General features: G+C 39.3%; 2 protein-coding genes and 1 pseudogene across 10 annotated transcripts; 1 reads left to right on the top strand and 2 right to left on the bottom strand.

Annotated features, from left to right (window-relative positions):
- Positions 8,831–84,140, top strand: TOPBP1 (topoisomerase (DNA) II binding protein 1). Of its 3 annotated transcripts, none has more exons than XM_013966233.2 (28): positions 8,831–9,036; positions 9,673–9,763; positions 11,700–11,834; positions 13,447–13,590; positions 20,156–20,337; positions 21,584–21,780; positions 23,490–23,669; positions 26,170–26,321; positions 29,121–29,284; positions 29,432–29,682; positions 39,830–40,170; positions 40,793–40,965; positions 45,614–45,825; positions 47,543–47,829; positions 50,109–50,282; positions 50,385–50,494; positions 52,824–52,947; positions 53,526–53,672; positions 53,788–53,890; positions 55,522–55,714; positions 57,863–58,083; positions 58,977–59,143; positions 59,387–59,498; positions 61,793–61,956; positions 62,448–62,585; positions 64,923–65,012; positions 65,185–65,346; positions 83,288–84,140. In XM_013966233.2, the coding sequence occupies exons 2-28, from the start codon at positions 9,680–9,682 to the stop codon at positions 83,429–83,431; spliced, it is 4,551 nt and encodes a 1,516-aa protein (XP_013821687.2). In that variant the 5' UTR covers positions 8,831–9,036; positions 9,673–9,679; the 3' UTR covers positions 83,432–84,140. The 3 variants fall into 3 exon arrangements, with proteins under 3 accessions (XP_013821687.2, XP_005675612.2, XP_005675614.2); XM_005675555.3 differs by having other exon boundaries at positions 8,832–9,036; positions 26,155–26,321; XM_005675557.3 differs by lacking the exons at positions 8,831–9,036; positions 9,673–9,763 and adding an exon at positions 12,524–12,687 and having other exon boundaries at positions 11,744–11,834; positions 26,155–26,321.
- On the bottom strand, positions 87,036–88,558 carry LOC102173787 (annotated as a pseudogene). The gene has a single exon (XR_001918355.1). The product of XR_001918355.1 is annotated as an elongation factor 1-alpha 1 pseudogene (transcript).
- CDV3 (CDV3 homolog) lies at positions 129,353–143,655 on the bottom strand. Of its 6 annotated transcripts, none has more exons than XM_018051192.1 (5): positions 143,007–143,655; positions 142,258–142,334; positions 133,567–133,712; positions 132,887–133,040; positions 129,353–131,731 (listed from the first exon to the last, which is right to left on the bottom strand). In XM_018051192.1, the coding sequence occupies exons 1-5, from the start codon at positions 143,244–143,246 to the stop codon at positions 131,581–131,583; spliced, it is 768 nt and encodes a 255-aa protein (XP_017906681.1). In that variant the 5' UTR covers positions 143,247–143,655; the 3' UTR covers positions 129,353–131,580. The 6 variants fall into 6 exon arrangements, with proteins under 6 accessions (XP_017906681.1, XP_017906687.1, XP_017906675.1 ...); XM_018051198.1 differs by having other exon boundaries at positions 129,353–131,274; positions 132,887–133,046; XM_018051186.1 differs by having other exon boundaries at positions 132,887–133,046.

Here is a 144,179-nt window from a genome sequence, read left to right on the forward strand (position 1 = left end):
ATTGACTGGTTTGAAGGAGCTTCCTTCGTAGATCAGTTGGTAAAGAATCTGCCTTCAATGCAGGAATCCACATGCAATGCAGGAGACCCAGGTTCAATTCCTGGGTCCAGAAGATTCTGTGGAGAAGGAAATGTCAACCAACTCCAGTATTCTTGCCTGGAAAATCCCATGGACAAAGGAATCTGGAGGGCTACAGTCCATGGGGTCACAAGAGTCAGACACAACTTAGGGACTAAACCACCACTGGTCTGAACTTCTTGCTGTCCAAGGGACTCTTGAGTCTTCTCCAGAACCACAGTTTGAAAGCATCAGTTCTTCAGGATTCAATCTTCTTTATGGTCCAACATGACTACATTTACATCATGACTACATGTACATCATCTCCGTACATGACTACAGGAAAAACCATAGCCTTGACCATACGGACCTTTGTTGGCAAAGTGATATCTATGTTTTCTAATATGCTGTTCAGGTTTGTCATAGCTTTTCTTCCAAGTGAAACGGAGCAGGACACTGCGTCCCTGCCCATTCCTCCATCATGTTTGCCTGCCTTTTGTGTGGGAAAACTTTAGTCAAAGAATAAGCTTAATCAAAAAAGTGATAGATGTGGAAATAAAAGAAAACAGAAGAGACTTAAGAATAATGTAGTCATTAAGCATCATCAAGGACCTTTATCAAGGGCTGTAGATAACATTCTGAGCCATATCCTATGAGCTGTTTTATAGATACTAAAACCCCAGGTGGAGAAGATAACTACAAGATGACCAGACTGTATCCAGGACATAAACTGCCACAATTCCAAGGACTGATCACAAAGAAATGCGAACAAATGGACCCTGGAACTGAAGATTAACGTTGCCTAAAACAGTCAAGATGATGCTCGTCAGATCACTGATGACCAATTTGAAGATGACTGTTAAAGATGTGTTGTTTCTGCATGTAGTCTCTGCCCCACCTCCACTCTGTTTATAAAAGTTCTTACCCCACTGCTTGTGGGGAGAGTCAGCTTTTGGAGAGATGTCTGCCATCCTCCCCCCACCCCAGTTGCCAGCATCTGAATTAAAGCAAACTTTCATTTTCATCAACCTGGCCTATTTAAGCATCTTTAAATTTCATGGAGTCACTGGCCCCAGCGATTTTGGAGCCCAAGAAAACAAAGTCTGTCACTGTTTCCATTTTTTCCCCATCTATTGGCCATGAAGTGATGGGACCAGATGCCATGATCTTAGTTTTTTGAATGTTGAGTTTTAAGCCTTCTTTTCATGCTCCTTTTTTACCTTCCTCTAGAGACTCTTTAGTTCCTCTTTGCTTTCTGCCATTAGGGTGGTGTCATCTGCATATCTCAGGTTATTGACATTTTTCCTGGCAATCTTGATTCCAGCTTGAGCTTCAGCCAGCCAGGCATTTCACATTATGTACTCTGTAAATAAGCGGGGTGACAATGTACAGCGTTGACATACTCCTTTCCCAATTTGGAACCAGTCCATTGTTCTATGTCCAGTTCTGTTGCTTCTTGACTTGCATACATGTTACTTAGGAGGCGGGTAATGTCAGTTTTCATTCCAATCCCAAAGAAAGGCAATGACAAAGAATGCTCAAATTACCACACAATTGCACTCATCTCACACGCTAGTAAAGTAATGCTCAAAATTCTCCAAGCCTTGCTTCAGTAATATGTGAATCATGAACTTCCAGATGTACAAGCTGGTTTTAGAAAAGGCAGAGGAACCAGAGATCAAATTGCCAACATCCACTGGATCATGGAAAAAGCAAGAGAGTTCCAGAAAAACATATATTTCTGCTTTATTGACTATGCCAAAGCCTTTGCCTGTGTGGATCATAATAAACTGTGGAAAATTCTGAAAGAGATGGGTATACAAGACCAGCTGACCTGCCTCTTGAGAAACCTATATGCAGGTCAGGAAGCAACAGTTAGAACTAGACATGGAACAACAGGCTGGTTCCAAATAGGAAAAGGAGTACGTCAAGGCTGTATATTGTCACCCTGCTTATTTAACTTATATGCAGAGTACATCATAAGAAAAGCTAGGCTGGAGGAAGCACAAGCTGGAATCAAGATTGCTGGGAGAAATAACAATAACCTCAGATATGCAGATGACACAACCCTTATGGCAGAAAGAGAAGAACTAAAGAGCCTCTTGATGAAAGGGAAAGAGGAGAGTAAAAAAGTTGGCTTAAAGCTCAACATTCAGAAAACTAAAATCATGACATCCACTCCCATCACTTCATGGGAAATAGATGGGGAAATAGTGGAAACAGTGGCTGACTTTATTTCAGGGGGCGGGGGGCCTCCAAAATCACTGCAGATGGTGATTGCAGCCATGAAATTAAAAGACGCTTGCTCCTTGGAAGAAAAGTTATGAGCAGCCGAGATAGTATATTGAAAAGCAGAGACATTGCTTTGTGAACAAAGGTCCGTCTAGTCAAGGCTATGGTTTTTCCAATAGTCATGTATGGATGTGAGAGTTGGACTATAAAGAAAGCTGAGCACTGAAGAATTGTTGCTTTTGAACTGCGGTGTTGGAGAAGACTCTTGAGAGTCCCTTGGACAGCAAGGAGATCGAACCAGTCCATCTTAAAGGAGATCAGTCCTGGGTGTTCATTGGAAGGACTGATATTGAAGCTGAAACTCTAATACTTTGGCCACCTGATGCGAAGAGCTGACTCATTTGAAAAGTCCCTGGTGCTGGGAAAGATTGAGGGCAGGAGAAAGGGATGGCAGAGTATGAGCTGGTTGGATGGCACCACCAACTCAATGGACATGAGTTTGGGTAAATGCTGGGAGTTGGTGATGGATATGGAGGCTTGGCATGCTGCGGTTCATAAGGTAGAAAAGAGTCGGACACGACTGAGCGACTGAACTGAACGAAGGTGCTCTGATATTTCCATCTCTTTAGAATTTTCCAGTTTGTTGTGATCCAACAGTCAAAGGCTTGAGTATAGTCAATGAAGCAGAAGTAGATGTTTTTCTGGAATTCTCTTGCTTCTCTATGACCCAACAGATGTTGACAATTGGATCTCTGGTTCCTCTGCCTTTTCTAAATCCAGTTTGAGCATCTGGAAGTTCTTGGTTCACATACTGCTGAAGCCTAGCTTGAAGGACTTTGAGAATTACCATGTTAGCATGTGAAATGACTGCAACTGTGCCATAGTTTGAATATTCTTTGACATTGCCCTTTTTGGGAATGGGATGAAAATTGACATTTTCCAGTCCTGCGGCCACTGCTCAGTTTTCCAAATTTGCTGACACATTGAGTACAGCTCTTTCACAGCATCATCTTTTATTTTAACTAGCTTACCTGGGATTCCATCACCTCTACTTTGTAGTAATGCTTCATAAGGCCTAATTGACCTCACACTCCAGGATGTCTTGTTCTAGGTGAGTGACCATACCATAGTGCTTCTGGGTCTTTCAGACCTCTTTTATATAGTTCTTCTGTGTATTCTTGCCTTCTCTGCTTCTGTTACATCCATACTGTTTCTGTCCTTCAGTTCAGTTCAGTTGCTCAGTCACGTCCAACTCTTTGTGACCCCATGAACCACAGCACGCCAGGCCTCCCTGTCCATCACCAACTCCCGGAGTTCACTCAAACTCATGTCCATCCAATCGGTGATGCCATCCAGCCATCTCATCCTCTGTCATCCCCTTTTCCTCCTGCCCCCATTCCCTCACAGCATCAAGGTCTTTTCCAATAAGTCAACTCTTTGCATAAGGTGGCCAAAGTATTGGAGTTTCAGCTTCAGCATCAGTCCTTCCAATGAACACGCAGGACTGATCTCCTTTAGGATGGACTGGTTGGATCTCCTTGCAGTCCAAGGGACTCTCAAGAGTCTTCTCCAACACCAAAGTTCAAAAGCATCAATTCTTTGGCGCTCAGCTTTCTTCACAGTCCAACTCCTCACATCCATACATCACCACTGGAAAAACCATAGCCTTGACTAGACGGACCTTTGTTGGCAAAGTAATATCTGTCCTTATTTTGTGCCTAATAAAACTTAACTCGCCACTCTCAGGTTGTGTTGTTTTTAAAGTGACAGTGGCCAACAATGCCCATTTTCTAGAGGCCTGCCCAGCAGAGTGAGCAGGAACCCTCTGTCCACTGTCACTTACATCACAAATAGTAATTATTATATCAGCTCAGATTTGCTCCTTTACAGTGAATTCTGGCAGGGTTGTCTCTCTCTCTCTCTTTTTTTTTTTTTTCAAACAAGTCTAGTAACTTTGATGTATCTATAAGGCTATCCTCACCTCCTCCTTGACAACAGGCCTTTCAGTCCCATGTTTCTGATTCTGACTCACCTTCCACCTAAGTGTTCACACAATTTGACCCAAGATGCTATATACCATCTTTCAGTTCAGTTCAGTTCAGTCACTCAATCATGTCTGACTCTTTGCAACCCCATGAATCGCAGCACGCCAGGCCTCCCTGTTCATCACCGTCTCCCGGAGTTCACTCAGACTCACGTCCATCGAGTCAGTGATGCCATCCAGCCATCTCATCCTCTGTTGTCCCCTTCTCCTCCTGCCCCCAATCCCTCCCAGCATCAGAGTCTTTTCCAGTGAGTCAACTCTTCTCATGAGGTGGCCAAAGTACTGGAGTTTCAGCTTTAGCATCATTCCTTCCAAAGAAATCCCAGGGCTGATCTCCTTCAGAATGGACTGGTTGGATCTCCTTGCAGTCCAAGGGACTCTCAAGAGTCTTCTCCAACACCACGGTTCAAAAGCATCAATTCTTTGGCGCTCAGCCTTCTTCACAGTCCAACTCTCACATCCATACATGACTACTGGAAAAACCATAGCCTTGACTAGACGGACCTTTGTTGGCAAAGTAATGTCTCTGCTTTTGAATATACTATCTAGGTTGGTCATAACTTTTCTTCCAAGGAGTAAGAGTCTTTTAATTTTATGGCTGCAATCACCATCTGCAGTAATTTTGGAGCCCAGAAAAATAAAGTCTGACACTGTTTCCACTCTTTCCCCATCTATTTCCCATGAAGTGATGGGACTGGATGCCATGATATTCATTTTCTGAATGTTGAGCTTTAAGCCAACTTTTTCACTCTCCTGTTTCACTTTCTTCAAGAGGCTTTTTAGCTCCTCTTCACTTTCTGCCATAAGGGTGGTGTCATCTGCCTATCTGAGGTTATTGATATTTCTCCCAGCAATCTTGATTCCAGCTTGTGTTCCTTCCAGTCCAGCGTTTCTCATGATGTACTCTGCATAGAAGTTAAATAAGCAGGGTGACAATATACAGCCTTGACGTACTCCTTTTCCTATTTGGAATCAGTCTGTTGTTCCATGTCCAGTGCTAACTGTTGCTTCCAGACCTGCATACAGATTTCTCAAGAGGCAGGTTAGGTGGTCTGGTATTCCCATCTCTTTCATAATTTTCCAGTTTATTGTGATCCACACAGTCAAAGGCTTTTGCATAGTCAATAAAGCAGAAATAGATGTTTTTCTGGAACTCTCTTGCTTTTTCCATGATCCAGTGGATGTTGGCAATTTGATCGCTGGTTCCTCTGCCTTTTCTAAATCCAGCTTGAACATCAGGGAGTTCACGGTTCACGTATTGCTGAAGCCTGGCTTGAAGAATTTTGAGCATTACTTTACTAGCATGTGAGATGAGTACAATTGTGCAGTAGTTTGAGCATTCTTTGGCATTGCCTTTCTTTGGAATTGGAATGAAAACTGACCTTTTCCAGTCCTGTGGCCACTGCTGAGTTTTCCAAATTTGCTGGCATATTGAGTGCAGCACTTTCACAGCATCATCTTTCAGGATTTGAAACAGCTTAACTGGAATTCCATCACCTCCACTAGCTTGTTTGTAGCGATGATTTCTAAGGCCCACTTGACGTTACTTTTCAAGATGTCTGCTCTAGATTAGTGATCACATCATCATGATTATCTGGGTCGTGAAGATCTTTTTGTACAGTTCTTCTGTGTATTCTTGCCACCGCTTCTTAATATCTTCTGCTTCTGTTAGGTCCAGACCATTTCTGTCCTTTATCGAGCCCATCCTTGCATGAAATGTTCCCTTGGTATCTCTAATTTTCTTGAAGAGATCTTTAGTCTTTCCCATTCTGTTATTTTCCTCTATTTCTTTGCATTGATCGCTGAAGAAGGCTTTCTTATCTCTTCTTGCTATTCTTTGGAACTCTGCATTTAGACGCTTATATCTTTCCTTTTCTCCTTTGCTTTTCGCCTCTCTTCTTTTCACAGCTATTTGTAAAGCCTCCCCAGACAGCCATTTTGCTTTTTTGCATTTCTTTTCCATGGGGATGGTCTTGATGCCTGTCTCCTGTACAATGTCACGAACCTCATTCCATAGTTCATCAGGCACTCTATCTATCAGATCTAGACCCTTAAATCTATTTCTTACTTCCACTGTATAATCATAAGGGATTTGATTTAGGACATACCTGAATGGTCTAGTGGTTTTCCCTACTTTCTTAAATTTAAGTCTGAATTTGGCAATAAGGAGTTCATGTTCTGAGCCACAGTCAGCTCCCGGTCTTATTTTTGTTGACTGTATAGAGCTTCTCCATCTTTGGCTGCATAGAATATAATCAATCTGATTTTGGTGTTGACCAGCTGGTGGTGTCCATGTGTAGAGTCTTCTCTTGTGTTGTGGGAAGAGGGTGTTTGCTATGACCAGTGCATTTTCTTGGCAAAACTCTATTAGTCTTTGCCCTGCTTCATTCCACATTCCAAGGCCAAATTTGCCTGTTACTCCAGGTGTTTCTTGACTTCCTACTTTTGCATTCCCATCCCCTATGATGAAAAGGATATCTTTTTTGGATGTTCTAAAAGATCTTATAGGTGTTCATAAAACCGTTCAACTTCAGTTTCTTCAGCATTACTGGTTGGGGCATAGACTTGGATTACTGTAATATTGAATGGTTTGCCTTGAAGACCAATAGAGATCATTCTGTCATTTTTGAGATTGCATCCAAGTACTGCATTTGGACTCTTTTGTTGACCATGATGGCTATTCCATTTCTTCTGAGTGATTCCTGCCCACAGTAGTTGAAGGTCAGGAATGGCGGCAGTAAGGAGATACCCCTCCTCCAAGGTAAGGAGCAGCGGCTGTGCTTTGCTGGAGCAGCCATTAAGAGATACCCCATACCCAAGGTAAGAGAAACCCAAGTAAGATGGTAGCTGTGGCAAGAGGGCATCAGAGGGCAGACACACTGAAACCATACTTGCAGAAAACTAGTCAATCTAATCACACTAGGACCACAGCCTTGTCTAAGTCAATGAAACCAAGCCATGCCTACGGGGCAAATCAAGACGGGCGGGTCATGGTGGAGAGGTCTGACAGAGTGTGGTCCACTGGAGAAGGGAATGGCAAGCCACTTCAGCATTCTTGCCTTGAGAACCCCATGAACAGTATGAAAAGGCAAAAATGATAGGATACCAAAAGAGGAACTCCCCAGGTCATTAGGTGCCCAATATGCTACTAGAGATCAGTGGAGAAATAACTCAAGAAAGAATGAAGGGATGGAGCCAAAGCAAAAACAATACCCAGCTGTGGATGTGACTGGTGATAGAAGCGAGATCCAGTGCTGTAAAGAGCAATATTGCATAGGAACCTGGAATGTCAGGTCCATGAATCAAGGCAAATTGGAAGTGGTCAAACAAGAGATGGCAAAGGTGAACATCAACATTTTAGAAATTTGAGCTAAAATGGACTGGAATGACCATCAACTGAGTTAATGACCATTAACTCAGATGACCATCATATCTTCCATCTTTAGACATTTTAAAAAACCAAGGTACAGATCATTAAACTCTCAGGTTACTCGAATCATGATTTTCTCACTCTCACAGTCAAGAATAAAATGAGGAGAAACGCTGACCAAGCAGTTTGTCATTGGCCATCAACAAGCCAGAGGTCCTACAATCCTATTTCACCTCCTCTCCCCACACCTTTGCCATTTGAACATTAGGTTCCATCCCACAATCTGCCTAACACTTGGGAAGCTACAGAGAAAAAAATGAGATGCTCACGGGTTGGGGGTAGCGAGGTGGGGGTAGTGAGGTGGGAGAATAGGGTGTTAGTCCTGGAGGGCACTACTGAAGTTGGCAAAGACCTCCTACGCACCAGGCATGTAATTCACGTCATCCTGACGTCTTTCTTTTCTTTAGACCCTTGGCTGTTGTAGCTGGTGAGCACATTTGGGCTATACTGGAGGAAAATAATCCAGTCCACCAGTCCATGGAGTCAAAAAGACTTGGGTGCAGTCTTAAACTTCTACCACTTACTGTGACCTCGAACACTTCATTTAATTTCCCTAAGCCTGTTTTTACATTTGTAAATACAAATCAGTATTTGCCTCCCAGAGTTGTTTTAGATAACATATGGTGTCTCGGCATAAACTATTAAAGAAACCCTCTTTTACCTGTCTTTATTTTTTGATATGTTAGGGTCTGCTCTGAGGCATCAGTCCCCAACATTTTTTGTCACTAGGGACCGGTTTAGTAGAAGACAATTTTTCCCAGGTCAAGGGGAGCTCGGCCGTTCAGACGGCAACGCGAGAAATGGGGAGCGGCTCTGCTTCCACCACTAACCTTCCCTGGCCCTGGAGTTGCGAACTCCTACTCTAAAATACCTCTGACCCGCCGCCCCAAAGCCCTAGCCCTCAGAGCTTCGCCAGTTCCCACCAAAGGTAAGACCCGCCCTTCCAGCTCCTGAGCCGAAGCTTCTGCCACAGCCTTCCGGGAACACCTTAGCCTCCGGGTGGGAACCAACCAGCACCGCCGCTTTGTTTTGTCTCCGCCCTCCCCCGCTGCAGTTGTCGTAGCGTCACTTCCGCCGGGAGGGACGGGCAAGACCGCGCGGTTGGCGCGAAAGTCGGTTCGCGGTTCGGCAACTTCCGGGTCTGCGTTTGCTTTGGTTGGGGGCGCCGCTGGGTGCGGCGGGTGTGCGCCGGGCTGGCGCCCGACCCCAGCCGCAGTCCCGCGTGCCGCGCGGCCCCCTACTCGCCGCCCGGAGATCCCCTGCCTCCACCGAGGTGAGTGAAGCTCAGAGTGAGCACCCAGCTCCCTCCCCACCTCGCGAGGGGGAGGGGTCCTCGACGCCGCCTCTGGCCTTAGGGGCCCTGGATTCCGGACCTTGTAACCGGCCCCCGGACCGGTGGATGGGACAGCAGAGAGCACGTGACTGGGGCAGGACCGATAATCGGACTTTTCCCTGGCAGCTGCGGAGCGAGAGCATCTAGCCTTTTAGGGCCCTAACTTTAATGGCTGGCTTTCATGTTTATATGTAAAGTTCGTTTACTGAGGGCTTAACCTATCTCGAGGGCCGCAGATGACCTCAGGGACCTAATCGTTCTGAGCATTCTCAAGCTAAATGAAATTGAATGACCATCGACTTAGGAGACTTAGAGCTCCAGAGCAAAAGTCCTCGATGAATTCAGTTTAGCAACATTAATTTCGTATTTTGATTTACGAAGACTGGTTGTCATCTTTTCCCTTGATTTTGTCCACATTCCACTGTTTCTTACAAACCATAATGGACGAATTCATGGGCAAGACCAGAATGTTTGTCCTTCGACATTCTTATTTGCGCAGAAAAGTAGGTGCTTTAAACATTTAACTTTGTATGTAATGTGTTTGTACTCTTGTTAATGGTTCCTTTATTTTGACAGTTCAGAAATGTCCAAAAATGACAAAGAACCGTTTTTTGTGAAGTTTTTAAAGTCTTCAGACAATTCTGAATGTTTTTTTAAAGCTCTTGAGGTAAGACTACTTGACAATGTCTTGCTGTGAATTCATTTTCTTGTTTCTAGTGTTTTTGACTTAGGCCTTTTATGTCTTAGTCATGGTTATTTTATTTTCATAATAGTTTTACTCTAGTCTGCATTCATAGATATCTCATTATTAACACACTTTTGAACTGATATTAGTATATCATGTATTTTGGGGGGATTGAAATCTTTACTGACATTTATATTGAAAGTGATGGGCCTGGTTGTCTTAGAAATTAAGTAGTTTTCTTTTGTCTGCTAACCATAGACCTTTGTGTGTTGAAAAAACTTGAGGCAGTCCTATATTGGTTACACTTCATTTTTTGTTTTTGTTGTTGTTAATTGTTAAAAGTGTGTTTCATTATATAGTTTCATGTGGGAGGATGTAGGGGTAGTGTCTCCCCCAGTAGCATCACCGTGGCCTGAGAAATTGGACCCCAGCTCAGACTCACTGATTGGAATCTACTTTTTAACAAGATCTTATGTATGTTTAAGAAACACTTGTAAAAAAAAAAGAAAAGAAAGAAACACTTGTAGCAGGTTTTCCTTTAAAGTTCATTCAGCAAATAATTGTGTTCATCATCTGATAAGCACTGTTCAAATACTTGGGATACATTTAGATAATGAGAGCAGGCAAAGATCCATACTTTCTCAGAGTTTACGTTCTCTTATAGCTATAGGAAATAAACTAATCAGATATATCAATGTGTAATATATAGTATGTTAAAGCTGCGAAGTGCTGTGGGAGGAGAAATGCAAAACAAGTTAAAACATTCCAGAAGATGTTTGTTAAGGAAGAAGGGAAGTTTACAATTTATTTTAAATATAGTGTGATATTCTCTGGAGAAGTTGATATTTGTAAATACTTGAAGGAGGTGAGATAATGAGCCATGTTAATATGTGGGGAAGGTTTCAGTTTCAGGCAGAGGAAATAATCATACACAGGCCCTGGGAAGGTGCTTGCAGTGTCTGTCCTGCTTTATTGTGGCTGTAGTGTAGTGTGAACAGATGTGGGATGAATGCTAAGGTTTGGTTCAGAGAATAAGAACAAAGAGGTCATGAGGGCCTTGTGGTCTCTTTTAAAGACTTTGGCTTTTTCTTACGGTGAGATGGAGAGCCACTGGGGGAGTTTAATCAGAAGAGTATTATGATCTGACTTACTCGTTTTGAAAGGATCACCCTAAGTATTTAATGAAAGGACTTCAAAATTTGTTAAGAAACTATTTGAGTGCTTATTGGGAGCCAGGATATGTTGCCAAACAAGATAGATCATGAAACATTCTTCTTACAAGGGAGAGAGACAAAAACTGTGTATGTATGTATATATAATATTATGTATGTTATATATGCTAGTATATAGAAAAGTGTGATCAGGAAAAGCATCTCTGAGGAAGTGACATGTGAGCAGATGTGGTTGAAGTGAAACAAGTCAGGTGAAGTCCTGGGGGAAGAGTATTCCAGGTAGCGGTGGCGGGGGAAAGCAAAACCTCTAAATGAGGTCATACTTAGCTTGTTCCAGGTCTGGAAAGAAAGCAGGAGTGGCTAGAGAAGAGTGAGCAAAAGAGATTAGAGGAAGAAGTTAGCATGGGGAGACAGAGACAGGCAATGGCCAGACTCTGTGGTCTTATAGGTGATTGTAAGAAATGAAGATTTTATTTTGAGTGTGGTGGGAAGCTGCTGGAGGTTTTGAGCAGAGTGATATGACCTGATTTGTATTGTTGAAAAGATTAGTAGCTGCTGTGTGGAGAATAGATTTAGGGCAAAGGATGAGAAGGAACCCCTTTGGAGACTCCTGCTCAGGCCACGTGAGAGATGATGGTTCCTTTTGGTGGGAAGAAGGCTGGATTTGAGATGGATTTTGAAGATAGAGTTCATAGGACATAAATACAGGTGAATAATTTCATATGCATTCTTATTTTTTCTTTCAGTCAATAAAAGAATTCCAATCAGAAGAATATCTTCAGATTATTACAGAAGAAGAAGCATTGAAAATAAAGGAAAATGATAGATCACTGTATATCTGTGACCCCTTTAGTGGTGATGCCTTTGATCATCTCCAAAAGGTTTGCTAACTTTTAGTGTGTTCTTTCAGGTAGTGTTTTTGGTTTGTTTTTGTGGCAGTGGACATAAGTTCTTTACTGGTCATGATGTATTTTGTAAATTATGAATTGAGAGGAATCTTTTGGTTTTGGAAGACCAGAATAGTAATTTTAAAGTGTAATTATATTCCAGTAGGCTTTAATTGGGCTTCCCTGTGGCTCAGACAGTAAAGAATCCACATGCAGTGCAGGAAATCTGGGTTTGATCCCTGGGTTGGGAAGATCCCCTGGAGGAGGTCATGGCAACCCACTCCAGTATTCTTGCCTGGAGAATCCCCATGGACAGAGGAGCCTGGCGGGCTACAGTCCATGGGGTCGCAAAGAGTCAGACGCAACTGAATGACTGAGTGCAGCACAGAACAGACTTTGCTTGATATGTGATTTTTGTATTTTAGGGAATTTAACCTCACTTAGTATAATTTAACCCTATAGTAATGAAGTATTTTATTGATGAAGTTCTAATGTACTTAAACTCAGTTTGATTTTAGAGTAAGAAAAGATTTGTTTACTTACTGTCTTTACTGTGTGTTCTTGAATTTTAGTACCTGTGCTTTGTATAGGGTTTGAAAAATTATATGCTAAAAGGAAGCATTTTGGGGATGAGCATTGCTAATATATCATTGAGCCATCTTATTTCTTTTTGTTGATTCTAGAGTCTACTGACTCATTACATTTTTGGTGTCTGGACAAGAGAGAAGCATTGAAATAAAAGTAAACTGGCTATAATTTCATCCAAATTACAAAGAAGTGACTCTTGTTTGAAGGAGAAGAAAACATAGAAGAGTAGCTAGATGCAGTACTATACAGATAATGGAAGGTCTGTGCCCATGTTTTCCAAAAGCATTATTGGTCTTACCCTCCTTTTGGAAATAACACTGCTTGTCAGATAGAATCAATAGCATTGAATACTCAGTTTTCTCATGACTGACCAAAAAGATAGAAATAAACATTTACCCTGGAGACATTTACATCAGTTATGCTTTGGTAACTTTGGTAACTGTAGGCTTTAGTCTGGCCTGGATGTGCTGATGTTGAGCAAGATTGTTCAGTTATCAATGAAAGTGATAACCTTAGGAGAAGTTTTTGTGGGCCTTTCCTGGAAAAACATTGAGTTGTGAACAGTGTTTAAAAATGAATGTAGAAACTACCTAGGATTATGCTTTTTTGTAGCATAATAGGTATTTTAGAGGGAAAGTATTCGGGTTCTTACACTTAACTGCCTCATTGGCTGGGTGCTTCATTTGAAAAGTAATTATTATGGCATAAGGCTATTACTCGTATCCCCTATTGCTAAGATTGTGTTTGTTTCAGAGATTAAAATTTTAATGGCAATTTTGAGTGAGTATAACTTTTGGAGCTTACTTCTTTTGATAGCCTGCACTGTTTGATTTGCTTGTGTGTTAATGTGTGGTATGTCTGAGAAATCATATAATGTGTGTTTGCTTTTTAACAATTTGGTGGGTTTTCTGCAGTCATCAACTTCTCTAAAGAATTGGTAAATGCAGTGTTAAACAAAATATAATTTTCTAAAACTGTAAGTCTTTTTCTACGTAATAAACTTTCCTTGTTTTTGTAGCTTGGTTGCAGAATTGTTGGTCCTCAAGTAGTCATATTTTGTATGCACCACCAGCGATGTGTCCCAAGAGCTGAACATCCAGTTTATAACATGGTTATGTCTGATGTAACCGTGTCTTGTACGAGCCTGGAAAAAGACAGAAGGGTAGGTGTTGCTGTGTTAAGTGGAATATTGTGGTCAATATATATTTGCACACTTAATTTTTCACTGTGTAGGGGATGTTTTGAAAGACCTTGCATTTGGGTATACTCAGAGTCTGATACTATATATTTATATTTTAATTAGAGGCTCATTACTTTACAATATTATAGTGGTTTTTGCCATACATTGACATGAATCAGTCATGGGTGTACATGTGTTTCCCATCCTGAACCCCGCTCCCACCTCCCTCCCCATCCCATCCCTCAGGGTCATCCCAGTGCTCTCGCCTTGAGCACCCTGTCTCATGCATCAAAGCTGGACTGGCAATCTATTTCATATATGGTAATATACTGTTTCAATGCTATTCTCTCAAATCATCCCACCCTCTCCTTCTCCCACAGAGTCCATGAGTCTGTTCTTTACATCTCTGTCTCTTTTGCTCTCCTGCATATAGGGTCATCGTTACCATCTTTCTAAATACTGTATATGTGTGTTAATATACTGTGTTGGTGTTTTTCTTTCTGACTTACTTCACTCTGTATAATAGGCTCCAGTTTCATCCAACTCATTAGAAATGATTCAAATGCATTCTTTTTTAAAGCTGAGTAATATTCCATTGACACAATGTGGTCCACTGGAGAAGGGAATAGGAAACCACTTCAGTATTCTTGCCTTGAGAACCGCAAACAGTATGAAAAGGCAAAATGATAGCATACTGAAAGAGGAACTCCCCAGGTCAGTAGGTGCCCAATATGCTACTGGAGATCAGTGGAGAAATAACTCCAGAAAGAATGAAGGGATGGAGCCAAAGCAAAAACAGTACTCAGTTGTGGATGTGACAGGTGATGGAAGCAAGGTCCGATGCTGTAAAGAGTGATATTGCATAGGAACCTGGGATGTCAGGTCCATGAATCAAGGCAAGTTGGAGTGGTCAAACAAGAGATGGCAAGGGTGAACATCGACATTCTAGGAATCAGTGAACTAAAATGGACTGGAATGGGTGAATTTAACTCATATGACCATTATACTACTGCGGGCAGGAATCCCTTAGAAGAAATGGAGTAGCCATCATGATCAACAAAAGAGTGAAATGCAATACTTGGATGCAATCTCAAAAATGACAGAATGATCTCTGTTCGTTTCCAAGGCAAGCCATTCAATATCACAGTAATCCAAGTCTATGCCCCAACCAGTAATGCTGAAGAAGCTGAAGTTGAACGGTTCTATGAAGACCTACAAGACCTTTTAGAACTAACACCCCAAAAAGATGTCCTTTTCATTATAGGAGACTGGAATGCAAAAGTAGGAAGTCAAGAAACACCTGGAGTAACAGGCGAATTTGGCCTTGGAATATGGAATGAAGCAGGGCAAAGACTAATAGAGTTTTGCCAAGAAAATGCACTGGTCATAGCAAACACCCTCTTCCAACAACACAAGAGAAGACTATACTAAGACGTCACAAGATGGTAAACACTGAAATCAGACTGATTATATTCTTTGCAGCCAAAGATGGAGAAGCTCTATACAGTCAACAAAAACAAGTCCAGGAGCAGACTGTGGCTCAGATCAAGAGCTTGTTATTGCCAAATTCAGACTTAAATTGAAGAAAGTAGGGAAAACCACTAGACCACTCAGGTATGACCTAAATCAAATCCCTTATGATTATACAGGAAGTGAGAAATAGATTTAAGGGCCTAGATCTGATAGATAGAGTGCCTGATGAACTATGGACGGAGGTTTGAGACATTGTACAGGAGACAGGGATCAAGACCATCCCCATGGAAAAGAAATGCAAAAAAGCAAAATGGCTGTCTGAGGAGGCCTTACAAATAGCTGTGAAAAGAAGAGAAGTGAAAAAGGAGAAAAGGAAAGATATAAGCATCTGAATGTAGAGTTCCAAAGAATAGCAAGAAGAGATAAGAAAGCCTTCCTCAGCAAACAGTGCAAAGAAATAGAGGAACAAAACAGAATGGGAAAGACTAGAGATCTCTTCAAGAAAATTAGAGATACCAAGGGAACATTTCATGCAAGGATGGGCTCGATAAAGGACAGAAATGGTCTGGACGTAATAGAAGCAGAAGATATTAAGAAGAGGTGGCAAGAATACACAGAAGAACTGTACAAAAAAGATCTTCAAGACCAAGATAATCACGGTGGTGTGATCACTCACCTAGAGCCAGACATCCTGGAATGTGAAGTCAAGTGGGCCTTAGAAAGCATCACTACGAACAAAGCTAGTGGAGGTGATGGAATTCCAGTTGAGCTATTTCAAATCCTGAAAGATGGTGCTGTGAAAGTGCTGCACTCAATATGCCAGCAAATTTGGAAAACTCAGCAGTTGCCACAGGACTGGAAAAGGTCAGTTTTCATTCCAATTCCAAAGAAAGGCAATGCCAAAGAAGGCTCAAACTACGACACAATTGCACTCATCTCACATGCTAGTAAAGTAATGCTCAAAAGTCTCCAAGCCAGGCTTCACCAATACGTGGACTGTGAACTTGCAAATGTTCAAGCTGGTTTTAGAAAAGGCAGAGGAACGAGAGACCAAATTGCCAGCATCCGCTGGATCATGGAAAAAGCAAGAGAGTTCCAGAAAAACATATATTTCTGCTTTATTGACTATGCAAAAGCCTTTGACTGTGTGGATCACAATGAACTGGAAAATTCTGAGAGAGATGGGAATACCAGACCAGCTGACCTGCCTCTTGAGAAACCTATATGCAGGTCAGGAAGCAACAGTTAGAACTGGACATGGAACAACAGACTGATTCCAAATAGGAAAAGGAGTACGTCAAGGTGGCGTATTGTCATCCTGCTTATTCAACTTATATGCAGAGTACATCATGAGAAAAGCTAGGCTGGAAGAAGCTCAAGCTGGAATCAAGATTGCCGGGAGAAATATCAATAACCTCAGATATACAGATGACACCACCCTTATGGCAGAAAGTCAAGAGGAACTGATAAGCCTCTTGATGAAGGTGAAAGTAGAGAGTGAAAAAGTTGGCTTAAAGCTCAACATTCAGAAAACTAAGATCATGGCATCTTGTCCCATTACTTCATGGCAAATAGATGAGGAAACAGTGGAAACAGTGTCAGACTTTATTTTTGGGGGCTCCAAAATCACTGCAGATGGTGACTGCAGCCATGAAATTAAAAGACGCTCACTCCTTGGAAGAAAAGTTATGACCAACCTAAATAACATATTCAAAAGCAGAGTCATTACTTTGCCAACAAAGGTCTGTCTAGTCAAGGCTATGGTTTTTCCTGTGGTCATGTATGGATGTGAGAGTTGGACTGTGAAGAAGGCTGAGCGCCGAAGAATTGACGCTTTTGAACTGTGGTGTTGGAGAAGACTCTTGAGAGTCACTTGGACTGCAAGGAAATCCAACCAGTCCATTCTGAAGGAGATCAGCCCTGGGATTTCTTTGGAAGGAATGATACTAAAGCTGAAACTCCAGTACTTTGGCCACCTCATCCGAAGGGTTGACTCATTGGAAAAGACTCTGATGCTGGGAGGGATTGGGGGCAGGAGGAGAAGGGGACAACAGAGGATGAGATGGCTGGATGACATCACTGACTCGATGGACGTGAGTCTGAGTGAAGTCCGGGAGTTGGTGATGAACAGGGAGGCCTGGCATGCATTCATGGTGTTGCAAAGAATCGGACACGAATGAGCGACTGTATTGAACTGAACTGAATATTCCATCGTGTATATGTACTACAACTTTCTTATCCTTCATCTGCCAGTGGACGTGTAGGTTGCTTCCATGTCCTGGATATTGTAAACAGTGCTGTGATGAACACTGGGGTACACGTGTCTCTTTCAGTTCTGGTTTCCTCGGTGTGTATGCCCAGCAGTGGGATTGCTGGGTTGTATGGCAGTTCTGTTTCCAGTTTTTTAAGGAATCTCCACACTGTTCTCCATAGTGGCTGTACTAGTTTACATCCCACTAACAGTGTAAGAGGGTTCCGTTTTCTCCACACCTTCTCCAGCATTTATCGTTTGTATAATAAACTTTTTGATAGCAGCCATTCTGACCAGCATGAGATGGTACCTCACTGTGGTTTTGATTTGCATTTCTCTGATAATGAGTGATGTTGAGCATCTTTTCATGTGTTAGGCATCTGTATGTCTTCTTTGGAAAATGTCTGTTTAGTTCTTTGGCCCATTTTTTGATTGGGTCGTTTATTTTTGTGAAATTGAGCTGCATGAACTACTTGTATGTTTTTGAGATTAATTCTTTGTCAGTTGCTTCGTTTGCTATTCTCCCATTCTGAAGGCTGTCTTTTCACCTTGCTTGTAGTTTACTTCGTTGTGCAAAAGCTTTTGATTTTAATTAGGTCCCATTTGTTTATTTTTGCTTTTATTTGCATTACTCTGGGAGGTGGGTCATAGAGGATCCTGCTGTGATTTATGTTGGAGAGTGTTCTGCCTATGTTCTCCTCTAGGAGTTTTATAGTTTCTGGTCTTACATTTAGATCTTTAATCCATTTTGAGTTTATTTTTGTGTATGGTGTTAGAAAGTTCTAGTTTCATTCTTTTACAAGTGGTTGATCAGTTTTCCCAGCCCCACTTGTTAAAGAGATTATCTTTCCTCCATTGTATATTCTTGCCTGTTTTGTCAAAAATAAGGTGTCCAAGGTGTGTGGGTTTATCTCTGCACTTTCTATTTTGTTCTCTTGATCTATATTTCTTTCTTTGTGCCAGTACCATACTGTCTTGATGACTGTGGCTTTGTAGTAGAGCCTGAAGTCAGGCGGGTTGATTCTTCCAGTTCTATTCTTCTTTCTCAAGATTGCTTTGGCTATTTGAGGTTTTTTTGTATTTTCATACAAATTGTGAAATTATTCTAGTTCTCTGAAAAATACTGTTGGTAGCTTGATAGCGATTGCATTGAATCTATAAATTGCTTTGGGTAATACACTTATTTTCACTATATTGATTTTTCTGATCCATGAACATGGTATATTTCTCCATCTATTTGTGTCATCTTTGATTTCTTTCATCAGTGTTTTATAGTTTTCTATATATAGGTTTTTTGTTTCTTTAGGTAGATTTATTCCTAAGTATTTTATTCTTTGCGTTGCAATGGTGAATGGAATTGTCTCCTTAATTTCTCTTTCTGTTTCTCATTGTTAGTGTATAGGAATGCAAGATATTTCATTGTGTTAATTTTATATCCTTCAACTTTACTGTATTCATTGACTAGCTCTAGTAATTTTCTGGTGGTGTCTTTAGGGTTTTCTATGTATAGGGTCATGTCATTTGCAAACAGTGAGAGTTTCACTTTTTCTTTTTCCAATTTGGATTCCTTTTATTCCTTTTTCTTCTCTGTTTGCTGTGGCTAAAACTTCCAAAACTATGTTGAAGAGTAGTGGTGAGAGTGGGCACCCTTGTCTTGTTCATGACTTTAGGGGAAATGCTGTCAATATTTCACCATTGAGGATAATGTTTCTGTAGGTTTATCATATATGGCTTTTATTATGTTGAGGCATGTTCCTTTGGCCACCTGATGTGAAGAGCTGACTCACTGGAAAAGACCCTGATGCTGGGAAAGACTGAAGGCAGGAGGAGAAGGGGATGACGAAGGATGAGATGGTTGGATGGCATAACCGACTCAATGGACATGGGTTTGGGTGGACTCTGGGAGTTGGAGATGGACAGGGAGTCCTGGTGTGCTGCGGTTCATGGGGTCGCAAAGAGCTGGACACGACTGAACGAACTGATGTTCCTTCTATGCTTGCTTTCTGGAGAGGTTTTATCATAAATGGATGTTGAATTTTGTCAAAGGCTTTCTTTTCAAAATTGAATGCAGTGGACTCTTATTGCAAACTGGCTACTAAAAGTTTTTTGTTTTGATTGTAAAAGGAAACTCACTTTTTTCTCTGTATAATTAATGAATTTGTCTTTGAATCATCTTTTTCCACCATAGTTAATCTTTTATAAGGAATTCTGAGATTTACACCTGTTTTTTCTCTATTCTGTATGTAACTTGTATATTTTTAAGTATGTGCATCAGTTCAGTTCATTCGCTCAGTCGTGTCTGACTTTGTGACATCACGGACTGCAGCACACCAGGCCTCCCTGTCCATCACCAACTCCCAGTGTTTACCCAAAACTCATGTCCACTGAGTCGGTGATGCCACCCAACCATCTCATCCTTCGTCATCCCCTTCTCCTCCTGCCTTCAGTCTTTCCCAGCATCAGGGTCTTTTCAAATGAGTCAGCTCTTCACATTAGGTTGCTCAAGTATTGGAGTTTCAGCTTCAACATCAGTCTTTCATACTATATTAAAATATATAGTGTTCACTTTAGAAGAAAAATAATTAAATTCATGGAGTTGCAAAAGATAAACGTAGGAAAATAATGTGCATAAAGGTAATTCTAAAATTTATACTTTATATTTATCTTCTAAAAAGTAACTTCATGAATTACTTAACTTGTAGTGATGAGAAATATTTGTGTGTTCAAGCTAAGAACAACAAACAGCGTTTATTGGACATTTTATTTAAAAATGGAAGAAATATTGTTTGATTCTGTATTAATAATTTTCTTTTGGGACTACAGGAAGAAGTTCATAAATATGTACAAATGATGGGTGGACGTGTATACAGAGACCTTAACATATCAGTAACTCACCTTATTGCAGGAGAAGTTGGTAGCAAAAAATACTTAGTTGCTGCAAACCTAAAGAAACCTATTTTGCTTCCTTCTTGGATAAAAACACTTTGGGAGAAGTCACAGGAGAAGTAAGAGATATTTTAGATATTTTCTAGATTTGAATAAATGTTATCATTTTGGCATATTATGGGTTTTCATAGGGGAGGTTTTATGGTATCCCCTATGGATTTATTTTGGGACACCTGGATCATTACTCTTTTCTCCAATGAAAACAAAAGATAATCTACATGTTCTTATTATCAAGATATAAGTTGTTAGGTAGTCTGGGCTATGGACTTAGCATTAGCTACAAGACAATAAATTTTTTGATAATAGAATTGTTTTCCGTAGTGAACAGTGATAAAATAGTTGAGAGAATCTGTGTGGCAACTGTAGCTTTTATGTTGCATTCGCTTTCAATACCATGCTCTCATGTTAGGATGGAGAATGATTTTAGCCACTTTGGTATTTGTATTTCTTCCCAAAAGGGACATATTTAAGGTTGAATATAAACATATATAACCCATTAACTGAGATGTAATTATTTAGTAATCGTTAATTGGGCCCATTTTATGTACCTGTCCTGAGCTAGGCATTAGGTAACTGGAGAGCAAAACAAGACAGCATCCCTGGCCTCATAGAGCTTAGAGCCTATTTCAAAAGATAGAATTGAGTTTCCCTTAGAATTAGATTAACAACCAATAAGTATTTAGTTACCACTGTTTAAATTAAGTAGACATTTTCCAGTCTTCCCTTCAGCACCATCCAGCATATTCTAAACATGTCTCTATGTTGGCATCCTCATCATTCCTAGCCTGTTGCATTAGGACATCTGCCTACCAGGGTAGCAGAATGATGATATTTTTGTTGGCATTCTGCCGAAAATCTTTTGCTTACTATTTGTATAGTATAATGGAAGAATTAAAAGTCTGTTTTTTTTTTTTTTAGTAGGCAGCAAAGAACCTTTGAGTTTTTAGTTAGAAATTTAGACTTATAAGTTTGAGGGGAAAAAAAAGTTTGGAAAATGCACTGCTTTCACCAGCATGGATTTATAGTTACTGAAATATATGTACTTTTTCACTTAAAACAGTTTTATTTGAGGCTCTGAAACATTAATTTTTTTAGAGACATGGTTAGAGCTAGATGAGCAGTTAGTATAATTCTAAGTATGCTTGTCAGTTTCCCTTAATATTGATCAAATTCATAAAAAATGAGGAAAACATTAGTGTTATTTCTGTTGTTTGTCATTCTGATAAAGTTTAAACTACCTGGTATTTTGATATCTTAATTTATGGGTGTTTTGGTGTTTTTTTTTTTTTGGTTCATTTTCCCCAGGAAAATAGCTAGATATACCGATATAAACATGGAAGACTTCAAGTGTCCTATTTTTCTTGGTTGCATAATCTGTGTGACTGGCTTATGTACCTTAGACAGGAAGTCAGTTCAGCAGCTCACAGTAAAGCATGGAGGACAGTACATGGGACAGTTGAAAATGAATGAGTGTACACACCTCATTGTGCAAGAACCAAAAGGTAAAACTGTTTCCCAAATAGATGAATGCAATATTTTCTACTCTTTAACATTTTGAGATCATTCTGGAATATTTTTTACTTCTGATATTTCATAAACATGCACATTTCTTTTTTCTTGCAAAGATAGTTTTGTTTATAATCTGTAGAAAAATTACATGACTGATCCAGGTCATTGAATAAATATTTAAAAATTAAGAATTTCCAGTGGTGTTTTATCTAAATTTATTATCTGGTCTTTGGTTTTTTTTTTAAAGTCCCCACACAGCCACCCAATATTTAAAAGATGAGAGATTTGGATGAATTTAACACAAAAGCTGATTTTTTTTTAATCTAATGTCAGTTTAAAAAAAATTATTTATTTGTTTATTTTTGGCTCTACTGGGTCTTTGTTGATGCACAGGCTTTTCTCTAGTTGCAGCAAGTAAGGGCTGCTCTCTAGTTGGAGTGGCTTCTCTAGTTAACTGGCACGGGCTCGAGGGTATGTGGGCTTTAGTAGTTGCAGTTCCCAGGCTCTAGAGCACAGGCTCAATAGTTGTGGTTCACGGGTTTAGTTGCTTCACAGCATGTGGGATTTTCCTGGACTAGGGATTGAACCTGTGTCTCCTGCATTGGCAGGTATATTCTTTACCATGAGCCATCTGGGAAGCCCTCTAATAATAAATTTTAAAGGCTTGGCTTCATTTTTAGTTGAATGAATTATCCTTACTGAGTAGACTGCAAGTTTTAACTTGAAGATTCCCCTTAAGCGCATGAAACTACTAAAAGAAAAATATATTACCAGGAAAAAGAGTTCCTTAAAATTGCAATTAATTGTGGCATTCTATACCATTATAACTATTCTGGAGAATATTTTTACCAGTTCTCTGAAAATATATAAAAATTGATGAGAACAGAGTTGTATTAACGTTTTTCTTGTCTCTTTTTACCTACACATAGAGTTTTTATGTAGACATCAGAGTTGTTTTTTTTCTTTCTAGGTGTGATTGTGAACAAATGTAATTGCCAAAAAAATTGTTTTTAGATTTTATATTAGAAATATGTATTTTGAAACTACTTTCCAAAATATTTTATTGTATCATGTCACCTTTGTTTCCATCTAAGCTTATTCATCCTCATATATAAATTATAAATATACTGTTATCTCTTAACCCTATTCCTTATAGTATGAAACTGAGGGTCAGAGTTTCTTGAGCAGTAAATGCTGTAGATAGAATGGCTTCTTCAGAGTGTCAGAGCAATTTAAATACTTGTGTTAAGTAGGAATTAAAATATATATACACATAAATATATATATATGTATATATACACACACAGTAATTAGTTTAAAAGTGAAAAGTGTGAAACCACTAAATTCTGTGAGTTATCCACATGTTACAGATTAAGAAACTGGTTTAAAGAACTTAAGTAATGGAAGCTATATTCAGAAATTTTATTTCAGTTATCCCACTAATGGCTTCTGTCCTGCAGTTTTGTAAAAGATAAACCCCCTCACATAGCATGTGTATTTAACACAACACACAGAAAATATAATTGCATAATAACCTAATATATTGCCTTTTAATACACTGTATAGCATACTGTTTCAGAGTAATTGCTGGTAATTTTAATTTTGTTTCAGGTGAATTTTTTCATAAGCTTTCATATAAATATTTCTGCAAATACAGATTTTAATGGCTTGCATTTCTCTCTTTTTTTAATTGACATAATAGGTCAAAAATATGAATGTGCCAAGAGATGGAATGTACACTGTGTGACCATGCAATGGTTTTTTGACAGTGTTGAGAAAGGTTTTTGTCAGGATGAATCCATATACAAGGCAGAGCCTAGATCAGAAGCAAAGAGTATGCCTGATACTTCAACTCCTACTGGCCAGATCAACACAATTGATAGTAAGTTTCTTTGGGATTAAGTGGTCATTTTTAAGACAGTTTTCTGTGTAAGGATTGATTTGTTAATAGGATCAATGAGATACAGTAGGGAATTCTATTTTTTCTTGCTTTGTTTTCAGGTATAATTGTATAATAAAATAACCAAATTATATTAGAAAAAAATTAGTCCAGAACTTCTGCTATTTCTTTTTCTAATGAATACCTGCTTTCTTTCATATCCTTATATTATGCACAAGATGGTTAAAGAAATTAAGAATATAAATAAAGTTTTTAAAACTTGACTGGCATGTGGATATTAGTCCCATTTCTTTATTAGTTTGCTATTAAGAAAGCCTTCCTCAGCAAACAGTGCAAAGAAATAGAGGAAAAAACAGAATGGGAAAGACTAGAGATCTCTTCAAGAAAACTGGAGATACCAAGGGAACATTTTATGCAAAGATGGGCTCAATAAAGGACAGAATGGTATGGACCTAACAGAAGCAGAAGATATTAAGAAGAGGTGGCAAGAATACACAGAAGAACTGTACAAAAAAGACCTTCACGACCAAGATAATCACGATGGTGTGATCACACACCTAGAGCCAGACATTCTGGAATGTGAAGTCAAATGGGCCTTAGAAGGCATCACTACGAACAAAGCTAGTGGAGGTGATGGAATTCCAGTTGAGCTGTTTCAAATCCTAAAAGATGATGCTGTGAAAGTGCTGCACTCAATATGCCAGCAATTTTGGGAAACTCAGCAGTGGCCACAGGACTGGAAAAGGTCAGTTTTCATTCCAGTCCCAAAGAAAGGAAATGCCAAAGAATGTTCAAACTACCACACAATTGCACTCATCTTACACGCTAGTAAAGTAATGCTCAAAATTCTCCAAGCCAGGCTTCAGCAGTATGTGAACCGTGAGCTTGAAGATGTTCAAGCTGGTTTTAGAAAAGGCAGAGGAACCAGAGATCAAATTGCCAACATCTGCCGGATCATGGAAAAAGCAAGAGAGTTCCAGAAAAACATCTATTTCTGCTTTATTGACTATGCCACAGCCTTTGACTGTGTGGATCACAATAAACTGGAAAATTCTGAATGAGATGGGAATACCAGACCAGCTGACCTGCCTCTTGAGAAACCTATATGCAGGTCAGGAAGCAAGAGTTAGAACTGGACATGGAACAACAGTCTGATTCCAAATAGGAAAAGGAGTACGTCAAGACTGCATATTGTCACCGTGCTTATTTAACTTCTATGCAGAGTACATCATGAGAAACGCTGGGCTGGAAGAAGCACAAGCTGAAATCAAGATTGCCGGGAGAAATGTCAATAACCTCAGATATGCAGATGACACCACCTTTATGGCAGAAAGTGAAGAGGAACTAAAAAGCCTCATAATCAAAGTGAAAGTGGAGAGTGAAAAAGTTGGCTTAAAGCTCAACATTCAGAAAACGAAGATCATGGCATCTTGTCCCATCACTTCATGGCAAATAGATGAGGAAACAGTGAAAACAGTGTCAGACTTTATTTTTGGGGGCTCCAAAATCACTGCAGATGGTGATTGCAGCCATGAAATTAAAAGACGCTCACTCCTTGGAAGAAAAGTTGTGACCAACCTAGACAGCATATTCAAGAGCAGAGACGTTACTTTGCCAACAAAGGTCCGTCTAGTCAAGGCTATGGTTTTTCCTGTGGTCATGTATGGATGTGAGAGTTGGACTGTGAAGAAAGCTGAGCGCCAAAGAATTGATGCTTTTGAACTGTGGTGTTGGAGAAGACTCTTGAGAGTCCCTTGGATTGCAAGGAGATCTAACCAGTCCATTCTGAAGGAGATCAGCCCTGGGATTTCTTTGGAAGGAATGATACTAAAGCTGAAACTCCAGTACTTTGGCCACCTCATGTGAAGAGTTGACTCATTGGAAAAGACTCTGATGCTGGGAGGGATTGGGGGCAGGAGGAGAAGGGGACGACAGAGGATGAGATTACTGGATGGCATCACTGACTCGATGGATGTGAGTCTGAGTGAACTCCAGATGGGCAGGGAGGCCTGGCATGCTGCGATTCATGGGGTCTAAAGAGTTGGACACGACTGAGTGACTGAACTGAACTGATAGTTATTATTGATCATCTATATTCATATAAAATTTAAAAACCATTTCTGTTTTGGAAGTACCATGTATACTTGTGGTTGGCAATATAACAAATGTTACCAATTTGTTTTCAAATATAACCTTCCTGGACCTTGAAGTCAGCAACTTCAGATTTTCATTGGAAGCTAGTCACTATTAAGAGAATACATTAAGTATATTTTCATTAAAATGAACCTTAATTAGGTTCATTTTTCCTTTTCATACTTGGCCCCCAAGATTTCAGTAAAACCGTTTAAATTTTACTTTTAGAAATTGTTCATGACTCTTCTGGTATAAGAAAAGTTCACCTTTAGGAAAATATGTAATTAGTTATTTCATTTCCATAAATTTATGTATCTTTGTTTTTAATATGTAGGTCGTACTCTTTCAGATGTCAGCCATATTTCCAACATCAATGCAAGCTGCATAAATGAATCAATATGTAATTCAGTTAATAGCAAACTGGAACCTACAGTTGAAAATCTGGAAAATTTGGATGTCAGTGCATTTCAGGCACCTGAAGATTTATTAGATGGTTGTCGGGTATGTCTTTATTATGTAATGCACTAAATGATAATACACGTTGGTACTTGTAGCTTCACTCTGAAGACCCTGCAGAGTTGGGCTTGCTCCTTCCCTATAGAAGTCCACCACTCAAGCTAAGCAAATGCACTCATTAGGCCATGTTTGTCTTTTAGCTATTAGGGTCTCTTTGCCTGGGATGTACATTTATATGTCATCCATTAAACTTCATATCATTTTTCAAATCTTTGAACCCTCCTAACTACCTTACTCGTCCCATTTACTGTGGGGGTTTTTTTGGCTGCACTGATCTTCATTGCTGTGCTCAGGCGTTCTCTGATTGCTTCAAGCAGGGGCTGTGCTTCATTGTAGTGCCTTCTCATTACAGAGCCTGGGCTCTAGGAGCACAGGCTTCAGTAGTTGTAGCACATGGGCTCAGTGTTTGGGATAAATAGTTACTCTGTGGCATGTGGATCTTTTAGACCAGGGATCAAATCCCTGTTCCCTGCCTTAGCAATATGGATTCTTAACCACTGGACCATCTACTGTATTTTGAGAGCATTTAGTTTCTGACCCACTTAATGGGTTTTTATTTATAACTGTCATTTATTGATTATAGTAAGTGAGACACTGTGCTAATTATTTCATATACATGTTAGTCTGTCATATATAATCCCATTTAAATCCCACAAATAACTCTAAAGTGTATATTACTGAGGTTGAAACTCAGAGGATTAAAGTTCTTGTCCAGAATCTCACAGGCAGTAAGTAACTAGCCATCTACTTCAAAGCCTGTATTTCTAAAGATTAGGTACGCCACTTTGTTTAATATCTCTTGGGCTATTTAATTTTTTATGTCTGAATAACTGTCTGATAAATGCCTTGATGGGAACGTCATATGTATCTTTTAGAACTAAATACTTAGTTTATTTCTTGCTTGTAGCATGAATAGGCTATGCACTAATTCTCAAAGAGTAGCGAAGACTTAACTTTCTTCTTTTATTCAGGAAAATGGGCAAATTACTTTCCTTTCTATACTTTTAAAACTTAACAGTTTATTAACAGAATATGAGGTGGTGTGTAATCTTTTATCGAAACTGTACTAATTCTGGATGTGACTTAATTATCTTACAGGAAGTGTATGATTCCTCATTTTTGTTAAAATGTAATCTAGTGATAGAGGTTATTTAGTTTGGGGTATAAATGCAGTTTGGAATAGATTAAGACTTTTTTAAAAGATCCATTTGGTAAAATAGAGATGAAGAAGATTCAATATAGTAATATTGATTAAATTGGTTTCAGTTCAGTTCAATTGCTCAGTCATGTCTGACTCTTTGTGTCCCCATGGACTGCAGCACACCAGGCCTCCTTGTCCATTATGAACTCCGGAGTTTACCCAAACTCATGTCCATTGAGTCGGTGATGCCATCCAACCATCTCATCCTCTGCCATCCCCTTCTCCTGCTTTCAGTCTTTCCCAGTATCATAGTCTTTTCCAGTGAGTTCTTTGCATTAGGTGGCCAAAGTATTGGAGTTTCAGCTCAACATAGTCCTTCCAATGAATATTCAGGACTGATTTCCTTTAGGATGGACTGGTTGGATCTCCTTGCAGTCCAGAGGACTCTCAAGATTCTTCTCCAATACCACAGTTCAAAAGCAACAATTCTTCGGTGCTCAGCTTTCTTTATAGTCCAACTCTCACATCTCACATGTGCACATATTGATAGTTAAAAATAAGTTACTGAATATGTTTCATCCCCATAGCATTGTGCTTAGCTCTTTGACCTAATTTTTTTTGTTTAATCAACTATGAAAACTATTTCAGTATATAAGGAATAAAATCGGTTTAAATAGTCTAAGTTGGACTTGCTTGGTAGTCCAATCATAAAGAATCCACCTCCCAATGAAGAGAACACAGGTTTCATCCCTGGTCTGGAAAGATTCTTCAGTGGCTCAGCAGGGAAAAATTCACCTGCAGTGCAGGAGACTAGGGTTTGATCCCTGGGTTGGGAAGATCGCCTGGAGTAGGAAATGGCAACCCACTCCAGTAGTCTTGCCAGTAAAATCCCATAGACAGAGGAGCGAGCCTGGCAGACTACATACAGTCCATAGGGTCGGACAGATTTGGACACAAACTGAGCACGCTTGCACCCTGAGGATTCCCATGCCGTCAGGCAGCTAAGCATATGTGTCGCAGCTGCTGAGCCTGCACACCATAGAGCCTATTCCCTACAAAAAGAGAAGCCACTGCGTTGAGAAACCTGCACATCCTCACTAGAGAGTAGCATCCACCTGCCACAACTAAAGAAAGCCCTCATGCAGCAGTGGAGCCCCACACCAGCAAAAAAAAAAAAGCCTAGTATGTTGAAGTGGTCGTGTGGTTAATCACTGGCAGCTGACCCAAAATTTAAACCTAGATTTTCTGAATTCACATGTTTAACTCCAGTTTATTTCTGTAATTACTTCGAAATTTACAAGTAGTAAGACTAGTTTAAGAAGCTACCTACGTTTTAGAAATTGCTGTGCACTAATATTCAGAAGATATTTGAATTATTCTGGTTTCTATTTTATTTAAAGCCTCAGTACTTATCAGTAATGGGTAATAATGTTATGGGATTGTGAAGAAGTGATAAAATTTAAGAATTCTTTAGAAATCAAAGTTTCAGAATATACTTTTTAATGTATTTAAAATGTAAATATAAAGGTTGCCTTATTTACACATAATGGGTTTAGACATACACTTTCAATAAATAGATTTCTACTGACAGAAATAGGCCATTTTAAATGTGTTAATCTAAAGCCAATTTTTTTTCATTGCAGATCTATCTTTGTGGTTTTAATGGCAGAAAGCTAGATAAACTGAGAAGACTTATTAACAGTGGAGGTGGAGTTCGTTTTAATCAGCTCAATGAAGATGTAACTCATGTTATTGTGGGAGATGATGATGATGAATTGAAGCAGTTTTGGGATAAATCAGCCCACAGGTTTTGTCAGTTTTTAATTCAAAGCAGTTTCTACTCTGTAATGATTTTTCTTAAAATTGCATATCCTGACAGTTATGGGAACTGCATGGCACATGGGATAATGGTATTTATAGTTTAAACTAATATATAACTGTACTGTTTTTGTAGGCCTCATGTAGTGGGAGCAAAATGGTTGCTAGAGTGTTTTAGTAAAGGTTATATGCTTCCTGAAGAGCCATACATCCGTGTTAACTACCAGCCAGTGGAAATTCCAGTTTCAGATCAACCTGAAAGTAAAACAGCCCTTTTAAAAAGGAAGAACAGCAGCTTCTCTAAGAATGACTTTGCTCCTGAAGAAAAGCATGAGCAAGCTGATGAAGATCTACTCTCTCAATATCAGACTAATAACCCAACAGTAGGTAAGAAGGAATGACCAGTGTTAACAGTCATTAAATATTTTGGTAGCAGAATACATACTTATGTGATTTCTGCCAGGTTCTTTAGAATTTAGGTGATACTAACCTCTTTCTTCTCTTGAAGTTTTATTTGTGTTACTTTTTCTTTTTTTAAAGCAGGCAAGGCTAAGAGATTCTAGACAAATAAAGTCTCTCACTGTTTCCATTGTTTCCCCATCTATTGGCCATGAAGTGATGGGACCAGATGCCATGATCTCCAGTTTTTGAATGTTGAGTTTCAAGCCAGCTTTTTCACTTTCCTGTTTCACTTTTGCAAGAGGCTCTTTAGTTCTTCTTTGCTTTCTGCCATAAGAGTGGTGTCATCTGCATATCTGAGGTTATTGGTATTTCTCCTGGCAATCTTGTTTTCCAGCTTGTGCTTCATCTGGTCTGGCAAGGTATTTGTTACAAGGTATTTTAACCTTATAACAAATGCCTCTTAGTTTGTAATTGTAGTTTTAATGAGTATAATGCTGCACTGTAGACTACTATCTCAGGTTGTAGTCTTCTCAATGTGCTAAACACAATTGCCAGTGAAAAGTTGTGAACAGCATTTCTACTTTTTAAATACTTTTTATTATAAAGTATTTAATATATCCAAAAAGATACAAAGAATAATTTAACAAATAACCTTTACTACTAATCTGTTTCTCGGCCTTTTGGCTGAGATTGCAGACGGTAAAGCGTCTGTCTACGATGTGGGAGATTTGGGTTCAATCCCTGGGTTGGGAAGATTCCTTGGAGAAGGAAATGGCAATCCACTCCAGTACCATTGCCTGGAAAATCCCATGGACAGAGGAGCCTGGTAGGCTACAGTCCATGGGGTCACAAAGAGTCGGACACGACTGAGCGACTTCACGTTCACGTTCACTAATCTGTTTAAAAACTATAGGATATTCTGCTTGGTCAAAATTCTCCTGTGAATCCCTCCTCATTTTCGTAGTAGTTTATAACATATATATATCTGTAAGTAATATACACACTGTTTTGTGTGTATTGGAACTTACATAAATCACACATGATATGTACTCTTTTGCTACCCTACCCTAAACCTACAAGATACTCATCTCATCCTAGTAACTGGCTATGAATATATCACACTGGTATATGAACATGCCATAGTTTATCTATTGCCCTTCCTGAGGAGATTTTTATTGTGGTTTTTTTGTTTTGTTTTCTGATAACAAACAGTAGTGCTGAAATTGTTCTTGTGTGTGTCTCTGTGCACGTGAGCAAGAATTTCTCTGGGGTGGGATGACTGATTCCTGAGATAAGTATGTCTTCCACTTTCTTACATGAAGCGTATTGCTTTCTGGAGTGTTTCAGTTTACCGCTTTATACTAGAACAATAGTAAGGGTTCCTGTTGTTGCACATCCTTTCAACATTTAGTGTTTCTCAAAAGGCTTGAAATTCTTATTTATTTGATGGGTGTAGAGAGGGATCTCATTGTGGTTTTAATTCTATAACATTGCTAATAAGGTAGAGCATCGTTTTGAATGTTATTTGGGTATAATTTTTATTTATTTTTTTATTGAAGAATAATCGCTTTACACAGTTTTGCTGTTTTCTGTCCAACATCGACATGTATACCTATGGCTGCATAGGTATACATATATCCCCTCCCTTTTGAAACTCCCTTCCATCTCCCTCCCCATCCCACCCCTCTAGGTTGATACAGAGCCCCCCCTGTTTGAGTGTCCTGTAAAATGGGGTTTTTAATCCATTATTTCGTGGTTTGTGTTTTCTATTTTATGTAAGTTTTCCTATCTGAATGTCATAAAGTTGTATTTTAAAAGTCTTAAAGTTTTGCTTTTTCACATTTCGTCTTCAGTCCACATGGAGTTGATTTTTGCACTTGATAGGAAGCACTCAAATTGTCAGTGTAAATAATCACTTATTCTCAAACCTTTTTGAATAGGCCATCCTTTCTCAACTAATTTGCCCTGTTACCCCTGTCATTTATTAAGGGTCTGTTAAGTGGGGATCTGTGTTTAGGCTTTTTATTCTGTTCCACTGAGATACTTCACTGATAAACCATCTTATTTTAATAGCCTGGCCCTCCAGTTTTCTTTACAAAAGTTTCTTATCTATTCTTGGACTTTTGCTTCTATATAAATTTTTAAAATTAATTTGTCAGTTTGAATAAATCTGTATGGGAATTTGGTTGGGATTGTATTGAATTTATAATTTGGAGGAGGATTGACATCTTTACAATGAAAAGATCTTTCTATCCATGAATATAGAATATCAGCATACAGTTTGTTTTTCAGTAAAGTGTAACTGGAATCATAAGATACTAGACATGCCATGTTACAACTATCCCTAATTTTTTGTTTTGTGTCTGTTCATTTGATATTTTAATTCTTAAAATTATATTTTACTGGTATATAAGAGTAAAACATTTTGAATAAGAACATTTTGGGTATTGAGTTTTTAAAAAATTGTGGTAAAAGATGCCTGACATAAAATTTACCGTTTTAACCATCCTTTGATATACAGTTTATTGGTATTAATTATATTCACATAGTTTTGCCACCATCATTACCATCCATGCCAGAACTTTATCTTCCCAAACTGAAACTTTATAGGCCTTAAACAGTAACTCTATATTCCTCCTTCAACCATTTCCTGGCAACCACCATTATATTTCTGTCTCTATGAATTTGACTTTTCTAGGTAGCTCATAATACATGGAGTGAAGACAGTACCTTTTGTGTCTGGCTTATTTCACTTAGCATTATGTCCTCAAGGCCATGTTTTAGCATGTGTCAGAATACCATTCCTTATTAAAGCTGAATAATACTCCATTGTATGTTGGAATTGTCTGTTCCATTTTCTGTTGATGGACACTTGAGTTGTCTCTACCTTTGGCTGTTGTAAATTATGGTGCTGTGGACATTGGTGTACATATATCTGTTCAAGTCCCTGCTTTCAGGTCTTTTAGATGTAGTCTCAGAGGTGGAATTGATAAGTCATGGTAATTCTATGTTTAACTTTTTGGGAAACTATCTTGCTGTTTTCCACAGTGCTGAACTACTTTACATCTTCACCAGCTGTGCACAAAGGTTCCAGTTTTTCTACATCCTTAGAACATACTGTATTTCCTTTTTTTTTAATTCATAGTAAAAGTCATCCTAACAGATTTGAAGTGATATCTCACTGATGGTTTTGATTTTCATTTCCGTGATTAGTGATGTTGTGTGTCATTTCCTGCTTTTATTGGCCATCTATATGTCTTCTTTGGAGAAATGTTTATTCAGTTGGGTTGCCTTTTGTTTGTTCTTGAGTAGTAGGCGTTCTTTACATATTCTGAATATTGATCTCTTATCAGTTATTTGATTTGTATATATTTTCCCCCTTCTTTGGGTAGCATTTTCACATTGTGTTCTTTGATAGACGAAAGTTTTAATTGTGGTGAAGTCCAGTTTATCTGTTTTTTTCTCATTGCTTGTGTTTTTGGTGTCATAATTAAGAAATCATTACCAAAGGTAGTCATGAAACATTCTTATACGTTTTCTCATAAAAGTTTTGTTTTTATTCTTTAGAGCTTTGATCTGGGTATTACGTACTTTTCCTCTGCTCATTGGAATTATCATATGGTTTTTTCCTTCTTGGTGTGATAAATTGTATTAGTAGATTTTATATTGTCAAGTCAAGTTTAAATTCTTCTGGATGTGATATATTCATCTTTTTTACACATTGCTATGTTTAGTTTGCCAATATTTGATTTAGGCTTTTATCTACTCAGTGTGATACTGACCTGTACTTTTCCTTTTTCCGTTATCTTTGTTGGATTTTGTTATTAATTGATAAAATGGATTGGGGGATTACTCTTTCTTTTTTAAAAAATCTCAGAGTTTGTGGTAAATTGTGGGATTATTTTTTTCCTTTTTTAAAAAAATCTCAAGAGTTTGTGTAACATTGGGGTTCCCTATCCTTGAATGTTTGCTGAAACGCATTTGTCTGTTTGGGCCTAGTGTTTCTTTGTAGGAAAATTTATAGTACTAATTCACTTAATGGATATAAGACTGTTCAGTTCTGTTTTTTTCTGAATCAATTTTTGTAAGCTGTTTACTAGGAAGCTTAATGGCTAATTTTATTAGTCTTTTTAGCAAACTAACTTGATTCATAAATTTATTCTTTATTCCTTCTGATTTCTTGAGTTGCACGATTTGCTTTCTTTTTTTTGGGTAGTCTTTTAATCTAAGTATGTCAATAGATTTCTCTGAAAGTACTCACTCAACTAGTTGTATTTCAAAAGGTTTTTAAAAAACTTTTGTATTTTGCTCACACTGGGTCTTCATTGCTGCACACAGGCTTTCTCTAGCTTTGGAGAGGAGAAGCTGCTCTAGTCACGGCGCACAGGCTTCTCATTGCAGTGTGTGGGCCCCTCCTTCCGGTGCCTTCTCCTGTGGAGCACAGGCTCTCGAGCACTTGGGTTCTAGCAGCTGTGGCATGGGCTCAGTAGCTGTGGCACATGGACTTCAGTCGCCCATGGCATGTGGACTCTTCCCGGACCAGGAATCAGACCCATGTCCCCTGCTTTGGCAGGCGGATTCTTACCTACTTTACCACCAGGGAGGTCCCAAAAGATCTTTTATGTAGAATTTTTGTAATTTGTTATTGTTGTTACTCACTCGCAGAGTCGTGTCTGACTCTTTGCCAGCCCATGGACTGCCGCACTCTAGGCTTTCCTGTCATTCACTATCTCCTGGAGTTTGCGCAAACTCATGTATCCATTACGTCAGTGATGCTATCTAGCCATCTCATCCTCTGCTGCACCTTTCTCTTTTTACCTCCAATTTTTCCAAGCTTTAGGGTCTTTTCTAATGAGTCTGTTCTTTGCATCAGGTCGCCAAAGTAATTCTGTCCTAAATATTTTCTAATTTTATCATATCTTTGCTGTGAGATGTTTAGGAAGTGGTTTTTGTAAATGTTCTTCTGTGCCTCAGAAAAATGTTTTCTATGATTATTTGGAAATTTATACATTTATATGATGTAATCAAGTTTTGTCAGTTCTGTCTATGCATGGAATAGATGTTAAACTCCTCTGTTGTAATGGTGACTGCCACTTTTTCCATGCAATTCTGTCACATTCAATTCTTTTGTGTGTATTTTGAAGTTTTATTACATGGTGATCCTCATTGCCCTAATTTTTATTTTACTTAAGATCTATTTTATCTGATATTAAAACACCTATACCTGTTCACATAGGTATTTTTTTAGTATGACTTTCTTTTAATTGAAAATTGGTTGATTTACATTGTTACTTGTGATATATTTTTATTATTTTCTACCCTCTTGTTCTGTGCTATTTGTCCCATTTTTCCATGCTTCCTTGTTTTTCATTTTTTTTTTAATATTTTTGTCTTTTGGATGGGTTGAGCTTGCCTTTTCCTTCCCCAGATCACACTCCCAATTCTGCATCTTTCCCTCTACTGATTTCAAAGCTTATATATACTATTTTATGTTTTCAGTGTTTACCCTTGAAAATCTAATGTACATCATAGCTTAAAATTTTAAATTAATTAGAATTTTTGTCTTTCTTATGAATATTATAAGGACCTTATAACATTTATCTTCAGCATCACTACCAACCATACCTTCTACACATGCACTCGTTAATATATTCAGCTTATGTGATTTCGTCTTGTATTTTCATTATCCTTTAATCCCACAATTAGGCATTGTTGTTTTCTATATTCAGTAATTGTTTTGATTTACCAGCATATTTAGCTACTTCTTTGCTCCATATTCCTTATTGCATCTGATCTCTCTCCTTTGCAATAATTTTCTTTTTTCTTAAGATATATCCTTTGGAAATTTCTTCAGTTTCTGTTAATGTCTTTATTTTCCCTTGTCCTTAAAAGATAGTTCTAGACAGTTAATTTGTCAGAGCTCTTGGGAGATATTTTTTCTTTGTCATCTGTTTCCATGACTGCTGATTAAGAAGTCAGATGTCAGCTTACTTGTCATTCTTTTGTAGGAAATCTTTTTGTCTCTGTTTGGTGGTGCTAATGGTTAAGAATCCACCTGCCAGTGCAAGAGACACAAAAGATGAGGGTTTGATCCCTGAGTTGGGAAGTTCCCCTGAAGTAGCAAATGGCAACCTGCTCCAGTGTTTATGCCTGCAAAATTCCATGGGTAGAGGAACTTGGCAGGCTGCAGTCCATGGAGTCACAAAAGAGTCTGACACAGCTTAGTGGCTAAACAGCAGCAGCATCTATTTTTCTCTATTTTTAATACCTTTTATTTTTTGTGTCCTGGAGTTTTACCATTTATTTGTCTTATTTGCAAGTCATTGTGCTTTTTGAATCAGAGAATTAGTGAGTTTTTTTTTCCTTTATTAGTTTAAAAAAATTTTTCATCTATTATATCTTTGAATATTGCTTTCCTTCATTCTCTATATTCTGTAACTCCCCTTTAGCTCTGTGTCCTTAATCTGTCCTTCTAATTTCATCTTTTTTTATTATTTATTATATGTAATTTCTTTAGATTTTCCTTCTAAAACACTATTTTTCTGTTTAGCTATTGCTTAATATGTTTAACCCATCCATTAAACTTTCAAGTTCAGTATTTTTTCAGTTTGTAGAAGTCCTAGTTCTTTCAGTAGTGTGGTGTTCTGTATTTGTGGGGTTTTTTTGCTTTATTTCTTGAGACATTTTAAACCTGTTGCAACATCTGAATGAAGAGCAGGGGTAGTTCTCCTGATTGTTGTTCATGATGCTTGGCTTCCTCATGTGTTTTGTGATATTTATTATATAAACTCTTTCTTGTTAGGACTTGAGGTTCTAGGAAGCCTGGGAAGAGAATTTGGTCCTCCAGATAAAGTTTATGTTTAAACCTGCCAGGAGCCTAGGAATTTCCCAACTTAGGACACCCCTAAGTTACTTATTAGCTGGATGTTTTTGGACCATCAGGTCCTAACCTACTCTGAGGACCAGCCTATGATGACAGATTCCCAAGAGAGATGTGTTGACAAACCCCTCCCCACCCGCTAAAAGCCAAAATCGTGTACTTCTCATCTCTTTGCAGGGTGAACGTAGTGGTGGTTGATTGGTTTTTGATGGACATTTTTACTGAAGGCATCTTCCTTTAGGGTTTTTGAGTGGAAGGGTATACTCTGCCCCACCTCTAATTAGTGTGGGATAAAAGGCTTGACTCCTGTCCCTCCACATGACATCCTTAAATCCTACGGATGTTGGTCACTGCCAAAATAGATGGTAATTATTACCTTTAGTGATTACTTAATGCTCTGGATTCATGCTACCACTTCATTTTTAGCCTTTGAGAATTTACCTTGCTTTTTTTGTAAACTCAGCTTTGCATTTATAATGATACCTTTAATATTTCATTCTCTATTTTTAGGTGTTTTATGGTGAGAGGGTTCTGCATGTCTAGCTGGCCATATTTTTATTTATTTCTGACATAGTTTTAGAGAATTTCAATTTTCCTTTTTTTTTTTAAGCTTAAAACAACATTCAATAATCCACACTGTTCATGTTGTTCTGCAAAATGATTTTTGTCAGACCATTTGCTCATGCTTTAGTAGTGTATCATATCAGATCATCCTAGTTTTTTAGGATGTTTTAGTACAAAAAGACCACCTATTGACTGGAAGCAGTTTTATGTGCTATCCTTCAACAAGGGTGCTTGTTGGAGTCAGGCAATTAGTTTCTCAGATCTTCTTTTCTGAAGCAGCTAGTAGTGTACTGACTTTGAAAGGATTTGGTGATATTAAATCTCAGTGAATCCCTGAGTACCTTTGAAGGAATGTAATTAAGTGTTTATTTCATATTGAAAAAGCTATCAAAAAGTGTCTGTTAGGCTTCTGAATGACATCTGTTTGAAAAGAGTGTTCTATTGGTAAATGAACTGCTATAAAATGTGTTATTTTATTCTGAACCTTTAATAACTTCAGGGTTTTACTTATAATTTATAAGAACATAGTATTTCTAGTTTGTTTTTATAGTATGTACTGATGTGTTCAGTCATGGCCAACCCTGTGACTCCACGAATTGTAGCCCACTGGGCTCCTCTGTCTGTGGAATTTTCCAGGCAAGAATACTGAAGTGGGTTGCCATTTCCTTCTCCAGTTTTTACTGTAGTAGTCTAAAATTTCTTTCTTCTTTCTTCTTTCCACTGGGCTTCTTTCTTCTTACCACCTCACCGATTATACAGAAACATCAAACAAAGTTGTTTTTTTCCTCCTAGATGTGATTGTGAGCAATTTTAATGCAAAAAAAATGTGTTTTTACATTTTATATTATACATTTTATAACTACTTTCTAAATGCTTTATGGTATCCTGTAACCTTTATTTCCACCCAGGCTTACTCATCCTCATGTGTGCTCAGTCATGTCTGACTCTTTGTGACCTTTTAGACTGTGGCCTTCCAGGCTCCTCTTGCCTGGCATTTTTCAGGCAAGAATACTGGAGTGAGTAGCCATTTCCTCCTCCAGGGGAACTTCCTGACCCAGGATTAAACCCTAGTCTCCTGAATCTCTTGCATTGCAGGCAGATTCTTTACCTGCTGAGCCATTGGGAATACATCGCTCTAAATTATAGATACACTGTTATCCTTTATTCCTTAGAGTATGAAACTGAGGATCAGAGAGTCTCCTGACATACTGATCAGTAAATGCTCTAGACAGAACAGCTTCTTCAGAGTCTCAGAGCAATTTAAATACTTGTATTAAGTAGAAATTAAAGTGTGTATATACATACTTTATATATATATATATACACATACACTCTCTATATATATACTTTTCTCCAATAAGCATGACTTTTCACTTTTCAACTAATGACTGTATGCATGTGTATATACAGTCATTAGTTGAAAAGTGTAAAGAATCATTTATATATGTATATATGTACATACACACACACAGCCATATACAGTAATTAAAGTGAAGAGAGTCCTGCCTACTGGAGATGAGGATAGAAATAAGAAGATGGCTTCCCTGGTGGCTCAGCAGTAAAGAATCCACCTGCTGTGCAGGAGATGTGGGTTCAGTCCCTAGGTCAGGAAGATTCCCCTGGAGAAGGAAATGGCAACCCACTTCAGTGATTTTGCCTGGGAAATCCCATGAACAGAGGATCCTGGCTGGCTACAGTCCATGGAGTTGGAAAAGAGTGGGACACGACTTAGCAACTAGAACAACTATAACATAATGTTATGGACCCTGGAATCAGACAAACTTTGGTTCATGTCTCATTTCTGCCAGCTAATAACTGTGACCTTAGAGAAATTACATAACCTCCTTAGACCTGACATTCTTCTTGAAGGATGGGTGTAGATATAGCAATAGAACTAGCCTTATATTATCATAAGCATTAATTACATGCACGAAAAGCATTAAGTACAGTGCCTATGTCCCTGGTGGCTCTGATGGTGAAGAATCTGCCTGGAATGTGGGAGACCCAGGTTCAATTTCCTGGGTTGGGAAAATCCCGAGAAGGAAATGGCAGCTTACTCCAGTGTCCTTGTCTGGAGAATCCCATGGACAGAGAAGCCTGGCAGACTGTAGTGCATGGGGTCACAAAAAGTCAAGACACAGCTGAGCAACTAACTCTATGTAAATAGGAAAGAATCTTTGAATAGCTTCTAGGCTTGTTGGAATCCCAGGAAGCAGGGCTTGGAAAATTCTGAAAGTTGCTCGGTTATGTTTGACTCTTTGCGACCCAACGGACTGTCCATGGAATTCTCCAGGCCAGAATACTGGAATGGGTGGCCTTTCCCTCCTCCAGATCTTCCTACCCAGGGACTGAATTCAGGTCTCCTGCATCGCAGGCAGAGTCTTTACCAGCAGAGCCACAAGGGAAGCCCCTTGCAGAGTTACTGGAGCTTCATGATTTTCTAGTACACTAGGAATACCTAGAATACTAACATGATTGCTCTTATCCCAGGATGGTAATACTCATTGCTGTCTTGGGAACCCAGAGGATGGGGTAGGTCATATTCTTTCTTCATTGTATACTTATAAAGCCTTAGTTTTGTAATTGTGGTCACAGTTCTCAGGTTCTCTGTTACCTTTATATCCTTACTAGGAGATAAACTTTATAAAGTAAATTACCTGTTAGAAAACATTTCTTTTTCTTTTCCAGTTGAAGTTGCCAAGTCCGAAGTTGGGCTCTGCAGTGACTATACTCATGTGGAGCCCCTTAATGATTCTACTCATATTTCTCTGCAAGAACACCAGTCTTCCATCAGTCATTGCCTCCCTGATGTTTCTACAATTACCGAAGAAGGTTTATTTAGCCAAAAGAGTTTCCTAGTTTTGGGTTTTGGTAATGAAAATGAATCTAATATTGCAGCCATCATAAGAGAAAATGCTGGAAAAATTGTGTCCCTTCAGAGCAGAGTTGTTGCTGATTATGCTGTGGTTCCTCTGCTGGGGTGTGAAGTACAGGCGACTGTGGGAGAAGTTGTAACAAACACATGGCTGGTAAGAAAAGACCGCATCAGTTCAAATGTAGTATTGAAGGATGTCTGAAGCTAAGAGAGAATGTTTATATCTTTGGCACTTTAGTTTTGGTAGACTGGTATTTGGGTTTGGGCATTGTCTGGATTTTGCTTTTAGCAAAGGAAATTATAAATAATAAAATATGCAAGCTTCTTGGTCCTAATTCTGGTAGAATAGAGGGGCTACATGAGCAGCATTCTTTCCTAGGAAAGTGACTCCAGGTCTTCTCATATTTAGGTTTTCCCTGTTTTCTTACTAACAAAGCATGACATGCACTTTTGTATTATTGCATCTTGTTGGCTTATCAATGATAATTTCAACCATTGACTTTTTCAACTTTCCAAGACTTAAGAGGAAAAAATGATAACTACATTGGAAGAAATTAAATCTAAAGCAATATTTAGGAAATTCAATGATAAATCTGACTGATTTTAATATCCTATATAATGACTGATACATTTTAATATTATAATTTTAAATGTATTGTGAATGAGCATATACACATTTATATTAAAGTAATATTGCTTTTCACTGTAACTGAACCAGTGTTAACCACTAATCGCTTATTTCAGGGTGATGATGATGTTTTTCTTGTTTTTAAAAGGTAACTTGTATAGACTACCAGACTTTAATTGATCCAAAGTCAAATCCTCTCTTCACACCAGTTCCAGTTATGGCAGGAATGACTCCTTTAGAGGATTGTGTTCTTTCATTCAGCCAATGTGTAGGAGCTGAAAAAGACTCATTGACATTCTTAGCAAATCACCTTGGAGCCAGGTATGTCGTATTTTTAGTACCTGCCATCTTGGTGTATGTATTATTTGTTTTTACTTACTGAAAAGCATACAAATTAGCATTTCGCTGTATGTCTTATAATATTTATGAGGAGTATGTTGTGTATCTGATGTGGTGGCTCAATGTGGAAGGGAGAGAATCATGTTAGACAGGTACTTAGCAAGTATTAAGACTACAGGCATTAATGCTTACCTACCAGGAAAAGGAATATTTAAAGGTACTGCTTGTCTCAGTGTTATTTCCTTCTGTGTGCCATATTCTTTTTCAGTATACATTAATTGTTTCTCTGCAATGCAGTGTTAAGCAGAAATAATGAATACTTTGGGAGAAAGAAAATGAATTTAAAAGTTCTGGAATCCAAATTAGCCCAACCCGTAAGTGAACTTTAATGGTGGCTGTTTAAAAAAAAGAAAACTGTTACATAAATAATTATAAATGAACTAACTTTCACATTAAAGGAAAAGTTCTTTTAGAATATATCATGAAATAGCACTTAAAATACTTTTAAACAAGAGCCACACTTAAACCAAAGTGATTTAGAACATTTGGGGAAAAAGGTAAAGATGGGCAAAGATACATGAAAAGAAAGGAGAGGGGTACAATTTTATTATCAGACAAATTTGAATTCAAATTGAAAGGCATGAAACGGAGGGAAAGCATGTTGTAAATAAAGAATGCTATTTACACTGAAAATTTCTAATTTCTAAAAAAATTAGAAATGAATAGTAGAAATGGAAAATGAAGACTGTATCAACTGGACATTTTATAACTTTTTAATAACTCTTGGTTCAAAGGGGAATTCAAAACCATTTATAAGCCTAGATGTCATTGTCAACCCAATAGTAACAAGCAACACCAGTACCCACATTGTGACCTTAAAATACAGTTTCCCACTAAAAGAAACTAAAGCTTAAAGAAATGATCAGTTCTATGTCTGGGGCAGAAAAGATACCAGTGAGTCTGGAACCTTTTGTCAGAATGGAGAACAAATATATTATTGCACTACGAAGGGTTGTGTCAAAAGGACCGCCACTGGCCAAAGACAGGAAAAATGTCAATAGCAGCAGTGGCTCCAGATATTATCAAATAATATTTCAATCATGACTTCATAATGGCACCAAAAAACTAAGCTAATTGGCCATGTTTGAAGGATGCTAGGAAACAACTCATTATTTTTGAAAGCTGGTAAATGAGAAAGGATCTGGTATTTATTCTGCCTTCCTGGTACAGTCTGTATCAGACTGTATCCATAGTAATAGATAAGACAAAGTTTCCCTTTACAGAGGTATTCCAACAAATAAGTGAATAAAAAATGGTAAAATTTTGACTCCTAATAAATGGAAGAATCTAGATATTGAAAACCAACATTCACATAATAAAGAGAAAACTACATATGCCTCCTTATGAAGAATTTACAACCATCTTGAAACAATCTTATCAAAATAATGAAACCTCATGATCTAGTATCTTCAACAAATGTAAAGGGGGCATGGAAAGAAGAGGGAACCTGGAAGTCAAAAAACATAAAAAATGAAATGTAGTGTTTAAGGGTGGGAAGTGATAGAAATAAAGCAAAGTAAGGAAGTCCAGTCGCTCAGTCGTGTCCAACTCTTTGCAGCCCCATGAACCACAGCATGCCAGGCCTCACTGTCCATCACCAACTCCTGGAGTCCACCCAAACCCATATCCATTGAGTCGGTGATGCCATCCAACCATCTCATCCTCTGTCGTCCCCTTCTCCTCCTGCCTGCAGTCTTTCCCAGCATCAGGATCTTTTCAAATCAGTCAGCTCTTCACATGAGGTGGCCAAAGTATTGGAGTTTCAGCTTCAAGATCAGTCCTTCCAATGAACACCCAGGACTGATCTCCTTTAGGATGGACTGGTTGGATCTCCTTGCAGTCCAAGGGACTCTCAAGAGTCTTCTCCCAACACCACAGTTCAAAAGCATCAATTTTTTGGTGCTCAGCTTCCTTTATAGTCCGACTCTCACATCCATACATGACCACTGGAAAAACCATAGCCTTGACTAGATGGACCTTTATATTTACTACTCTGGGCAGGAATTCCTTAGAAAAAATGGCGTAGCCATCAGTCAACAAAAGAGTCCAAAATGCAGTACTTGGATGCAGTCTCAAAAATGACAGAATGATCTCTGTTCATTTCCAAGGCAAACCATTCAATATCACAGTAATCCAAGTCTGTGCCCCAACCAGTAACACTGAAGAAGCTGAAGTTCAGCAGTTCTATGAAGACCTATAAGACCTTCTAGTACTAACACCCAAAAAAGATGTTATTTTCATTACAGGGGACTGGAATGCAAAAGTAGGAAGTCAGGAAACACCTGGAGTAACAGGCAGATTTGGCCTTGGAGTACAGAATGAAGCAGGGCAAAGGCTAATAGAGTTCTGCCAAGAGAATGCACTGGTCATAGCAAACACCCTCTTCCAACAACACAAGAGAAGACTCTACACATGAACATCACCAGATGGTCGATACCGAAATCAGACTGATTATATACTTTGCAGCCAAAGATGGAGAAGCTATATACAGTCAGCAAAAACAAGACCTGGAGCTGACTGGCTCAGATCATGAACTCCTTATTGTCAAATTTAGACTGAAATTGAAGAAAGTGGAAAAAACCACTAGACCATTCATGTATGACCTAAATCAAATCCCCTATGACTATACAATGGAAGTGAGAAATAGATTTAAGGGACTATATCTGATGAGTACCTGATGAACTATGGACGGAGGTTCATGACATTGTAAAGTAAGGAAGTGATAACTATAAATATCCAAACAGTGGCTGCTATTAACATGGGAGGGGAGAGGTGGTAGTAACTGAGAAGAGGCATATTGGAGAGGTTCTGAAGTGACTGGTAAGAGTCTGTCTTCTGATGTGGGTGGGGAAAATAAGGGTTTTCATCTTATGATAATTCACTAAATCTTGTATTTCCTTTTTTGCTGTGTTCTGTACTTTGCTTATACTAAACAATAAGCTTTTGGAAAAAACAAATTGTAGAAAAGAACAGTAAGAAAATATGGCAATAGACTAAAGCAGTGCTCATAGAAAAATTCAGCAAACTGAGTACATAAAATACTAATCTACAGAAGTCACTGACCTTCATATGTGCAGCTAGTTAGAAGAGCTAATGAAAACAGAGATCTTTTACTAAATCTGTAGTAAAAGATAAAATAGGTAGCAACGAATGAACAAAATGAAACCAAAATAGACTCATAGATATAGAGTTTAGTGGTCACCAGAAGGAGGGAAATGGCAACCTACTCCAGTGTTCTTGCCTGGAGAATCCCAGGGACAGGGGAGCCTGGTGGGCTGCTGTCTATGGGGTCGCACAGAGTTGGACACGACTGAAGCAATTTAGCAGCAGCAGCAGAAGGGAAGGGAATAAGAGGCTGGGCAAAACTAGTGAAGGGGATTAAGAGGTACAAAATTCCACTTATAAAATTTAAAAGTCACGGGGATGTAATTAGATTTGGTATTGATCCTTTGTAATCTATTTAAATGTTGAGTCACTATATCGTACACCTTAAACTAATGTTGTGTGTCAGCTATATTTTGATTTAAGAAAAAAGTTGAAAGTGAAACTTGGAAGAGCTACGGAAACTTGTAAAATGCGGTTGAGGGAAACAGGACTTGAAGAGTATGAAGGATGTACCTGTTCTTGGACAGGAAGACTAAACACTATAAAGGAATTTTTTCAATAAGGCAATAAGCAAACTAATTCTTAAATTCATAAGAAAATATTAGCAAGCAGGAAATTCATAAAAATTCTGAAATAAAATTGTTATTTAAATATATTTTGTAAACCCCACAGATAATAATATGTCTGTAAGTAGCAGAAAGTTAAGTGAACAGACAGAAAGCATAGAAATAGACCTAAATACAAACAGGAATTTAGTATATGATAAAGGTGATATTTCGGCTTATTGAGGAAAAGATAATTCAATAAAATTGGAGCAACATCTCATACCAAAATAAGTACCAAATTAATTGATCAGTGGGTTAAATGTGAAAAATGAATCCTTGAAAGTACTAGGGAAAATGTGGGATACTTAACAAAGACATTTCTGTTTGTATCTCAGATGGTGGTGTTCTCTTTAATATTCTGTGATCTTGAGGAAGACACTTAATTTTACATCTTTTCCCAGGTTGTATCTTTATGATAACTTATAAAATATTGGTATTTCACAAACACTGAGAGGATCCAATGATATACGTGAAAATGCTTAGAGAAGTTGTGGTATAGGGCTAGAAGTTGTGTTATTCATATTCATCCTTTGCTCCCCTAGTTCCATGTCTTTTACTGGGAGGAAAGACACGGTGGGTAGGTGGGTAATGACCAATTAAATAGATGATCTTTCTGGTTATTTCTTGTAAGTCTGGTTTAATTTGCTTATTTTTAAATAATTAGTTTTAAAAAGTTGAATTTTAACAATACATTTTTATCCTAGAGTAAGAGGATTAGCTTAATTTAAGAAACATAACTAACTTCTAATGTGAGTATTTTCTTATACTTAGAACTCTGACAACACCATTGTATTAGAAATGTTATTCTTTGCCAACTATTATGCATATGACCATTTGCTTTTCTTAAACGTAACTTTCAGTGTTCAGGAATACTTTGTTCGCAAGTCCAATGCAAAGAAAGGCATGTTTGCCAGTACACATCTTGTTTTGAAAGAGCCAGGTGGTTCTAAATATGAAGCTGCCAAGAAGTGGAATTTACCAGCAGTCACTATAGCTTGGCTGTTGGAGTCTGCTAGATTGGGAAAGAGAGCAAATGAAAACCATTTCCTGATTGAAAATTCATCTAAAGAAGGTTAATATTTTTGTTTGTCATTTTATATATATTTTTATAGTTTGGTTTCTGGGATTGTTGTTCAGTTGCTAAGTCTTGTCTGACTGTTTGTGACACCATGGTTTCTGGTATATGAATGTGCTAAAACTTGTTTTTAAGACCGGTCATTAAGATTTCTCCCTTTAACATGAGCCACTGTTGGGCACCCATTATTGGGGAGAGGGGTGGGCAATGTAAGTATGTTCATAGCAGAAATGTTCAATTTATAATTGTACTATCAAGTGTAGGCACAATCTGAAAGCTAAAAAGTACAAAACAGTATGGGAGTGGTCTAGGGTCTCAGTGTTTGAAGTCTAAAGATGTGAGCTTGGATCCCATTTACTGTTCCTTCTGTGAGTAAAGTGCTGTCTATTCCTATTTTTTTTCCCTATCTATGTATTTTATTCTATTCCAGTCTGTTCCTGGACTTCTGCATGTTATCTCTTGCCCACCTTGTGCTTGCTTGTTCCTCCTTATCTTTTAGCTCCCAGCTTGGATATCACTTTCCCTGGAAAAACCTTCCTTGATTCATAAGTCTGGCCTTGTCTTGCCATAACACCATGTCTCTTTGTAGCTTTTAACCCAGTGTTACCATTCTAGTTTACTTTCCTGTTGCCCTGCTCAGCCGTAAGCTCTGAAAAGGCAAGGAGTACATGCATCTTGTAAATTATATATTTTCATTGTCTAGATTGGACCTGGCATGGAGCAGCCATCTAGTAAGTGTTTTTGATAAATGTTGAAAAATGGTAGGAGGCAGAATGGGAGGACCCAGTAGCCTCTCTTATATAACAGGATGGCATCCCGGGTCACACTTTAAGGAACCTTGGGAACAGCTCTCAAAGCTATTATTACTTTTCTCTAGACAACCTGGGAATTTTACAACTGAGGCAGAGTAATGTTTAGGTCATGTTAAAATCTCATTAAGAACTTTTCAAAAACTTGACTGTAGTTGTTCACTCTGAGTACATGTAATTGGGATTATCTTTTTACTCTGCCATTGACCAAGATGACATTAACTTCTTCTTGTTGAATCACTAAGTCATGTCTGACTCTTTGTGACCTTATGGACTCAGCACACCAGGCCTTCCTGACCTTCACTGTCTCCCAGAGTTTGCTTAAGCTTATGTCCATTGAGTCAGTGATGCTATCTAACCATCTTATCCTCTGCCACCCTCTTCTCCTTTTGCCTTCTGTCTTTCCAGTGAGTCAGCTCTTCACATCAGGTGGCCAAAGTATTGGAGCTTCAGCTTCAGCATTAGTCCTTCCAATGGATATTTAGGGTTGATTTCCTTTAGGATTGACTGGTTTGATCTCCCTGAAGTCGAAGGGGCTCTCAAATGTCTTCTCCAGCATCACAATTTGAAAGCATCAATACTTCGGCACTCAGCATTTTCTAATATAATTTTGGGCAAATTATGAGGTTTATTGAGAATATTTTAAGTTGTAACAAGATGAAACAGGAAATCTAATTTCATTTATTATTTCAGTTGATTTGCTTGTCTAACTCAACATATATTTTAATATATTGTCTGGTTTGTTTCTTTGAAAGTAAATATATAGCTTTGTGGTATGAAATATCCTTAAGAATTCACATGAAAACTAATAGGAAGATAAAAACATCACTTCTTGTATGCCTCTTTAGAGACAAGAAAACGACATCAGTGGCTCACATTTGTTTCTTTTCATTTTAAATCTCTAGAACAAAGTTTGGAAACTGAAACAACAAATGAGGTGAATCTAAATCCAGATACTCCAGAGCATCCTGTAACACATCGGGAAACTCAGAGGAAAACAGCCATTACACCTTTAGATATGAACCGCTTCCAGAGTAGGGCTTTCCGCATGGTAATGTCACAGCACTCCGGACAGGCTTCAGTCTCCCCAGCCCCAGGACAGTCACTTCAGAAGGAGCCCTCATTACACCTGGATACGCCGTCAAAGTTTCTGTCCAAGGACAAACTCTTCAAGCCTTCCTTTGATGTGAAGGTGAGGCTTATAGAAAATGGTTCTGGAGATAACAGTTTTATAGTTTATAAAGTTAAAGCACCAAGTTCTCCATCACTTAGTTTGTAGTAGTAACTTCAGAAATGTTGGCAAATAGATTCATGGTCATGAGTCCCTATGTATACCCAGCGTTGAGGTAACAGCTAGAGATATATATGGTGATGGAAAATCAGGACATCTGGGTTCAAGTCCTGTATCTGTCGTGAACAGTATGATTCACAGATCATTTAACATATTTGAGCATCAGTTCCATCTTTTGTACAAAGAGGATAACATCACTGAAAACTTACAGATTTACTGTAAGGATCAAGTGAAATTGTGTGATGAATAGTTTTCATTAACTGTAAAATTACATAGACGCATTGGACTTAGGTTTTGATTCTAGGAGTACACCCGTTGCACCTTCTGAAAATGTTATCTTTTTACCTTTCAATCCTTTGTCCTAAAAAGATGAGTTAAGTGTGCATCTTTCTTTGATCTTCTGAGCATTGGAATATGGCTCCCTGTCTAAAAAATGCATTCACAAATGAAGGTTTAATTCAGCCTTCTCAGATGGTTTTGTTTCATTCCCCAAAGATAATTTTCTTCACTATTCCTTTAGTAGTTCTTGGCCTTTCAAATAGCTGTTCAAACTGTGATTTTTTTAATCCATGAACCTTTGCAAAATTATTGTGTGGTTTTACTCATAGTATGTTTGGAGCAGACTTAAAGTTTGTAAGTTGTTCATCTTAAGAAAATAAACATAAATTGACCTGGGACAGTTTTCTCCAAGCTAAATCTTTGATCAGATTTCTTCTGAAGTAACATTTTGTACTTTAACATTACTTATTCTGTGAAAAGTAGAGGGAAAGCACTGGTTTGGAAACTGTGAGATCTAGAATCAGGCCTTTGCTTTGCCTCTTACTGCCCTTTAAGGCAAGTCAACTTCTTTGTGTTTCATTATCCCCACCTGTAAAATTACAGAGCATATCTAGATGATTTCTAAGGTCTCAAAGCTAGTAATATTCTTTGAATAGTAAATGGAATAATAATAGGCAAGATAGTAGAAATATTTCTGTTTGTTGAGACCATTCTTCTACCTTACAGTGAAAAACTGATGGTTCTGAAACAGTCTCAGTGAAGGTGTAAAACACGTTTAAAGGTTTTATTGTTTAGTCATCATGTGTTTAGCAGTGTTCTCTCTTGTGATATACAGAATAGTGCTTCACCGTGTACTCAGTGGTCTTTAAATTGATATAACAGATGGGCGAAAAAGAAAAACCTGATTCTCTCATGTGCTCTCTAGTGCCTGGTGGGACACTGATGCTTCGCTCATGAGAATGTATCAGTGTTGGTGCATGCGCTTTGCTTACATGGCTTCCTTCACCTGTGCACATTGTGTGTGTTCAAGGTTAACATTCATCAGTTGGGCACTGGCTAAATACTTTCTGCTGTATATATGGAAAACTATTCAGATGGAAAGAGAATGAGCGCAGGTCCTGAACAGCAGTGACTAGTGCTCACGTGGGAATTGGGGTGGCGTGGGACTAGGCATATATGTTGTACCTTTGCAGATTTTTCATAATCCTCAGCTCAGTATGACTTTTTAATCCTCCTTATTGTTCATGTCTAGTTTATATCCGTCCTTGCTGACTTGTTTCCTTCTGTGTTTTTTGCTTGTTTACTTGTTTGTTTTGTTTATTTTGTTTTTGGTATCATTTTAACCAATTTCAACTGTGAAGTGAAGTTGTTCAGTCGTATCCGACTCTTTGCGAGCCCATGGGCTGTAGCCTACCAGGCTCCTCTGTCCATGGGATTTTCTAAGCAAGAATACTGGAGTGGGTTGCCATTTCCTTCTCCAGAAGATCTTCCCGACCCAGGGATTAAACCCAGGTCTCCCACATTGTAGGCAGATGCTTTACCGTCTGAGCCATTTCAACTGTAAGATCAGACAAATGTGGTAAAATACTACTGAAAATGTATTAAGCTGCTTAGTTTCTTTGAACCAATTTGTTGGACAGTGTGGAATTGTTTTCTTCATTATCTTATATAGATACAGATGATACTTCATTCTTTTTATTGTTGTTTGGAGGAAAGCTGGAGGAGGTTAAAGCAATAATCCAGTTAATACTGAGGATTATTCCCCTTCTCTCTTTACCTCTTTTTTCCCCTTTCCTTTTTCTGTTTACCTCTCTCTCTTCCCCCTCTCCCCTCTTCTTTCTCTTTCCTTTTCTCCTTCTTTTCCTCACTTCCTTCCTCCCTCTCCTCCTCCATATACACAGGATGCACTTGCAGCCTTGGAAACTCCAGGAGGTCCCAGCCAGCAGAAAAGGAAACTGAGCACACCACTCTCAGAAGTCATCGTCAAAAACCTGAAAGTTGCTTTGGCAAATAGCTCTCGAAATGCTGTTGCTCTTTCTGCCAGCCCTCAACTGAAGGATGCCCAGTCAGAAAAGGTGGAATTATATCTCTTATTAATATTAAAAGGAAGTTTTAGATTAAAAAAAAACATTTAAAATAATAATGATTGATCTGTTTCTTTTATTTTCCACGGGCAGGAAGACACTCCGAAGCCACTTCAGAAGGTAGTGGTGTGTGTTAGTAAGAAACTCAGTAAGAAGCAGAGTGAACTAAACGGGATTGCAGCCTCTCTAGGTGCAGACTACAGGTAGTTGGCACATCTTTTTTTTGGTGGTGATATGAACTCAATTTATAGGGAAACCTAGAGCTGTTGTAAGCATCTATTTTTTTTAAAAAAGCATTATTTTGCCTTTTATTAATAGTTTATCATAGTATCTACAAAATCCAGTTTTTATATAATTTACCTCCTCCTTTTAAAATACCCTGTCCCATATCAATTCACTCTTACATGTGTGTTTTTAGGGCATATTTAACAAATATATGAGAACATACTTTGTGACACTATTCTAAAAATTTGGGATCCATGAATGAGTACAGTTTAGAAAAAAAAATCCTTGTCTTCAAGGAGTTTATTAATACATTTAGGTCAGAGATTTTAAGCCTGTTTCTTAGTGATTTTCACATTAGAGCCCTTCTGTGAGTGTACTAAGTGCTGCAGCACTCCTTAATTAAAATGGTCTTTTGGAGGATGTTATCTTTTTTACTTTGGAGGCATAGATAACCACTCTCAACCTGACAGTCCAGCTAGAGACAGGTCCCTAGCACAAATGGCATCAGTATCAGGGATTGAGAGACCCTTGCCTCTTCCAGCCAGTGCTAAGTTGATCGTATTCCTTCATTGTCTGTGGTACTCGCTTTCTTGACCACTTGTTTTCAGCACTTCATAGTTAGCATAATGATTGGTTTACAGTTAACAAACAGTTTGAGGGATATGATTAGCTTTATCTTTCCCTTTTGGTAAGTCATTTCAGTTATCTTTCTTTTTGATAGAGAAATTAAATCAGGAGAATGGAAAAATAAAATATATTTGTGTAATTATAGGCACCTTAGTGTTTCATTCACCTATTGTAGAAAAGTAAAGCTTTCTTACTTACTGTTACTTGTATTGTCTATGTATTGTTCTTACCTGGTTGCTGAGTGCTCAATATGAGGCGAGTATTATCTCATTCCATTCTCACAGTAGCCCTAAGAGCCCTAAAAATAGAATGCGTCCGTGGGTATTCTGTTTAAATGTGGACTTATGTAAGATTTAAAAGACACATATAGGACTTGTGTTTTTATAAGATTTAAAATGCCAGTCCTGGGAATTCCTGGTGGGTCCAGAGGTTAGGATTCTGCACTTCCACTGCTGGGGGCCCAGGTTCTATCCCCGGTCAGGGAACTAAGATCCCACAAGCCACACCAGACAACCAAAATAAATAAATGCCCCCGTCTTCTCAATATATTAAAAAAAAATACATTGCTGAAATCCCTAAACAGAATTTAATAGTCAATGGCATTAATTTGGAATTTGCATTAGGTGTATTCCTGAAGTGAATTTCTGAGACTTGATAATTAAGGAGAGGAAAGAACTCTTATTATGCAGAGGTTACAGTATGTGTGTGTTCATAGGGTAATCGGCTCTCAAGTGCTGATGTTCCAGATGTTCCCTTCCATACGCACCAAAGAGATCAGTGCTACTGTCTCCCACCTGCGGAAAGTTAAAATCTAGACCAGCTCTTCCTGGCACGTCAGATATAGCACTCCCTTTTTATTACAGATACTTATACAACATTCCTTCTACTAAAATGGATTTCATAAATCTAACTTTTATAATTTAAACTCAGTGGAAGGTACATAGTAATAGAATATACATTAAATATGTAAATACCTTTGTCTGATAACACAGAGGGGAATGGAGTATTTATATTTTTGCATACATACATTTTTGCATAGGCTGAAATAGATATGGAGACTCAGATACCATAAACAGCATTTCTGTTGGTAATATGACTACCACGAGTTATTCACATTTAGCAAACTAGGTTAAGGAAATATTAAATGGGAAGAAATCGGGAACACAGTGTAATAGCTAAGAGTGTGCTTTTTGAAGTCAAAATTGGCTCTACCTCTTATTCACTGAGTGTGTTACTTTAGTCACATCCTTCAGTGTTCTTATCTGTTAAATGGATAAAATAATACAGTGTTTTAGAATTGTTGTGAGGAATGGATGAATAATGCTTTGTAGAGTACACAATATTACGGGGCACAGAGCAAATGTACAGTGACTAGTGGCTGCCAGCAGCTGGAGGATAGGTTGGATACTTAACTTGAAAATATCTTTATCATTATATCACCTGTATGAAGTGATATTATAGAAGATATTTTAAAGAATATGTTTCTGCATCTCTCTCTGCATTTATATATTAAAAGATATGCATATAAAATTTAACAGTGAAAGTGGAGTCTGTCATTTAGTGTTTTTGCTTACTCTGGTTCCTGAAAGGTTTTGCATATTCTGTTTATAGAGAGTAATGATAAACTAATGTAGTTATCTTTCTCAGGTATTCAGGCTTTTGTGGGTTTGATTGTTATAGGTGGAGTTTTGATGAGACAGTGACTCATTTCATCTATCAAGGACGACCAAATGACACTAATCGGGAGTATAAATCTGTAAAAGAAAGAGGAGTACACATTGTTTCAGAGCACTGGCTTTTAGAAGTAAGCATACTTTTTTCCCCTCCCCTTTCTGTTAAATGAAAACATAAACAGTACTTCAAGGCACAAATCCATTTCTCTGTACATAAACAAGTTTGGTAACCGTATTTAATTGCACATTTCCTTTCTTTGGCATCAGAAACTTAAGGTCTTTAATCCTTAAATGCTTAGTAAATCTTTAATGGGTATTCTTTCAGATTGTCTGATTCTTCTTGCTAGTTAAAAATGATATGAGAGAAAACTGTAATGCTTTGAGGAGAATTAATTTAGCATGCCAATACAGTTTCTTTTCTTTCTTCTTCTTCCATTTTCCTTCTGGGTATTCCCCGAAATGTGATTAATACTTTGGCAAAAGCATAGAAATAGAATTAGATTTTATACTTTAGTGGGCAGGACATTTAAAAGTGAGGACAAATTGTTAACTTGTATGATGGAATTTTAAAGTCAACTACTTTTCAAAACTTTAATTTTGTGAACTTTTGCCATCTTATAACATAATGTTTTGGCTTTTTCCTACTTAACATCTTTTAGTCACTAAAATTTTTTTTAGTCCTGTTTTAAAGCACACCATTGTATTACAGTGTGCCCAGGAGTATAAACATCTTCCTGAATCTCTTTATCCGCACACTTATAATCCCAAAATGAGCTTGGACATCAGTACAGTGCAAGATGGCCGACTCTGTAATAACCGACTATCCTCAGCTGGCTCTCCAATGAGGGATGATGAGGTAAATGATATGGATGATACATTTACCCCCTCTTTAAGCTGAATGTACAGTCATATATTGCTGTGAAGCCTTATACAGGGCTTGATTTGAGAAACTAATTTTTCTCCTTTAATAGCCAGATCATATGCCTATAGAAGAAAATGATATAGACAATATGACCACCAGTAATAAAGAACTAACAACATCAAATGGAAATGGAAGGAATGACTCTAAAGGAGGTAAAATATTTTAAGTTACGAACAAAATTTATAAATGTGTATCTTTCATACTGACTGCTTCCTTTGCATCAGATGAACAAATAAAGTTGTCTTCTGTATTGCTAAATAGAAGTAAAGCATATATTAATATTTGAGGATTGAATTGAGGCTCCATGCCAGTCATTAATTAATAGTTAGCAAAGCTTTGAGTGATATAAGTGTGAAACCTGTGAAATGTGTGAAACTAGGTATTCTACAGAGTTGGTGTGACACAGCCGTATTCTCTTGAACATAGGTAGAGATGGAGATTTTTCAAAAATTGGTCCTTTGATTCGAAAAGTTTCATTATATGCACAATATATTTTAACACAAATTCACATGGTTTTAAAGGTACAGAAGGAGGTGTAAAGAGTTTCTCTATCTTTCTGCTGTTATTTTGTTTATTTAGTTTTGGTTAAGCTGGGTCTTTGTTGCCATGGGCAGGCTTTCTCTAGTTGCAGTGCACGGGCTTTATTGTGGTGGCTTATCTTGTCGTGGAGTGCAGATTCTAGGCACACGAGCTCAGTAGCTGTGGAGTAGCTGCTTAGTAGCTCGCAGGCCCTAGGGTGCCCGGGCTCCAGCAGTTGAGGCAGTACTAGTTCAGTAGGTACAGCACACATGCTTGCTCTGCAGCACATGGCATCTTCCCAGACTGGGCATCCCACCCACGTTCCCTGCGTTGTCAGGGGAACTCCTATCCACTGTACCACCAGGGAAGTCCTCCGATGTTATTTTCTTATGATTTCTTCCAGAGCTGTTTTATGAGTATACAATTATAGACATGTTTTCTCCTTCCCTCATTAAAAAAAAATATATAAATGTTAAACTACTATATATATTGTTTTCTACTTGGATATTGATATTGTTAGTTAACATTTCAACTTGTGGAGTGTCATATTAGGACATAAGGAGCTTCTTCAATCTTTTTCCCTTTTTTGGCAACTGTATAGTATTCATAGTATGAATGGCCCACTTGGTTTAGCCAGTTCCTTGTTGATGGGCATGTTGGTTATTTCTAATTTCTTGCTATTATAAAGGGTGCAGCAATGAGTAACGTTAAAGCTCTAGGTGTCCTCTCTTTAATGGATTTAATGGGTCAGTATTTTCTATTTTCTTTACTGTACCAGAGCATTCCCTATGATTTACCTATTTAGTTAGTTCCATTCTGTTCATTCGAAAAATGTTTATTTAGTACCTACTTCAATATTTAGTCTATAAAGAAACCAAAGATAAACATGTTGTGGTCTGTGTGTTCAAGGACCATGAGGGAAAATCATAAATGACTGTAATGTATGTCAGGGTGTGGTACAGAGCGTGAGAGGATCAGAAACCGGCAGGGTATCTGCAGAAGGATGATGACCACGTGTCTCAGCACAGTGTCTGCAGAGGGCTTCCTGATTATTTCCTATTCCGTCTCCATAGTAAGGGCTGCCTTGATGTCTGGGTTCTGCAGTATTTATAGTCTTGGTACAGTACTGTAGCCTATAGTAAATATTCAGTAGATGTCAAGTCAATAAATCTGTGTTCAACTAAATCTAGACAAAATAGTTAATATGAATAAGATGTGGTAAAGAGAAACTTATCTTGATTGGTATATTCTTATTTGTTTCAAGCTCTGACACAGACTTTGGAGATGAGAGAGAACTTTCAAAAGCAGCTTCAGGAGATAATGTCTGCAACTTCAATAGTGAAACCCCAAGGGCAGAGGACTTCCCTCTCAAGAAGTGGTTGTAACAGTACCTCTTCAACTCCTGACAGCACCCGCTCTGCCCGCAGTGGACGAAGTAGAGTCCTAGAGGCACTGAGGTCTGTCCCTGTCACTGATGGCAAAGTAGCTTTTCCTTCCTCCCTTCCTTGCTAACTTACCCTTCTTTCATTTCGTGCAACTCCAGAATTATTTGGGAATAGGAAGCAAAGGTATGTTCCATATCAAGAACTGCTTCCACTGAGGCGTGATTAATACATTTAATTACCTCCGCTGAGAAAGACATGATTTAAGGTCCAATTTGCCTTGTTTGAAATGGATTGAATGGTAGTCCTCTCTGTTCTTTGTATTAGACTTAAAATAATATTGGTATTAGACAGTAAGTGCATGAGTACATGTATATACATATATAAATTTAGGCAGTTTTCTTTTTGGATTACATGTATTTTGTTCTCTTTATAATTCTTATCTTCTAGGGAAGGTGATTACAGATCTTAGTGTGATGTGATTTAAGTTCAGTAGAAATAACTTCATCTTTTTCTTAATAGAAAAATCTCTGTATGATGAATGTTAATGGACTTATATCTTGAATTGATTCATTGAAATATGCATTTATCTATATTAACTGTATGTCTCATGAGGATGTTTAGCTGAGTACTGAGCAAAACTGATTTTCTATTTAATACACCTCAGGTTGTATTTTACATTTTAGAGAGCCTAAGTCTTGTGCCAAAGTCAGTAAGTAAATATATTCTCAGAGTAAAAGTCCAACTTCCTTGTATTTGAGGCAAATGAACACTTTGGGAGTGCCATCAGCTTTGGCAAATTATTTTTGTTAATAATTCTTTATGCATATACATTGAAATATTCAGTATACACATTGAAGGTAGGTATTGGAATTCTTTTTACTTTTCAGTGAAATTGATACACCATAAAGAGGAACTAAAAAGCCTCTTGATGAAAGTGAAAGAGGAGAGTGAAAAAGTTGGCTTAAAGCTCAACATTCAGAAAACTAAGATCATGGCATCTGGTTCCATCACTTCATGGGAAATAGATGGGGAAACAGTGGAAACAGTGTCAGACTTCATTTTTGGGGGCTCCAAAATCACTGCAGATGATGATTGCTGCCATGAAATTAAAAGACGCTTACTCCTTGGAAGAAAAGTTATGACCAAGCTAGATAGTATATTCAAAAGCAGAGACATTACTTTGCCAACAAAGGTCCGTCTAGTCAAGGCTATGGTTTCTCCAGTGGTCATGTATGAATGTGAGAGTTGGACTGTGAAGAAAGCTGAGAACCGAAGAATTGATGCTTTTGAACTGTGGTGTTGGAGAAGACTCTTGAGAGTCCCTTGGACTGCAAGGAGATCCAGCCAGTCCATCCTAAAGGAGACCAGTCCTGGGTGTTCATTGGAAGAACTGATGCTGAAGCTGAAACTCCAATACTTCAGCCACCTCATGTGAAAAGTTGACTCATTAGAAAAGACTCTGATGTTGGGAGGGATTGAGGGCAGGAGGAGAAAAGGAAGACAGAGGATGAGATGGCTGGATGGCATCACCAACTCGATGGACATGAGTTTTGAGTGAACTCCAGGAGTTGGTGATGGACAGGGAGGCCTGGCATGCTGCAATTCATGGGGTCACAAAGAGTCAGACACGACTGAGGGACTGAACTGAACTGAACTGAAAACATGTTTCACTCTAGTTCACTATAAAGCTGGCTTACCTTAGACTCTGAGAGGTTTGGTTGTCAGTGATCAAAAAAACCTTCCATAAAAGCAGCCTATAGATACTAAGTACACTTCCTATGTAATTATAGTTATTGTTTAATTACAGTTATTATTTCCAGTGATTAAAAATACAACCTGTGAATGGTCAGCAAAGTAACCAGTTTCTAAACATTGTTTCCCTAATCCTATATAATTGAGAAAAGTCCCTTTTCTAAATGCTGTAATCATTTTAGAATTTTAAATTTCCTACAGTAAACTTACCTCTGAAATTTTAAATATAGAGATTCAATGTGCTTTATTTTCTAGGTAAAACAGATAAGTTTCTGGGAAAAAAAATTTTTTTTTAATAAACATTTCCCAAAGTTCAATTATTGAATAAGTATTTTCAAGTGCTTACTGTGTGCTAGATGATGGACATTTAAAGGTGAACCACCAATTTGCAGTCTAACTTAACGGAAGTTATGAGGACGGATTTTGTTATGGTTATCTGTTATTAAAATTGTGACTTCTATTCCCTAGGCAGTCTCGTCAAACAGTACCTGATATCAACACAGAGCCCTCCCAAAATGAGCAGATCATTTGGGATGACCCTACAGCCAGGGAGGAGAGAGCAAGACTTGCCAGCAATCTGCAGTGGCCTAGTTGTCCCACACAATACTCTGAGCTTCAGGTTGATGTTAAAAAATTGGAGGATTCGCCTTTCCAGGAGCCTTTACATGATTCAGAAATTGCTGAACAGGGTAATGAGAAAGAAATCTATTTAATTGTTTGTATTAAGTACATGTTGACTTCTTGAAAATAAATAGATAAGTACTTTGTGGTTCTCTGAATTATACATGCCAACAAAAATTTGATATATTTGGGCTTAAACTTGGAAAAGTCAGAAAAATATTTATAAATTTATGTAATTTATCATACTCTGGCTGGGAGAATTCCATGGACAGAGGAGCCTGGCAGGCTATAGTCCATTGGGTTGCAGACAGACACGACTGAAGCAACTTAGCCACATAGGCATCATACATTGAAATATGTATTTTGATTAAATTTGGAAGTTAAGGATTAGGCATTTTTTCCCTGGGACATTTTTCCGGTTCTTTTTGCATTTGTGTAGTTAATGCTTGATTTTTCTCTCAATCATCTTGTTTATTTAAGTCTTAACTCCACCTAACACATACCTACATTTCTTTAGAGCTGTATGAGTTTCTTTCTGAATTCCCTATATTTTTCTTCCTTGGACTTTACCTTGAAAACATAATGCTTCTGTTTCTCATCATTGGTCATCTTTCCCCCTCTTTCTCTTTCAGATCACGTGAGTATTTCTCTATACTAGATGTATAGATTTATCTCTGCTTCTGATTTTCTCATAGAATTGCTCTCATTTTTAAAATCTGATTTACATTTTACTGATGAAGGTGTGGTATTTAAAGAGAGAAGCACACAGATAACACCATTTGCCATTTTAATTGCATTCATTTATAAGCTGTAGAAATAGGCTACTTCTTTTGCATGTACGTTTTGCATTCTAGAATTTCTGTTTAATTTCATCTTGGTTAAGACAGATGAGAATATTTCCCAGGCTTTGTTCTTAGTTGTATTTTGATAACATCACACTGTGGTGTTTTATTCCCCTCAGTTGTTTGTGATCCCAGGAACGTATGTGTGACTGGAGCCCCAAAACACCCGATCTCTGAAGAACTGGAAACTCCAATGAAAGACAGCCACCTGATCCCTACACCTCAAGCCCCCAGTATTGCCTTCCCCCTAGCCAACCCACCTGTGGCTCCACACCCTAGAGAAAAGGTTTGTTTATCCTTAGTATGGTGATAAGACTTTTGGATATTGCTGTTATGCTACATTCAGAATTTTTTGATATCAATATCAAAGGTTTGTCATACATTGAAAACTCTATTTCTTTGTACTCTATTATAATCATTTCTGCATTTGATAACTTAGAATACTAAGTAAAATGTTACTGTAAAAGAACCATAGACTTGATAGCTGTTTTGATGTTAATTTTTTCTAAAATAAACTTTTCCATTCCAGATTATAACAATAGAGGAGACTCATGAAGACTTAAAAAAACAGTACATATTTCAGTTGTCATCTCTGAATCCTCAAGAACGTATTGATTATTGTCATCTGATTGAAAAACTAGGTACAAGTATTTTACTTATGTTGAAAATGTAACCTTATTTGGAAGTCAAATGTAGATAATTAATGATACCATTTTTAAGCTGTAGAAATTGAGATTAAAAAGATGGATAACTTGTCTCAGGCCATACAGCCTATCAGCAGTAGAACTTAAGTCACAGGCTTTAAAGATTTAAAGTGAATCCCATCATTAAGGTGTAAGAATCTTGTCCTGCTTTGAGTGTTCATCGTTGAAACTCTGGACAAAATCAAAGGAATTATATAGTTAAAAGTACATTTTCATGAAATTGAAGTTACATTGATATCCAGACTGCAGCTCCTCCTGCTGTGACGTTCTTATTCTTGTGGTTGTCAGGCTCTCCGTCTGACACCATTCTGGAAGCAGCATACTAGAAAGGTAAACGTCCTAGCAACTACATATTAAAAAGTAAAATGAAACAGATGAAATTAATTTTAGATAGGTATTTTATTTATATGTGTACTTTAGTATTTATTAATATATGCAAAATATCATTTCAAAATATTATATTCAACATGTAATTAGTATGAAATATCAGTGAGATAATTTGCCTGTTTTTCTTACTAAGTTTGAAATCTGGGATATATTTTACATGTACAGCACATCTCAACATCTCAGTAGAGACTAGCTGTGCTTCAGAAGTTCAGTAGCCACATGTGGCTAGTGGCTACTGTATTGGACAAAGCAGGCTTATAGAACTTAATATGACAACTTGACCTAGAGAAACATTAAGAAATAATGATTGTTTAATAGTAGCCCTGAATCAAGAAAAGATAAAAGGTCCTTTAGTGCTCTCCTTTTAAGTTTGTGAACTATGACACTTTTTTTTTTTTTTTTAGATTTCTTTCAGATACAGTTGTACACTTAAGAAGCTGTATGTTTTGGAAACTTCACTTGTGGAACATTTGTTTCCCAGTCATATAATAAATTAGATGGAGATAAATCAGAATTGCTAAGCGTTACCTAGAGCTCACCAAATGGAGCACTTGCAGGTGTCTGTCCTGTGTGGAGTGTTCCATCTCTGTAAACCATGCAGCTAACAGAGACTTGTCTGGAAGAGAGCAGAGCCAGATGAGTGCAGACTGCTGAACTGGGAGTCTGTGGCTAGAGGGTTTTGATACTAGACTGCAGAGAGTCCCGTCATTGTCTAAATGAAGCATTGTCTAAATGAACTGATGCACATAAATAAGTTCGCCTGTTGTCTGGGTTATAATAAATTTACTACGTAGAATTAGATATTGATATTAATAATAGAATTTTTACCTTATTGTTCTTTAGTCACTGTGATCCTGGATTAGTTACTCTGTACCTGTGTCCTCATATATAAATTGTACATAATAGAATATTCATAGAATAGTGATGATTAAGTGAGTCAATACTTTAAACTCCCTGACTTGTATAGTAAGTGCTCAAAAGTATTGCCGCTCTTAATTACTAAAGTCATCTATAAAGCATGAGTAGAGTTCCATTGTTTTGTTAAAAATCTCAGGAAGTCCTTGGTACCACACTGCCTAACCTTTAAAATATAAATAAAAGCATGCTTTACATATACTTTTATTTACTTAGGCCTTCTTCTTTCCTCAGAGTCAGACTTCTTTCTTACATATCTGAGAAGAGGGGTCAGCTCTCACCATCTCCTTCATCTCTATTTACCTAGCGTGTGTTTTCCTCCTGAGCTTCTGTGTTGGTCTACTGACCTTGTTTCCACTAAAAGCAGGACAAAAAAATTTTTTTTTTCTGTTTCTGGTCTGTAGATGCCCATTTTTGGCCTCCATCTCCCTGGTGACACATTCAGTGTTTGAAAATCGCTAAGGTAGTTGAGAGAGACTTAAGAGATGTGAACCTAAGAGAGGCTTAGGAGAACAGCCAGTTGCAGTTCGTTGCTCTTGGTTGTATTCAGTTTCTTTTTTTTAATCTTAATTGTAACAAACCAATTTCAGAGAAGCAGGAAATTTTGAGTAAACATTTTATAAAAATATACATGTAAAGTAATTGTCGGGTTTTGTTTATTTAATGCAATTCATTTATAAATAACTTCTCTGCATTCCTGGGTTCGATTCCTGGGTCGGGAAGATCCTCTGGAGAAGGAAATGGCAATCCACTCCAGTATTCTTGCCTGGAAAATCCCATGGACAGAGGAGCCTGGCGGGCTACCGTCCATGGGGTCGCAAGAGTCAGACACGATTTAGCAACTAAACCACCACCACTGCATAGTTGAGGTACATTTTCCCTCAGAAAAGGTTAAGAATCAATAAAGTACCAATTTTTCTCTAATTAAGGTGGATCAGTGATTGAGAAGCAGTGCTTTGATCCCAGCTGTACACACATTGTTGTGGGGCATCCACTTCGCAACGAGAAATATTTAGCTTCCGTGGCAGCAGGAAAGTGGGTACTCCATCGCTCCTACCTTGAAGCTTGCAGGACTGCTGGGCGCTTCATGTCGGTGTGTATGCAAATTAACGTGAACGGTCATTTTTCTTTAAAATTAAATGTCTTAGTAATTGATTCCAGCACATAAAATATTAAACTAGTTATTTGAAATATTTTGGTTTGTAACTGACCATCGCAATAATATCTATCATGTAGTTTTTGAAGTTTTCAATCAAGATACCTCAGGGATCTCTCTTGTATAGGCTACTAATCAAACTGTTAATATATACCTCCTCTGAGACCATGTCCTTCTGTGAAGTTCATCTTATAGTAGGTAAAGCCCAGTAATCCAAATACTACCAGTTGCTAAGATGAAGCTAGATGTACATGACTTTCATATGAAGGCAAATTAATCTACATTTCCTCCATGCTCATAAATTGATGCTTGCTTAGTACTCTCTGTATTTAGAGGAACAAAATATGTAGCTTGTAGCTCTTACTAGATTGTGGACTCTTTGAGGATGTATTGTAGGAATTCAAAAGTTTGTTGAACTAATTCTCTAGGAAGAAGACTATGAGTGGGGAAGTAGTTCCATACTCGATGTTTTGACTGGAATCAATGTACAGCAACGAAAATTAGCACTTGCAGCAATGAGATGGAGGAAAAAAATCCAGGAAAGACAAGAATCAGGCATTATTGAGGTATTAATATATATAATTATGTGGGTAGTATAAATGGCATTTGATGTCATGACTAAAGAGAACCTGTATTACAAAGTAAGACTAGTTCTATTTGTCTTTTATTCTTTGATTGATATACTTAATTTGGGCATTCTAAATTTAGCTTAATGTGATTCCTAATTCTTCTAATTGTAATCAACAATAATATATATTTATGTTGATGGCTCTCTTAAAAGTCATTTATATGTATAGAATGTGACCCATACTATATTTCTTCCAAAGAATCTTTTCAGCCTCTAGCTTCAGGAGTTCTCAACTTGGGGTCCACAGATTATCAAATCAGATATCAGAGGAGTTTATAGATCAAATTCAGAAAGGCTGTACACTTTCGATGGGGGGAAAATACATCCTTATTTTTACAAACCTCTAATTGAAAGTTTGCATTTCCTTCATTATATAAGTCTAGGCAACAAATCACAACACTGTTAACAGTGCTGTGATGTTCCCCACAGAAATCAGTTATTTTTTAAAATTTATTTATTTCTTTGGCTTTGTTAAGTCTTACTTGCAGTGTACAGGATCTTCACTGCATCATATGGGGTCTTTCCTTGTGGTGCACGAAATCTCCAGTAGTGGCTTTCGGACTCAGTAGTTGCAACGTGGGTTTAGTTGTTTTGCAGCATGTGGGATCTCCAACAGGGATCAAACTTGCATCCCCTGCATTATAAGGCAGATTCTTAACCACTGGACCACCAGGGAAGTCCCAGAAATCAGATATTTTTGCTTGCATTATGTTTGCAACTTAAAATATTGTTTATGTTCATCACAACTTTAAAATTATAGTACATATAGACCTCCTCGACTTGCAGTGGTTTGACTTTATGATGCTACAAAAGTGATACACATTCAGTAAAAAGCATATTTCAAATTCTGAATGTTGGTCTTTTTCCAGGCTAGCATTTTGTAATGCAGTATTCTCTGGTGATGCTGGGGTATAGCAGCATCCACTGCGCCCAGTGAGCCACGTGATCATGGGGGCAGTAAACAACTGATACAACCATTCTGTTTTTCACTTTCAGTATAGTATTCAGTGAATTACATGAGATATTCAACTACTTTATTATAAAATTGACTTTGTGTTAGCTGATTTTGCCCAATTAAAGACTTCTGTGTTATGAGCATGTTTAATGTAGGCTAGTAAGCTATGGTTAGATAGTATTACTGACTCAAAGGACATGAATTTGAGCAAACTCTCAAATTAGTTAGTGGACTTAGTGGAGAACAGATGAGCCTGGCATGCTGCAGTCCATGTGGTTGCAGAGTCAAAGACACAACTTAGCAACTGAACAACAGCAGCAACTGGACAACTTACCTGGTGGTCTGTGGCTAAGGCTTCGTGCTCCCAGTGCATGTGGCCCAGGTTCAGTCCATCATCAGAGAACTAGATCCCACCTGATGCAACTAAAAGTCCCACATGCTGCAACTAAGACCCGGTGCAGCCAAATAAATAAAGTTTTAAAAAACAGTAGTAGTCTGATGGTTAGTACAGTAGGTGTATTTAAATGCACTTTTTACTAAATGGTGTCTTCAACCCTCTGATGGGTTTAAGGTAGAAACACATCTATTATTATGTCACAGATTTTTTAATATTTTTATAATTTTCAATAAAATGGTTTCTTTTGTAATACTTTGTTTTATTTTGAACATTTATAAAACATTCATATGGTATGGAAATTACATTTCAATAAAGCTGTTTGTTTGTTTGTTTTTTTTTTGAAAACAGATCATAGGTTTACTACTGCCAGATAGGTCCATGCCTCACAAAAAGGTTAAAAGTACAAATTATGTCATCTTTTATGTTACATTCTGAGTTCTGTGCTATCTCCAAGTCCCTGTTAGTCTTGATTCCCTTTATTTTAGAGTAATTCTACTAGCTTCTGTTAACTGTGAATTCTGTACTTAAATTAAATTTCCAATTTGTAGTCATTTTCAAGGGAAGTAGTAGTAAGGCTTCATCTAATCTAAGAAGCCGTGTTTTAGATTCTACAATTAGAGTAGTTGGAAGGAAAAAAAAAAATACTAGAAAAAAACTAAACAAATGTCAAGTTGCTTTGTTTTATTGTTACCGAATTATTAAATCATTTTTTAAATTCTTTATTAATATATTGATGGCCTACTGTATGCCAGACACCATGACTGTGTGTATCAGAGTGTTCTGACCAAGATAGTTATCAGTTCATCAGAAGTAAAACTTAAGATTATTCACTTACATAAAACTAAGACTACAGAGAAAATAATGTTTTTATATTGTCATTTATTTTCCAAATAATTTCTACACTGATTATTTTTTATTTGCAGGGGGCATTTAGTGGGTGGAAAGTTATTTTACATGTTGATCAGTCCCGAGAATCAGGATTCAAACGCCTACTTCAGTCAGGAGGAGCAAAGGTTTGTATTGAGTCAGCTTAACTGGATTTTTTATAATTACTTCTAACCAAGGTTGCTGTGATCAGTTCTTGATTTTCTGTACTTTATGAGATGGTAATACTTAGGTGTAGATTATACAGTTGAACTACCTTGGAACACTGATACATTGTGGTGCTTTTTGTTTTTTCCTTAGGTGCTGCCTGGTTATTCTGTATCTTTATTTAAAGAAGCTACACATCTCTTTTCTGACTTTAATAAACAGAAACCAGATGACTCAGGAGTTAATATAGCAGAAGCTGCTGCCCAGAATGTATACTGCTTGAAAACAGAATACATTGCTGATTTTCTTATGCAGGTTTGTAAAATCCTGTCCTTGACAACCTTGCTACCAGAAACATGCTTATGTGCATACAGATATAACTATACAGCAAAACCCTTGGTTGTTATTCATAGAATGTTAATCTCCCATTAGTCTCCTTGATTCAGCCCTTTCAGTTTCCATCTTTTTTTAAAAATAATGAACACATGTAAACATTTGGCCTGGAAGGTAAATATGAAGTGGGTATAAAAATCTGGGGACCTCTAAAAACCTTAAAAGTGCCCTCTAAATTGTTGGGATATAAAGAACGCAGAAACTGATTCTGCAAATCCAAGGAGAAACGTTTACCCAAGGGTCCTTTCTAAATTTTCTTGACCTTTTTTCTTTGTTGTTGTTTAGTTGCTAAGTCATGTCCGACTCTTTGTGACCCCATGAACTGCAGCACACTAGGCTTCCCTGTCCTTCACCATCTCCTGGAGTTTGCTCAGACTCATATCCATTGAGTGAGTGATGACATCCAGTCATCTCACCCTCTGTAACCCACCTTTTCTTCTCTCAATCTTTCCCAGCATCAGGGTCTTTTTCCAGTGAGTCACCTCTTCCTGTCAGATGGCCAAAGTATTTGGAGCTTCAGCGTTAGTCCTTCCAGTGAATATTCAGGGTTGATTTCCTTTAGGATTGACTGCTGTGATCTCCTTGCTGTCCATGGGACTTGCAGGAGCCTTCTCCAGCACCACTCTCCTGTTTTACCCTCATCAAGAGGCTCTTTAGTTCATCTTCACCATTCTGTTTCAGGAATATATCAAGAGGTTCTTTAGTTCCTCTTCTCCCAGTGATTGCAGCTTGTGATTCATCCAGCTGGGCATTTCATGTGATGCACTCTGCATAAAAGTTAAATAAGCAAGGTGACAGTATACAGCCTTGATGTACTCCTTTCCCAATTTTGAAATAATCTGTTGTTCCATGTCCAGTTCTAATTGTTGCTTCTTTACCTGCATAGAGGTTTCTCAGGAGGCAAGTAAGGTACTCTGATATTCCCATCTCCTTAAGAATTTTCCACAGTTTGTTATGAACTATACAGTCAAAGGCTTTAGCATAGTCACTGAAGATATTTTTCTGGGATTCTGTAGCTTTTTCTATGATCTAATGGATGTTGACAGTTTGATCTCTGGTTCCTCTGCCTTTTCTAAATCCAGCTTGTACATCTGGAAATTCTTGCCTCACATACTGTTGAAGCCTAGCTTGAAGGATTTTTGAGCATCACTTTGGTAGCATGTGAAATGAGTACAATTGTGTGGAAGTTTGAACATTCTTTGACTTTGCCCTTCTTTGGGATTGGAATGAAAACTGACCTTTTCCAGTCTTGTGGCCACTGCTGAGTTTTCCAAATTTGCTAATATATTGAGTGCAGGACTTTTAACAGCATCATCTAGGATTTGAGATAGCTCAGCTGGAATTCTGTCACTTCCACTAGCTTTGTTCATAGTATTGTTTCCTAAGGCCCACTTGACTTTGCACTCTAGAATGTCTGGCTCTAGGGAAATGACCACATCATCATGGTTATTCCAGTCATCTTTTTTTGTATAGTTCTTCTGTGTATTCTTGCTACTCTTAATCTCTTATGCTTTCAGTTCAGTTCAGTTCAGTTGCTCAGTCGTGTCCGACTCTGCAACCCCATGAGTTGCAGCATGCCAGGCGCCCTGTCCATCACCAACTCCTGGAGTTCACTCAAACTCACGTCCATCAAGTTGGTGATGCCATCCAGCCATCTCATCCTCTGCCGTTCCCCTCTCCTCCTGCCCCCAATCCCTCCCAGCATCAGAGTTTTTTCCAATGAGTCAACTCTTCGCATGAGGTGGCCAGAGTACGGGAGTTTCAGCTTTAGCATCATTCCTTCCAAAGAAATCCCAGGACTGATCTTCTTTAGAATGGACTGGTTGGATCTCCTTGCAGTCCAAGGGACTCTCAAGAGTCTTCTCCAACACCACAGTTCAAAAGCATCAATTCTTCGGTGCTCAGCTTTCTTCACAGTCCAACTCTCACATCCATACATGACCAATGGAAAAACCACAGCCTTGACTAGATGGACCTTTGTTGGCAAAGTAATGTCTCTGCTTTTGAATATGCTATCTAGGTTGGTCATAACTTTTCTTCCAAGGAGTAAAGTCTCTTTTAATTTCATGCCTGCAGTCACCATCTGCAGTGATTAAGTCTGACACTGTTTCCACTGTTACCCCATCTATTTGCCATGAAGTGATGGGACCAGATGCCATGATCTTCATTTTCTGAATGTTGAGCTTTAAGCCAACTTTTTCACTCTCCTCTTTCACTTTCATCAAGAGGCTTTTTAGTTCCTCTTCACTTTCTGCCATAAGGGTGGTGTCATCTGCATGTCTGAGGTTATTGATATTTCAATCTTGATTCCAGCTTGTGCTTCTTCCAGCCCAGCGTTTCTCATGATTACGCTGCATATAAGTTAAATAAGCAGGGTGACAATATGCAGCCTTGACGTACTCCTTTTCCTATTTGGAACCAGTCTGTTGTTCCATGTCCAGTTCTAACTGTTGCTTCCTGACCTGCATATAGGTTTCTCAAGAGGCAGGCCAGGTGGTCTGGTATTCCCATTTCTTTCAGAATTTTCCACAGTTTATTATGATCCACACAGTCAAAGGCTTTGGCATAGTCAATAAAGCAGAAATAGATGTTTTTCTGGAACTCTCTTGCTTTTTCGATGATCCAGCGGATGTTGGCAATTTGATCTCTGGTTCCTCTGCCTTTTCTAAAACCCGCTTGAACATCAGGAAGTTCACAGTTCACATATTGGTGAAGCCTGGCTTCGAGACATTTGAGCATTACTTTACTAGCGTGTGAGATAAGTGCAATTGTGTGGTAGTTTGAGCATTCTTTGGCATTGCCTTCCTTTGGGATTGGAATGAAGACTGACCTTTTCCAGTCCTGTGGCCACTGCTATACCTGTGTTAGAAAGTAAGGGAAATCATGCACTTGCTACATGGAAGGCTCACTATATTCCTGTGCAGAATTGGCCTTTGCTGGCTGATTTGAATGGGCAAAGAAAAATCTTGACACCAGAGTGCCTAAAATGCCATCAGGAATCAGTGAGATATGACACATCATAAATGTCTTACCACAAAGGATTTCAAATAGAAGGAAGTCAGAACTTAACCTGGTTTGTAATTGTTGCTGCTTGCGTTTGGAAGTTGGTCAGGATTTAATAGAAGGAATGCTTGAAACCGACATAAAACTGTTATAAAGCAGTGAAGTGTACTGACTAGGAATTAGTAGATCAGTGCTTGTTCTCCTTGAACACCTAAATATATATATATATATAAAACAGGTATGCATGCTTTATTATTTTTAAATGACAGATTTCTTGAGGTAAAAGAACACCATTTATACAAGAGATCGTGAAGATTTATTCTAAGAGCCATGTCTGATGAATTCATGGTTCATTAGAATGCTGTGTAAAGAAGGATCCTGAGGTTGTATCTTTAGCAGTGACAACACAGCCATGTTTTTGTTATCCTCACTCAACTTAGAATCTTTTCAGTGGTAGCATTTCTTTCATGAGAGAATGAGAGCTTTATGATCCATTTAATTTCCCTTTTAGTTGCTAGAGACTCAGGCAAAATTTTTTTTTAATATAATTTTCTCCTTTCCCTTTATTACTTGATTTTACCTTTTATTTTGTGGACTGTTCAATTCAGTTGCTCAGTCGTGTCTGACTCTTTGCTACCCCATGAATCACAGCATGCCAGGCCTCCCTGTCTATCACCAACTCCCAGAGTTCACTCAAACTCATGTCTGTCCATCGAGTCGGTGATGCCATCCAGCCATCTCATCCTGTCATCCCCTTCTCCTCCTGTCCCCAATCCCTCCCAGCATCAGGGTCTTTTCCAATGAGTCAATTCTTCACATGAGGTGGCCAAAGTATTGGAGTTTCAGCTTTAACATCACTCCTTCCAGTGAGCACCCAGGACTGATCTCCTTTAGAATGGACTGGTTGGATCTTGCAATCCCAGGGACTCTCAAGAGTCTTCTCCAACACCACAGTTCAAAAACATCAATTCTTTGGGGCTCAGCTTTCTTCACAGTCCAACTCTCACATCCATACATGACCAATGGAAAAACCACAGCCTTGACTAGAGGGACCTTTGTTGGCAAAGTAATGTCTCTGCTTTTTAATATGCTATCTAGGTTCATCATAACTTTTCTTCCAAGAAGTAAGCGTCTTTTAATTTCATGGCTGCAGTCACCATCTGCAGTGATTTTGGAGCCCAGAAAAATAAAGTCAGCCCCTGTTTCCACTGTTACCCCATCTATTTGCCATGAAGTGATGGGACAAGATGCCATGATCTTCGTTTTCTGAATGTTGAGCTTTAAGCCAACTTTTTCACTCTCCTCTTTCACTTTCATCAAGAGGCTTTTTAGTTCTTCACTTTGTGACATAAGGGTGCTGTCATCTGCATATCTGAGGTTATTGATGTTTCTCCCAGCAATCTTGATTCCAGCTTGTGCTTCTTCCAGCCCAGCGTTTCTCATAATGTACTCTGCATAGAAGTTAAATAAGCAGGGTGACAATATACAGCCTTGACATACTCCTTTTCCTATTTGGAACCAGTCTGTTGTTCCATGTCTAGTTCTGACTGTTGCTTCCTGACCTGATAGAGGTTTCTCAAGAGGCAGGTCAGATGGTCTGGTATTCCCATCTCTTTCAGAATTTTCCACAGTTTATTGTGATCCACACAGTCAAAGGCTTTGGCATTGTCAGTAAAGCAGAAATAGCTGTTTTTCTGGAACTCTTGCTTTTTCGATGATCCAGCGGATGTTGGCAATTTGATATCTGGTTTCTCTTCCTTTTCTGAAACCAGCTTGAACATCTGGAAGTTCACGGTTCATGTATTGCTGAAGCCTGGCTTGGAGAATTTTGAGCATTACTTTACTAGCGTGTGAGATGAGTGCAGTTGTGGATGTTACTATACTGTAAGTTTTTTTTAATTAGTTTATTTTAATTGGAGGCTAATTTACAATATTGTGATGGTTTTTGCCTTATTACATTGACATGAATCAGCCGCGGGTGTACATGTGTCCCCCCATCCTGAACCGCCCCCCCCACCTCTCTCCCCATCCCGTCCCTCTGGGTTGTGCCAGAGCGCCAGCTTTGAGTGCCCTGCTTCATGCATTGAACTTGCACTGGTCATCTGTTTCACATATGGTGATGAAAGATATTTCAATGCTATTCTCTCAAATCATCTTACCCTTGCCTTCCCTGCAGGATCCAAAAGTCTGTTCTTTACATGTGTGTCCAGTTCCATTCTTCATCAGGATTGCTTTGGCTATTCAAGATTTTTTGTGTTTCCATACAAACAGTGAAATTATTTGTTCTAGCGCTATGAAAAATACCATTGGTAGTTTGATAGGGATTGCATTGAATCTATAGATTGCTTTGGGTAGTATACTCATTTTCACTATATTGATTCTTCTGATCCATGAACATGGTATATTTCTCCATCTATTTGTGTCATCTTTGATTTCTTTCATGAGTGTTTTATAGTTTTCTAGGTAGTGTCCTGCTTTGTCTCTTATCACAGTCTTCATTTTAAAGTCTATTTTATCTGATATGAGTATTGCAACTTCTGCTTTCTTTTGGTCTCCATTTGCATGAAATATCTTTTTCCAGTCCTTAACTTTCAGTCTGTATGTGTTCCTTGGTTTCAGGTGGGTCTCTTGTTGACAGCATATATAGGGGTCTTGTTTTTGTATGCGTTTGGCCAGTCTTTGTCTTTTGGTTGGGGCATTTAGCCCATTTACATTTAAGGTAATTATTGATAACTATGATCCCATTACCATTTACTTGTTTTGCATTAGATTTTATAAACCTTTTCTATGTTTCCTGTCTAGAGAAGATCCTCTAACATTTGTTGAAGAGCTGGTTTGGTGATGGTGAATTCAAGCTTTTGCTTGTCTCTAAAGCTTTTGATTTCTCCTTCATATTTGAATGAGATCCTTGCTGGGTAGAGTAATCTTGTTCGTAGGTTTTCTCTTTCATCACTTTAAGTATGTCCTGCCGTTCCCTCTGGCCTGAAGAGTTTCTATTGAAATATCAGCTGTTATCTTTATGGGGATCCCCTTGTATGTTGTATGTTGCTTTTCCCTTGCTGCTTTTAATATTTACTCTTGTGTCTAATCTTTGTTAGTTTGATTAATGTGTATCTTGGGGTATTTTGCCTTGAGCTTATCCTTTTTGGGACTCTGTGGGTTTCTTGAACTTGGGTGGCTATTTCCTTCCCCATTTTAGGGAAGTTTTCAACTATTATCTCCTCAGGTATTTTCTCATGCCCTTTCTTTTTGTCTTCTTCTGTGATACCTGTGATTTGAATGTTGGTGCATTTAACATTGTCCCAGCAGTCTTTGAGGTTGTCCTCATTTCTTTTAATTCTTTTTTCCTCTCTGCTTCATTTCTTTCCACCATTCTATCTTCCACCTCACTTATCCTCTCTTCTGCCTCAGTTATTCTACTGTTGGTTCCCTCCAGAGTGCTTTTGATCCTCAGTTATTACATTATTCATTATTGATTGACTCTTCTTTATTTTTTCTAGGTCCTTGTTAAATATTTCTTGCATCTTCTCAATCCTTGTCTCTAGTCTATCTGTAACTCCATTTTGTCTTCAAGATTTTGGATCATATTTACTATCATTATTCTGAATTCTTTTTCAGATAGACTCCCTATCTCCTCTTTTGTTTGGTTTGGTGGGTATTTATCATATTCCTTCACCTGCTGAATGTGTCTCTGCCTTTTCACTTTGTTTCAATTGCTGTGTTTGGGGTGCCATGTCTGTAGGCTGTAAATTCATGGTTCCTCTTTATTGTGGAGTCTACTCCCTGTGGGTGGAGTTGGACTAGTGGCTTGTCAGGGTGTCTTGATTGGGGGAGCTTGTGTCTGTGTTCTGGTGGGTGGAGCTGGATTTCTTCTCTCTGTAGTGCAGTAAAGTGTCCAGTAGTGAGTTTTGGGATGTCCGTGGGTTTGACGCAGGCTTTGGGCAGCCTGTGTTTTACTGTTCAGGGTTGTGTTTCTGTTTTGCTGGAGAATTAGCATGGTATGTCTTGCACGGAAACTTATGACTCTTGAGCGGAGCTTCATTTCAGTGTAGGTGTTGAGACTTTTGGGTGGGCTCTTGTCTATTAATGTTCCCAGAGTCAGGAGTTCTCTGATGTTCTCCAGTTTTGGAGTTAAGCCTCCTGCCTCTGGCTTTCAGTCCTTCTCTTAGAGTAGCCTCAAGACTTTTCCATCAATACAGCACAGATGCTAAAACGTCTAGGTTAATGGTGAAACAATTCTCCACAGCAAGGAACACCCAGAGAGATTCACAGAATTACATAGAGAAGAGAAGAGGGAGGAGGAAAATAGAGTTGACCAAGAGAAGAGGGGGAGTCAAAGGGGAGAGAGCAATCAAGCCAGTAATCAATTCTCTTAAGTGCTCTCCACAGCCCAGAACACCCAGAGAGATTCACAGAGTTAAGTAGAGAAGAGAAGAGGAAGTTAGGAGATAGAGGTGATCTGGAGGAGAAAAGGGAGAGTTAAAAGGGGAGAGAGAAGTCCAGCCAGTAATCAAATCCCTAACTGAAAATGGATACTGAAGATAGATTCTTAAAGGTACAAAATTGATAATACCAAAAAGCAACATTAAAAATCTAGAATAGACTCTCAAAAATATAATATAAAATACAAAACCAGAATCCATCACAATATTTATATGTGAAACTTACTTTAAAAAACAGAGTCCTTATTTTTGCTCGGTAATACTAGGTTATGAAAATTAAAGGAGTAATAAAGAACTTAAACTTTGTTAAGAAAATTAAAAAGTCGTAATAGTAAAAATATATCTAGGAATTTCTCTGGAGCTGTTGTGGCCAGTGTGACATTAGTTCAGTGTCAGATAGTCCCTTTTTCCAGCTTGTACTTGTTTTCAAGGTCTATAGGTCCTCCTCCAGTGCACAGTCAGTATTAACCGCAGGGTTTTAATGCATTGCACCTGTCTCTTCCACAGCGGTTTATTTTGACTTCCTCTGTTTGCAAATCTCTTCAGTGTCTAATTTCCACCCTGACACAAGGGGGTGAAGGTGGCTACTTATTTAGGCTCACTTTTTCAGTTGTGTTTTGGGGAGGGAAGGACACTGCAAATACCACTGGCATGTGTGGGGAGTGCTTGCAGCGTGTGGACCACCCTGGGTTTACCACAGCCCAAGGCAGCGTGTGTTTTCCAGGTCTTCACTGCTCAGACTCCAGGTGCTCTGCAATGACTGTCCCAAGTGGGCCCTCCATTTCATGTGGTCCCCAGGTCTAAGCTGCTCAGGTTCTTGGGAGCTTTGCAGGGGCACAGACCCAGATGGGCTGTGCATTTTGTGTCTCCCAGGTCCTAGCAGCTCAGGCAACCCAGTGCTTGATGAGCACACCGTCCCAGATGTACCATGCATCTGATCACCTCCCTGGTCCTGGCCTGTTGGTTTTCCAGGTGTGCTGCGAGAGCACCATCACAGGTATGCCATGTGTCTCTGGGGAGCTGATCTCAGGCTGTGACACTCCTGGCAGACGTCAGCCATTCAGGATCCCAGGAAGACGTAGCTAGCAACTGGGAGTTTGCTCACAGTTTGGCAGAAGATGCAGGCTCCAGCAGCCCCTTGCCTTCCGGCTCTGGCTCTGTCTGTCGCCCGCCTGCCTCTCTGCCTCTTGGGAGAGAGGGCTCTATATTGCAACTGGCTTGCACTCCTTTGGTATTCACTCGTCTTTGTTCTGTGAGTGCACCAGGGGTGACTGTGCTGTGTTACAGCCTTTCTCAGGAAAGTTTGTGTTTTCTTGTCTCTCTGGTGATCCCATGTTGCGGTCTCATGTTGGCTCACTCAGATCGTCATCAGGGCATTCAGGCCCATTCTTTACCCTAAGGACCGATGCTGCTGCTCACTCTTCCCTGCCCAGCCCCCACTCTCCAGTGGTAGATGCAAGCATCTGGGCTACTGTGATGCTGGCAGTTGTGGTTAGGTGTGTATTCTATGGGGTTCTTTTTTTTTTTCTCCCAGTTACGTTGCCCTCTGAGATTACAAAACTCCCCACAGACCCACCTGTGAGAGGCTTTCCTACTGTGTGGAAACTTCTCCTCCTTCACACTCTCTCCCCAAGACAGATCTCCATCCCTAAATCTTTTGTTTCTGTTACTGTCTTTTATATTTTGTCCTACCTCCTTTTGAAGAGAATGGGCTGCCTTTCTGGTGCCTGGTGTACTTGGCTAGCATTCAGAAGTTGTTTTGTGAAAGTTGCTCAACATTCAGATGATCTTTTGATGAATTTGTGAGAGAGAAAGAGGTCTCCCTGTCCTATTCCTCCACCATCTTGGGACCGCCTCCCCCTAAATACATTTTTTAGAAATCTATTTGTTGAGATACGAGGTTTTAAAATTCTACTAATTGAATAAGGGGCAGGGATTAGGGGAATGTAGAGAAGCTCCTGTACTTCATCCCTCCAGAAGTTACTGATTGTTTCAGGGATATGGCTGCCATCTAAGATGGACCCAACATAGATGAATTGCTTAATTTGTACTGTGTCAGGTGTTTGTATGTGTACTATAATTTGTTGGTATTTTTTCTTACATATGAAAGAGTGTATAGAAAGTATTTCCTGGTTAAAGAATAGCAGAGTGTCATCCAGGCACCCAGGATAAAATATAGATTGCTAGTCTCATACGACCTCCAGTTGCTCCTCTTTGCTTGTTCATATCCTTGCCTTTGTCAGGGTTGATACGTGTGTCAAGTTTTAGGTATCTGGAGAAGTGCATTGGGGGAGTAAACTGCCCTGTATTTCTGCATCTGAGCTCATCATTGCCTATCTCTGGGTCCCAGGAGTAGGTCAAAACAGAAGACATTTATAGAATGAGGCAGCAGGCTAAGGATGAGAGAGCAGCAGCTTCAGGTCAAGCTCATGGCCAAGAGAAACCAAGAAGAGGTAGGACCCTGAGACAGGCTTACCCCCAGTGCTCTGACTTCAGGTTAGAAACCAGGTGCTGTGGCTGCAGGGATCTTCGTGATAACAGACTTCAACATGTCTTCAGTTGCATTGCTTCAGTGTGGATGGTCACCCTGTATCTACTTCTGTGCACTGCCATCATCCCAGGAGCTCCGTTCACTCTCCTTTGTCTCTTCTAGTAACTTTTGTTTCCTTGCTTCTAGTATTGCTATTGAGTAGTCTAAAGCCATCTGATTCATAATCCTTTATATTTAACTATAATCTAGTAGGAAGTTCTTTTTTTTTTTTACATTTTCTTATGTCTGAATAGTTTCTGTTTCCACTAAGCTGTGTTTTAAAGCTGGGTTTTCATCTTCCATGTTAGAGGGATTTATCAGATATCTAGTAATTCTTGGTTTTCTATACATGATTAAGACAAGAGGGTAAAAAGCTGTTTAAAAGTATTGAGCACATTTGCGTCTTGTCCATTTTGAGCTGGGTGAGATGGTGTGGGTGGACTAATTATTGGACCTCCTCTCCTGGATTCATAACTGATTCATTTTATGTATATATTGTAAAGTGATCCCCACAGTAAGTCCACGTACAACCACATGCAGTTACAAATTTTTTTGTATTTTGTGTTGAGAACCTCCAAGATTGACTCTCAACAAGCTTCAAATATACCATACAGTACTATTAATTATAACCACCATGCCGCGAATTATATCCCCATGACTTATATATATCAAATTTGTATCTGCTGACCCCCATCCTTTTTGCTCCCCCACCCCTCAACCCCCTGCCTCTTTCAAGCAACCATCAATCTGTTCTCTCTATCTGTTGAGTTCTCAGGGTTTTGTTTCTTAGATTCCATTTATAAAAAAATCATATAGTATTTGTATGTCTCTGTTTGACTCTTTTTGCTTAGCATAGTGCCCTCAAAGTCCATCCATTTTGCCACAATTGGCAGGGTTTCCTCTTTAATGTCTGCCAGTATTCCATTTAGTCTGTGTGAGTTTGTGTATGTACACATAAAGTTTTCTTTATCCATTCATTCATTTCTGGATGGATACTCGTATCTTAGCTACTGTAAATAGTGCTTCACTGAACACGGGAGTGTAAAGATCTTTCCAAGTTAGTGTTTTCGTTTCCTTTGGATAAATACCCAGAAGTGGAACCTTTGGACCATATAGTAGTTCTGTCTTTAATTCTTTGTAGAACCCTCCATACTGTTTTCCACAGTGGCTGTAGCATTTACATTCCCACCAGTGGTGCACAGAGGTTCCCTTTTCTCTGCACTCTTGCCAACATGTGTTGTTTCTTGTCTTTTCTATATAAGTTATTCTAACAGGTGTGAGATGATATCTCATTGTGGCTTTGATTTGCATTTCTCTGTTGATTAGTCATGTTGAGCAAGCACTTTTTCACATACCTGTTGGCCATCTGTATGTCTTCTTTGGGAAAATGTCTGTTCAGATCCTCTGCCTATTTTTTAATGGATTTTTTTTCTTTGCTATTGAGGTTTATGAATGTTTTGTATACTTTGGATATTAACTCCTTATCAGATACATAATTTGCAAATATTTTCTCCCATTTGACAAGTTGCCTTTTCATTTTGTTGATGGTTTCCTTCATTGTGCAGAAGCTTTTCATTTGATAATCTCACTTTTTTATTTTCGCTTTTGTTGCCTTTGCTTTTTGTGTCAAGTAAAAAAAAAAACAAAACCACTGTCAATAAGCTTGCCGCCTGTTTTTTTCCTAGGAGTTTTATGGTTTCAGGTCTTATGTTCAAGTCTTTAATCCATTTTGAGTTTATTTTTGTGTGTGATTTAAGTTATTAATTGGGTTTCATTCTTTTGCATGTGGTGATTTAGTTTTCCCATCACTGTTTATTGAAAAGACTGTCTTTTCCCTGTTGTATATTCTTGGCATCTTTGTTGTAAATTACTTGACCATGTATGCATATGATTATTTCTGGGACTCTAGTCTATTCCATTGATCTGTTTTTAGGCCAATACAATGTTGTTTGGTCGCTCAGTTGTGTCCAAGTCTTTGCAACCCCCTGTACTGCAGCACACTAGGCTTCCCTATCCTTCACCATCTCCCAGAGCTTGCTCAAACTCATGTCCATTGAGTCGGTGATGCCATCCAACCGTCTTGTCCTCTGTCATCCCCTTCTCCTCCTGCCTTCAGTCTTTCCCAGCATCTGTCTTTTTCAGTGAGTCAGCTCTTCACATCAGATGGCCAAAGTATTGGAGCTACCAATACTTTGGTCCTTCCAATGAATATTCAGGATTGATTCCTTTAGGATTGATTGACTAATTGAATCTCCTTGCAGTCCAAGGGACTCTTAAGAGTCTTCTCCAACAGCACAGTTCAAAAGTATCAATTCTTTGGTGGTAAGCTTTCTTTATGGTCCAGCTCAAGTCTGTTACTGTTTCCATTCCTCATCTGTTTGCCATAAAGTGATAAGACCAGATATCATGTTCTTAGTTTTCTGAATTTTGAGTTTTAAGCCAGCTTTTTTATTCTTTCACTTTCATCAAGAAGTTCCTAAGTTCCTCTTTGCTTTCTGCCATAAGGGTAGTGTCTTCTGCATACATGAGGTTATTGATGTTTCTCCCAGCAATCTCGATTCCAGCTTGTGCTTCATCCAGCCCTGCATTTCACAAGATGTACTATTTTGATAACTGTAGCTTTGTAATATAGTTCGAAATCAGGGCACATGATGCTCCAACTTTGTTGTTCTTTCTCTAGATAGCTTTATTTGAGGTCTTTTGTGTTTCCGTACAAATTTTAGGATTGTTTGTTCTATTTCTCTGGAAAATGCCATGGAAGTTTGATAGGGATTGCATTGAATCTGTAGATTGCTTTGGGTAGCAAGGACATTTTAAAAACATTAATTCTTCTAATCCATGAGCACAGATAATGTTTATTTGTATCTTTTTCATCAGTCTTACAGCTTTCAGTTTACTAATTTATAAGTCTTCATTTCATCAGTCTTACTGTTTATAAATGTTAGTTGAATTTATTGCCCAGTATTTTATTATTTTTGATGCAAGATGGGATTATTTCTTCTTAATTTCTCTTTTTAAAAATTTTAAATTGTCTTTGTCATTAAATGAATTTCTTGAAAGGGAACCCAACTAGAAATAAAACTACCATATGACCCAACAATCCCACTACTGGGTATATACCTTGACAAAACCATAATTGAAAAAGACACATGTACCCCCCAGTGTTCATTGCAGCACTATTTACACATATACATATGTATATGTATGTATATGCATATATATGTATATACATATGTGTGTGTGTAATGGAATATTACTTAACCATAAAAAGGAGCACATTTGATTCAGTGCTAAGGTGGGTGAACCTAGAGCCTATTAGAGTAAGTAAGTAAGTCAGAGAAAAATATTATATATTAACACATATATACAGAACCTAGAAAGATGGTACTGATGAACCTATTTGCAGGGCAGCAATGGAGACACAGACAGAGAACAGACTTGTGAACACAGAGAAGGGGTGGGAAGGAGAAGGTGGGACGAATGCAGAGAGTAGCATGGAAACACACACACAGCCATAAGTGAAACAGGTAGCCAGTGGGAATTGGCTGCATGACTCAGGAAACTCAAACTGCGGCTCTGTGTGTGGTGACAACCTAGATGGGTGGGATGGGGTGGGAGCGAGGTTTAAAGGCAGGGGACATAAGTATACCTATGGCTGATACATGTTGATGTATGGCAGAAACCAATACAACATTTTAAAGCAATTATCCTCCAATTAAATATTTTAAAAATTGAGGAGGGGGGAATAGCTTTCTTATAAACAGGATATAGTTGGGACTTGGTTTTTATTCTCTAAAATGTTTAGTCTACAGTGTATTTACCAATACTGGATTTTACTTTTTGCCATTTGTCTTTTGGTTTGTCTCTCAGTTCTTTGTTCCTCAGTTCTTTTCTTGTCTTTTTTGGTATTAAATATCTTTTGGAACTCCATTTTATTCATTGTCCTTTTTTTTGTCTGCACTGGCTCTTCATTGCTGTGTGAGCTTTCTCTAGTTGCAGTGAGTGGGGTCTGCTCTCTAGTTGTGATGTATGGGTGTCTCATTGCTGTGGCTTCTCTTGCTGAGGAGCAGGAGCTCTGGGTTCATGGACTCCATAGTTGCAGCACATGGGCTTAGTTGCTCCATGGCATGTGGGATCTTCTGGACCAGGGATTAAACCTCTGTCCCCTGCATTGGCAGGGGGACTCTCAACCACTGGACCACCAGGCAAGTCCAGCGTCCATTCTTTTTAAAGCAACAACTTCTCTGATTTTTTTGGACAGGTGGAAGTGTTTCGCTCTACTGATTACAATATACTTAATTTTTCATAATCTTTCTAAAGTTACTATTGTACCACTTTGCATAAAATTTAGAAATCTTGGAACCATATAGATTCAATTGCTTCCCCTGCTCTTCAAACCAGGAGTCAGCCCACAGTCCAGTTTGTTGCCTATTTTATAAATAAAACTTACAAAGTTGAAACCCAGCTATGTTCATTCATTGGCATATTCTGTTTGGCTGCTTTTGCACTACAACTGCATAGTTGAGTAGTTGTAACAAAGATTTGCAACCACTAAAATGTTTAATGTCTGACCCATCTATCTGTTATAACTCCACAGTTTTGTGTAATACTTTAAGTTTTGCCTTAGACAGTCTTATTTAAGGAAATCAAAAGGGAAGCCTTTTATATTTATCCTAATATATATTATCTTAAATGTTATTTCTTTCTAAAGAGCTAAGTTTTCATGTGGTATTTTCCTTCAGCCTGAAGAACTTTCTTTAGTTTGTAATACAAATATGATGGGGACAAATTCTAGTTTTCTTTTCTGAAAATGTCTGTTTTACCCTATTCTTGAAGATTTTTGATAGGATATAAAATTGAGGGTTGAGTTTTTTTCTTCTAGTACTTTAAAGACTTCATTCTCTCCTGGCCTCTTTTATTTCTGATAAGGAGTTGATGGTAATTTGAATTGTTCTTTATGCAGTGTGTCATTTTTCCCCTCCTCCCAAGCTCTCTCTTATGCCTGGCAACCACTAATATTTTTTTTAAGAGGACAGAAAAAAAAAAAGGCATTATTTTGCTGTGTGAGGTCTTAGTTGCAGCACACGGGATCTTCATTGCATCACGCAAGATCCTTTGTTGCAGCACATGAACATCCTGATTGTGGCGCACAGTCCCCAGTGTGTGGGCTCAGTAGCTGCAGTGCGTGGGCTTAGTTGCTCTACAGCGTGTGGAACCTAGTTCCCCAACCAGGGATCAAACCTGTGTCCCCTGCATTGTAAGGTAGATTCTTAACCGCTGGACCACCAGCAAGTCCCAATTAGTAATCTTTTGTCCATTTCTAAAATTTAATGATTTTTAAAATCTTAAATAAATGAAATTACTAATAATGTGTGAACTTTGGCAGTTGGCTTTTTTCACTCAGTAAAATTCTTTTGAGATTCATCCAAATTGTTGTATTAGTATACACTTTTATTCCATTTTATTACTGAGTAATACAGATATACTACAGTTAATCTTTAACCTGTTGAAAGACATCTGGGTTATTTCTGGCTTGGAGCTGCTAGGAATGTTTGTATAGTTTGTATGTGAATATAAGATTACACTGCACTGGGATAAGTGCCCAAGTGTATGTTTCCAGAGTGGGCATATTTTACAATTCCCGCCATCAATGGCTGAGTGATCCAATTTCTTTGCATTCTCATCTACATTTAATTATCATTTTAGTTGGCATATAATCTCTCGTGGTTTTAGCTTGTTGCCTTTCCTTAATGGCTAATCAAAGTGAACATCTCTTGGTGTGCTTTTTTATACCATGTTTATAATCCTCTTGATTGGAGTGTCTCCTCATGTCTTTTGCCCATTTTGTAATTGAATTGGTTTTACCCGTGAGAGTTTTTTGTAGCAGATACTTGTCTTTTGTTGGATATGTGTTTGCACATATTTTCTCCCTGTCTCAGTTTATCTCTTTACTTTTATACTCCTTTTTTTTTTTTTTTTTTTTTGGCTGTGCCACACAGCTTGCAGGATCTTAGTGCCCCCACCAGGGTTCAGGCCCCCAGCAGCGGAAGCACTGAGTCCCTAACCACTGAACCAACAGAGATTTCCTGCCTTTATCTCTTAACAGGATTTTTTTGCAAAACAGAAGTTTAAAAGATTTTATAGTTTTTATACTGTCTATGACCCATTTTCCATAAAACATGTGAAAGTCTCTAAGTTGTGTCCCACCAGGCTCCTCTGGCCATGGGATTCTCCAGGTAGGAATACTGCAGTGGGTAGTCATTCCCTTCTCCAGAGGATCTTCCTGATCCAGGGACTGAACCCAGTTCTCCTGCACTGCAGGCAGATTCTTCACCATCTGAGCCACCAGGGAAACCTGGTTGTGAGGTTTAAGACAAAATCGTCAGGGGTTGGCTGGGGGGTTTGCTGCCTCAGAAGAACCATTTGTTAAAGAGCAAATGGTTAATCCTCTGTTCAGTTACATTTGTACCTTTGTCGAAATTCAGATGTGGGTTTTGTGTCAGTCTGTTTCTGGATTCTCTGTTCTATTCCATCAATCTATGTGTCTTTCCCTCTGCAAGACTTTTTTTTTTTTTTTGCAAGACTCAGTTAGTCCTAATACTCGGTAATGATTCCTTTCTCTTTATTCCTCTTTTTCAAAATTGCTGTTGCTATTCTAGCACTTGTACTTTTTTTTTTTGGCTTGTATCTTTATATGTAAATTTTTAAATAAGTTTGTTTGTCTATAGAAACACCTTGCTATGATTTTAATAGGAATTACATTAAACCTACAGGTCAGTTTAAGTGTTTGACATCTCTAGTATTTTAAGTCTTTCAGTCCTTAAAGACAGTAGGCAGTTTGCTTGGCTGATGTTACACAGAAAGTTGCAGCTCAGATCTCAATTGGGCTCTTGGGGCCTTACCTTGAGTCTCTGACAGACATGATTTAGGGGTCAAGTAAGAATTTGGTCAGTGTTCATAATACAGAGTTGGAGCTCCCCTCAGATTTTCTGGAATTTCCCACCTCGTTTTCTAGTGCTATGGTGCCATTCTGTCCTGTGACTCTTCAAAATTTTCTGTTTTAGCCGGTCAGCATGACACAGACAGGGGCATCTCTCCTGACTAAAAGCTGTAAAAAATGAAAAGGAGGATTCACCCTATCATTCCTTTCTTTCCAGAGGTCAGCCCCCCTTTGGTATTTGCTGATTGTTTCTTCTACAGTGTCTTAGAGTAGTTGCTTTTAGTATATTCTGGTTGGAAGTTATACTTGTTAAACTTTGGAGGAATTGGATTGAAAGGTATTTACCCAGTGTGGTGGTGATTCCTTGTGTTCTCCAGTCTACCATGTTGCCAGGAATAAATTGTACTTATAATAGCTGTTTTCTTTTATGTTGGAATATGGTTGTGAGGAAGAAAAATGCAAAGGATTTTGGAGTCAAGTGGAGAGGTACATGAATTTTGGCTTTGCCACCTGCTAGTTATATAACAGTGTGTCATTTAAGCTTTTTTATCTGTAAAATGGAGAATAAAAAAACCTATCTCACATGTTTATTGTAAAAATTTTTTAAGGTTTTCAGAAACTTGCAGTAAATATAACATCTCACTTAAATGATAGATGTTAATTGTATTTTGTGTTTTCTCTATTCTGTTTTTAATCTATATTTAATCCATTAAGATCTGAGCTAGCCCCCCTCTGCCTGAGCTATAAACTCATTTTTCTAATAAAAGGTGAAATTTTGTTACGTGGGATCTGTTCATTAAGGGTGACAAGTGCTAAGTAGCTATCTTGGAAGACTGATGTTTAAGTTTTTTTATTATAAAGCAGAGTAGAGGAATCTATTACCTTATTAACAGTTTGAAATCTGAGGGAAAAAAATTAACAATGTTGGGTTTTTCCCCTCTTTTATAGGAATCCCCTCCTCAAGTAGAAAATTACTGTCTACCAGAGGCTGCTTCATTTCTTCAGAATAAAAAGGAACCTGGGCCTGGATTCTCACAAAAGAGGAAAGCTCCTACAGAAAAAAATAAAATCAAACGACCCAGAGTACAGTAATTATATTTACTCAGTTATCAAAACATTAAGTGTTTTTTAAATTAATAACTTGAATATGACTGTGATGGATTTGTAATTTAAAGACAAGAACCTGGAGAATTCAGCTTCAGTGTAATGATGAAGCTTGAAGTTAGTTTTCAACACCTGAAATTTTAATCACTGAAATATTAACTGATCCTAATAGAAAGTTACCTGAAATAACAAAATGCAGCTCCTCAGCTAGCTTGTCGTTAAACCATATTGATGTGTGTAAGGTGGGTTTTTATTTATTTGCTTATAAGTATCCAAGTCTGTAGTTCAGTGGAAGTTTTAGCAAGATGTTAGATTTTGCCTTAAAATGTCTGCTTTAATTCGTAACAAGAAAGTTATCAGTTGGGATTCATTCATATTTTCCCTGATTTTTAGCTTCTCACCATTTTACCTCTTCTTAACAGGAGCCTGAGCACAAGGTTTAATGAGGAACTGAGGCTTTAAACTTAAGTGTGTTTGTATATATGTATATGCATGTTTGTACAAATCTCCATGATGTTTGCCAAGTTTGGGGGCCAAAACTTGGAAAATAAAGACAATAAAGAATAAAAGTAGTGACTCAAAGTAGTTGTTCAAATAGATAATTAAAAAAAAAAAAAACATTCTGGTAACCGTTCTCTTGTTGAAACAAAAGATTTGTAAAACAGCTTAAAAATAAATCTAGTTATGTTTCTGATGTTGTTTATGTAGAATTATTAGGGCTTCCCTGGTGGCCCAGTTGGTAAAGAATCTGCCTGCAATGCAGGAGACCTGGGTTAGATCCCCAGATTGGGAAGATCCCATGGAGAAGGGAACGGCTACCCCCTCCAGTATTCTGGCCTGGAGAATTCCGTGGACTGTATAGTCAATGGGGTCGCAAAAGAGTTGGACATAACTGAGCAACTTTCACATACACATGTAGAATATGGCTCTGGTGGGTTAAAAAAAGGAAGAACTACAGAACTGCATTAGCCTCTTAATCTAAACCTAAAGACCAGATACCACATGCATGGCCACAGTTTTCTAAATACAAGGCTGCCTCACTTTGTTTAAGGGACTGTAATTTTGATGTAAATTGTTCAGTTCCTAGTAATAATCTTTGAAAGGCAAACTCAGATGCTGATAAATTAAAATCCTTAACCTGAACACCAAACCCCTGAAGTTTTCATCAGATTTTTCTCTAAATGAAGTAGGGGTTATCACCGCCCTTCAGTCTTTTTAGCTTTGAGCTAATTCACACCTTGCTGCTGCTGCTGCTGCTGCTGCTGCTAAGTCACTTCAGTCGTGTCCGACTCTGTGCGACCCCATAGACGGCAGCCCACCAGGCTCCCCTGTCCCTGGGATTCTCCAGGCAAGAAGACTGGAGTAAGTTGCCATTTCCTTCTCCAGTGCATGAAAGTGAAAAGTGAAAGTGAAGTTGCTCAGTCATTTCCAACTCCTAGCGACCCCATGGACTGCAGCGTACGTTAGGACAACAGATTCTTACACCAGCAAACAGGTAGCATTGTCATATAAACTGTACTCCTGCCCTCCTCCAAACAAAAAACCCACAGACCTGGGTTTTATTAGACCATTTTGTGTTAGCTGGTCCTTTCATTGGCAGTTTCAGGTATGTTTCTCTCTGAATTTCACTACTTAAAAATTCTTTGAAATAGTTACTCTTTTGTTGATGAGCACACTGTTGCCAGAACAAATATTATTCTCCTATTTCTCTATCTCAGAAAAAATGAACTAATGTAGCATTGTCTTTTCTGCCATGATTATGAACTGTTTTCTCTGTTCAGGCCTTAATGTACAACTTTAGGCTCCAGACCTCAGCTTCTGTTGACTCTCCAGAATCTGGCTACACCCTGCGTAACACATTTTCAGTCAGGGTTTGACTCTTACATTGTGAATATCCTTACGCCAGCGAAGTCTTCTTACATGCAGATAATTCTAAGCATAGGTAGATATCTCATTTAAAAAGGAAGAAAAAAAACACTTTCCTTCACTATTCTTACTTTCTCCTTAGAATTACTATAATATTTTAATCTATGACATTTAAATTAGCATTTCTTATATTCCCCTGTGACTTTTCATGTGCATTACTCTGGCCTCATCACGATTCATTGATTCAACAAATACGACTCCTCAGCATGTAAGGTAGTTTGTGGGCTTCAGGAACAAACCGCTTGCAGGGTCCCTCGGAGTTAGTGGTAGGGCCCTCAGTGCAGACACTACACTCAGTATTTATATTTCAGGCTGAATTTTATCTTCCTCAGCCCACTAAAGAAAATTTCACAGATTGACACTTAACACCATATGTGACTGTACTTGGAGTTTGGAATAATTAAGGTTCAATGAAGTCATATGAGCGGGCTTTAAGGAGAGACCAGGAGTTCATGGGCACAGAGGAAAGGCCACATGGGGACACAGGCAGCTGTCTGCAAGTCGGGAGAAGATGCCTTACCAGAAGCCACCCCTGGCAGCACCTTGACCTTAAACTTCTAGCCTCCAGAATTGTGAGAAGTTTGTTGTTTAAGCTCTAGTCCATACCTGTTTATTTTGAGACAGGGAGGGAAGGGACAGGACAAAACCTCTGGACAGTGAAGGAGGAGCACAGCTATTTATTAGCATGTTGAACAGGCTGGAACTGGCTGAAACCAAGATGACTTCAAGAATAATCTGGTCATTGACATTTAGCTTATACTTTCATTGTAATAAAATCACTCACATGGGAAAAGTGGGCAGTGGCCCAGTTTCTGGAAAAGTCCCATCCTTCCCTGAAACAGCGAGAGTATTCCTCCCAGCCATTAGCCTATGAAATTACTCAGCCCATAAAAAGCAGCAACCCCATGGCATGAGTCCAGTCTCACTTTCTGAAGAGGTTCTGCCAGTGGAGTGTGCATCCCTCAAACTCACTCTCACTTTTTTTAGGGGGTGCTCATTTGTGAAGTCTTTGCTGCATGAAGCAAAAGATCCCGTCTTAGCACTCCGTCCCAGGACCTGATGTTTCCCTCTCCTGCAGCAACTTAACAGATGAACCTTTAACTTGGAGGTATTTTGATACGTGCTGCTTTATAGCGGAGGTTGGCAAGCTTTCTCTGTAGAAGGTAGAAGATGAACTTTTAAGCAATGTGGGCTGGTCTTTCTGGCATTTTTCCTCCAACCCTCTAAAATATAAAAACTATCCTGAGCTCAAGGCCGTATGGAAATAGGCAGTTGGCCATAGTGTGACCCCTACTCTAGCCTCAAAAATACTTTTCAATCTGTATTTATTGACCTGTTTTGTTGGCGTGTCCCTAGCACCTCAAACAGTGGATGGAATAAGCAGATACAAAATAAATATTTTTAAGTCAGTTCATGTTTCTTGGGGAAAAAAGAAATCTGTCAACAAGCAAGGCACACAGCTCTTTGTTTTTCTCCGACTTATAAGAAGTAGTATCCTTTTGGCACTTCATGCTTGTTTAGCATTTGGGATTCTGTAATTGAAAGTATTGAGTGTTTTAAATTTGTGAGGTATTTAGGGGAAGAAAAGCCAGGATACAGATATTTATGTTTTTCAAGGCATAAAAGAAAAGTAATAGACTATTTTGCTTTTAATACAATAGCAATATTTTTTTTTATCATTAACCAGTCTTTTACTATTAAACTTAAATGGCCAATTGAGACAAACAGTTCTGAGACCGTTCTTCCACCACTGATTAAGACTGGGGTGGCAGGTATTGGGAATAATATTCATTTAGCCTTCTGAGCTTTCTGGGCAGACTTGGTGACCTTGCCAGCTCCAGCTGCCTTCTTGTCCACTGCTTTGATGACACCCACAGCGACTGTCTGTCTCATGTCACGCACAGCAAAACAGCCCAGGGGAGGATAATCAGAAAAGCTCTCAACACACATAGGCTTGCCAGGAACCATATCAACGATGGCAGCGTCACCAGATTTCAAGAATTTAGGGCCATCTTCCAGCTTTTTCCCAGAACGACAATCAATCTTCTCCTTCAGCTCAGCAAACTTGCAAGCAATGTGAGCTGTGTGACAATCCAGCACAGGTGCATATCCAGCACTGATTTGGCCTGGATGGTTCAAAATAATCACCTGAGCTGTGAAGCCAGCAGCTTCCATGTGTGGATCATTTTTGCTGTCACCAGCCACATTGCCACGACGGACATCTTTGACAGACACTTTCTTGACATTGAAGCCCACATTGTCCCCAGGAAGGGCTTCACTCAATGCTTCATGGTGCATTTCTACAGACTTCACCTCAGTTACATTGACTGGAGCAAAGGTGACCACCATGCCAGGTTTGAGAACACCAGTCTCCACACGACCCACAGGGACGGTACCAATACCACCAATTTTATAGACATCCTGGAGAGGCAAACGCAAGGGTTTGTCAGTTGGGTGAGTTGGTGGCAGGATGCAATCCAGAGCTTCAAGCAGGGTGGTTCCACTGGCATTGCCATCCTTTTGGGTGACTTTCCATCCCTTGAACCATGGCATATTAGCACTTGGCTCCAGCATGTTATCACCATTCCAGCCAGAAATTGGCACAAATGCTACTGTGTCAGGGTTGTAGCCAATTTTCTTAATGTAGGTGCTGACTTCCTTAACAATTTCCTCGTATCTCTTCTGGCTATAGGGTGGCTCAGTAGAATCCATTTTGTTAACGCCAACAATTAGTTGTTTCACACCCAGGGTGTAAGCCAGAAGGACATGCTCACGGGTCTGCCCATTCTTGGAGATACCGGCTTCAAATTCACCAACACCAGCAGCAACAATCGGGACAGCACAGTCAGCCTGGGATGTGCCTCTAATCATGTTTTTGATGAAGTCTCTGTGTCCTGGGGCATCAATGATGGTAACATAGTACTTGCTGGTCTCAAATTTCCACAGGGAGGTATCAATGGTAATACCATGCTCACGTTCAGCTTTCAGTTTGTCCAAGACCCAGGCATATTTGAAGGAGCCCTTTCCCATCTCGGCAGCCTCCTTCTTGAACTTTTCAATTGTTCTCTTGTCGATCCCGCCACATTTGTAGATCAGATGGCCAGTCGTGGTAGACTTCCCTGAATCTACGTGCCCAATGACAACGATGTTGATGTCGGTCTTCTCCTTTCCCATTTTGGCTTAGGTTTAACGGTGGTTTTCATGACACCTGTGTCCTGGCGGCAAACCCGTTGCGAAAAAAAAAGCTAGCAATATTTTTAAAGCAGTAGAAACTGATAAAGGAAAGAGAATCAGGCAGTTATCCTACCAGTATGACTGCATTTCAGGATAACCTGACAATTGAGAAAAGGCCCTATAGAATAATTCCAGGCAGAAAGTGCAGAAGAAATGATAGAAGTCAAGCCATTTTATAGCTTCTAATGAAATCATAGATCTAAGCAAAGAGGGACTTTTACAATGATGGGTCAACCTGATAATACCTGAACTCACTGGTCACAAAAAGAGCCAGACATGCCTCCTGATGTGATGTAGCAGGAAGTAGAGAACATCTGTAATCTTGCCCTCAGCCCCATGATTTGGATTTGATCAAGCTTTCAGATCTTAATAAAATCAGTCAACATTGAGTAAGGAGAGATCCGGGCTTCCCTTATGGCTCAGCTGGTAAAGAATCCACCTGTAATGTGGGGGACCTGGGTTCAATCCCTGGGTTGGGGAGATTCCCTGGAGAAGGGAAAGGCTACCCATTCCAGTATTATGACCTGGAGAATTCCATGGACTACAGTCCATGGGGTCACAAAGAATCAGACACAACTGAGCGACTTTCAAGGAGAAACCCAGTTCAAAATGATGATGTTAGTGGGTCCTGTGTCCCATGGACACACTGCATCCACAGCTATATACAGAACAATTTCCTCTGAAAGAGCCACAAAAAGTGGTTGCTACATATCAGGCAAATGAGAAAATCACATCAAAGCAGGTAGGGGGAAGCTGAGACACGGTCTTACCATAAACCCCACCCCCAGCACAGCACCCATAGTTGGAAGCAGACTGGCACACCTGAGCTTCTCCCTGTGGGACAAAGGCTTTGAACTCCACATCTGACATCCCACATTTTAAGACCTATACCTGAGAGGCAAGCTTCCAAAGTATCTAGCTTTGACAGTCTGTGGATCTTGTTTCCTCAAGACCCACAAGGCTACAGTTATCTGGGAATGCAGTGCAAAGGCAGACCAAAAAGGGCCAGTCTTTATGTAAAAGAGGCCCAACTGCTTATTGTAAAGCTTTGAGGTTTGTATTATAAATGGAATACAACTTAAAAATTGTGAACCACTGTTGTATACTTGTGTATCAACTGTACCTCAATAAAACAAGCCAAAGCTTTGGCCTGAGGGGCAGGCATTCAACACAGATGTTGCAGGGAGGGACAGCCTGAAAGGGGGGGCTCTTGTGTAACATTCAGAAATGAATTGTCAGAGGAGGCACACATGCTGACAAAACAAGAGACTTTATTGGGAAGGGCCTCCTGAGTGGAGAGCGGCAGGGTAAGGGAAACTGGGAGAACTGCTCTGCCACGTGGCTCGCAATCTTGGGTTTTATAGTGATGGGATTAGTTTCTGGGTTGTTTCTGGCCAGTCATTCTGACTCAAGGTATTCCTGGTGGCACACGCATTGCTCAGCCAAGATGGAAGGCATTGAGAAGGGGTCTGGGAAGTGATAGGACATGTGGCATCTCCTTTGACCTTTCCCAAATCCTTCCAGTTAGAGGTGGCTTGTTACTTCTGTGTTCCTTACCAGGACCTCCTGTCATAAACTAACTCATGAAAATGGTCACTATGGTGCCCGGCCAGGGTGGGCAGTTTCAAACAGTGTGTTTCCCCTAACACAAAGAGGTGACAACTGAAACAGTCTCCAAAAGACAGAGGGTACCACACCTGCCTTTTGTACACGCTCTGCCTTGCTCCAGATCTCCAGTACCTCCCAGAAAGGAGCCTGTACATTTGCCTGGTGCCCTGATTTTGGGAGGAGCCACCCCCACAGAGAACACTCCTTCATCACCTGGTTCTAGTAGCCAGTGGGACTTAGTCCTGCAGGTCCCATAGGACAAATGGAGAAGAGTTCTTAAACAGCTATCACTCCCAGGGCAGATCAGGGAGGCAATAAACTGAAATACCCATTCTTTCTGTAAAAGAGGATTGGTACTTATTTTCATTGCTACTGCCTGGGGGCAGGCTTCCAGTTAAACGCACATTGAGAGGGCTCCTGAAATACTACTCTAAAGTCTACAGAGGCTGGTTGGAGCCATCTTCAACCTGTCCCTCTGCCTCTCTCCTAGTATCTCCTAGGAAGGAGTTTGTGCTCATGCCTGGCACCCAAGTTTTTGTGGCTGCTCCCAGTGGACACTCCTTGATCACCTCTGGTTCTGGTGGCCAACAGGGCTAACACTCACAGGTCCCACACTCTAACAAATGGAGAAGTATTTTTTAACCAGCTATCATCCCCAGGGCACATAACGAGGACTGAAACACACCCAGTCTTTTTGTGAAAGAAGTCTATTAGCATGTCTTCATAGCTTTGGCCTGAGGGGCAGGCTTCTAATTAAACAGAGACCAAAGTTTTGACTAGTCTTCTCCAGAGACTTCAGGGGGTGAACACCATCTTCACACTCTCCCTTCTGCCCTATCCCAGGTTACTGGTACCTCTGAAAAAGGAGCTGTGTTCTTGTCTGATGCCCTGACTTTTGTGGCTTCCACCTAGAGTACACATACCTTGATAGCCTAGTTCTGGGCGTCAGCAGGACTTGTGTTCACAGGTTCAGTGGGATGGTAGCAAACAGTTTTGAAAAGGCTATCACCCCGGGGCTCAATGCAGAGAAGAAAACAGAAATGCTTTTTCCAGTATTCCCCTGGAGAAGGTATATTTGCATACTTTAAAAGCTGCTTCCCGAGAGTCTGACTCCCAGTCCGCCTGAATCTTGGGTGCTGACTGAGATCCTCCCCTTTGGAACACTGAGAGGTCTTGGCACACCCTCAAGTACTGGGAGCCACTAAGGACAAATTAGTCTACTTGAATAATCACAGAAGTTTGAAGGACAACCACCAGCTAGAGGAGGATTGAATGATAAATTTAATCTCCAACACAAGCCCATTCCAACACTAGAAAAGGGTTGCTTTATCTAATGTACAGAAACCAATAAAGAGAGGCAAGAAAAAAAGAAACAAGGGAATATGTTCCAAACAAAAGAATAAAATTTCATAGAAAGACCATAATGAAACAAATGAGTGATTTTGCTGATAAAGAGTTCAAAATAAGTCATAAAGATGTTCCCCAAGCTCATGAGAATAGTGAATGAGCAAAGTGAGAATTTTAACAGAAACAAAAAATGTGAATATTAAACTGAAGTCATAGAGCTGAAGAATGCAATAACTAAACTTTTGAAAAATACAGTAGAGGGTTTCAACATCAGACTAGATGAAACAAACAAACAAAATCAATTAACTTGAAGACAATTCAGTGGATTCCATTGAATTAGAGCAGCAAAAAGGAAAAAAAAATGATGAAAAAGAGTGAAAATAGTTCAAAGGACTTATGGAACAATATCAAGTAGACCAACATTCACATTATATGATTCCCAGAAGGATAGAGAGAGAGATGCTGAAAATTTTCCTAACCCTGGAAAAGGAAAAAGATATTCCATATAAGATGAACTCAGAGACATAATTAGGTTATCAAAAGTTAAAGACAATAAAAGAATCTTAAAAACAGCAAGAGATAAAACAACTTGCTATGTACAAAGGAACCCCCACAAAGATCATTAGCCAATATTTCAGTGGAAACTTCCCAGGCCAGAAGAGAGACTGGCGTGATATATTTAAAGTGCTGAAAGAAAAAAATACTGGCAAAGCTGTCCTTCAGAATTGAAGGAGAGATAGAGAGCTTTCCAGACAAGGAAAAGATAAAGAAGTTCATCAACACTAGACCAGACTTGCAAGAAATGTTAAAGGAACTTCTTTAAGCTGGGGGAGGAGGACACTAATTAGTAACAAGAAACATGGAAGTATAAATCTCACTGTTACAGATAAATATATAGAGATAGATACATAGTAAAATTCAGGATAATGTAAAGTTGGTGAGTTGATCACTTTATAAAGGTACTATAAAGGTTAAGACAAACGTAGTAAAAATAATTATAACTACAATAATTTGTTAATAGATACATAAGATTAAAAGATGTAAATTGTGACATCAAAAATACAAAACATGGTGAGGGGAGTAAAAATGTAGTCTTAGAATGAGACCAAAATTGTTATTAACTTAAAATAGACTGTATAAATAAAAATATAAGTTGTTTTATGTAAGCTCATGGTAACCACCATAGATACACAAAAGACAAAGAGAATCAAAGCATACCACTATGGAAAACCATCAAATCAAAAAGTAAGAGAGCACAAGATGAACAAAGCTGAAATGGAACCAAATGAAAGCTGGAGTAGCTATACTTATAGTAGACAAAATAGAGACAAGGAAACTCAATATACAATGATAAAAGAGTCAACCCAACAAGAGAATATAGTATTTTTAAGAATTAATGCACCCAACATAGAAACACCTAAGTGTGTAAAGCAAACAACACACATAAAGAAATAGCAATATAACAGTAAGGGATTTTAATATTCCACTTTAATCCATGAATAGATCCTCCAGATAGAAAATCAATACAGAAACATGGACCTTAAATGACACATTGGATCAAATGAAGTTAAAAGACATATATAAAACATTCTACTCAAAAGTAACAATACACATTCTTCTCAAGTGTTCATAAAACATTCTCCAGCATGGATTATAAGTTAAGCCACACACAAAAAAAATAATAAATTGAAGACCGAAATCATACCAAGCATCTTTTCTAACCACTAAGATATGAAACCAGCAATCAATTACAAGAATAAAACTAGAAAATCAACAGATATATGGATATTAAACTACATGCTACTGAGCAACAAATGGGTCAAAAAAGACATCAAAAGGGAAATTAAAAAAATACTTTGAGACAAATGAAAATGGAAATACAACATATCAACCCTATGTGATGCAGCAAAAGCAGTTCTAAGAGGGAAGTTCATAGCAATAAATGCCTGGGGCTCCCCTGGTGGCCCAGTGGCTTAGATTCCATATTCCCAACGCAGGGGAGCCACTTTCGATCCCTGGTTGGGGAATCAGATTCCACATGTTGCAACTAAAGATCTTGTGTGCCTCAACTAAAAGATCACTTATGTAGCAACATGTGATCAACATGGGATCATGTAGATCCCAACAGAATGCCACAACTAAGATTTGGTGCAGCCAAAACAAATAAATATTAAAATAAAAAAGGAACTCCTCAATAGTGATAGATGCCTTATTAAGAAAGAAGAAAGGTCTCAAACAACCTAACCTCAGACCTCAAGGAACTACAAAAGAAGAACAAACTAGTCTAAATTTATAGAAAGAAGGAAATAAAGATCAAAGCAGAAATGAAGGCGAGACTAAAAGACAATAGAAAAGATCAATGAAACTAAGAGCTGAGGTTTTTAAAATATTTTTATTTTTGTCTAGTCTAGTTAATCTTTTATTTATTTATTTATCTGTGGATGCTCTGGGTCTTCATGGCAGTAAGAGCTACTCCTTAGATGTGGTGTGCAGGCTTCTCACTGCAGTAGCTTCTCTTGCTGCGGAGCAGGGGATCTAGGGCATACAAGACTCAATAGTGGTGGCTCACGGGAGTACAGGCTCAGTAGTTGTGGCTCACGGGAGTATAGGCTTAGTAGTTGTGGTGCACAGGCTTAGTTGCCCCTTCGGATCTTCCCAGAGCAGGGATCGAACCCGTGCCCCTGCATTGGCAGGTGGATTCTTAACCACTGGACCACCAGGGAAGTCCCTAAGAGCTGTTTTGTTTTGTTTTTTAATTAATTTACTTACTTCTGGCTGCTCTAGGTCCTCATGCAGGCTTTCTCTAGTTGTGATCAATGGGGGATACTCTTCATTGCAGTTCATAGGTTTTTCATTGTGGTGGCTTTTCTTATTGCCAAGTATGGGCTCTAGAGCTCTGGCTCAGTAGTTGTGACACACAGGGTTAGTTCCTCTGCAGCATGTGGAATCTTCCCAGACCAGGGATAGAACCCATAGCCCCTGCATTGGCAGGCAGACTCTTAACCACTGGACCACCAGGGAAGCCCAAAGATTCATTGATTTTGATGGATTGACCTACTAAGAGTTGATTTTTGAAAAATGAATTTATCAACTATAAACTAAAGAAACAAATCTTAGCAACACCAAGAAAATAAGAGGGCTCAAATAAAGTTAGAAATGAAAGCAGAGACATTACAATGATACCACAGAGATAAAGAATCATAAGATTCTACTATGAATACTTACATATCAACAAGTTGGACAATCTAGAAAAAAATGAATGAAAGTATAGAAATATACAGACTATAAAGAATAAGTCATGAAAAAACTTTGGTTACAGTGATTAAGGAGGTTGAATCAGTAATCCAAAACTTCTCAACAAACAAAACTCCAGGTCAGATGTTTGTACTGGTAAATTCTGGTAACTTCCAGCAAACGTTTAAAGAATAGCAACCCTTCTCAAACTCTTTCAAAAAAATAGAAGAGGAGAGGACACTTCCAAACCAATTTTATAAAACCAGCATTTACCCTGATATGAAAACCAAAGATAGAAGAAAAGAATATTACAGGCCAAAAATGAACATAAATGCAAAAATCCTCAACAGAATATTAGAAAACAATTCAGAAATACATTAAAAGAAATTATGATTAAGTAGGATTTATTCCAGAGATGCAAGGGATAGAGGTGGTTCAATATCCACAAATCAATCAATGTGATATACCATATTAACAAAATGAAGAATAAAAATCATGATCACCTCAATAGATGCAGAAAAGGCTTTTCACAAAATTCAAATGTTAAAAAAGTTTAAATTTAGCATCCAGTGGACTTTAAATTTAATGTGCATTTAAAAGATTCGCAGAAAAGTATGTAGAGAGAGAATGTGCTTCAACATAATAAAAGCCATTCATGAGAAGCCAACAGTCAACAGCATACTCAGCAGTCAACAGTGAAAAGCTTTTTCTCTAAGATTAAGAATAAGACAAAGATACTCACTCATGTCACTTTTACTCATCATATTGTGATATTGAAAGCCTTAACCAGAGCAATTAAGCGAAAGAAAGAAAGAAAAGGCACCAAAATTGAAATGGAAGTAGTGAATCTGTAACTGTTTGCAGATGACCTGGTATTACAATAAGAGAATCCTAAGGACTCCACCAGAAAACTATCAACAGTAAATAATGAATTCAGTAAAGAGGCAGGACACAAAATCAATATGCAAAAATAAGTTGTGTTTCTACATGCTGAAAATGAACTATCAGAAAGAGAAATTAAGAAAATGACCTAAGACCTATATGCTAAGAACTATAAAGGATTGATAAAGGAAACTGAAGATGATCTGATCCAAAGAAATAGAAAAGATGTCCCATGTCTTGGATTGGAGAAATTAATATTGTTAAAATGACTACCCAAAAGCAATCTACAAATTTAATAAAATCCCTATGAAATTATCCATGACACGTTTCAGAGAACTAGAACAAGTAACCCTAAAATTTATATGAAACCACAAAAGATTGTTCTTTTTCCTCAGCATGGCTTTGGTAGTTCTTAAAGGATAGCTCTTCCAGACTTTGGACAATATTACAAAGCTACAGTAATTAAAACAGCATGGCACTGGTGCAAAACAGACATAGAAATCAATGGAAAAGAATAGAGAGCTCAGAAATAAACCCACACACCTATGGTCGATTAATCTATGAAAATGAAGGCAAGAATTACAATGGAGAAAATCTCTTCAGCAAGTTGTGCTAGGAAAGCTTTTAGACTGCCTTATGGCAAATCTATGAAATTAGAACACTCCCTCATACCAATATACGCCCCCCCCCCCAAAATTCAAGAAGGTTTAAAGACCTAAATATAAGACATGACACAATAAAACTCCTAGAAGAGAACATAGACAAAACATCTTCTGGCATAAATCATAAAATATGTTCTTAGATTAGTCTCCCAAGATGAAATAAACAAATGGGACATAATCAAATTTATTCACTTTTGCATGGCAAGGTAAACCAGAAACAAAATAGAAGACAGCCTATAGAATGGGAGAAAATGTTTGCAAATGATGTAACAGACAATAGATCAATTTCCAAAATATGTAAACAGCTCATACAACTCAATAGAAAAAAGACAACCAAATAACTCAATCAAAAGAAGGGCAGAAGGCCTCGATTTTTCTCCAAAGAAGGCATACAGATAGCCAACAGGCACATGAAAAGATACTCAACATCACAAATTATTGGAGAAATGCAAATCAAAACCACAGTGAGATATCACCTTGCATCAGTCAGAATGCCTACCATCAAATAAATTTGTAAATAATAAATGCTGGAGACTGTGTGGAGAAATAGGAACTCTCCGACACTGTTGGTGGAATGTAAGTTGGTGCAACCACATGAGAAAGAGTTTGGTGGTTCCTTAAATAGCTAAATAGAGTTAATATGGGATCAAGCAGTCCCACTCCAGAAAAGACAAAAACTCTAATTCAAAAAGATACATGTGGGACTTCCCTGGTGGTCCAGGAGTTAAGATTCTGTGCTTCCAATGTAGGGGGCATGGGTTCAACCACTGGACAGGAAACTAAGATCCTGCATGCCACACAGGGCAGCCAAAAGAAAAAATATGTATGTACATGTACCTCAATTAACATAACAGCACTATTTACATTAGCCAAGATATGGAAGCAACAAAGATATCTACGAACAGATGAATGGATAAAGAAGATTTTATATATATATATATATATATATATATATATATATATATAATGAAATATTACTCAGTCATAAAAAAGAATGAAGTAATGTCAATTACAGTGACCAACCAATTAGGATGGACCTAGAGATGGTCATATTAAGTAAAGTAAGCCAAAGACAAATATCATGATATTGCTTATATGTGGAATCTTAAAAAAATATACAAATGAATATATATAAAAGAGTCCTAAAATGTGTATAGAATTACAAAAAATCTGAATAGCCAAAGCAACTTGAAAAAGAATAAGTTAGAAACATCATTTTTCCTAATTTCAAACTATATTACAAAGAAAAGCATTATTTTTCCTAATTTCAAACTATATTACAAAGATATAATAATCAATATAGCATGGCATGGACATAAAACCAGACACATATATCAATGGAACAGAGTAAGCCTACACATGCATGGGCAGTTAGCTTGCAACACAGGTGTTAAGGATATACAATGGGGTAGAGATAATCTCTTCAGTAAATGGTGATGGGAAAACTGAGCAACCACATACAAAACAATGAAACTGGACCACTATCTTATTCCATACACAAAAATAAAACTCATATGGATTAAAGACTTGAACATAAGACCTGAAACCATAAAACTCCTGGAAGAAAACACAGCAGTGATCTCCTTGACATAGGTATTGGTGATGATGTTTTTAGATTTGACACCAAAACCAAAATAAACAAGTGGGACTAAATGCTTCTGCATGGCAAAGAAAGCCATCAACAAAATGAGAAGGTAACCTATCAAATGGGAGAAAATATTTGCAAACTACGTAACTGATACAAGGCTAATATCCAAATTATAGAAGAATTCATACAATTCAATAGCAAACATCCAAACTGATTAAAAACGTGGGTAGAAGGTCTGAATAGACATTTGTCCAAAGAAGACATACAGATGGCCAACAGGTACATGAAAAGGCGCTTGACATCACTTATCAGGGAAATGCAAATCAAAACTATATGATATCACTCACACCTGTTAGAATGGCTATCATCGAAAAGACAGAAATTACAAAGAGTTGGTGAAGATATAGAGAAAAGGGGACACTTGCCCCACTGAGGGTAATATAAATTGGTGTAGTGCCCATGGAAAACAGTATGTATTTTCCTTAAAAAATTAAAAATAGAACTACCATGTAATCCAACAATTCCAATTCTGGGTATTATCTAAAGAAAATGAAAACACTAACCCCCAAAAATTGACCCCCATGTTCATTGCAGCATTATTTACAATAACCAAGATATGGAAGCAACCTTAGGTGTCCTTTGATGGATGAATGAATAAGAAAATTGGTAAATACATACAATGGAATATTATTCGGCCATAAAAACAAGGAAATTTTGTCATTTGTGACCTTGGGGGTATAATGCTAAGTAAAAGAAATCAGATGGATAAAGACAAATGCCATATGATTTAACTTACACATGGGCTCTAAAACAAAACTCATAAAGAGAACAGATTGATGGTTGCCAGAAGCTGGGGTCAAGGGTGTGAAATGGGTGAGTGAAGGTGTTCAGAGGTATAAATAAGTAACTCCTGGAGAATGTAATGTACAGCACGGTGACTATTGTTAATAACATTGTATTGAATGTTTGAAAATTGCTGAGGGTAGATCTGAAAATTTCTCATCACAAGAAAAAATTTTTGTAACTATGTATGGTGATGGATGTTAACTAGACTTATTGTGGGGACCATTCTGTATTATACACAAATATCAAGTCATTATGTTGTATACCTGAAACTAATACGTTACATATATATTTTACCTCAAAAAAAAAACCCAAAAAATATAGGTTGCCACTGAGTCCAAATTTCAGTCAACCAACCAAGTAATATGTTAGAGCTCTCAGTACTAACACTTTAGATCTAGAATCTCTGGTTAGTGAACCCATATCAATGGATTCAGCTCAGTCTAATAGTATATCCTCTTCTCCTTACTCTGAAAGTCACCCCGTTGTGTCTGACCCTTTGTGACCCCATGGACTATACAGTCCATGGAATTCTCCAGGCCAGAATACTGGAGTGGGTAGCCTTTCCCTTCTCCAGGGGATCTTCCCAACCCAGGGATCGAACCCAGGTCTCCCGCATTGCAGGCAGATTCTTTACCAACTGAGCTATCAGGGAAGCCTAATGCTCTTCAAATATATTCCCACATGTATATTTCAGAATTCTGCTTATATATGTTAGGAAAATCTTAATACTTCTTCCCCTTTTGGGTCACTTACTATGTGGGTGGTGGTGGTGGTTTAGCCACTAAGTCGTGTCCAACTCTTGCGAGCCCATGGACTGTACGTAGCCTGTCAGGTTCCTCTGTCCATGGGATTCTCCAGGCAAGAATACTGGAGTGGGTTGCCATTTCATTCTTCAGAGGATCTTTCTTACCCAGGAATCAAACCTAGGTCTCCTGCACTGCAGGCAGATTCTTTTACTGTGTGGGTAGTGGTGTCAAAGAAGTTCTTGAGAATGGGCATGTCTTTGCATGAGAATTTGACTCAAATGAAGAATCTCAGGATTTGCAAAAACAAACAAACAAACAAACAAACAAAACATTAGCCACCTCGGTTAACACAGGATGATAAACTATGTCCACTGACAAAGAAGGTTCAGTTTAGTCTGAATCTGGCCAGAAGCTGCCACTCCAAGTTTCCCCATCTCTCCCAGTCAATGTCCTAATCACATAAGCAATTTAATGATTTTGTAAATTCAACTGATGTTATAATTCTGCAACCTGCACAATTAAGTTTTGCTTGATTTTCAGCAACATCAACCCCCCTGGCTCCATGAAATAATTCTCTTAGGATTGCCATGGATGCTCTCTGGTCCTTGGACTGTGACTTAAGCTGAGAGTTTAAGGGCTCGAGCTTGTCGTTTCTTCTTGTAAGCACTCCAGTGCATGGAGAACCAACCCCACACTAGCCCTTGCAGACATCATTACTGCCATAAAAGTCAAGTGCAGCCCAAGTCCCAGGGGCTTACAAAACACTTACTTCAGTAGACACTTCATCCCAAGCAGAGGTAGTAGCTGAACTCCTATGCATGTCATGAATTATAAATATCCCACTGCCCAGTGGCAAGGAGCTCATGATTTTGCTTGAGTTCCAAGGTACCACCAAACCAATCCTCAAATCAAATCTTTGAAGGTTTTTCTCCTGAGACCATTCCTGGCACCATTTCATCCACCAGCATTCAGTCAGGAAACAAATTAAACAAGTAATCTAGACAGGAAAGTGGTTAACATTTAAGAAGGATAAAAGAGTATGCTAAGACATACATCAGTAGCAACTATAGAAAGCAGCCACAAGAACTAGAGTTGAGGAAGAGTGAACAAGAAAGGAACTCATAGGCCAATGGTACAAGATAGAAAGTACAGAGATAAACCCATGCTCCTATAGGAACATTATCTTTGACAAAGGAAGCAAGAATATACAATGGAGTATAAGTGGCACTGGGAAAACTGTACAGCTACATGTAAAATATGAAATTAGAACGCTTCCTAACACCATGCTAAGTTGCTAAGTTACTTCAGTCGTGTCCGACTCTGTGCGACCCCATAGACGGCAGCCCTCCAGGCTCCAGCGTCCCTGGGATTCTCTAGGCAAGAACACTGGAGTGGGTTGCCATTTCCTTCTCCAGTGCATGAAAGTGAAAACTGAAAGTGAAGTCGCTCAGTCGTGTCTGACTCTTTGCAACCCCATGGACTGCAGCCTATCAGGCTTTCGGTCCATGGGATTTTCCAGGCAAGAGTACTGGAGTGGGGTGCCATTGCCTTCTCCTCCTAACACCATACACACAAAGATAAACTCAAAATAGATTAAAGACCTAAATGTAAGACCAGAAACTATAAAACTGTTGAGGAAAACAGGCAGGACATCTATGACATAAATCACAGCAAGATCCCCTCTGACCTACCTGATGGCATAATGGAAATAAAAACAAAAATAAACAAGTGGGACCTAATTAAATTTAAAAGCTTTTGCATAGCAAAGGAAACTATAAACAAGGTGAAAAGAAAACCTTCACAATAGGAAAAAAATAATAGCAAATGAAACAACTGACAATAGATTAATTTCCAAAATGTTCAAGCAGCTCATGCAGCTCCATACCAGAAAAACAACCCAATTAAAAAGTGGGCAAAAGACTTAAGTAGACTTTTCTCTAAAGAAGACATACAGATGGCTAACAGACACATAAAAAGATGCTCAACATCTCCCATTATTAGACAAATGCAAATCAAAACTATAACGAGGTTTCACCTTGCCTTGGTCAGAATGACTATCATCAAAAAAATCTACAAACCATAAAAGCTGGAGACAGCGTGGAGGAAAGGGAACCCTCTTATACTGCTGGTGGGAATGTAAATTAATACAGCCACTATGGAACACAGTATGGAGATTGCTTAAAAAGCTAGGAATAAAGCTTTACCATGCACGCGTGTCTGCTCAGTCATTTCAGTCTTGTCCAACTCTGCAACCCCATGGACTGTAGCTAGCCAGGGTCCTCTGTCCATGGGATTATCTAGGCAAGAATACTGGAGTGGGTTTCCATGGCCTCCTCCAGGGGATCTTCTCAACCCAGGGATTGAACCAGGGTCTCCTGTGCGTCTTCCATTGCAGGCAGATGCCTTACTGCTGAGCCACCAGGGAAGCTCAAAACTCCCACGTAGCCCAACAATCCCACTACTGGGTATACACCCTGAGAAAACTATAATCGAAAAAGACACATGTACCCCAATGTTCATTGCAACACTATTTACAAAATGGCTTCCCTGGTGGCTCAGAGGTTAAAGCGTCTGCCTCCAATGCGGGAGACCTGGGTTTGATCCCTGGGTCGGGAAGATCCCCTGGAGAAGGAAATGGCAACCCACTCCAGTATTCTTGCCTGGAGAATCCCATGGATGGAGAAGCCTAGTTGGTTACAGTCCATGGGGTCGCAAAGAGTCGGACACGACTGAGCGACTTCCCCTTCACCTTCAGGATATGAAAGCAACTTAGATGTCCATTGACAGATGAATGCATAAAGAAATTGTGGTGCATATATACAATGGAATATTACTCAGCCACAGAAAGGAACACATTTGAGTCAGTGCTAATGAAGTGGATGAACCTAGAGCCTATTATACAGAGTGAAGTAAGTCAGAAAGAGAAAAACAAATGTCATATATTAATGCATATATATGGAATCTAGAAAAATAGTACTGATGAGCGTAGTTGCTGGGCAGCAATGGAGACGCAGCCATAGAGAACAGAGTTGTGGACATGAAGAGGGGGCAAGAAGAGGAGGGTGGGATGATGAGAGAGTAACATGGAAACATGTACACTACCACATGTAAAACAGATAGCAGAGGAGAATTTACTGCATGACTCAGGTAACTCAAACTGGGGCTCTGTGACCACCTAGAGGGGTGGGGTGGGGTGGGAGGTGGGAAGGAGCTTCAGGACGGAAGGGACATATGTATACCCATGGCTGATTCATGTGGATGTTTGGCAGAAACACAATACTGTAAAGCAATGATCCTTCAACTAAAAATAAATAAACTAAAAAGAAAGGAACTTAGAAACTTAAAGGCAGGGTCCCTCTCAAGGCTGAGGTTCAAACCTGGGAGGGGAGAGTATGGCTGCACTGCAACAGCCAACCTGCTAAAAAACCTGCTGGTGGATATGGGCTGAAGTAACAACTGGAGGGTGTGAGCCACGGCTGAACCGTGAAGGCTACCAGAGGTGAACATCCCAGGTGAACATGACAATCTGCCCAGAGGACTGGAAGGCATAGGCCTGTTGCCAACTCTACTGTTTTCCTCCAGCTCCCTCTGTTGGCAAAGCAGAGCTGTGTCCAGAGTTCCTTGAATCACAATGCAAGGCGAAGGAGGGTAGCTTTGGAAACTAAAGTCTATAAATTAATAATGGGCACACCACTTATTTATAGGAGTTGTAGGAAAGTACTCTGCTAAATTCAGAATGTGGACAATTCTACAAGCCAAATAACCAGAATTGTAAGAATACAATGAGAAAATCATAGGAGCTTAAAGACTAAATGCAATGGTCATTCTTGTCTGGTTTCAAACAAACCAACTGAAAAGCATCAGGAGAAATCAGAGTAACACCAGCAGACACTTGATATTAAGAAGATGTTAGTTGTTTAGGTATGATAATGGTGTTATGGTTAGGAATCTTTATCCCTAGGTGAAATATTTACAGATGAAATAGATCTGGGATTAGCTTTAAATGAATCCAGGAAATGGGGAAAACATGTTCCCAGGTGAAATAAGAGTGACCCACAGACTGATCATTGTTGAAGCTAGGTCATAACCTCAAGGACATTTATTCTACTATTCTCTGTTCTAATGTATTTGAATTTTTTCATCATAAAACATCCTAAAAAATAAAATCCCACACTCAGAAAAAGATTTAAAGATAACACAACTCACCTCAATGTCAGGAACTCTATATTCTGCTGCTTTGAGAGGGAGACAGTAAGGAAGACAGCCTCAAAGGCATCCATGCCGGCTTTGGGATGGGAATACAGCAAAAGGCATTTCCAAACCCAGTTTGAAGACACATTAGTTTCCTGCTTTATTTCTCTAGCCTTAAATCTAACAAGAGTGGAAGCAAAGCCTCATGGTTACAAACATACCAGAGTCAAAACAGCTGGGGTGGAATCCTGGCTCCTTCATCACCTGTTCTGTGATTCAGGCAAGCTTATCTAAGCTTTCAGAAGCTATTTTCCCATCTTTAAGGGATTGCCAGGAATTAAATGACCAACATTTGTTACATGTTTTGGACAGTGCCTGCCCCAAGGTTAAACACTTCATGAGTAATTTTTTAAAATTCTAAAAAAAATGATTTGCTATTTGATACTCTTGATAGACTGGAGCTAAGGTTAAAAAAATATATGAAAGGAAGATGGGAGGGTCAGAGAAGGACATAGGAACATAACAGAAGCTGCAACCTGCCTTTAACCCCATTACACTAACATGATGCTACTGAGGTGGGGAGGCCCTGACATCCAAGTTTAATTTAGGCTCTAATTAAAGCCATACATTTGGACTGTAAAATCAGAGAAACCCAGGAAGACAACTGCAATAGTTCCACCAATTTAAAACCAAAGACAAGCCTAAGAGGCTTCTTCTCTGTGCCCACATGCTATTCAAAAGGATGCTTCAGTGCAACCCAGATGACCCCTAGAAGGTGACTGAAGTCAACCACCAGCCCGAAATGTGGTCAGTAAAGAGCCTGAATTTCCAGTGCTGAGTAGGCAAATTGCACGATAGTGCAGTTGCTGACGCCTGTCTCTGGTAAAGTTAATCATGTTCATTTCATAGTCACCTGAGAGAACTACAGAATTGCAAAGAAACCCTTAAAACAGAGGTGTTGTTACTAGCACCATAATGGAAGGGCAAATTTAAAATAGCCAGGAGTGATGTAAGGCAAGTTAAGATTTACAGTGAGTAACTTCTGGAATGGTCAGATTTATTGTCAAGACACAAGAGAGACAAAGTTAGTATATGAGAAGGAAAACAAAGGAACAATAGTAATTATATTGATGGTGAGGTAGTTTTCTTGGAAATGAGAGGATATATTTAACAGCTTTTATACTGATAATTACTGAGTGATAAAAATATGTATGTAAAAATTAAAAAAAAATTGTATTTCAGCTGCCCACATTGTTTCAGTATCTATTCTCCACCCTCACCCCTCATTTCACAGTCTCTGATAATGCAAAGATGCCTGCTCCTTGGAAGGAAAGCTATGATGAACCTAGACAGCATATTAAAAAGTAGAGACATCACTCTCCCAACGAAAGTCCATATACTCAAAGCTATTGTTTTTCCAGTAGTCATGTATGGATGTGAGAGTTGGACCATAAGGAAGGCTGAGTGCCAAAGAATTGATGCTTTCTAATTGTGGTGAACCTTGAGAGTCCCTTGGGCAGCAAGAAGATCAAGCTAGTTGATCCTAAAGGAAATCAACCCTGAATATTCATTAGAAGGACTGATGCTGAAGCTCCAATACCTTGGCCACCTGATGCAAAGAGCTGGCTCATAGGAAAAGACCCTGATGCTGGAAAAGATTGAAGGCAAAAGGAGAAAGAGGTTGGCAGAGGATAAGATGGTTGGTTGGCATCACTGATTCAATGGACATGAATCTGAGCAAACTCTGGGAGATAGTGAAGGACAGGGACGCCTGGTGCTGCAGTCCATGGGGTTGCAAAGAGCTGGAAACAACCTAGCGGCTGAGCAACAACAATAACACATTTAGAAATATGATAATCCTTTTGGGACTAAAACTATAATCAAAAGGATTTCCTATGCAACTGGCCATGTGTTTTCCCACTCCATCACAGAGAGATCAATTCTCTCCTTGACATACTTTGTGGTTCCCATATTTTGCCACATATTAGAATTAACTGGAGAAAAGGAAAAATCCCTATGTGCCATTCATACTCCATACCAGCTAAATCAGAACACCTGGGGTAGGGGTGGGAGTTGGGCATCAGTATTTTAAAAAAGATCTCCAGGTTCTTCCAAGATGAAGCAGTTTCAGAACCATGGATGTAACCCATAGAGTTGCCTCACTTCTTAGGAAGAAAATCAGCTGCAGTCTTTTTAGGAAGCATATACTGTCTAAACTTTGGCATTGAAAATCAAGGACACAAAGTCTCTGTCCTGAGGTAACGTTTTGAGTTTCCATACACTCACATTCAAAATAACTGATAGTTTATTTTGTATATTTGTCTCCCTACATAAAAAAAGATTTTAAAAATAAAAGTTTGAGTTTTCTGGGGGAAAAAAGGTAAAGTTATACAACAGAAGTGGAGAGATGGTATGAAAATTATTGTCAGATAGTTTGTTGTAACAAAGTAAGAAAAGGTAAAATATCCTGGTTTAGGTTTTGAAACGAGAGTTTGGGGTCTGTAGGGAAAGAGCAAATAAGCCAAGATGGCACGGTCAGGCTTCTCTCCCCACGGCCTCTCACTCTTGCCCCATGATTTGTAAGTTGTAAATATTGACTATGTAATGGCTGAGATCACTTACAGCACTGCACATGTGTGTCACGAGGTACTTGCTTGGCCATGAGCTACTTTTGTTCTGTAAGCATATATAAGTTCCACCTGAAAAGCCCTTGCGGGTTGTTGTGTGATGGTTGCTGCATCAGCCAGGAGGGAATAAATGTGTCCGCAGTTCCTACGGCTCCTTGAGTGTTCTTCCAGCTTCCCTGCTTATGCCTTGCCTACCATGGGTTCAGCAAACAGTATTACACAGTGAGATACAGTGAGTCAGTTGGTGTAGTCAGCAGGATCAGTAGATAGAGTCAAAAGCTACTCATGTTTAAAGAAAATCAAAAGACCGTGTTTCCTAAAATGGCACTGCAAAAAAAGTAGAACATCACATTAAATATTTGCAATAAATTTAAAAAAATCATTCCCTTAGCTGAACCTGCTACCTGTTTTAGGGAGAAAGTGGCTGCGTTTTTAGTGGTGCTCACCTGATACTAAAGCTGTCTACTCAGCCTGGTATCGATTAAGAAAGACTATGGATGCTGCTTCTTTCATACTTAACACATTGTCTTCCACCATATTTGGAGACAAAGGATCTTATCCTTACACTTTAAAAAAATTTTTACTAGAATAAATGTTGCTTTACAATGTTGTGTTAGTTTCTACTGTATAGCAAAATGAATCAATAATATGTGTGTGTATATATATATATTCCCTCTTTTTTGGATTTCCTTCCCTTTCAGGTTACCAGAGAGCACTGAGTAGAGTTCCCTGGGCTATTCAGTAGGTTCTCATTAGTTATCTATTTTTACATACTATCAGTAGTGTGTATATGTCAGTCCCGGTCTTCCAAATTCATGCCACCCCCTGCTTTCCCCTTTGGTATCCATCAATTTGTTCTCTATGTCGGTGTCTCTATTTCTGCTTTGTAAATTTGTTGTTTTCATTCAGTTGCTAAGTCATGTCTGACTCTTGGCGATCCCATGGACTGCAGTATGCCAGGCTTCCCTGTCCTTCCTTATCTCCTGGAATTTTCTGTCTCATGTCCACTAGGTTGGTGATGCCATCCAACCATCTTACCCTCTGTCACCACGTTTTCCTCCTGCTCTTGATCTTTCCCAGCATCAGGGTCTTTTTCAATGAGTCAGCTCTTTGCATCAGGTGGTCAAAGTATTGGAGCTTCAGCTTCAGCATCAATCCTTCCAATGAATATTCAGGGTTGATTTCCTTTAGGATTGACTGGTTTGATTGCCATGCTGTCCAAGGGACTCTCAAGAGTTTTCTCCAGCCCCCACAATTTGAAGGCATCAATTCTTTGGCACTCAGCCTTCTTTATGGTCCAACTCTCACATCCATACAGGACTACTGGAAAAACCATAGCTTTGAGTATATGGACCTATGTCAGCAAAGTCTCCACTTTTAAATACGCTGTTTAGATTTGTCATAGCTTTCCTTCCAAGGAAAGAGCATCTTTCACTTTCCTGGCTGCAGTCAACATCTGCAGTGATTTGGGACCCCAAGAAAGTAAAGTAAAATCTGTCACTGTTTCCACTTTTTCCCGTTCTATTTGCCATGAAGTGATGGGACCAGATGCCATGATCTTGGTGTTTTGAACTTTGAGTTTTAAGCCAGTTTTTTCACTCTCCTCTTTCACTCTCATCAAAGAGGCTTTTAGTTCCTCTTTGCTTTCTGCCATTAGAGTGGTATCATCTGCATATCTGAGGTTGTTACTATTTCTCCTAGTAAAACTGTGGTGTTAGAGAAGACTCTTGAGAGTCCCTTGGACTGCAAGGAGATCCAACTAGTCCATTCTGAAGGAGATCAGTCCTGGGATTTCTTTGGAAAGAATGATGCTAAAGCTGAAACTCCAGTACTTTCGCCACCTCATGCAAAGAGTTGACTCACTGGAAAAGACTCTGATGCTGGGAGGGATTGGGGGCAGGAGGAGAAGGGGATGACAGAGGATGAGGTGGCTGGATGGCATCGTTGACTTGATGGACATGAGTCTGAGTGAACTCCGGGAGTTGGTGATGGACAGGGAGGCCTGGCGTGCTGCAATTCATGGGGTCGCAAAGAGTCGGACATGACTGAGTGACTGAACTGAACTGAATGCTCCCTAAAGCCCACTTGACTTCACACTCCAGGATGTCTGGCTCTGTGCTGTGCTGTGCTTAGTCACTCAATCACGTCCAACTCTTTTTGACCCCATGTATTGTAGACCGCCAGTCTTCTCTGTCCATGGGGATTCTCCAGGCAAGAATACTGGACTAGGTTGCCATTCCCTCCTCCGGCGGATCTTCCCAACCCAACGATCGACTGGGTGAGTGATCAAACCATCATGGTTATCCAGGTCATTAAGGCCTTTTTGTGTAGTTCTGTGTATTCTTGCTACCTCTTCTTAATCTCTTCTGCTCTGTTAGGTCCTTACTTTTTCTGTGTTTTACTGTGCCCATCTTTGCATAAAATATTCCCTTAATACCTCCAATTTTCTTGAAGAGATCTCTAGTCTTTCCCATTCTATTGTTTCCCTCTTTCTTTGCATTGTTCACTTAAGAAGGCTTTCTTATTTTTTCTTGCTATTCTCTGGAATTCTGCATTCAGTCAGGTATATCTTTCCCCTTTCCCCTTGGCTTTTGCCTCTCTTCTTTTCTCAGATATTTGTAAAGCCTCCTCAGACAACCACTTTGCCTTCTTGCATTTCTTTTTCTTTGGGATGGTTTTGTTCACCACCTCTTATACACTGTTACAAACCTCTGTTCATAGTTCTTTAGGCACTCTGCTACCAGATCTAATCCCTTGAATATCTATCACCTTCACAGAATAATCATAGGGATTTGATTTGGGTGAAATCTGAATGGCCTAGTGGTTTTCCCTACTTTTTTCAATTTAAGCCTGAATTTTGCAATAAGGAGCTCATGATCTGAACTCCAGGTCTTGTTTTTGCTGACTATATAGTTTCTCCATCTTCAGCTGCATAGACTATAATCGGTCTGATTTTGGTACTGACCATGTGGTGATATCCATGTGTAGAGTCATCTCCTGTGCTGTTACTGGATGAGGGTGTTTGCTATGGTCAGTGACCAGAGTGTTCTCTTGACAAATTCTGTTAGCTTTTGCCCTACTTTATTTTTTTTAAATATAAATGTATTTATTTTAATCAGAGCCTAATTACTTTACAATATTGTATTGGTCTTGCCATACATCAACATGAATCCACCATAGGTGTACACATGTTCCCCATCCTGAACCCCCCTGCTACCTCCCTCCCCGTGCCCTACTTTATTTTGTACTCCAAAGCCAAACTTGCTTGTTACACCAGGTATCTTTTAATTTCCTATTTTTGCATTTCAATCCTCTATGATGAAAAGGACTTCTTTATTTTATTAGTTCTGGAAGATCTTTTAGGTCTTCATAGAACTGGTCAACTTCAGCTTCATCAGCATTAGTGGTTAGGGCATAGACTTGGATTACTGTGATGTTGAATGGTTTGCCTCAGAAATGAACCAAGATTATTCTGTCGTTTTTGAGACTGTACCCAAGCATTTCAGACCATTTTGTCGACCATGAGGTCTACTCCATTTCTTCTAAGGTATTCTTGCCCACAGTAGTAGATATAATAGTCATCTGAATTAAATTCACCTATTCCCATCCATTTTAGTTCACTGATTCCTAAGATGTTGAGATGGTACATACCAATTTTTTCAAATTCCACCTAATATATGATGTTTGTTTTTCTTTCTCTTACTTTATCCTGTGTGAAGGTCTATCCACATCTCTACAAATGACCCAATTTTGTTTCTTTTTATGGCTGAGTAATATTCCCATCTTCTTTATCCATTGTTCCTGTTAACGGACATTTAAGTTGTTTCTTGCTGTCTGCTCTGACTGGATCCCTGCAGAGTGCAGTTGGGGGATGGTGTTCAGTGGAGAGGATACTCACGGGTGAAATGAGGATTGATAACTTGAGTTCTACCCACCTTCTATTACTATATCCAGTTATTGTCTAAAATGCTAGTTCTCACTTAGGCTATAATTTTTTAAAAGTTTTAAAATACCTTAATGATTTCCTTGATGTGGACATAATCCCTTCTCATTTATTTTTAGATAATAAAAATGCTGTTTAGGGTGATTATTTATGTTCTTTGATTAATATAATCATAATACTCATTACCTTTATATCAAGCTTGAGAAGCAATTCATGGGAATTCCCTTGTTGTCCAGTGGTTATGACTTGGTGCTTCCACTGCTACAAGTTGCACAGTGCAGCCAAAAACCAAACAAATGAAAGAAGCCATTCAGGACTTCCCTAGTGGCGCAGTGGATAAGAATCTGCCTGCCAGTGCAGGGGACATGGGCTCAATCTCTGGTCAGGCAAGATTTCACATGCTGCAGGCCAGGCGAGCCTGTGCACCTCAACTACTGAGCCCATGCTCTAGAGCCCATGAACGAAAACTACTGAGCCTGCGAGCCTAGAGCCTGTGCTCTGCAATAGGAGAAGCCACCACAATGAGAAGTCCATTCACAACAGATTAGCCCCTACTCACCACAACTAGAGGAAGCCTGTGCAAAGCAATGAAGACCTAGCTTAAAAAAAAAAAATCACAACTTGCCTGCACTTTTCCAGGCCCCATTATGCCTTGTCACAGTAGCTGGGTGATAAAAACTATCATACAGTTTCAGGACTCTAGTTATAGGAGTATCTGTGTGTATGATTCTCTATGTCCTGGATTCTCCTTCCTAGCTCTGATTATCCTATTAAATTCTATCTCCACTGTGTAATACAGATTCTGACCTCAATCTTTTCCTGTCTACCACCCTCCACCTAATCTCTCCCCAATTTCTACCCCACACTCCCAAACTCCTGACATCCTTTCCCATATGTTTTTATTCCAGTTTCACATTCTAGTGGAGGGTGATATTAAGAAAGATGGGAAAAAAATGTTTGCAAATCATGTATCTGATTAGGTACTAGTATCCAGAATATATATAGAACTCTTCTGACTCAACAATAAAAAGAGAAAAAGCTCAATTGAAAAATTAGTGAAGGATTTGAATGGATGAATTTTTCCAGAGACACAAAAATGGCCAATAAGCACATGAACAGATGTTCAACAGCTTAGTCATTACAGAAATGTGAATCAATACCGAGAGATACCACTTCACCCCAACTAGGATGACTAGAACTAAAAGTCAGGTAATGAGTAATTATAAAGAGAAATCAAAATCCCCAGACACTGCACAGCTATTTTGGAAAAGAGTTTGGTAGTTACTCAGAAAGTTAACATATGATCCAGCAATTTCACTCCTAGATCCTAACCCGAAACCAAGAGAATTGAAGAACATGTTGATACAAAATCTTGTACTTGAAAGTTCATAGAAGCATTATTCATAACAAGGACAAAGTGGAAATGACAAAATGCTTATCAAATAATGAATAGGTAAGTGAAATATGGCACATCAACATGGTTGAATCCTGTCTAGCAATCAAAAGTAGTGAAGTACTGATACATGCTACAACATGGGTGAATCTCAAGAACATGCCAAATGAAAGAAGACAGTAAAAAAAGACCATATATTGTATAGCTCTACTTATATGAAATGTCCAGAATAGAGAAATCTATAAAGGAAAAATTATAGTTGCTACCTAAAGTTGGGGATTTGAAGGGAAGTGGGAAAGGACTGCTCATGGGCATGGGATTTCTTCTGGAGATGATGAAAACATTCCAGAATTAGAAGTAGTGATAGTTGCCCTCCTGGTGCTAATAAGCCAGTGTCCTCATGATATAATGAGCTCTCCAGAATGACTGCTACCCACCTTTAATGTTAAAAATTTACTATTTAGACAAACTTAGAGAAGGGAAGAGTGATAGGAAGTATGTTTTTGTGTGTGCTCTATCTTTGAATAGGACTATTGAGAATAATCTTAATCTAGTACAAAGAATGACCAAATAATAAATCATTAACAGTAATGGTGGGTGGCAACCATTCTGGAGAGCTCCTTTTTTCATGAGGACACTGGTGATGGCAAGTGCTATTTTGAAATCCTCCCTCTGGCTTATTAGCACTGGGACCTCACCACACTCACCAGCCTGTCAGTACCAGTCCTGGCCCTCCGCCTAAGCTGAGTAGCTATCTGCATGGGGACACAGCCTTACCCACCAGGAAGCCAGTAGCAGCTCTGGGCCCCCCTGAGGCCCCCAGGGTCCTGGGACCTGGCCTGTCATAACAGATAATTGAAGAGTTGGCCACACTAGTGGGCTAGCACTAGCCTCAGGGCACCCGAAGTCCCTAAGCCCACCATGTCAAGACCATAGCCTCAACCACCAGCAGGCTGATACCAGCTTCAGAACCTCAGGCCCTTATAGCTAGAGACCCAGGACCCAGCTCTGCCCTTTAGTGGGTCAGCACTAGCCCCAGACTTGTCTCACTCACCAGAGGGTGGATGTCAGTTCTGAAACACCTGGGGTCCCTCAGCTAGCAGCCTGGAGTCTGGCCCTGCTTATGGTGGGCCAGCACTAGCCCTGGAACCTGTTCCCACGCACTTGAGTCTACCACCAGCTCTAGGACACCAGGACCGGCAAGCAACCATCCCAGGACCCAGATTTCTCACCAACAGGTTGGCACCAGCCTTAGAAGCTCCCCTGAAGCCAGTTGCCCATGAATTAGTGCCAGGAGCCAGCGTGAGGAATCCCGCCCGTGGCAAAGGTTTGAGGAATAAAGCCAGACATATGCAAAGGCATGATCTGGCTTCAGGGGTTCCCCCTGGGTTTTCCTGAACATCTACCCCCCAAAACCAGAGTCTGCCTACCTTATTGTACTGTGCTTTCCACTCTTCTGACATAACAGGGGGCCATCCCTGATCACCTTCCTCTAAAAGGAATTAACTTAGGGCTCCAGTTAACAGTCTCCTGCATATAAAAAGAATGTCTCAGTTTAAACCACCCCTTTGATGGCTTTCTAACTTACCTGACCGGTCTGCCCAGACTTTTACAACTTGTGAATTGTTTACAGCCCCCCAATCATGAGAGGCACAAAGCTTAAAGCATCTTAAAAATACAGAGCCTTTTCTAAAGAGCTAAAAATTATATTGGTGACAGGTTTCACTGTTGAGTCAATGACTGCTGCCAGGCCTCCATACTCTTTATCTTTTAGGCACCTGAAGGATATTAATCAATGTAATTGGGATATAGAAAAAGGAATATAGTAGTTTTGATGTTAGCAACACTAGAATTTTGAGTTAATTACTTTTCTCTTTGTTATAAATCACTGTACTTCTTTCATTGTTATAAATTGTTGTGTCCTTGCTATGTAAGAATGTAACTTTATTTAGTGCTTTCCGAGAGTAGGCACCAGACTTTTGGAAGAACAACACAAATAAGTTCTCTGGTTGACAGACACTTATCAGAAAAGGGCTGTAAAATGTTAATTAGCCTTCTGGCCAGAAGATGATGTAAATCACCTAAGGCTTATGTATACAACTAGGTATGCAGAGAGAAAGCCTGGTCTCAATAAGAGTCAGGGCTGCTGACGCTGCATAATTTTGTATTATCCATTGATCTCTATGTACAATCAAAAGCATAAAAGGCCTTTCTGGACAATAGAGGAGGGGCCAGTCACTGGAAAGACTGATTCCCCCGTGTCTTTTCTTACTCTATTTTCAGGCTGAATTCCCATCTGGGGTGTGGAGGCTCGCCATGTCTACTTACTTGCCCTGGCTTCTAAGACCCACGAGAGAGAGAGAGCCCAAGGCGGGGCACCCTCCGCTATTCAAACGGGTGCCGGTGGCCTAACGTAGATGGTGCAAACCTCTTGTCCTGAGGTTTTATTAGTTCTCCATGTAAACCAAGTTATTCAGCTTCTTTTCTGCACTAAATTTTCCTACTATACTATTTCTTCCTAATCTCTCCTTATATTTCTAAATAAATAAGTTTTTCCTCGCCACACCCTCTCCCCTTCAAATTACCCTGGATCCACCAGGGCTGGACTCCGGCAAATTAGTCCAGCGGCTGGTGGCCTCTGCATTAGATAGGGCCTGGTAACCAACTGGACCAAGGGCTAGTCATGACTACCAGCATGCCCACCCACAACAGAAGGACCTAGAACTTCACAAAGAGTGAAGAGCATATAGTGAAGAGCACCCCTAGAGCATATAGGTCTGGTGACCACAGGAGAAAACACTGCTGTGACATAGGACATTCTACAGAAGGCCACTTCTCCAAAATCAGGGAATGGCTGATCTGCCTAATACATAGAAATTAAAACAGCAAATTAGGCAAAAAAGAGGAAACAGAGGAATATGTTCCAAACAAGGAAAAAGATAAAATCCCAGAGGAAGAGCTAAATGAAGTGGAGATAAATAATCTATCCAGTAAAGAGTTCAAGGTAAATATCATAAAGATACTCAATGAACTCAGAAGAATGGATGAACACAGTGAGAAGTTTAACAAAGAGTTAGAAAATATATAAAGAAGACTCAGAGCTGAAGAATACAACTGAAAAAAAAATACACTAGATTGGAATCAACAGATTAGATGATACAGAGGAATGGATCTGCAAATTGGAAGTCACAGTAGGGAAAATCACCCAAGCCGAACAGAAAAAAAAAAAGTGAAGACAGACTTTTAAGAGATCTTCAGGACAACATCAAGTGTATTAACATTTGTATGATAGAGGTGTACCAGGAGAATAAAGAGGCAAAGAACATACTTGAAGACAAGGGTTCAGCACCACTAAACTGGTTCTACAAGAAATATTAAGGGACTTCTTTAAGTGAAAAAGAAAAGACCACAACTAGAAACATGAAAGTTACTAAAGAAAAATCTCATTCGTGAAGGTAAGTATACAGTCAAGGTACTAGATCAATCACTTATGAAGCTACTAGGAGGGGAATATGACAAAAGCAGTAAAATCACCTATGCCCACAAGCATAGTTAAGGGATACATAAAACAGAAAGATGCAAAATATGTTGTCAAAAGCATTAAATATGGGAGAGTAAAAATGTAGGGCTGTCAAAATGTGTTCAAACTTGTTACCAACTTAAAATAATCATATATATACTACATATATATGTATATATAGGCTGCTGCTAAGTCACCAGTCATGTCTGACTCTGTGTGACCCTGTAGACGGCAGCCTACCAGGCTCCTCTGTCCTTGGGATTCTCCAGGCAAGAATGCTGGAGTGGGGTGCCATTTCCTTCTCCAATGCATGAAAGTGAAAAGTGAAAGTGAAGTCACTCAGTCATGTCTGACTCTTCGCGACTCCATGGACTGCAGCCTACCAGGCTCCTCCGTCCATGGGAGTTTCCAGACAAGAGTACTGGAGTGGGTTGCCATTGCCTTCTCCAATATATAGGCTGCTGTGTATTAATATAAACCTCATAGAAACCACAAACCAAAATCTACAATAGATACACACACAAGAGAGGAAACCAAATATAACACTAAAGAGAGTTATCAAATCACAAGGGAAGAGGACAAAAAAAGGAACCAAAAAGAACTATAAAACCAACCAGAAAATAATTAACAAAATGGCAATAAGTACATACTTATCAATAATTACTTTAATACAAGCAACTTATGCAGCTCAATTCCAGAAAAATAAATGACCCAATCAAAAAATGGGCCAAAGAACTAAATAGACATTTCTCCAAAGAAGACATATGGATGGCTAACAAACACATGAAAAGATGCTCAACATCACTCATTATTAGAGAAATGCAAATCAAAACCACAACGAGGTACCACTTCACACCAGTCAGAATGGCTGCGATCCAAAAATCTGCAAGCAATAAATGCTGGAGAGGGTGTGGAGAAAAGGGAACTCTCCTACACTGTTGGTGGGAATGCAAACTAGTACAACCACTATGGAGAACAGTGTGGAGATTCCTTAAAAAATTGCAAATAGAACTGCCTTATGACCCAGCAATCCCAATGCTGGGCATACACACTGAGGAAACCAGAATTGAAAGAGACACATGTACCCCAATGTTCATCGCAGCACTGTTTATAATAGCCAGGACATGGAAACAACCTAGATGTCCATCAGCAGATGAATGGAAAAGAAAGCTGTGGTACATATACACAATGGAGTATTACTCAGCTGTTAAAAAGAATACATTTGAATCAGTTCTGATGAGATGGATGAAACTAGAGCTGATTATACAGAGTGAAGTAAGCCAGAAAGAAAAACACCAATACAACATACTAACACATATATATGGAATTTAGAAAGATGGCAATGATGACCCTGTATGCAAGACAGCAAAAAAGACACAGATGTGTATAGCGGACTTTTGGACTCAGAGGGAGAGGGAGAGGGTGAGATGATTTGGGAGAATGGCATTGAAACATGTATAATATCATGTAAGAATCAAATCGCCAGTCTATGTCTGATGCAGGATACAGCATGCTTGGGGCTGGTACATGGGGATGACCCAGAGAGATGTTATAGGGAGGGAGGTGGGAGGGGGGTTCATGTTTGGGAACACATGTACACCCGTGGTGGATTCATGTCAATGTATGGCAAAACCAATACAGAATTGTAAAATAAAGTAAAAATAAAAATTAAAAAAAATAATTACTTTAAATGTAAATGGACTAAAGAGTCTCTTGATGAAAGTGAAAGAGGAGAGTGAAAAAGTTGGCTTAAAGCTCAACATTCAGAAAACTAAGATCATGGCATCTGGCCCCGTCACTTCATGGCAAATAGATGGGGAAACAGTGGGAACAGTGGCTGACTTTATTTTTCTGGGCTCCAAAATCACTGCAGATGGTGATTGCAGCCATGAAATTAAAAGATGCTTACTCCTTGGAAGGAAAGTTATGACCAACCTAGAGAGCATATTCAAAAGCAGAGACATTACTTTGCCGACTAAGGTCCGTCTAGTCAAGGCTGTGATTTTTCCACTGGTCATGTATGGATGTGAGAGTTGAACTATAAAGAAAGCCGAGTGCTGAAGAATTGATTCTTTTGAACTGTGGTGCTGGAGAAGACTCTTGAGAGTCCCTTGGACTACAAGAAAATCCAACCAGTCCATCCTAAAGGAGATCAGTCCTGGGTGTTCATTGGAAGGACTGATGTTGAAGATGAAACTGTAATACTTTGGCCACCTCATGCAAAGAGCTAACTTATTTGAAAAGACCCTGATGCTGGGAAAGATAGAAGGCAGGAGGAGAAGGGGACAACGGAGGATGAGATGGTTGGATGGCATCACCAACTCAATGGACACGGGTTTGGGTAAACTCCAGGAGTTGGTGATGGACAGGGAGGCCTGGTGTGATGCGGTTCATGGGGTCACAAAGAGTTAGACATGACTGAGTGACTGAACTGAACTGAAATGGACTAAAAGACAGTGGCTGAATAGATATAAAAACAAGATCCATTTATGTGCTGCCTACAAGAGACTCACTTTAGGTCTAAAGACACACACAGACTGAAAGTGAGGGGATGGGGAAAAGTATTCCATACAAATGGAAATGAATAGAAAGCCAGGGCAGAAATACTTATATCAGACAAAATAGACTTTAAAACAAAGACTGAAACAAGAGACAAAAAGAAGGACATTACATAAGGATCAAGAGATCAATCCAAGAAGATATAACAATTGTAAATCCAAGAAGATATAATAATTGTAAATATACATAAACCCAACATAGGAGTACCACAATAAATACAACAAATGTTAATAGATATAAAGGGAGAAATTGACAGTAACACATAGTAAGGGACTTAAACTCCTTCCTCTCCTCACATAAATGGACAGATCATCCAGGTGGAAAATCAATAAACACTGGCCTTAAATGATACATCAGGCCAGATGGACTTAACAGATGTGTATTTTTCAACCATAATGCCATGAGACTAGAAATTACAAGAAAAAACTGCCAAAAAATAAACACGTAGAGGCTAAACAATAAGCTACTAAAACAACCAGTAGATCACTGAGAAAAGTCAAAGAGGAAATAAATACATGGAGACAAATGAAAACATAATGAAGCAAAAATCTATGGGACACAGCAAAAGCTGTTCTAAGAGGAAAGTTTATAGTAACACAAGCCTCAGAAAACAAGAAAAACCTCAAATAAACAACCTTACACCTAAAGTAACTAGAAAAAGAAAAACAAAACCCAAAGTAGAAGGGAAGAAATAAAAAAGATCAGAGCAGAAATAAGTGAAAAAAAGACTAAAAATACAATAGAAAAAAAATCAATAAAACCAAGAGCTGTTTCTTGAAAAGATAAATAAAATTCATTAATGTTTATCCAGATTCATCAAGGAAAAGAGAGAGCCCCAATAAATGAATTCTGAATTTTCTATTTCAGAAATGAAAATAGGAAAGTTACAACCAATGCCACAGGAACACAAGATCATGAGAATACTGTGAGCATTTATATCAATAAACTGGAAAACTTAGAAGAAATTCCTAGAAATGTACAATCTCCTAAAACTGAAAAAGAAAGGAATAGAAGACATGAACAGACTAATTAACAGGAATGGAAGTTGAGTCAGTATTTTTAAAAACTTCCAACAAAAGTCCACAGACTTACAGCTGAATTCTACCAAACAGTTAAGGAGTTAACATCTAAACTTCTCAAACTCCAGAAGGTGCAGAGGAAGGAACACTTCCAAACTCACTCGACAAGGTCAACAACACCCTGATACCAAAACCAAAGATATAAAAACAAGAAAATTACAGGCCAGTATCACTGATAAATACAGATGTAAAAATACCCAACAAAATATTAGCAAAACAAATTCAACAGTACATTAAAAGGATCATACACCATGATTAAGTGAGATTTGTCAGAGAGATGCAAGGATGGTTCATTATTCCCAAATCAATTAATGTGATACACCATATTAACAAACTGAAGAAGGAGCATCCTTGGTGGTCCAGGGGCTAAGACTCCATGCTCCCAGTGCACAGGGACTGGGTTCAATCCTTGGTCAGGGAACTAGATCCCACATGCCACAACTAAGAGCTCACATGCCACAATGAAAAGATCCTGCATGCTGCAACAGAGATTGAAGATCCTGCACCCTGCAACTGAGACCTGCCACAGCCAAATAAAATACTTAAAAAAAAAAATCAGGAAGAAAAATCATGATCATCGTAATAGATTCAGAAAAGCTTTTGACAAGATTCAAAATCCATTTATGATTAAAAAATTCTCAACAAAGTTGGTATAGAGGGACACACCTCAATGTAATAAAAGTCATATATGACAAGCTCAGATAACATATGGTAAAAAGCTAGAAGCATTTTCTCTAAGATCAGGAACAAAACAAGGATGCCCACTCACTTTTCTTAAAATGTATTTTAATTGGAGGATAATTACTTTAAAATATTGTGATGGTTTTTGCTGTACAACATTAACTGGCCACAGGTATACATGTGTCCCTCCACCCCCCCCCCCCCCCCCCCCGCCATCCTGAAACCCCTTCCCATCTCTGTCCCCAGTCTATCCCTTTGGGTTGTCCCAGAGCACTGGCTTTGGGTGCCCTGCTTCATGCATCAAACTTGCGCTGGGCATCTATTTTACATATGGTAATATACAATTTCAATGCTATTTTCTCAAATTATCCCACCCTCACCTTCTCCCACTGAGTCCAAAAGTCTATTCTTTACAACTGTCTCCTTTGCTGCCCTGCATGTAGGGTCATCAGTATCATCTTTCTAAATTCCATATTCATGTGCTAATATATAGTATTTGTCTTTCTCTTTCTGACTTACTTCCCTGTATATAATAGGCTCCAGGTTCATCTACCTCATTAGAACTGACTTAGACGTGTTCCTTTTTATAGCTGAATGATATTCCATTGTGTATACGTATCACAACTTTCTTAATCTGCCAACGGACATCTAGGTTGCTTTCATGTCCTCAGTTCAGTTCAGTTCAGTTCAGTTCAGTTGCTCAGTCATGTCCGACTCTTTGCAACCCCATGAATCCCAGCACGCCAGGCCTCCCTGTCCATCACCATCTCCTGGAGTTCACTCAAACTCACATCCATCGAGTCGGTGAAGCCATCCAGCCATCTCATCCTTGGTTGTCCCCTCTTCCTCCTGCCCCCAATCCCTCCCAGCATCAGAGTCTTTTCCAGTGAGTCAACTCTTCATATGAGGTGGCCAAAGTACTGGAGTTTCATCTTTAGCACCATTCCTTCCAAAGAACACCCAGGGCTGATCTCCTTTAGAATGGACTGATTGGACCTCCTTGCAGTCCAAGGGACTCTCAAGAGTCTTCTCCAACACCACAGTTCAAAAACATCAATTCTTCGGTGCTCAGCTTTCTTCACAGTCCAACTCTCACATCCATTCATGTCCTAGCTATTGTAAATAGTGCTGCAGTGAACACTGGGATACATGTGTCTCAATTCTGGTTTCCTAGGGGTGTATGGCCAGCAGTGGGATTGCTTCGTCATGTGGCAATTCTACTCCCAGTTTTTTAAGGAGTCTCCACTCTGTTCTCACAGTGGCTGTTGTGGTTTTCACTCCCAACAACAGCGTAAGAGGGTTCCCTTTCCTCCACACCCTCTCCAGCATTTATTGTTTGTAGACTTTTTTGTTTTGTTTTTTGTTTGTAGACTTTTTGATGGTCATTTTGACTGGTGTGAGATGATACTTTATTGTGGTTTTGATTTGCATTTCTCTAATGAGTAATGTTGAGCATATTTTCATTTATTAGCCATCTGTATGTCTTTTTTGGAGAAATGTCTGTTTAGGTTTTTGGCCTACTTTTTGATTGGGTTGTTCACTTTTCTGGTATTGAGCTGCATAAGCTGCTTGTATATTTTGGAGATTAATTGTCAGTTGTTTCCTTTGCTATTATTTTCTCCCATTCTGAGAGCTGTCATTTACCTTGCTTATTGTTTCCTTTGTTGCGCAAAAGCTTTTAAACTTAATTAGGTCCCATTTGTTTATTTTTTGTTTTTATTTCCATTACTCAATGAGGTTAGTCATACAGGATCTTGCTGTGATTTATTTCAAAGAGAGTTCTGCTTATGTTTTCCTCTAAGAAGCTTAGAGTTTCTGGTCTTAAATTTAGGTCTTTAATCCATTTTGAGTTTACTTTTGTGTATGGTGTTAGAAAGTGTTCTAGTTTCATTCCTTTACATGTAATTGACCAGTTTTCCCATACATATTCAATGGAGACTATCTTTTCTCCATTGTATATTTTTGCCTCCTTGTCAAAAAAAAAGTGTCCATAGGTGAGTGGATTTATCTCTGGACTTTCTATTTTGGTCTACTGATCTGTATTTCTGTCTTTGTGTCAGTACCATACTGTCTTGATGACTGTAGCTTTGTAGTATAGTCTGAAGTGAGACAGGTTGATTCCTCCAGTTCCATTCTTCTTTCTCAAGACTGCTTTGGCTATTTGGGGTCTTTTGTGTTTCCATACAAATTGTGAAATTACTTATTCTACTTCTATGAAAAATAACATTGGTAGCTTGATAGGGATTGCATTGAATTTATAGATTGCTTTGGGAAGTATAATCATTTTCTTCATATTGATTCTTCCAATCCAAGAACATGGTATGTTTCTCCATCTATTTGTGTCATCTTTGATTTCGTTCATCAGTGTTTTATACTTTTCTGTATAGAAGTCTTCTGTTTCTTTAGGTAAATTAATTCATAGGTATTTTACTCTTTTCATTGCAGTTATGAAGGGGATTGCTTCCTTAATTTCGCTGATTTTTCATTATTAGTGTATAGGAATGAAAGTGATTTCTGTGTATTAATTTTATATCCTGAAACTTTACCATGTTTATTGATTAGCTACAGTAATTTTCTGGTGGCATATTTAGGGTTTTCTATGTAGAGGATCATGTCATCTTCAAACAGTGAGAGTTTTACTTCTCTTCCAATCTGGATTCCTTTCTTTTTCTTCTCTGATTGCTGTGGCCAGGACTTCCAAATCTATGTTGAATAGTAGTATCACTCTCACCACTTCTATTCAACATAGTATTGTAAGTCCTAGTAACAGCAATCAGATGAGAAAAATAAAAGAAATTCAAATTTCAAAGGATGAAGTAATGCTATCACTGTTTGCAGATGACATAATCCTAGTATATATAAGATCCTAAGTGAAAATGTTAGTCACTCAGTTGTGCCCAATTCATTGTGTTTCTCTTTCATGGGATTTTCCAGCCAAGAAGACTGGAGTCGTTTGCCATTTCCTTCTCTAGGGGATCTTCCTGCCCCAGGGATTGAACCCATCTCCAGTACTGCAGGCAGATTCTTTACCAACTGAGCTACCAGGGAAGCCCAATAAAATCCTAAGTTCAGTTCAGTTCAGTTCAGTCACTCAGTCGTGTCCGACTCTTTGTGACCCCATGAATCGCAGCACGCCAAGCCTCCCTGTCCATCACCAACTCCCAGAGTTCACTCAGACTCACGTCCATCGAGTCAGTGATGCCATCCAGCCATCTCATCCTGTCGTCCCCTTCTCCTCCTGCCCCCAATCCCTCCCAGCATCAAAGTCTTTTCCAATGAGTCAACTCTTTGCATGAGGTGGCCAAAGTACTGGAGTTTCAGCTTTAGCATCATTCCTTCCAAAGAAATCCCAGGGTTGATCTCCTTCAGAATGGACTGGTTGGATCTCTTTGCAGTCCAAGGGACTCTCAAGAGTCTTCTCCAACACCACAGTTCAAAAGCATCAATTCTTCAGCGCTCAGCCTTCTTCACAGTCCAAATCTCACATCCATACATGACTACTGGAAAAACCATAGCCTTGACTAGATGGATCTTAGTTGGCAAAGTAATGTCTCTGCTTTTGAATATGTTATTTAGGTTGGTCATAACTTTTCTTCCAAGGAGTGAGCGTCTTTTAATTTCATGGCTGCAGTCACCATCTGCACTGATTTTGGAGCCCCCCAAAATAAAGTCTGACACTGTTTCCACTGTTTCCCCATCTATTTGCCATGAAGTGATGGGACCAGATGCCATGATCTTCGTTTTCTGAATGTTGAGCTTTAAGCCAACTTTTTCACTCTCCTCTTTCATTTTCATCAAGAGGCTTTTTAGTTCCTCTTCACTTTCTGCCATAAAGGTGGTGTCATCTGCATATCTGAGGTTATTGATATTTCTCCCGGAAATCTTGATTCCAGCTTGTGATTCTTCCAGTCCAGCGTTTCTCATGATGTACTCTGCATAGAAGTTAAATAAGCAGGGTGACAATATACTGCCTTGACATACTCCTTTTCTTATTTGGAACCAGTCTGTTGTTCCATGTCCAGTTCTAACTCTTGCTTCCTGACCTGCATACAGATTTCTCAAGAGGCAGGTCAGGTGGTCTGGTATTCCCATCTCTCTCAGAATTTTCCACAGTTTATTGGGATCCACACAGTCAAAGGCTTTGGCATAGTCAATAAAGCAGAAATAGATGTTTTTCTGGAACTCTCTTGCTTTTTCCATGACCCAGCAGATGTTGGCAATTTGATCTCTGGTTCCTTTGCCTTTTCTAAAACCAGCTTGAACATCAGGAAGTTCATGGTTCACGTATTGCTGAAGCCTGGCTTGGAGAATTTTGAGCATTACTTTACTAGCATGTGAGATGAGTGCAATTGTGCGGTAGTTTGAGCCTTCTTTGGCATTGCCTTTCTTTGGGACTGGAATGAAAACTGATCTTTTCCAGTCCTGTGGCAACTGCTGAGTTTTCCAAATTTGCTGGCATATTGAGTGCAGCACTTTCACAGCATCTTCTTTCAGGATTTGAAACAGCTCAACTGGAATTCCATCACCTCCACTAGCTTTGTTCGTAGTGATGCTTTCTAAGGCCCACTTGACTTCACATTCCAGGATGTCTGGGTCTAGATGAGTGATCACACCATCATGATTACCCAGGTTGTGAAGATGTTTTTTGTACAGTTCTTCTGTGTATTCTTGCCATCTCTTCTTAATATCTTCTGCTTCTGTTAGGTCCATACCATTTCTGTCCTTTATTGAGCCCATCTTTGCATGAAATGTTCCCTTGGTATCTCTAATTTTCTTGAAGAGATCTCTAGTCTTTCCCATTCTGTTCTTTTCCTCTATTTCTTTGCACTGATCACTGAAGAAGGCTTTCTTATCTCTTGCTACTCTTTGGAACTTTGGAACTCTGCATTCAGATGCTTATATCTTTCCTTTCTCCTTGGCTTTTCGCTTCTCTTCTTTTCACAGCTATTTGTAATTCCTCCCCAGACAGCCATATTGCTTTTTTGCATTTCTTTTCCATGGGGATGGTCTTGATCCCTGTCTCCTGTACAATGTCACAAACCTCATTCCACAGTTAAAACTATTAGAATTTACCAATGAATTCAGTAAAACTCAGGATACAAAATTAATATACAGAAAATCTATTGCATTTCTATATACTATCAGAAAGAAAAATTCTGTTTACAGTCTCATTAAAAGTAAAACAAGGAATAAATCTAACTAAGGTGAAAGGCCTGTACTCACTGATGAATGAAACTGATGACACTAACAAATGGAAAGATGTATGGTGCTCGTTGATTGAAGAGTTTTGTTAAAATGACCATACTCTACAGATTCAATGCAATCCCTATCAAAATACCGATGATGTTTTCCACAATGATGCTATTGTTATCCTGTTTAACTTATATAGAGTATATCTTGTGAAATGCTCGGCTGGATGAGTTACAGCTGGAATCAAGATTGCCAGGAGAAATAACAATCTCAGATATATGTGGATGATACCACTCTAATGGCAGAAAGTGAAGAGGAAATTAAGAGCATTTTGTTGAGGGTGGAGGAGAGTGAAAAAGCTGGCTTAAAATTCAATATTAAACTAAGATCATGGCATCCAGTCCATCAGTTCATGACAAATAGGAGAAAAGGTGGAAGCAATGACAATTTCCTCTTCTTACACTCTAAAATCACTGCCAAAGGTTACTGCAGCAGCCATGAAATTAGAAGATTGCTTCTTGGCAGGAAAGCTCTAACAAACCTAGACAGTGTGTTAAAAAGCAAAGATATCACTTTGCTGACAAAGGGCCATATAGTCAAGGCTATGGTCTTCCCAGTAGTGATGTATGGATGTGAGAGGTGGACCATAAAGGCAGAACGTTGAAGAACTGATGCTTTTGAACTGTGGTGTTGGAGAAGACTCTTGAGAGTCCTTTGGACAGCAAGGAGATCAAAACCAGTCAATCTTAAAGGAAACCAACCCTGAATACTCATTGGAAGGGCTGATGCTGAAGCTCCAATTCTTTGGCCACTTGATGCAAACAGCCAGCTGGAAAAGACCTTGATGCTGGCAAAGATTGAAGGCAGAAGAAGAGGGGACAGAGGGTGAGATGGTTGGATGGCATCACCAACTCAATGGACATGAACTTGGGCAAATTCTGGGAGATGGTAAGGGAAAGGGAAGCATAGTGTGCTCCAGTCCATGGGGTTGCGAAGAGTCGGTCATGATTTAGCAACTAAGCAACAACATTCTTCATAGGATTAGAATAATTCTAAAATTTCCATAAACATCAACTATGCAAAACAATCTTGAGAAAGAACAAAGTTGGAGGTAACATGATCCCTGATTTCAAAGTATTCTACAAAGTTATAGTAATCAAAACAGCATGACACCGGCATAAAAACATACATAAATCAATGGAAAAGAACAGAGAGCCCAGAAACAAACCCACACTTATATCATCAATTAATCTATGACAGTGAAGTCACTCAGTCATGTCCAACTCTTTGCGACCCCATGGACACCAGGCTCCTCCGTCCATGGGATTTTCTAGGCAAGAGAACTGGAGTGGGTTGCCATTTCCTTCTCCAGGGAACTTCCCGACCCAGGGATCAAATCCAGGTCTCCCACATTGTAGACAGACGCTTTACTGTCTGAGCCACCAGGGAAGTCAGTCTATGATAAGGGACATACAACAGAAAAAAGAGCCTCTTCAATAAATGATTTGGGAAACAGCTACCTGGAAAAGAAACTGGACTACTTACTCACACCATACATAAAAATAGACTCAAAATGGATTAAAGATTTAAATGTAAGACCCGAAACCATAAAACTTCTAAAAGAAAAAACACAGGGATCATGCTCTTTACTCTCTCTGTTGTTGTTCAGTTGCAAAGCTGTGTACAACTCTTTGTGACCCCGTGGAATGCAACATGCCAGGCTTCCCTGTCTTCCACTATCTCCTGGAGTTTGTCCATTGAGTCAGGGATGCCATTCAACCATCTCATGCTCTGTCACCCCTTTCTCCTCCTGCCTTCAATCTTGCCCAGCATCAGTCTTTTCCAATGGAAAAGTCTCTTCCAGAGTCTCTTCACAACAGGTAGCTGAAGTATTGGAGCTTCAGCTTCAATTCTTCTAATGAATATTCAGGGTTGATTTCTTTTAGGATTAACTAGTTTTATCTCCTTGCAGTCCAAGGGACTTGGTCATCTACAGCACAATTCAAAAGCATCAATTCTGCAGCGCTCAACCTTCCTTATGGCCAACTCTCACATTCATACATGACTACTAGAGAAACCATAACTTTGACTGTATGGATCTTTGTTGGCAAAGTGATGTCCCTGCTTTCTAATACACTGTCTAGGTTTGTCATAGCTTTTCTTTCAAGGAGCAAGTGTCTTTTTAGGGCTGCAGTCACCATCTGCTGTGATTTTGGAGCCCAAGAAAATAAAATCTGCTGTTGCCTCCCCTTTTTCTCCATCTGTTTGATGTCTCCTCAGGCAAAAGAAACAAAAAAATGGGACTACATCAACTTAAAAAAGCTTTTACTCATTTGCACAGTGAGGGAAACTACCAACAAAATGAAAAGGCCACCTACTGAATGGGAGAAGCTATTTGCAAAGGATATATCTGGTAAGTGCTTAATGTCCAAATTTTTAAAAAATTGGAGGCTGATTAGTTTACATTATAGTGTTTTTTTTGCCATACAATGACATGAATCAGCCATGTTAATGTCCAAATTTAACTCATACAAGGATTTTCCTGGTGGTCCAGTGGTTAAGACTTCATGCTTCCACTGCAGGGAGCGAGGTTTTGGTTCCCAGTTGGGGAACTAAGATCCCACATGCTGTGCAGCAGGACCAAAAAAAAAAAAAAATAATTCAAATTCAAATGGACAGAGGACCTGAGAAGACATTTTGCCACTGAAGTCATACAGATAGTCAGACACATGAAAGGATGTTCAATATCAGTATTACTCAGGGAAGTGTAAACCACAATATCACCTCACACCCGTCAAAATGGCCATTATCATAAAGACAACAAATAAGTGTTCTCAATGATGTGGAGAAAAGGGAACCCTCATGCTATTTGTAGGAATGTAAATCTGTGCAGCCACTATGGAAAACTGTATGGATATTTCTCAACAAATTAAAAACTGCAGTACAACCCAGCAATAACCACTCCTGGGTGTTTATCCAAGAAAAGCAAAATCTCTAAATTGAAGACACGTTCATCTCTATGTTCAATGCAGCATTATTTACAATAGCCAAGTTACTGTAATAGGAAGCAACCTGTGTCCATCAACAGACACATGAAGAAAATGTGCTACATATATACAGTTGTTTAGTCACTAAGTTGTGTCTGACTCTTTGTGACCCCATGGACTGCAGCCTGCCATGCTCCTCTGTCCATGGTATTTCCCAGACAAGGATACTGGAGTGGGTTGCCATGTCCTTCCCCAGAGTCTGCCTGCCATATCCAGGCATTGAACCCCCATTTCCTGTCTCCTGCATTGGCAGGTGGACTCATTACCACTGAGCCACCTGGGAAGCCAACCATAAAAAGGAATGAAAATTTATACTCAACCATAAAAAAGAATGAAAATTTGCCATTAGCAATGTGGATGAACTTGCAGGGCATTACGCTTAGTGAAATAAGTCAGACAAGTAAGGGTTCCACTTATAAAGTGAAAGTGAAGTCACTCAGTCTTGTCTCTTTGCGACCCCACAGACTGTAGCCTACCAGGCTCCTCTGTCCGTGGGATTTTCCAGGCAATAGTACTGGAGTGGATTGCCATTTCCTTCTCCAGGGGATCTTCCCAACCCAGGGCTCGAACCCGGGTCTCCCGCATTGTAGACAGATGCTTTACCGTCTGAGCCAAATTAAAAAGAAAAAAATTAACAGAACTTTGAACATGTGGTTGCCAGAGTGGAGATGGGCATATGGGGATGGGTGAAATGGATGAGGAACATTAACAGGGACATACTTCAGTTACTAAACAAATGAATTGTAGGCATAAAAAAAAACTACATATACTTACATTCCAAAATGAATAGTTCAAATACTTGTATCTGACTTTTGGTATTTCAAAAATTACTTAAAATATACTTTATTGTTTAGAAATTTAGGCACTACACGTGCTATGCTGTGCTTAAGTCGCTCAGTCATGTCTGACTCTGTGACCCCATGGACTGCAGCCCATCATGCACTTCTGTCCCAGTGGGATTTCCCAGGCAAGAATACTTAAGCAGGTTTCAATGGCCTTCTCCAGAGGATCTTCCCAACCCAGGGACTGAACCCAGGTCTCCAACCCATGTCTCCCACATTGCAGGCAGATTTATTGTCTGAGCCATCAGAGAAACCCAAGAATTGAGTGGGTAGCCTATCCCTTCTCTAGGGGAACTTTCCAACCCAGGAATGGAAGCAGGGTCTGCTGCATTGTAGGTGGATCTTTTACCATCTGAGCTACCAGAGAAGCCTGGTAGGGACTATAATTCAGACTAAATTCTGAAATTTCTCATTAGAGAAATTTGTAAGTTTCTCAGAGGATAAGGCCTCAAATATTTAGTTTACATAGTGTACACTATGTAGTGTAGATTCCCCTGCCATGGTCTAATAAGACAACAAAACTTAAAACAGCAATGAAGACAAGTGTGCATCTCAGTTTTGATCTTTGGAAAAGAATATTCGTCACAGCTTCACACTTTCATTCCAGGTCTGGTTTTTTAACATTAAAAACAAACATTTCTCAAATGGGAAGGTCACTCAGGATGAGATTATCATCCTCCCAGAGCAAAGCAGGAATGTCATCAATCCTCCATTTCCAAAGATAGAGGATAAGTTACCAGTTGAGCAAAAACCAGACTCCAAAATCCATATATTTACTTTTTTATTGAATTTGTTAATGACACATAGTTTTTGCACTGCCAAACCATGCCTGAGAATTCAAAGAAAGAAATGGTACAATGGACAGCCTCATCCACCCATCATACAGCATATTAAAACTTGATTCATGTGCACTTTGATAATTCCACGTATCTTTTAAAAAGTTGTAACAAGGGTTGGGATTTTTAAGTCTCCTTGCAGGTCTTTAGATTTCTATGCTATTAAATAACTTTTCCCATATAGTCATCTCAGTTCCTCAATAACATAACCCCCACAAAATTTTGCTGGAAAAAAATGCACTTTTCAGGGGATTTATGTGGCTCAAGGTCCAAGAGATTATTTGTTAAAAGATTTTTGGTTCCCAAATGATGTCTTCAGATTAACCAAGAATCCTTTGTTTCTCAATCATCCAACCTCTCCTTGGCTGGCTCAGCTACTCACCCAAGCACATCAGAACATAGGCATCCTGCCTGTTACCTCAAGTAACTCCAACATTATTGCCCAGATACACTTTGCAGGTCCCATCAGGTGATTCTGTTAGCTTCCCAGGAGTGGGATTCCTGCACTGACACTTTTATCAAGACTCCGCTCCTAGAGGAAAATGCTCCCACAACAGGATAGTTTTACTCACCCATTTGCTTCACTCTTGCCAGTAGCAAGTCTGCAACTCCTACATTTGGCAAAGGGATTTTATTATAGAGAAACCCAGACTCTGCATCAAGTGGTCACATGCCACTTTGAAATATTCCTACTGAAGATAAAAAACTAGGAAATTACCAGACTATCTCATTAGACGGAAAGACTTTTCAGTAATCCTGGGTAGCATCCTGGTGTCCCTTTTCAGGACTAAAAATTACTGGATAGTTTAAGCTGTAATTATTAAAAACAGAAGTGCTACATCACCTGTCTCTCACCCCTGACTCTCCAAATGATCAACTTAAAGACATACCAGAAGGTTGATACCAAAGCTAGGCTGGGACAATCACTGCATCTACAGAATACCTAACACCTTAAATGTTTGGGCACAAGTACATCTGGAATTCTTGTCAAAGATCATGCAAGATCTGTGAAACTTAAGCCTATTTCAAGTTGAGGTTCTGCTCTTACTGCTTTGAATTTGTAAGGACAAGACAGTGACTCCCTTGGCCTGAGCAGAAACTAAACAAAGTCTTTCCACCAGTTTACTATACAATTTAGACCTGATTAGAGGAGGCTTTAGCAGCACCTGAAGTAGAGCCCCCTGCATTTACTGCCCTTTACATTAAAGGCCATTTGGTTCCACTCTAGGGACTGGCAAATTCATGAGACATTTCACAATTCCAATGCATACTTCAGGTTACTGAGCTAAGCAATATGCTCTGTAAAAGAACTATTCCAAGTGATAGCAAAAAAAAAACAAAAAAAAAAACAAAAAGCCTTAATATGGAACACAGAAAAAGCATTACCCAAATAAAAAATTACTAAAAGAAATAAGATTCTTCCCTCCTACCCCTTTCCCCACTTGGTGACCAAAGTTTGGTTGAATTTAATTTGTGGTTACCTCAGAATACAACTCAAAGTTTTAAATTATAAATCAGAGCCCTACAGATTTTTCAAGCACATCAGTTCTTTTGAGAGCGGCATGTTCCAGGAAGTCTAATCCAGCCACAGCCCACCTCAGAGTATTCCTTATAGATGGGGCACAGGACAGGTTAATTAAGGTCACTTAAATCTTCATCTTTTACAGCAGATCAGAACCCAGATGGCTGACTTTCTGCAGGATTTCTGATAGGAATCCAGTAGAGCTGGTTTCAAGTTTCACATCGACACTTAACAGCTGTAACCTTCTTATCCAGAAGTTGTGATCCACATGAAGTCCACAATGAGTGCAGCAAATCTGAGGTAGTCAACCCTTACGAAGGCTCAGTATCTGAACATAAAAAGATTTTGATATGACCACCAGCTGCAGGTTTTGACTTTTTGTACTCGCAGAGTAATTATCAAAGAACACTGCTGAATCTAGTTCGAACATTAATATAACTATGAAAACCCCCCTAAATCCAACACACATAAAGAGCAGTTGTAACACTTAAACTTCCATAGTGCAACATGGTCAGTCATGTAGACCAAGTGGTCTGCATCGGCGGTAGATCCAGCAGAGATCAGATGAGGGATGGCTGTCCGTGGTGGTTAGCTGTGGCTTAGTTACCTTGGAAGGGTTAGCAAACACCATTCCTTAATTGTACTGTGTGTGGCTGCTTTTCTGATTCTCAAGCACAGCATACTGGTTGTCTAGCTGAAGTTTAAGGGCCTGGTTTTTTGAAAACTCATCCCTACCTCTAGTTTTGTGTCTTACTACTTCAAAGCTCTTCTCCATTTCTTTATCCCTAAGGGAAAAGAAATGTAATCAGTAAATATTTCTTCTTCACTAGGCTGTTCTGAAAATATTTTCTTGAATTAAAATAAAAAAGCCACCCCTTTGAAAAATCTTAAGGAAGGGATAGGAGGGGGAAACTGGCAAGTAAAATCCTTATCAAAACCATTTTTAAGGCTTCAATTGAACAGAAATTATAGAATACTGTACTGAAGTTCTACGGTCATATTTTCTGTGGTAGCAATTCTACCAAATATTAACTGAAAATATTAACCAACTATTAACCAACTTCAAGACAACCGCAAAGTTAAAAAGCTGTCTAATGACATGGTAAATGCTTCTAAGACTCACTTTTAGCAAAAAAAACACAATACATATCTTTTTTTAATATGTAAGTAAGGGCAACAATTTTCTCATTCGAATAAAGTTCTACTCAGTATTCAAAGACCTCTCTGCACTTCTACTTATGGGAATGGATCAGATAAAGATGTGTGTGGTGAATCAGTGCCTTGTGTGTAGGACAGAGCAAGTCAGAGGTTTAAATTCAAGTCAGCTATGCCCTCAAAGAGGCAAAAGGGCTAGGATTTAATTTAAAAGCCACCCCTCCAAATTCCATATTATGTCATTTACATTTCTTATTTTATTTACATAAAAAAAAAAACCATGTCCCTATATAAGATGTGGATATGCCATATGTGGTCATTTAACTCCTGGTAGCATTCATTTTAAGTACTTGCTGAAATAAGATTATTTTTAGTATTAGATATATAAATGTCAGCATCTTTCATCTATTCACATTAACTGGGAATACAATAAAATATTGCCAATTTCTCTAGTCTATAGGGAACATTGAAGCGGCAATAATGTATCCCATACTTCTTAAGAATTCTAACTAGGTAAGACTTGTCTTGGCTACAGAATGGCATAAACCAGGGAAAAGAGCAACTTGCAGAAGATGTCTGTCTTTGGTGCTCTTTCCCCTCAGCCCTTTTAGGGTTCTTCCTCTCCTCCTCAATTCCTGGGCATGTAAGACCTACCTTAATTCTTAATTACCTCTCAGCTGCAGCCTGGGCTTTACTGCAATCCTCAAGGTAGGTTTTCAAATACCAAACACCCCATTTTCTGGCCAAGGCAAATGGTTTCAAAACAAAATATTGAGAATACTTACTTCCGGCTTTCTACATGCTTGGCAGTCGACTGCAGGGATGGGAACTGCGTATCACTATAGATTTCTGGTGGTCCTTGTGGTGCTTTCCTTGTTGTGGTCAACCTGGCTCCAGGAGGCCTATACACGCCACTAGTCATTGTTGGTTCTGGGGTTTCTGTAACTGACATTTCACCAGAGTTTAGAGAAACCACTGAAGTGCCTGGCATTTTAACAAGCTACTCCTGAATTCTTGATCATTTAACAACTATGGGGAAAAAAAAAACCCACAATATTTATTTGCATTAAAGGTCTCTGAACAACAGAAAGAAAGAAAATTATCTGAGATATTACCCTTCTGAGAACTCATTCTTCAGACTGAGTAAAATGGGAAAAGGAAAAAAAAAGATGGGTACTTAGTCAGCTGTCAAAAACCAAAAAACAAACAAATAAAAAACCTTAAACATGTCTGGCAAGCTATAGGATCACTATAGGATTACTGTAAGACTTAAGCAGCCTACAGCCTTAACTTCCAGATTCCTTTATTGAGGATATGAACATGTTTAGATCAGACACAAATCTCTCTCCTAGCAATGGAAAGACCCTACTCACTCACTGCAAATATGCACTTAGTTGAAAGCTGACTACCTATTAAAACTATAGACAAATAACACATCTTTATGAAAATGAAATATTAAGATTACCAACTACTGGAGCAGGAGGTGCTTGTACCGGAGCAGTTTTATTCCAAGGGCCTGAAGATTTTTCTACACCACCACCACCACCTCCACCTTCTTCCCAATTATCACTTGGATCTTCTCTCTTTTCAACTTCATCTTCTTCCTTCTCACTATTGGAAAATAAATACGCGAATTTAATTACAGAAACAAGTTTTTTGTTTGGGTCCTGGGGGACAGGCCTCAAGAGGGATATGGAAAAAAATTAAGCACCCGAGCAGTCCAATCTTCAGGTGGAAAATCTGTCAGTCCAAATCCTTAGTTCTATCAATACTGATCTGTGACTCTGGAGAAGGTACTTAACCCTCTTCAAGCCCAAATGCCAAGTTCTTTTTTTTAAACAAAAAAGGGAAAGGAAGAAATAGGGGATTTTATTTTATGCACTGGGGCCTCAACTTAACTTCATGTGAAAGAATTCATCACTGGAAAAAAGTTCATAAAACCACTGACAGTCTCTGTTTCCCTTTTTGCAAACTTCATACACTCAAGAACATCTAGAAATATTTAACATACTGACACATCAACTTATAACAATCTACGTTGATTACTTATAGGAGTCCCCACTGAGGGAGGGAAGAAAGGTCAATCTAACCTGACATGTAGAGAAAAATAATCAAAAGTACAATTACTAGATTTTTTTCTGGAACCAAAGTATATAGCCATTTATAGTAAGCATATTTTCAGATTAATTCAGATCAAATGAATTGTTTTTAAAAGTTGCCTAATTTCATTTGGTAATCCTTTAGTACATGTAACAAAATACTCTCAAAATTAATTCACATTCCAACAGAGGAAAACAAGTTAGTGTTCAGCATCAGTCTCTACTATCCAGACACAGGGAATACACAGAACTGGTTCCTATAACAGAGATGTGTCACCCATTTAAAGAAGAGTAAAAGAACTCAAGTCTGTGGCTTACTAGTGATTACAAATGCAAAACACATTCTCAGTGGTGACATACCATTCTAAGATTCTATTTAATGCCTCTTTTTAATTTATCTATTCTTGAATTGACTTGAGTCAGAAGTGTATAATCTCTCCAAGGTATCTTTGATGATGTCTCCTTGTGTTGGATTACTTATTACTGGGTCATGTAAACCTGAATGTGCTAAATTAACAAGTACATATATCTTGTCTTTCTATTTCACTGGCTTGACAGCACAATGATAACTGCCAAGTCAAACTTGCCTTGCCCCTGCAAATGACGCATCTGGCACAGACATCACCTTTTCCCTGGATTATTTCCCATGACACTAGTGGTGTTTCCTAGGTCTTCAGCTTATCAATCTCCACCATCAATCTAACTATCCTTCCCTCTATTAAAAAAACATACTGTCCTTGGCCTTCCACTCTTTGAGATATTTTCTCTTTTTGACAGCTGATCCATAATGATGGTCCATCACAATGTGTACATGACTCCTACCCTGACTGTGACCTTGGGAACATTAGGGCTTCTCTTGGTTTTTGCATAATAACATCTGAGGGTGTTAGCCTTCTATGTCTATTAAAATAAGTTCTGGCTATACGACAAATTTCTTGAATTGCTAATGGTCTCCTTTAGTGACACTGAGACAATGGTACCATGCAACACTACCCACCAACCAGAGGTAACTGCAGAATTTAAAGGCCTAGGGTGGCAACAGGAAGGGGAAAGCGGAACGAACTTACCTTCAATCTGCATTTACAGCAAGATTTTACTTAAGACTATGGTTTGAGAGGAGAAAAGGGTAGAGAGTATGGCTAAGCCAGCCTTCAATTTTCCTTGTTGATAACATGTAGTAGAATTCCACGCAGTCATTTAAAATAATGTGTTAGGCTTATACTAACATGGAAATAATAATCATTTCATATAAACAATGTACTAAAACAAAATCTATGTACCTAATATAAATAGAAAGACATCTAGAATGATTGTTTAGCTAAATGTTAAAAAGTGGGTGCTAGAATGCATGATTTTACTTTCTTCATGCAGTTAGGAGTAGATTCTAAGGCCAAACTGCCTGTTCAATACATGCAGACTCTGCCATTTACCAGCCAGAAAGAGTAAGTACAGCATCTAACTTCTGTATGCCTCAGTCTCATGTGTAAAATGGGGAAAACAATCCCATTATGAAGACCGATTAACAGACATAAAGCACTCGGAACAGTGCTTGGCACACAGGAAGTAAGTGCTGTCAGTACTTGCTATTACATGCTTTTTTAATATTTGAGTTTTCATAAAAGCATCACATTCTTTAACAGGAAAAAAAATACAGCATTTGGAAAAAGCAAAAACACAACAAGAAAACGTTCTTTTAAATCAGATACCAAGCAGTATGACCTTCATCCTAAAGCTTTTAAGCAGAATGAATAGGTAAGAGTATGAATGCCATAATTTATCCAGGAGTCTAACAGTGGTACTCAAATGTCAAAATTGTCCCCAAAGAAGCTTTTTTTAAAAAAAGTTACCCACTTCTGAACCCACACCTATGTAAATTACACTATAATGCAATTTGGGCTATGAATAAAAGCACAGGTGTTATTCACTTAGCTATAATGACTAAGTAGTTAGTAATGTCCTAGCGACCCAATTCATGCCAGATGGGGAGATAAGAGGCTCATAAAGATTTAAGTGACTTCATGGCACTTTTTGGAGAAGGCAATGGCAACCCACTCCAGTACCCTTGCCTGGAGAATCTCATGGATGGAGGAGCCTGGTAGGCTGCAGTCCATGGGGTCGCGAAGAGTCGGAAACGACTGAAGTGACTTAGCAGCAGCAGCAGCAGCATGGCACTTTTACACTCTAATATTCCCCCAAACTATGATAGCTTTCATTTGGTCAGTTACATTTTGAAATGGTTTTTCAGCAATGCACTGAATCACAATTGTTCACATATATATAACTTAAAAATAGCTATTTCCTTAAATTATTTTAATATTTGGTGATTAATAATTTAAACTCCAAAATTATCAGCTTGTAATAACTGAAAGCCAAAAAAATGTTAACACTGATTATCCCTTGAATATGTCTTTATGCTGCTTTACTTTTCAAATGTTCTAAAACCAAAAAACCTTGTTTTCCTAATCTGCAAAAAAAAAAAAAAGAAAAATTCCAATTCAGTATGATAGAATGCTGAAAGTTTTCACTTTCTCTCAGAGACAAGTGATAGAAATGAATTTTTTAAAAAAACCCATAAATCCTAAATACCTCCAGAGTATAAACTACACTAGAAAATAAATGATCTATTTTAATTAGAGGGATTTTATATTGATAATAGGCACAAGACAACTTAGTATTTTGGCTTCATAAGATTCTGAAATATTAGCTAAAGGCTGGAAAATTGTCTAGTTGAGACACTTCATTCAACAGAGGGAAATAAGGCCCAGAGATGCTAAGAGCCTTGCTGAAATGCTACAGTACCAACAGCAGGACAGAAATAATTTAAATATCGTATTACTCTTTCATACTTAGGTATTTCAGAAAATGTCAAACCTCCAAATGCCAAAGAACAAAAAACATGTTACAAAGAATTATTTCCACAGAAGACAACTAGGCTAGAATTTAACGGTTAACCCAATATACAGCTTCTCATCAGCTAAATTTGATGCTTTAAAAACTACAATGCCACTATAAACTCATTATCACAACTCAAAAGTATACTGTCTTAAATATGCTTTGGTCTACACTATTGGTGGGGTACGAGGAATGATAATGCTAGAAAAAGGAGTATTTACTTAGTATCTCTATACTATGCCAGGCAGTGTTATACCCACTTTACAAAGCTAAACCTCGAAATAACAAAGATGGGGAGGAGACCCATTGTACATATGCTGCTGCTGCTAAGTCATTTCAGTTGTGTCTGACTCTGTGCAACCCCATAGACAGCCGCCCACCAGGCTGCCCTGTCCCTGGGATTCTCCAGGCAAGAACACTGGAGTGGGTTGCCATTTCCTTCTCCAATGCATGAGTGAAAAAGTCAAAGTGAAGTCACTTAGTTGTGTCTGACCCTCAGCGACCCCATGGACTGCAGCCTTCCAGGCTCCTCCATCCATAGGATTTTCCAAGCAAGAGTACTGGAGTGGGGTGATTGTACATATAAGGAAACGCATATTCAGATACTTAAAGGACCTTCCCCAGGGCTACAAGGTAGCAGAGTCAAGTCAGTGGGACTCCAGAGCCCATATTCTTTCAGGCTGCCTCTCAATTCATTTTATTCTCTTTATAGCTCTAAAATATGATACGAAAATTTTCTATATTTTCAGATTTGAGAAACTCACCTTTTTGAAGTAAGACTGATCAGGATCACCCATGCTACAGCAAAAAAACATAATATTCTTACCTCCTTATCTCAAGGGACATTACAGAATTTAAGCATCCTATCTCCCCTCTCCCAACACTAAAGCAGCTAACACAAAATTCATACTTGACTGCACTTTTGCCAGTAATAATGGGCAGCTCCACTGGTTTTATGCAACCACTGCCATGATAGTAAACTGGGGAGACAGAAACCGCCTGACGAGTCATGCCTGGCAGCTTAAAATGTCACTGTACCCCATCCAAGGACTCTTTCTCGACCCCTTCATGGCAGATCTAAGCGTCTCTCTCCTGGGCTCTATCCACAGCCTCTACAAATCACTGAAATGACCCACAGGTGTTCAGCTGAGCATGAGTTATTTATTTTTTTTACAACTCCAAGACCTAACAATCAATGCTCGGACATCAAATATTTTCTACAATGAATCCAGATTGGATGCTGAAGTAATTTCTTCTCTTCAAAGGACAACTTAACTAGTTCTACCTAATCAGTTTAAGTCTAGCTGTCCAAAGATTTCTAGACAACCACTGGGCTCATGTTAGTGAAACATGACAAATGCTCACCATTTAGTAACAAGTAGTAAATGAAATCTTTCTCCCTCAAATCCATTTTAAAGATGGGAAAGGCCTATAGGTCCTACTATCAACCAATAATCTAAGCTTAAGCACCAGGCTCTTTCTTTTATCATCTCAGTGGCTTCTCTCTCAGAACCTGTCTGTAAACAATGATGCAATCCTGAATAAGATTTATTAACTTAGACACAAAACTTGACACGTGACTGCCTACTACTCCTGGTACTTAAATCTTGAGCTAGTTGGTAAATGTGAGCTAGAATGTTAACACAGTATGTTTACTGCTGTTGAAAACTTCCCCTCTTTCAATTGCACTTAACTTCAACAAAGGCTGAGAATGCTAACTTACTACGACTAGTGCCAAGAACTTTTAAGACTGTATGCAGCTAACTAAAGAGAAAGCAAATGTAGCAAAAATGATTGGTAGATCTCAGGCAAAAGTATAAGGATACTTATTCTACTATTCTTGCAACTTTTCTGTGGTTTGCAATTTTTCAACACAAAAAGTTAGGAGGAAAAACATTAGCACTACAGACAGAATTTCAAGATATTTCAAGTCAGTTTCTAAAGTTTCGTTTTCTCTTGTCCCATACTGAAAGGCTGCCTCTCTCATGGATAGAAAAGATGAGAAATTAAAGGCATAACCACCCCACTCCAATATCCGAGAGGAGAGATATTTCATTTCTCTCTCCTTCCAGGGGCCAGCCCAAAAGGTAAGATCAAGCCATAGGCAATCATTCAAGAACTCCAGCAACTCTGAGGATTTGTTTGTATGATTACACTACTGCCAGCCTGAAATGGCATGTTGTCCTATTAAGTCCATAGTGAACTGACTCACCAGCATGCATGCATGCTCAGTCACATCCAACTCTGTGACCCCATGGATTGTAGCCCGTCAGGCTCCCCTGGCCATAGGATTCTTCAGGCAAGAATACTGGAGTGGGTCCTTCTCCAGGGGCTCTTACTGATAGAGACTGACGCAGCCTCTCCTGTGTTGTCAGGCGGATTCTTAACCACTGAGCAATCTGGAAAGCCCACTGACTCACCAGCCTAGGGCTTTAGTCATAATGTGTCTCCACAACTCCTTCAAATATTGGAATTATAAAGCAGATGCTTCATGGCTAAACAGTGAAATTCCCAAGAGTAAATCACTCTACTTTACCCACGAAATAGAGAAGTTGATTAACATGAACCAAGTGGATGTATTATCAACATCCTGTTCAAAATCCTCACAACAAATCTGAGCAGTCATCTCAATTCTGCAGATGAGAACACTCACAAGTAAAGTGACTCACCCAAGGTCACACATAAGCAGCAGGGCTACAATGCAGGCCCAGGTTTATCTTTCCCTAAGTCCATGTTTTTGCTATACTATCAACTACATCCTATGTGTGTGAATAACCTACTTTCCATTCTATTGAACCAATGTGTCTTTCCCTGGGGATTTCCACTCCTACTGGAATGGGTTGCCATTTCCTTCCCCAGGTTATCTTCCCCACCCAGGGATTGAATCTGTATCTCCTGCATGGGCAGGAGGATTCTTTACTACTGAGCCATCTGAGAAGGCCCAAATCCAGTCCAAAGTTAAAACTTTCAGTCATTATTATGAAACCTCTGACAGCTTCTCACTCTCAAGCCTTTCCTGGAAACCTACGTTCCCTTCTACTGATTTATGAAGGCAACAGAGACAGACCCCAGACGCCATAATGACTAAGGATCCACAAATGCAGCTTTCTTCAGGAAGAAGGTATGGTTTTCAACGTTAGCAGCTAAGAGAAAGACCTCTGCATGGCCACTAAGTGGGCATGACTAGATGCTAAAAATGTAAAATGCAGTATAAAAGCTGCTCTATTTTGGGTCAAGCAAACCTCAGTGCTCACACTGGCTGAGATTTAATTACATCTCCGGCAAAAGTGAAGGATAAAAGTGATTTAAGTAATGTTCCACCACCTCAGGAGTAGCTAAAAATGAAGAAAAATAACCCTGAATGGATATGGGATATACAGTCAATGACAAAAATTGATGGTAGCTTAAATATCCTGTGTAACAAAATCAACTTCTAGCACTCAATGCACTTGAAACCTCTTCCCTCAGAAAGTGCTGCTCTTGCTCAGTAATCGAGGCTTTGAGAACATACAGTACATGGGGTGGCAATCAGGAAAGGCAGGGCAAGAGCCTACTCCACCACTGAGCACAGGATCCCATCACACAGGCGGTTCCACTACCACAAATAACTGGTAACAACTCCACATCCCTCCTCCCCGTTTTTAGAAGCCAAGCCCCAGGAGAGAGAAAATGGATTATTTTCTAAACGATACCTCTTCAGAAAGATCTAACACATGAAGGAAGCCAAGAAGTGGTTGGGAATAAACCTCCCGTTTTATCACCTCTACTTCACACCACCAGGAAGGTATTTCAAATGTAGAGAAAGTATTCCCCAAGTTTCCCACCATCAATCATGTTTCACTTTGCAACGACGTGAAAGCACCTAGGACATGAATACCTAGTTGTGGTTTAAGTATTCAACAAATGTCAAACTTTAGCCCTGCTTTTTAACAAGTTCTTTAACATTATAAACATTACCATCTAGTGAGTCCTTCATTGGAAGGACTGATGCTGAAACTCCAATACTGCGGTCACCTGATGTGAAGAACTGACTCACTGAAAAAGACCCTGATACTGGGAAAGATTAAAGGCAGGAGGAGAAGGGGACGACAGAGGATGAGATGTCTGGATGGCATCACTGACCTCCAGAAGCTGCTGATGGACAGGGAAGCCTGCAGTCCATGGGGTCGCAAAGTCGGACACGACTGAGCGACTTAACTGAGTGAGGTCAAAGAACAGTATTCTGTTAAGGAAAAGTTATTTCCTCCACCGTGCCAGGTGGTCACGAGTAAATATAAATCACAAACTTCAATCTGGAAGGCAGTGCATCAGGATCATTTCTTTTTTTGGCTACACCACATGGTATGCAGGACTAGTTCCCCAACCAGAACTTGGGCCCCTAGTAGGGAGAGCACTGAGGTAATTCCCTAGGATCACTTGTTTCTTGAAACTGGGAACAAACAGTTTTTAATCTAAGCCAGTGGATTTTCTACTTCATGAAACCCTCAAAAACATGACATTAATTTACATGAATCTGAAGTTCATGTGACTACCATAGACTGGATTTGATATAACATGTTAATTTCAAATCTTCTAAACCAACCAATGTAATTTTCAGGAATTACTGTTTTCTTAAAACTTTACGCTTATACTATGACTCCATTTCTATAAATTTCTAGGGGAAATTAATCTATAGTGTTAGGACAGTGGTTATTTGGGGGTGAAAACAATGACTACAAGAGGTTAGGAGAGGGGCTCTCTTCTCTACCAGTAAAGTTTCCTTTCTTGACTTCCGTGCTGATTACACAAGTTGAATAGGTAAAATCTGTATTTCCCTGTAACTATGCTTCAATTACAACCACCCATGTTATCTTTTGGGACAAAAGCTAAGTTCAACCCACCAATATTAAAAGCAAAAATTTTGAAAGCACAAAATCCATTTTAGCTGTCTCAAAAAGGCCTAACCAAGATTTGAAGTAGGCAAGCTCTCACAGGATTTTACAACTGGCAGCTAATTTGGCATATAAAAGCGCTGCCATCACAGAGGAGGAACAGACACAATCCATTAGTCGTAATAAGCATACCTAAAGCACAAGAGTACTGTGATGCTGTTTTAGGACCAAAAAAAACCCCATACAGTGTTTATCCTGTGAGTGACATAAACGTTATTTGTAACCAAGCCATACCTTATTTGCATTGCTTGAACTCTTAAGCCGCTGTAATCAACCTCTTTTTGCTCAAATTCTTTCCACTCATCTTCCTCCTGTAAAACAAGTAGCCGGTAGTCAATTAAAGCTATTTTTAAAACACAACTAAAACAACTATCAGACTATGAAAAAGGGATCCAGTGGCTGGAACCTAAAGTGTAGACTCGTTTTCTGGCCAAAGCCCTTGCTCAATCCCAAGGCCACTAGGCTTGAGGATAAACGTGACTAAACTTTGTTACTTCCACGAGACTTTTGTTACTTTAAAAACAACCAGGAAACGTCGGATGAAGTCAATAGTAAGCCCAGAACTAAACGTCTACCTCAATCTTAGACTTTTACAGATTTCCAGACCAAGACGAGCCAATTAGATCTGCCACAAATGTAACTGTTAGAAAATTCAGCTCACACTACTGGGCTGAAATCAGAACGCTAAATTACTCAGAGTAGACGTCACCCGATAGATGCACTTCCGACCCGGGCCGATTCCCCGGGAGGGTGCCGCCGCCTGCCTGCGTGTTGGCCCGAGCCAGGCAACGAGGGTCGGGAGCTGGGCCGCTGTGGTCCGGCGGGGAACGCTAGGCGGCCCGCCGTGGGAAGCCCGCGTCACGTGGCAGCCTCCGCGCCCGTCAGCCCGCCGGCCGGCCCCGGCCGCTTCCCCAGGCAGGCAGGCGGGGGCGGGCACATGGGCGCAAGCGCGCGGCCCGGGCCCTAACTCCCCGGCCCCTCACCTTTGTCACAACCTTGGTGGCGGCCCCAGGGCCAGTGGCCCCCACGCCCGCGGTCCCGCTATCGCCCGGCCGGGTCCCCGCGCCCGCCCCACCGCCCGCCGCGCCCGTGGCTCCGCTGCTCCCGCCAGCGCCGCCCGCCGCGCTCGCTGCGCTCGCCGCCCGGTTGCTCCGCTCCTTCTTCTTCTTTTTATCTCTCTTGGCGAAGAAGTTGTCTAGGCTCCGCTCCTCTGTCTCAGCCATGGCCGCGGCCTCCTTGGCCCGGATGGGTGGGGCCGGTGGCGGGCGAGGCCCGCCGGGGCTCCGAGCTCGGGGTCGAGGCCGGCTCGGCGCTCAAGCTCCCTGGCGCGGCGACGCCTCAGTCCCGCGGGGTCGCTGAGGCGTGTGCAGCGGGGCGACCGGCCCCCCCCCGCCTGCTGGCGGACGGTGGTACGGTCCTCCTAGGGGCTCGCGTGCCGCTTCCGCTGCCCGAGCCCGCCCGGGCTGCAGCTGCTGCCGCGATCGCGGTGCAGGATCCCGCCCGCTCCACAGCTGGAGGGAAAAAGGAACGCGCGGGCCAGAGGCTCCGGCAAGAGTGCTGGGTTAGCGGCGGCGCGTGCAGGAGGAAGACGCGAGGACGCAGGCCGGGAGAGGAGGGGATAGGGGGTGGGGAGGGGAGGGAGGGGGAGGAGGGAGGGCGGGCCACCAGAAAAGAGAGGCAGCGCCCGCGCCTGCGTACTTAGCTCCGCCTGCCACTGTGGGAGCGTGGAGGGGAGGGCGGTGAGAGGAGACGGAGGCGGAGCTGGCAAGGGAGCCAATCAGGTGCCAGGACGAAGCGCTTAGGCGACAATCCCAGCCTCAGACGGGGCGGGGCTGTGGCTTGGGGGCGGGGAGAGGGTGTATGCTAAATAAGTGACGTATATGATGGCTCTTGCCTCCTGATTGGTCGAGGTTTTAGCCTTGAGGGCGGGCATTTAGAAGGCTTGGTGACTTGGCTAAAGAGGTCCGGTCGAAGGGGCGGGTAGGTCCGTTCTAGGCGCATGCGTAGGGTACACGTGTGTCTGCTAGTCCGCCGCAAACTGTGGCCTTGTAGTGGTTTGAACTTGAGTGAGCCAGAAAGGCCCTGTGCTAAGCTAGCTATATAAAGATGGTATCGTCTGCTCCACTGGCCTCTGTATTTTCACCCTTTCTGATCTG

The sequence above is a fragment of the Capra hircus genome, chromosome 1 (assembly GCF_001704415.2).
Source record: "Capra hircus breed San Clemente chromosome 1, ASM170441v1, whole genome shotgun sequence".
NCBI classification, from domain to species: Eukaryota; Metazoa; Chordata; class Mammalia; order Artiodactyla; family Bovidae; genus Capra; species Capra hircus.

Bases quoted from the DNA above. Each gene is read 5' to 3' on its own strand.
- CDV3 (XM_018051186.1), bottom strand. From the start codon at position 143,246: ATGGCTGAGACAGAGGAGCGGAGCCTAGACAACTTCTTCGCCAAGAGA. The intron at 142,335-143,006 runs GTGAGGGGCCGG...CTTGTTTTACAG, and splicing joins CCACCAAGGTTGTGACAAAG to GAGGAAGATGAGTGGAAAGA. The intron at 133,713-142,257 runs GTATGGCTTGGT...ATTTTCCAATAG, and splicing joins GTTCAAGCAATGCAAATAAG to TGAGAAGGAAGAAGATGAAG.
- TOPBP1 (XM_005675555.3), top strand. From the start codon at position 9,680: ATGTCCAAAAATGACAAAGAACCGTTTTTTGTGAAGTTTTTAAAGTCT. The intron at 53,891-55,521 runs GTAAAATATTTT...ATTTGTTTCAAG, and splicing joins AAGGAATGACTCTAAAGGAG to CTCTGACACAGACTTTGGAG. The intron at 65,347-83,287 runs GTTTGTAAAATC...CCTCTTTTATAG, and splicing joins TTGCTGATTTTCTTATGCAG to GAATCCCCTCCTCAAGTAGA.